Source organism: Mustelus asterias, chromosome 5 (assembly GCF_964213995.1).
Source record: "Mustelus asterias chromosome 5, sMusAst1.hap1.1, whole genome shotgun sequence".
NCBI lineage: Eukaryota > Metazoa > Chordata > Chondrichthyes > Carcharhiniformes > Triakidae > Mustelus > Mustelus asterias.
The window spans coordinates 28,733,447-28,877,625 of NC_135805.1; the positions used below are offsets into that span (position 1 = coordinate 28,733,447).

At 47.1% G+C, this 144,179-nt stretch overlaps 1 protein-coding gene across 2 annotated transcripts; it reads left to right on the forward strand.

Annotated features, from left to right (window-relative positions):
- The first annotated feature begins 17,352 nt into the window (after window positions 1-17,352).
- Window positions 17,353-114,321, forward strand: traf3ip2a (TRAF3 interacting protein 2a). 2 transcript variants are annotated; one of them, XM_078212341.1, is made up of 9 exons: window positions 17,353-17,548; window positions 42,241-43,194; window positions 63,863-64,079; window positions 73,823-74,025; window positions 76,053-76,141; window positions 80,773-80,841; window positions 83,385-83,501; window positions 98,825-98,899; window positions 113,349-114,321. In XM_078212341.1, the coding sequence occupies exons 1-9, from the start codon at window positions 17,542-17,544 to the stop codon at window positions 113,493-113,495; spliced, it is 1,878 nt and encodes a 625-aa protein (XP_078068467.1). In that variant the 5' UTR covers window positions 17,353-17,541; the 3' UTR covers window positions 113,496-114,321. The 2 variants fall into 2 exon arrangements, with proteins under 2 accessions (XP_078068467.1, XP_078068468.1); XM_078212342.1 differs by lacking the exon at window positions 42,241-43,194 and having other exon boundaries at window positions 17,359-17,548; window positions 113,349-114,316.
- The last annotated feature ends 29,858 nt before the right edge of the window (window positions 114,322-144,179 follow it).

The following is a 144,179-nucleotide window of genomic DNA, read 5'->3' on the forward strand; positions in this document are numbered from 1 at the left end:
GGATTGTGGTCGGTGCAGACTCGATGGACCAAATGGCCTCCTTCTGCACTGTTGGGATTCTAAGATTCAGTCTGATTCTAATCAGAACTTCAAAGCTACTGAAGATCTCCTCAAAGTTTTCAATTCATTTTAGGTTTCCGACAACATTCTGAAGTGTGGGGGTTGGGCGGGGGTTTAAAACAAAGGGTGATTTCGTTCTATCGCAGCAGAGAGATTGGTGATTTCACAAACGACAGGATCTGCAACATCCACAAGTTGCTAATTGATCATTTGAAATTAAATGTAGCTATCAACAGCAGCACCTGGTGTTTCAGGATTAATTTAAAGAGGTGCTCGAGGCTACGGGGAAGAGCTAAGCACCCAAAGAATAAGCAATGTGCACTTCCAATCAGTCCTTCACTCATGCAAAACACAGTAGAGACCCAGCCGCAATTATGAAGCTTACTGTCACCACAGGGACCTGTTCCCCAAGCACACAGGAAGAGTTGAGGAACCCATAAACCAACAGCTGGGATCCCCCAGGAATGAAGGAAGTAAATGGTGACTAATTGGAGATGATTCCCTTCAGAGCTTTAATGAGCCTCTTCCTCGGTTATGTTGTGTTCCATTGCCAGCGACCCGAGCTTTGGAGAAAGGTTCGGTGAGTGTGTGCAGGTAGCTAGCTGCTTGCTGGACTTCACTCAATGCACACCTATTGTGTCCAAAGATGTGCGGGTTAGGTGGATTGGCCATGCTAAATTGACCCTTAGTGTCAGGGGATTAGCTGGGTAAATATGTGGGGTTACGGGATAGAACCTGGGTGGGATTGTGGTCGGTGCAGACTCGATGGGCTGAATGGCCTCTTTCTGCACTGTAGGGATTCTATGATTCTATTGAATATTCCGAACAGAATTCATTGGATGAATCCAACTCATCCTGTCTCCAGTGAGGCCTGTGGTATAGAATCATCCCTACAGTGCAGAAGGAGGCTCATTGAACCTGCACTGACAACAATCCCACTCAGGCCTTATCCTCGTAACCCTGCCTACACCAAGGAGCAATTTCCCATGGCCAATCCACCTGCACATCTTTGGACTGTGGGGGGAAACCTGAACACCCAGAGGAAACCCCCACAGACACGGGGAGAACGTGCAAACTCCACACAGGCAGTGACCCACGGCCGGAATTGAACCCGGATCCCTGGCGATGTGAGGCAGCAGTACTAACCACTGTCCCACCGTGCATTACACTGAGAACATAAGAAATAGGAGCAGAAGTAGGCCATCCAGCCCCTCGAGCCTGCCCCGCCATTCATGAAGATCATGGCTGATCTGAAGTGAATCAGTTCCACTTACCCACCTGATCCCTATAACCCCTAATTCCCTTACTGATCAGGAATCCATCTATCTGTGATTTAAACATATTCAACGAGGTAGCCTCCACCACCAGGGTGGCACTGTAGCACAGTGGTTAGCATTGCTGCTTCACAGCTCCAGGGACCTGGGTTCGATTCCCGGCTTGGGTCACTGTCTGTGTGGAGTTTGCACATTCTCCTCGTGTTTGCGTGGGTTTCCTCCGGGTGCTCCGGTTTCCTCCCACAGTCCAAAGATGTGCGGGTTAGGTTGATTGGCCATGCTGAAATTGCCCCATAGTGTCCTGAGATGCGTAGGTTAGAGGGATTAGTGGGTAAAATATGTAGGGGTATGGGGGTAGGGCCTGGGTGGGATTGTGGTCGGTGCAGACCTGATGGGCCGAATGGCCTCTTTCTGTGCTGTAGGGTTTCTATGATTCACTTCAGTGGGCAGAGAATTCCCGAGATTCACCACCCTTTGAGAGAAGAAGTTCCTCCTCAACTCTGTCCTAAACTGACCCCCCTTTATTTTGAGGCTGTGCCCTCTAGTTCTAGTTTTCTTTCTAAGTGGAAAGAATCTCTCCATCTCTACCCTATCCAGCCCCTTCATTATCTTATAGGTCTCTACAAGATCCCCCCTCAGCCTTCTAAATTCCAACGAATACTTGCCTCTCCTTTTGCAAAAGGTTCATTGTACACTGCCCTGAAAAGATCCCCAATCGCATACAAGAATGGGACGGCACGGTAGCGCAGTGGTTAGCACTGCTGCTTCACAGCTCCAGGGTCCCGGGTTCGATTCCTGGCTCGGGTCACTGTCTGTGTGGAGTTTGCACATTCTCCTCGTGTCTGCGTGGGTTTCCTCCGGGTGCTCCGGTTTCCTCCCACAGTCCAAAGATGTGCGGGTTAGGTTGATTGGCCAGGTTAAAAATTTCCCCTTCGAATCCCCGCGGGCTTGGAGGGCCGAAGGGCCTGTTCCTGTGCTGTATTGTTCTTTGTTCTTTGTTCTTTGTTTGAATCCTGAGAGAGATGCATAGGTTAGAGGGATTAGCGGGTAAATATGTGGGGGTAGGGCCTGGGTGGGATTGTGGTCGGTGCAGACTCGATGGGCCGAATGGCCTCCTTCTGCACTGTAGGGTTTCTATGATTTCTTTCTATGATAAGAAAAACAGAACACCCTTCTGAAAAAAAATGACCTAATTAGCCTCACAAGAAGGGCGTGCAGCAACGTTTATGAAATATGAAATGCAGCCTCTGGTCTGGGCCTGTTCCCCCCGTCTGTGCAGGATCTTGTCCTGCAGAAAGATAGAAGGATTGTTCGTTATCCTAATAGTTGCACGAGCAGTTTGGGAAGCTGTATTCCTATTCCAGTTTCCAAGCCCTCCCCAGTAAGCGATTAACAAGCAGAACATCCTGCAAGTGGTTGAACATAGAATCCTACAGTTCAGAAGGAGGCCATTCGGTCCACCGAGTCTGCACCGACCACAATCCCACCCAGGTCCTATTCCCGTAACCCCACACATTTATCCTAGCTAGTCCCCCTGACACTAAGGGGCAATTTTAGCATGGCCAATCCACTTAACCCGCACATCTTTGGACTGTGGGAGGAAACCGGAGCACCCGGAGGAAACCCACGCAGACACGGGAAGGATGTGCAAACTCCACACAGACAATGACTGAGGCCCGAATTGAACCCGAGTCCCATGCTCTGTGAGACTGCAGTGCTAACCACTGTGCTGCCCCCAAATTGGGGGCATGAAGTGGCTGACACTCATTCAGTTAGTGCACATGTCCCATCTGCTGCTGAATCCTGCTACCCAAACCCAGGTCTACCACCCCTGTGCACTCACACACTTTCACTGCCTGCTGAGTGTCACATCATCAACAGGGACAAAGTGGAAAGGGTCGAGAGCTTCAAGTTTATAGGTGTCCAGATCACCAACAACCTGTTCTGGTCCCCCCATGCCAACACTATAGTTAAGAAAGCCCACCACGCCTCTACTTTCCCAGAAGACTAAGGAAATTTGGCATGTCAGCTACGACTCTCACCAACTTTTACAGATGCACCATAGAAATGCATTCTTTCTGGTTGTATCACAGCTTGGTATGGCTCCTGCTCTGTCCAAGACCGCAAGAAACTATGAAAGGTCGTGAATGTAGCCCAATCCATCACGCAAACCAGCCTCCCATCCATTGACTCTGTCTACACTTCCCGCTGCCTCGGCAAAGCAGCCAGCATAATTAAGGATCCCACGCACCCCGAACATTCTCTCTTCCACCTTCTTCCCTCAGGAAAGAGATACAAAAGTGTGAGGTCACGTACCAACAGACTCAAGAACAGCTTCTTCCCTGCTGCTGTCAGACTTTTGAATGGATCTAACTTGCATTAAGTTGATCTTTCTCTACACCCTAGCTATGACTGTAATACTACATTCTGCACTCTCTGGTTTCCTTCTCTATGAACGGTATGTTTTGTCTGTATAGCGTGCAAGAAACAATACTTTCACTGTATGTTAATACATGTGACAATAATAAATCAAATCAAATCAACTTTGCAACGAGCAGACAGTGTCACTTAGCCTGGCAGAGCGCAGTAGGTGGTTCCTCCTTTTCCGATAGTCTTGGGCTGTTCTTTAGTGGGCCCAGGGTCGCTGACCTCTGCTGTGGCCTCCATCCAGGGGACTGAGGTCAAACAGGAGAGCCTCCAGCTGCCATCGCTGGGAAGTAGAGCGTCCCGCCTTTCCCGAAGGCTCTGGGGGAGACTCAGGAGGGAGAGATCACTGAGCAGTGAGGCCGCACGCTGTCAGCTTGATCCTCCAGCATCCAGAGCTCCCAGCCTGCACTCAGGAAATGGCTGTCCAGGTGCTTGTTAAATCTGGTGCCAGGACCTTCGACCCCCTGACCTCTGACCTGCCCCCGCCATGAGATTGACTGAGCTCCTCGCGTATGTATAGCGAATGAGCTGAACATTGCAAGATCTCAGGGGTCCAGCCATCCCAGCCCTGAGCGGAAATCACTCCCGCCTCCAACTTACACTCCAGAATGGAGGATACTGCCCACATCCACTGGTCAAAATCCTGGAACTCCCTCACTGACCGCACTGTGGGTGTACCTACACCTCAGGGACTTCTGCGGTTCAAGAAGGCAGCTCACCACCAGCTTCTCGGGGTAATTAGAGATGGGTAATAAGTGCTGTCCTAGCCAATGACACCTACATCTTGTGAACAATTTTTTTAAAATGTCCCATCACCTACCTGGAGTTCAATTTAGATAAATGTGAGGTGGGCGGCACGGTGGCACAGTGGTTAACACTGCTGCCTCACAGCGCCAGGAACCCGGGTTCAATTCCCAGCTTGGGTTACAGTCTGTGTGGAGGGTTTGCACGTTCTCCCCGTGTCTGCGTGGGTTTCCTCCAGGTGCTCCAGTTTCCTCCCACAGTCTTAAAGACATGCTGGTTAGGTGCATTGACCCAAACAGGTGCTGGAATATGGCGGCTAGCGGAATTTCACACTAACTTAACTGCAGTGTTAATGTAAGCCTTATTTGTGACTAATAAATAAAGGTGATGCATTTTGGTAGATTGAACCAGGGCAGGACTTACTCAGTTAATGGTAGGGTGTGTTGGGGAGAGTTATAGAACAAAGAGATCTAGGGGTACAGATTCATAGCTCCTTGAAAGTAGAGTCACAGGTGGACAGGGTGGTGAAGAAGGCATTCAGCATGCTTGGTTTCGTTGGTCAGGACATTGAATACAGGAGTTGGGACTTGGTCTTGTTGAAGTTGTATAAGACATTGGTAAGGCCACACTTGGAATACTATGTCCAGTTCTGGTCACCCTATTATAGAAAGGATATTATTAAACTAGGAAGAGTGCAGAAAAGATTTACTAGGATGCTACCAGGACTTGATTGTTTGAGTTATGAGGAAAGGCTGGATAGACTAGGACTTTTTTCCCTGGAGCGTAGGAGGCTTAGGGATGATCTTATAGAGGTCTATAAAATAATGAGGGGCACAGATAAAATAGATAGTCAACATTTTTTCCCAAAGGTAGAGAAGTCTAAAACTAGAGGGCATAGGTTTAAGGTGAGAGGGGAGAGAGACAAAAGGGTCCAGAGGGGCAATTTTTCAGAGGGTGGTGAGTACCAGAGGCAGTAGTAGAGGTGGGTACAATTTTGTCTTTTAAAAAGCATTTAGACAGTTACATGGGTAAGATGGGTACAGAAGGATATGGGCCAAATGCAAGCAATTGGGACTAGCTTCATGGTAAAAACTGAGTGGCATGGACAATTTGGGTTGAAGGGCCTGTTTCCATGCTGTAAACCTCTAAGTTGATCCATTCTGGAACTTGTAACAGTGTTTAGTGCAGGGAGAGTTTTTCACACAGAGGGTGTTGGGTGCCTGGAACACACTGCCAGTGGAGATGGTGGAAGGAGGCACGTTAGCAACATTTAAGGCGTATCTTGATAGACGCATGAATGGGAGGTGAACAGAGGGATAGTAACTGTGTATTGAGATGCAGGCTTGGTGGGCCGAAGGGCCTGTTCCTGTGTTGTATTGTTCTTTGTTCTTTATTCTTAGTTAACCAAATTGAAAATCTCTAATTTTTTCCATGATTATTATATATTCCCTAATCCATGTATTTAGTATTAATCTCTGACCTTTTTTAAAAGCCCTGGTGCAAAGGAAAATGGTGGAAAAATATTTGCATTTCCGCTAGACCATTTCAGAGGGCAGTTGAGAGTCAATCCACATTACTGTGGCTCTGGAGTCACGTGTAGGCCAGACCGGGTAAGGACAGCAGATTTCCTTCCCTAAAGGACATTAGTGAATGGGTAAAGGAATGGGTTTCCCAGATTATTAATTGAATTTAATTTTACCAGCTGCCACTTGAACCTTTGGCCCCCGAGCATTAACCTGGACCTCTAGATTACCAGTCCAGAAACATGACCATCTGCCCTAGACAGGTACAACATTGATAGCAACTCTGGGGAGCTTTGATCCAGTTTCTCTGTAGCAGAGGGTCACTGTCTGCATGGAGCTTGCATGTTCTCCCTGTGTCTGCGTGGGTTTCCTCCGGGTGCTCCAGTTTCCTCCCACAGTCCAAAGATGTGCAGGTTAGGTGGATTGGCCACGCTAAATTGCCCCTTAGTGTCAGGGCGACCAGCTAGAGTAAATGCATGGGGTTATGGGGATGGGGCCTGGATGGGATTCTGGTCGGTGCAGACCCGAGGGGCCGAATGGCCTCCTTCTGCATAGGGATTCTATGATTCTATGAGGAACAGGCCCTTCGGCCCTCCAAGCCTGCACCGACCATGCTGCCCGACTGAACTAAAATCCTTCCGGGGACCATATCCCTCCATTCCCATCCTATTCATGTGTTTGTCAAGACACTCCTTAAAAGTCACTATCGTATCTGCTTCCACTACCTCCCCCGGCAGCGAGTTCCAGGCACCCACCACCCCCTGTGTGAAAAACTTGCCTCGTACATCTCCTTTAAACCTTGCCCCTTGCACTTTAAACCTATGCCCCCTGGTAATTGACTCTTCCACCCTGGGAAAAAGCTTCTGACTATCTTTAGAAAGAAACCGGGCTTTGCCAGAGAAACTAGAAGCAGGAGGAGACCATTCAGCCCTTCGAGCCTGGAGAAGATAGCAGACTGATAACGAAAGCAGGTGGGTGTGCGATGAGCTCTGGGGGGGGTGAGGGAGGGAGGGAGGGAGATTGAACACAAGAAGTCTCAGTGACACCAACAAATGCAATGCAGTCACAAAACTGTTAATATGAATGTTTTTCTTTTTTCTTTTTCAGCTGGGACAGACACAATGGGCTGAATGGCCTCTTGCTGTGCCGTAACATCACTACGGTTCTATGAAGACAAACAACACTGTACGGAAGGAAGTTTCACAGCGATACCATAGAATACACTCTCCATTTCCACACCCGAGAATCATAGAATCCCTACAGTGCAGAAGGAGGCCATTCAGCCCATCGAGTCTGCACCGACCACAATCCCACCCAGGCCCTATCCTCATAACCCCACGCATTTACCTTGCTAATTCTCCTAAGCCACGCATCTTTGGACCGCATGATCAATCCACCTAACCCGCACATCTTTGGACTGTGGGCGGAAACCGGAGCACCCGGAGGAAACCCACGCAGACACGGGGAGAACGTGCAGACTCCGCACAGACAGTGACCTAAGGCTGGAATCAAACTTGGGTCCCTGGCGCTGTGAGGCAGTAGCGCTAACCACTGTGCCACCGTGCCGCCCTTAATTCTCTTTATTACATAAAAAGATCTGAATTTTACCGCAGGGATTTTATTAGTGAGTTACTTAATTAAGGTCCAGATTCACACTGAGGAGCCATATCAGTGTCCCATTGGAAATGAGGATTGGCTTCACTGTTCTCAGTCTAGTGAGCTTTAGGATCTCATTAGAAACATACTCTGCCCCAAGACATGATCGAGATGTCATTATTACTGTGACAGACTATTAGGAGGGCTGAGAACTGTAAGCCTTGCCAGCTCACCTCTGAGGTGTTAATCGATGAACCAAGTGGCTCGTTCCGTGCACTTTAATCTTGGACATTTTTGGGTGATTATTTTACGTGGGCGACGTCTTAGTTGGCACTACTATTGTGTCTGTGGTTCTGGTTCAAAGCCTTTACTTCAGACCTTGGACACAGAGATCTAGGCCGACACTCCAGCACAGAGGGAGTGCCGCACTGGCAGAGGTGCCTCTGAGATGTTAACCCTGTCTGCCTTCTTGGGTGGATGCGAAAGATCCCATGGCACTCGAAGATGGAGTGCAAGGCGGGGGCATCTCCAGTGTCCTGGCCGATATTCATCCCTCAATCAATATCACAACAAATGGATGAGCTTGTCATTATCAGATGGCTGATTGTGGGAGCTTACTGTGCACCAGCTGGTTGTTGTGGTTACCATAGCGATAGCACACTAAGTCCTTGTGGAAAGTGCAATATAAATGCAAGTCTTTCTTACTGACAATTTTCTTTTTGAATTGAGTGCCTCGGACAATAGAATTTGGAGTTGCAGAATGCTGGAGGTGTGGGAATTCTGTCCCTGCGCAGGAAGCGGGAAGGTGGTGGCATCGCGGAATTGTCACTGGGCTAGTAATCCAGAGACCCAGGGTAATGGTCTGGGGGGTACCCAGGTGTGAATCCCACCATGGCAGATGGCGAAATTTGAATTTAATAAAAATCTGATGTAATAAGTCTAATGGTGCCCATGGCCTTTTCTCAATTCGCGTAAAAACTCATCTGACTCACTAATGCCCTCCAGGGAAGGAAATCTGCTATCCTTATTACAGCAAATACCCTCTGAAAGCCATTCACTAGAATTCTATCGCCTCGCCCGCCATGGATTTGGACCGGCGAGGGGTGGACAACAGAAATGTCCGTGGACCCGGGACAGGAATTTCCGTTCTCACTCGAGCGAGGCCGCAAAGTCCCACCCATTCCGTTCAAGGACAATTAGAGAAACACTGCCGGTGATGCCCACATTACGTTTATTTATTGTTAGTGTCAAACCCAGATCCCTGGTGCTGTGAGGCAGCATTGCTAATCACTGTGCCACCTTGCTGTGTGTGCACGTGTGTGTATGTGCGTGCGTGTGCAAGCGCCCGCACGCGCGCGCATGCATGTGTGTATGTGTGTGCGTGCGCATGCATGTGTGTGCATGCGTTACTACTGAAGATCTTGTCATTGGGTCACAACCTTACACTGCTTCACATTCCTGTGTAAGAAATAAGACCGAGATGCAAAGCATTTCCTGGAAGGACCTCCTCAGAGAGTGAGTGCCAGAATTGTTTTTTATCCTTGCTTGTGGAAAATTTGGACTTATTCTCTATCTGCTGGATCAGTGGAACGAGCTTGACCATTACCCCTCTTGTGGTCTGCTCAAGCGTTTTGCTTTCATGGGATGGGGGCAGCACAGTGGTCAGCACTGCTGCCTCACAGCGCCAGGGACCCGGGTTCGATTCCCGGCTTGGGTCACTGTCTGTGTGGAGTTTGCACAGTGAGTAGTCTCACAACACCAGGTTAAAGTCCAACAGGTTTATTTGGTAGCACGAGCTTTCGGAGCGCTACTCCTTCATCAGGTGAGTGAGTTTGGTAGCACAAGTGGAAAGCTCGTGCTACCAAATAAACCTGTTGGACTTTAACCTGGTGTTGTGAGACTTCTTACTGTGCCCATCCCAGTCCAATGCCGGTAACTCCACATCACGTGTGGAACATAGAACAGTACAGCACAGAACAGGCCCTTCGGCCCACGATGTTGTGCCGAGCTTTATCTGAAACCAAGATCAAGCTATCCCACTCCCTATCATCCTGGTGTGCTCCATGTGCCTATCCAATAACCACTTGAATGTTCCTAAAGTGTCTGACTCCACTATCACTGCAGGCAGTCCATTCCACACCCCAACCACTCTCTGCGTAAAGAACCTACCTCTGATATCCTTCCTGTATCTCCCACCACGAACCCTATAGTTATGCCCCCTTGTAATAGCTCCATCCACCCGAGGAAATAGTCTTTGAACGTTCACTCTATCTATCCCCTTCATCATTTTATAAACCTCTATTAAGTCTGCCCTCAGCCTCCTCCGCTCCAGAGAGAACAGCCCTAGCTCCCTCAACCTTTCCTCATAAGACCTACCCTCCAAACCAGGCAGCATCCTGGTAAATCTCCTCTGCACTCTTTCCAGCGCTTCCACATCCTTCTTATAGTGAGGTGACCAGAACTGCACACAATATTCCAAATGTGGTCTCACCAAGGTCCTGTACAGTTGCAGCATAACCCCACGGCTCTTAAACTCCAACCCCCTGTTAATAAAAGCTAACACACTATAGGCCTTCTTCACAGCTCTATCCACTTGAGTGGCAACCTTTAGAGATCTGTGGATATGGACCCCAAGATCTCTCTGTTCCTCCACAGTCTTCAGAACCCTACCTTTGACCCTGTAATCCACATTTAAATTAGTCCTACCAAAATGAATCACCTCACATTTATCAGGGTTAAACTCCATTTGCCATTTTTCAGCCCAGAATGTGCAGCCCAGGAGTTTACACATTCTCCCCGTGTCTGCGTGGGTTTCCTCCGGGTGCTCCGGTTTCCTCCCACAGTCCGAAAGACGTGCTGGTTAGGTGAATTGGCCATGCTAAATTCTCCCTCAGTGTATCCGAACAGGCGCCGGAGTGTGGCGACTAGGGGATTTTCACAGAAACTTCATTGTAGTGTTAATGTAAACCTACTTGTGACACTAATAAATAAAGTTAAACCTCCGCTTGTGGAAAATTTGGACTTATTCTCTATCTGCTGGATCAGTGGGACAAACTTGGCCGTTCCCCCTCCTGTGGTCTGCTCAAGCGTTTTGCTTTCATGGGTTTCGTGCCACTCTTCGTGCTGTTCAAATTTGAGGAGTGCAGATTCATCAGCTGAACACAAGGAATAGAATCAGGAGTCGGCCACCTGGGCCTTCGAGCCTGCTGTGCCACTCAATACAATCATGGCTGATCTATGCCGGCCTCAACTCCTTTTCTGTGGCATTTCCCCATAGCCCTCTCTCCCTCGATCTGTCAAATATTTATCCACCTCCTCTTTAAATACTAATATTGAGGGGGGATGTTATATGGTAATCAGCAGGAGATTTTCTTGCCCATGTTTGACTGGTGCTCTGAAGTTTCCTGGGGTCCACAGTTGATGTTGAGGACCCCCCAGGCAACTTCCTTGCACCTGTACACTACTGTGCTGCCACCTCTACCGGGTCTGCCCTGTCGGTGGGCCAGGACATACCCAGGTGATGTTGATGGTGGAGTCTGGGACGTTACCTATGAGGTATGATTCTGTGAATATATTCTGCAAAAACATTGGGACACGCCCTCAGATGTTCGCAGGGTCGACAGAGTCACAACAGTGATCACTCTCATTGTTGGGGCAGCACGGTGGTACAGTGGTTAGCACTGCTGCCTCACAGCGCCAGGGACCTGGGTTCGATTCCCGGCTTGGGTCACTGTCTGTGCGGAGTCTGCACGTTCTCCCCATGTCTGTGCGGGTTTCCTGCGGGTGCTCCGGTTTCTTCCCATAGTTCGAAAGACATGCTGGTTAGGTGCATTGGCTATGCTAAATTCTCCCTCAGTGTACCTGAACAGGCGACTAGGGGATTTTCACAATAACTTCATTGAGGTGTTAATGTAAGCTGGCTTGTGATACTAATCTAAAAACTTAAACGTAAAGGGCTGAATTTGCCATTGTTTCCGGTGCCGAGGTCGATGCCAGGTGGTCCGTCCGGTTTCATTCCTTATTGACTTGTTTTTAGCAGTTTGATACAGCTGAGTGAACCAGGCAGAGTTAACCAGGGTCTGGAGTCACATGTATACCGAACCAGGCAAGGATACAGATCTCCTTCGTTGAAGGACATTGGTGAACCAGGTGGGTTCTTATAAAAATCGACATTGGTCATTATTAGACTTTTCAATTATTGAATTTAAATCCACCATCTACCGTGGTGGAATTCGAACTCAGAACATTACCCCGAGTCTCTGGATTACTAGCCCAGCAACAACACCACTACACTTATGTCTATAGACATATGTCTATAGGCCTACGTCTACATGGACTTTAGTAAAGCGTTTGACAAAGTCCCTCATGGTAGGTTGGTGCAAAAGGTTGGATCTCATGGGATAAAGGGGGAGGTGGCTAGATGGGTGGAGAACTGGCTTGGTCACAGAAGTGGTGTGGAGATGCCGGCGTTGGACTGGGGTGAACACAGTAAGACAGAAGTGGTCACAGAAGACAGAGGGTGGTAGTGGAAGGGAATTTTTCCGGCTGGATGCCTGTGACTAGTGGTGTTCCGCAGGGCTCTGTATTGGGACCTCTGCTGTTTGTGATTTATATAAACGATCTGGAAGAAGGTGTAACTGGGGTGGTCAGTATGTTTGCGGACGACACGAAAATGGCTGGACTTGCAGATAGTGAGGAACATTGTCAGAGGCTACAGAAGGATATAGATAGGCTGGAAATTTGGGCAAAGAAATGGCAGATGGAGTTCAATCCAGATAAATGCGAAGTGATGCATTTTGGTAGAACTAACGTAGGGGGGAGCTATACGATAAATGGCAGAACCATAAAGGGTGTAGATACGCAGAGGGACCAGGGTGTGCAAGTCCACAGATCCTTGAAGGTGACGTCACAGGTGGAGAAGGTAGTGAATAAGGCATATGGCATGCTTGCCTTTATAGGACGGGGGGCATAGAGTATAAAAGTTGGGGTTTGATGTTGCAGTTGTATAGAACTTGGTTCGGCCGCATTTGGAATACTGCACCCAGTTCTGGTCGCCACACTACCAGAAGGACGTGGAGGCTTTAGAGAGAGTGCAGAGGAGGTTTACCAGGAGGTTGCCTGGTATGGAAGGGCTTAGTTATGAGGAGAGATTGGGTAAACTGGGGTTGTTCTCACTGGAAAGACGGAGGATGAGGGGTGACCTAACAGGTGTATAAAATTATGAAAGGCATAAATAGGGTGAACGGTGGGAAGCTTTTTCCCAGGTCAGTGGTTACGTTCATGAGGGGTCATAGGTTCAAGGTGAGGGGGGAGGTTTAACAAGGATATCAGAAGGACGTATTTTACACAAAGGGTGGTGGGGGCCTGGAATGCGCTGCCGGGCAAGGTGGTGGAGGCGGACACAATGGGAACGTTTAAGACTTATCTAGATAGCCACATGAATGGAGTGGGAATGGAGGGATACAAAAGTATGGTCTAGTTTGGATCAGGAAGCGGCGCGGGCTTGGAGGGCCGAAGGGCTTGTTCTTTGTTCTTTGAGTGTGGGTGCAGTGAGTGAGGGCGCAGTGAGTGAGGGCGCAGTGAGTGAGGGCGCAGTGAGTGAGGGTGCAGTGAGTGAGGGCGCAGTGAGTGAGGGCGCAGTGAGTGAGGGCGCAGTGAGGGTGGGCGCAGTGAGGGTGGGCGCAGTGAGGGTGGGCGCAGTGAGGGTGGGCGCAGTGAGGGTGGGCGCAGTGAGGGTGGGCGCAGTGAGGGTGGGCGCAGTGAGGGTGGGCGCAGTGAGGGTGGGCGCAGTGAGTGAGTGTTTCAGTGAGTGAGTGTTTCAGTGAGTGAGTGTTTCAGTGAGTGAGTGTTTCAGTGAGTGAGTGTTTCAGTGAGTGTGGGTGCAGTGAGTGAGTGTTTCAGTGAGTGAGTGTTTCAGTGAGTGAATGTTTCAGTGAGTGAGTGTTTCAGTGAGTGTGGGTGCAGTGAGTGAGTGTTTCAGTGAGTGAGTGTTTCAGTGAGTGTGGGTGCAGTGAGTGTGGGTTTCAGTGAGTGAGGGTTTCAGTGAGTGAGGGTTTCAGTGAGTGAGGGTTTCAGTGAGTGAGTGTTGCAGTGAGTGTGGGTGCAGTGAGTGGGTGTTTCAGTGAGTGTGGGTGCAGTGAGTGAGGGTTTCAGTGAGTGAGGGTTTCAGTGAGTGAGTGTTGCAGTGAGTGTGGGTGCAGTGAGTGTGGGTGCAGTGAGTGAGTGTGGGTGCAGTGAGTGTGGGTGCAGTGAGTGAGTGTTTCAGTGAGTGAGGGTTTCAGTGAGTGAGTGTTCAGTGAGTGTGGGTGCAGTGAGTGAGTGTGGGTGCAGTGAGTGAGGGTGCAATGAGTGAATGTTTCAGTGAGTGAGTGTTTCAGTGAGTGTGGGTGCAGTGAGTGTGGATGCAGTGAGTGAGTGTGGGTGCAGTGCGTGAGTGTGGGTGCAGTGAGTGAGTGTGGGTGCAGTGAGTGAGTGTGGGTGCAGTGAGTGTGGGTGCAGTGAGTGAGTGTGGGTGCAGTGCGTGAGTGTGGGTGCAGTGAGTGAGTGTGGGTGCAGTGAGTGAGTGTGGGTGCAGTGAGTGTGGATGCAGTGAGTGAGTGTGGTTGCAGTGAGTGAGTGTGGTTGCAGTGAGTGAGTGTGGGTGCAGTGAGTGTGGGTGCAGTGAGTGTGGGTGCAGTGAGTGTGGGTGCAGTGAGTGTGGGTGCAGTGAGTGTGGGTGCAGTGAGTGTGGGTGCAGTGAGTGTGGGTGCAGTGAGTGTGGGTGCAGTGAGTGTGGGTGCAGTGAGTGTGGGTGCAGTGAGTGTGGGTGCAGTGAGTGTGGGTGCAGTGAGTGTGGGTGCAGTGAGTGTGGGTGCAGTGAGTGAGTGTTTCAGTGAGTGTGGGTGCAGTGAGTGTGGGTGCAGTGAGTGTGGGTGCAGTGAGTGTGGGTGCAGTGAGTGAGTGTTTCAGTGAGTGAGTGTTTCAGTGAGTGAGTGTTTCAGTGAGTGAGTGTTTCAGTGAGTGTGGGTGCAGTGAGTGAGTGTTTCAGTGAGTGAGTGTTTCAGTGAGTGAGTGTTTCAGTGAGTGAGTGTTTCAGTGAGTGTGGGTGCAGTGAGTGAGTGTTTCAGTGAGTGAGTGTTTCAGTGAGTGAGTGTTTCAGTGAGTGTGGGTGCAGTGAGTGAGTGTTTCAGTGAGTGTGGGTGCAGTGAGTGAGTGTGGGTGCAGTGAGTGAGTGTTTCAGTGAGTGAGTGTTTCAGTGAGTGAGTGTTTCAGTGAGTGTGGGTGCAGTGAGTGAGTGTGGGTGCAGTGAGTGAGTGTTTCAGTGAGTGAGTGTTTCAGTGAGTGAGTGTTTCAGTGAGTGAGGGTTTCAGTGAGTGAGTGTTTCAGTGAGTGAGGGTGCAGTGAGTGAGTGTTTCAGTGAGTGAGTGTTTCAGTGAGTGAGTGTTTCAGTGAGTGTGGGCGCAGTGAGTGAGTGAGTGTGGGTGCAGTGAGTGTTTCAGTGAGTGTGTGTGAAGTGAGTGAGTGTGGGTGAAGTGAGTGAGTGTGGGTGAAGTGAGTGAGTGTGGGTGAAGTGAGTGAGTGTGGGTGAAGTGAGTGAGTGTGGGTGAAGTGAGTGAGTGTGGGTGGAGTGAGTGTGGGTGCAGTGAGTGTGGGTGCAGTGAGTGTGGGTGCAGTGAGTGTGGGTGCAGTGAGTGAGTGTTTCAGTGAGTGTGGGTGCAGTGAGTGTGGGTGCAGTGAGTGAGGGTTTCAGTGAGTGTGGGTGCAGTGAGTGTGGGTGCAGTGAGTGTGGGTGCAGTGAGTGAGTGTTTCAGTGAGTGAGTGTTTCAGTGAGTGAGTGTTTCAGTGAGTGAGTGTTTCAGTGAGTGTGGGTGCAGTGAGTGAGTGTTTCAGTGAGTGAGTGTTTCAGTGAGTGAGTGTTTCAGTGAGTGAGTGTTTCAGTGAGTGTGGGTGCAGTGAGTGAGTGTTTCAGTGAGTGAGTGTTTCAGTGAGTGAGTGTTTCAGTGAGTGAGTGTTTCAGTGAGTGTGGGTGCAGTGAGTGAGTGTTTCAGTGAGTGAGTGTTTCAGTGAGTGAGTGTTTCAGTGAGTGAGGGTGCAATGAGTGAGTGTTTCAGTGAGTGAGTGTTTCAGTGAGTGAGTGTTTCAGTGAGTGTGGGCGCAGTGAGTGAGTGAGTGTGGGTGCAGTGAGTGTTTCAGTGAGTGTGTGTGAAGTGAGTGAGTGTGGGTGAAGTGAGTGAGTGTTTCAGTGAGTGAGTGTTTCAGTGAGTGAGTGTTTCAGTGAGTGAGTGTTTCAGTGAGTGTGGGCGCAGTGAGTGAGTGAGTGTGGGTGCAGTGAGTGTTTCAGTGAGTGTGTGTGAAGTGAGTGAGTGTGGGTGAAGTGAGTGAGTGTGGGTGCAGTGAGTGAGTGTGGGTGCAGTGAGTGAGTGTGGGTGCAGTGAGTGAGTGTGGGTGCAGTGAGTGAGTGTTTCAGTGAGTGAGTGTTTCAGTGAGTGTGTGTGAAGTGAGTGAGTGTGGGTGAAGTGAGTGAGTGTGTGTGAAGTGAGTGAGTGTGGGTGAAGTGAGTGAGTGTGGGTGCAGTGAGTGAGTGTGGGTGAAGTGAGTGAGTGTGGGTGCAGTGAGTGAGTGTTTCAGTGAGTGAGTGTTTCAGTGAGTGAGTGTTTCAGTGAGTGTGGGCGCAGTGAGTGAGTGAGTGTGGGTGCAGTGAGTGTTTCAGTGAGTGTGTGTGAAGTGAGTGAGTGTGGGTGAAGTGAGTGAGTGTGGGTGAAGTGAGTGAGTGTGGGTGAAGTGAGTGAGTGTGGGTGAAGTGAGTGAGTGTGGGTGAAGTGAGTGAGTGTGGGTGGAGTGAGTGTGGGTGCAGTGAGTGTGGGTGCAGTGAGTGTGGGTGCAGTGAGTGTGGGTGCAGTGAGTGTGGGTGCAGTGAGTGAGTGTTTCAGTGAGTGAGGGCGCAGTGAGTGAGTGTTTCAGTGAGTGAGTGTTTCAGTGAGTGTGGGCGCAGTGAGTGTTTCAGTGAGTGTGGGTGAAGTGAGTGAGTGTGGGTGAAGTGAGTGAGTGTGGGTGAAGTGAGTGAGTGTGGGTGCAGTGAGTGAGTGTGGGTTCAGTGAGTGAGTGTGGGTTCAGTGAGTGTGGGTTCAGTGAGTGTGGGTGCAGTGAGTGTGGGTGCAGTGAGTGTGGGTGCAGTGAGTGAGTGTTTCAGTGAGTGAGTGTTTCAGTGAGTGTGGGTGCAGTGAGTGAGTGTTCAGTGAGTGTGGGTGCAGTGAGTGAGTGAGGGTGCAGTGAGTGAGTGTTTCAGTGAGTGAGGGGTGCAGTGAGTGAGTGTTTCAGTGAGTGAGTGTTTCAGTGAGTGTGGGTGCAGTGAGTGTGGGTGCAGTGAGTGAGTGTTGCAGTGAGTGAGTGTTGCAGTGAGGGTGAGTGTGTGTAGTGAGCGTGGGTGCAGTGAGTGAGTGTTTCAGTGAGTGTGGGTGCAGTGAGTGTTGCAGTGAGGGTGAGTGTGTGTAGTGAGCGTGGGTGCAGTGAGTGAGTGTTTCAGTGAGTGTTGCCGTGAGGGTGAGTGTGTGTAGTGAGTGTTGCGGTGAGTGTGTGTAGTGAGTGTTGCGGTGAGTGTGTGTAGTGAGTGTTGTGGGCTGTGATTCTAACCTCCTTCACATGGCTCATGTGTGAAATCTCAGTCAGGCCAGTGCGGAAAGAGAGTTTGACAGTAAGTTTGCAGACACGTACGCAGTAGGTGTGACTAATCCCCATTCCGCTCAGAATGAGGAAACGGAAGGGAAATTTACAGGGATTGGGTTTCCAGTAATTCTCCGTGTGTCGGAGCTCTGCTGCCTGGGGATTTTCGGAGCAGCAGATTTGCATAGGGCGGGTTAAGACACCTTTCCACATCTTCCTCCTTCCTGCTGCTGTCCACAGAAGTAAAGTCCGAGTACAACCGCTGCACCTTTACTGCAATGCAAGGTAGGACACAATGAAGCCCGCTCCTGCTTGTCCTGCTCTGATAGCCAGGGGTCTGTTGGACTGGAAGTGAGAGTCTGTATTAGCGCAATGCCTCATGTCAGCGCTGAGTTTCATGTGAGAACGCGGGATCAACTCCATTTTAGTTTTACTGGAAAATCTCAGCAGGTCTGTCAGTGTCTGTGGAGGTAATGTTTCGAGTCAGAATGATCTTATGTGAACAGAGCTCTGATGAAGGATCATCCAGACTGGAAATTTTGGCTCTATTCTCTCTCTAAAGATGCTGCCAGACCTGCTGAGATTTTCCAGCATTTTCTGTTTTTGTTTCAGATTCCAGCATCCGCAATAATTTGCTTTTATCCATTTTGTTTTGGTTAATTCATTTATTGTCCAGTATTTATTGCCCATCCTTAACTGCTCTCCATTTCAAAGGGCATTTAAGACTGAACCACATTGCTGTGGCTCTGGAGTCACATGTAGGCCAGACCAGGTAAGGACGGCAGATTTCCTTCCCTAAAGGATATTAGATGGGTTTTTCTGGCGATCAATGGCTTCAAGGTCAGCATTAGACTTTTAATTCCAGATTCCTTTTTACTGAATTCAAATTTCACCATCTACCATGGTGGGATTTGAACCCAGAGCATTGCCCAGAACATTGCCCCTGGCTTCTCTGGATTACTAGTCCAGTGACAATACCACTACACCACTGCCTTCCTCTGGTGTCTCTTCCCACGGCTGGGGGAATACAGCAGGGCGGTGAAGTGGTGACGTTGATTCAATGTCCCTAAATCCTGGGGGTTGTATTTACCCCATGTGACGGGGACACTGCAAAGTTTTGTGAGGGCAGCAGACTTTACATTTTACTCGGCAACAATACATCTTCACCCAATGGATTAAGAACTGATGTGGACACAGTCAGTGCCATCTCCTGGACTGATTGCTGGGGGGGGGGGCACAGAAAGGAATTCTGCACAGTCTTCCCCCCTCCTATTGACTTTGGCTTTGGGGTTTTTGGCCTCTCCCAGGAGGTGACACGATTGGGATGGGGCGGTGGGGAGAGGGGGGGGGGTAAGTGCAGGAAGCCACATTTCATCACAAGGCCTCTGGGCATCGTGACTGTAAGGCCAGCCTGCTGGGCCACTAGGTGTTTTCCTGCCTGATATTCAACAATGACAAATTGTATTTATATAGCGCCTTTATCAAAATGAAATGTCCCAAGGTGATTCATCAAAGCATCATCAAACAAAATATAGGTCAGATGATTAAAGAGGTCGGTTGAAAGGAGTGTCTTAAAGGAGGAAAGCGAGGCGGAGAGGGGAAGGGAGGGAATTCCAGAGCTTGGGGCTTCGGCAACTGGAGGCACGACCACCAATTGCAGAACAGTTAAAATGGAGATACTCAAGGCCAGAATAGAGAGGCGCAATTCAGCAAATACAGCAGTGATAGGGGTCTGTGACGTGCTGGGGATTGGGGCTCAGGTGGCAAGGCTTTGGATGACCTCAGATTTACAGGGGGCAGAATGTGGGAGAGCAATCGGGGTAAGTTGGAACAGTAAAGTCGAGAGATAACAAAGGCAGGATTTGATTTGATTTATTATTGTCACATGTATTAGTATATAGTGAAAAGTATTGTTTCTTGCGCACTATACAGTCAAAGCATACCGTTCATAGAGAAGGAAAGGAGAGAGTGCAGAATGTAGTGTCACAGTCAGTTTGTAGAAACCCGACAGTGCAGAAGGAGGCCATTCGGCCCATTGAGTCTGCACCGGCAACAATACTACCCAGGCCCTATCCGTGTCACCCCACATAGTTACCCTGCTAATCCCTCTAACTATGCATCCCGGGACACTAAGGGGCAATTTAGCACAGCCAATCAATATAACCCGCACAGCTTTGGGGTGTGGGAGGAAACCGGAGCACCCGGAGGAAACCCATGCAGACACGGGGAGAATGTGCAAACTCCACACAGACAGTGATCCAAGCTGGGAATCGAACCCAGGTCACTGGAGCTCTGAGGCAGCAGTGCTAACCACTGTGCCACCGTACCATCCCAATAGCTAGGGTGTAGAGAAAGATCAGCTTAATATATGGTAGGTCCTGATGGCGGCAGGGAAGAAGCTGTTAACATAGAACATAGAAAAATACAGCACAAACAGGCCCTTCGGGCCACAAGTTGTGCCGGTCATGTCCCGACCTACCTAGGCCTATATATAGGCTTACCTATAACCCTCAATTCTATTAAGTCCCATGTACTCATCCAGAAGTCTCTTAAAAGACCCTATCGAGTTTGCCTCCACCACCATTGACGGCAGCCGATTCCACTCACCCACCACCCTCTGAGTGAAAAACTTACCCCTGATATCTCCTCTGTACCTACTCCCCAGCACATTAAACCTGTGTCCTCTCGTAGCAGCCATTTCAGCCCTGGGAAAAAGCCTCCGAGAATCCACCCGATCTATACCTCTCAACATCTTGTGCACCTCTATCTTCCCTCGCCTCCCACAGTAACCTGGGGTACATCCCATCCGGTCCCGGCGACTTATCTATCTTGATGCTGTTCAAAATTTCCAACACGTCCTCTTTCTTAATGTCGACAAACTCAATCTTCTCAGTCCGCCGCAATCCTGTAGCACAACCACCCAGTTCTTTTTCCACCATGAATACCGAGGTAAAGTATTCATTAAGCACCTCTGCTATTTCTTCCGGTTCCGTACAGACTTTCTCACCTTCACATTTTATAGGTCCTATTCCTTCACATCTCATCCTTTTACTCTTCACATATTTATAGAACGCCTTAGGGTTCTCCTTAATCTTACCTGCCAAGGCCTTCTCGTGACCCCTTCTGGCTCTCCTAATTTCCTTCTTAAGTCCCTTCCTACAAGCCGTATACTCATGTAGATCCACATCATCGCCTAGCTCTCTGAACCTGTCATCCTTCGTCTCTCCAAGGAGAAAAGACCGAGCTCCCTCAACCTATCCTCATAAGGCATGCCACCCAATCCAGGCAACATCCTTGTAAATCTTCTCTGCACCCTTTCAATAATTTCTACATCCTTCCTGTAATGAGGCGACCACAGTACTCCAAGTGGGGTCTGACGATAGTCTTATAAAGCTGCATCATTATCTCCCGACTCCTAAACTCAATCCCTCGATTGATAAAGGCCAGCACACCATATGCCTTCTTAACCACCTTCTCTACCTGCGAGGCAGATTTAAGAGTCCTATGGACCCGGACCCCAAGGTCCTTCTGATCCTCTGCACTGCTAAGAGTCTTACCCTTGATATTATACTCCTTCATCCCATTTGATCTGCCAAAATGGACCACTACACATTTATCCGGGTTGAAGTCCATCTGCCACTTCTCCGCCTAGTCTTGCATCCTATCTATGTCACGCTGCAGCTTATGACATCCCTCCAAACTATCCACAACACCACCAACCTTCGTGTCGTCGGCAAACTTACGAACCCATCCCTCCACTTCCTCATCCAGGTCATTTATGAAAATGACAAACAGTAAGGGTCCCTGAACAGATCCCTGGGGCACTCCACTGGTGACCAACCTCCATTCAGAAAAAGACCCATCTACAACCACTCTCTGCCTTCGGCAGGCAAGCTAGTTCTGGATCCACAAGGCAACAGCCCCTTGGATCCCATGCCCTCTCACTTTCTCGAGAAGTCTTGCATGGGGACCTTATCGAACGCCTTGCTGAAGTCCATGTAAACCGCATCTACAGCTTTTCCTTTGTCAATGTGTTTAGTCACATTTTCAAAGAACTCCACCTGGCTCGTAAGGCACGATTTGCCTTTGACAAAGCCGTGCTGACTACTTTTGAGCATACTAAACTTCTCTAAATGTTCATAAATCCTGTCCCTCAGGATCTTCTCCATCAACTTACCAACCACTGAGGTTAGTCTCACCGGTCGGTAATTTCCTGGGCTATCCCTATTCCCTTTCTTGAATATAGGAACCACATCCGCAATCCTCTAATCCTCCGGAACCTCTCCCGTCTCCATCGACGACGCAAAGATCATCGCCAGAGGCTCTGCAATCTTTACCCCGCCTCCCACAGTAACCTGGGGTACATAGAGATATACAGCACGGAAACAGGCCCTTCGGCCCAACTCGTCCATGCCGACAAGGTTTCCTAAACTGAACTAGTCCCATTTGCCTGTGTTTGGCCCATATCCCTCCAAACCTTTCCCATCCATTGTACCTGTCCATAAGTCTTTTAAATGTTGTAATTGTGCCCACTTCTACCATCTCCTCTAGCATCTCATTCCATACACGCACCGCCCTCTGTGTGAAAAAGCTACCTCTCAAGCCCCAGTTAAATCTTTCCCTCTCACTTCAAACTTATTCCCACTAGTTTTGGACTCCCCTACCCTGGGGAAAAGACCTTGGCTATTCACTTATCCATGATCTTATAAACCTCCATAAGGTCACCCCTCATCCTCATACACTCCAGGGGAAAAAAACCCCCCGACCTATCCAGTCTCTCCTTATAATTCAAACCTTCCAGTCTCAGTAACAACCTTGTAAATCTTTTTTGCACCCTTTCCGGTTTCATCACATCCTTCCTAGAGCAGAGCAACTGGAATTATAAATCAAAAGAGAAAATGCTGGAAAATCCCAGCAGGTCTGGCAGCATCTGTAAGAATGTCAGCTCTTTTCTCTACTTACAGATGTTGCTGAGGTTTTCCAGCATTTTCTTCCCTGGTTTCAGATTCCAGCATCCACAGTAATTTGCTTTTAACCAGAATTAAAACCAGAATACATCCCATCCGGTCCCGGCGACTTATCTATCTTGATGCTATTCAAAATTTCCAACACATCCTCTTTCTTAATGTCGACAAACTCAATCTTCTCAGTCCGCCGCAATCCTGTAGTACAACCACCCAGGTCTTTTTCCACCGTGAATACCGAGGTAAAGTATTCATTAAGCACCTCTGCTATTTCTTCCGGTTCCGTACAGACTTTCTCACCTTCACATTTTATAGGTCCTATTCCTTCACATCTCATCCTTTTACTCTTCACATATTTATAGAACGCCTTAGGGTTCTCCTTAATCTTACCTGCCAAGGCCTTCTCGTGACCCCTTCTGGCTCTCCTAATTTCCTTCTTAAGTCCCTCCCTACAAGCCGTATACTCATCTAGATCCCCATCATCGCCTAGCTCTCTGAACCTATTGTTCTTGAGTTGGTTGGTACATGTTGGAAGAAGGTGGAAGAGTGTATGTCCATGGTGTGTGGGGTCATAGAATCCCTACAGTGCAGAAGGAGGCCATTCAGCCCATCAAGTCTTTACCGACAACAATCCCACCCAGGCCCTATCCGCGTCACCCCACATATTTACCCTGCTAATCCCCCTGACACTAAGGGCAATTTACCATGGCCAATCCACCTAACCCGCACATCTTCGGACTGCGGAAGGAAACTGGAGCACCCGGAAACCCACACACAAATGGGGAGAACTTGCAAATTCCACACAGTCACCTGAGGTGGGAATTGAACCCGGGTCCCTGGCGCTGTGAGGCAGCAGTTCTAACTATCCACTGTGCCATCCTTGATTATGCTGGCTGCAGGAAGTGTAGATGGAGTCAATGGATGGGAGGCTGGTTTGCGTGATGGACTTTGTAGTTTCTTGCATGAAGGAGGATTTGGGCAGCAGTTGAAATGAGGCAGGGGCCTTCAGGCCATGTTACTAAAGTGAAAATAAGTGATCTTATAGATGGCACGAAGACAAGGTCAGAAGCTCATCTCGGGGTCAAGTGTGACGTCTAGCTTTCAAACAGACTGGTTTAATCTCAAACAGACACCAGGGAAGGGATTGGAGTTAGTTGCGAGGGACTGGAGTTCGGAGTGAAGACTGAAAACAGTGGCTTCAGCCTTCTAATTGTATCCAGTATTGGATAATTTAGCAACAGTGGAATCGCGAGAGGTGGTGCTGCGGTAGAGCTGGGGGTTGTCAGTGTACATGTGAAAACTGACGCTGTGCTTTTGGACAATGTCACCCAGGGCAGCATGTAGTTGGGGAACAACAGGGGGCCAAGGATCGATCCTTGGGGGCACCAGAGGTAACAATGTGGGAGAAGGAAGAGAAGCCAGTGTGGGTGATTCTGTGGATATGGTCAGATAGAAAATAATGGAACTCTGCATAAGAACCGTGCCACCCAGCAATATGACAGTGGAGAGACCTTTGAGAAGGATGGTGTCAAAGGTTTATTGAAAAGCTGAGGAGGAAAAGTTTATCTTTGTCACAATTACACAGAATATCACTTCTCACTTTGATTGGAACCATTTCGGTGCTGTGATAAAGACGGAGAACCCCGATCAGAGGGATTCAAACGTGGAATTTCGGGAAAGATGGGAATGGTTTTGGGAGGTGATGATATGTTCAAAGACTTGGGAGAGGAAGGGGAAGCCGGAGATGGGGTGGTGATCTACAAGCATGCTGGGGTGAAGGGTTGGTTTTGTTGGAGGAGGGGGTGACGATAGCAGATTTAAAAGAGAGAAGAACAACACCAGAGGGGAGGGAACCTTTTACAAATCAGCGAACATGAGGGGGGGGGGGGGGGGGGGGGGGGTGGGGGGTGGGGGGGGGAAGTTGGGTAATTAGCTCTGTGGGAATAGGATGGTGGGGGAACAGGAGCTGGCTCCTGTGGGGAAGCTGAGGTCAGAGTGGGCATGAGGACAGAGGAGAGAAACTGAAGAGAGAAAGAGTTCAGGGGTGTGAGGGGCAGGGTCAGGGAGTGGGGTGGTGGGGGTCAGGGAGAGGGGTGAGGGTCAGGGTCATGGGGTGGTGGGGGCGGGGTCAGGAGGAGGAATGGGGGAAGAGTTAGGGGGGTGAGGGGCAGGGTCGGGGGAGGGGTGGGGGCAAGGTCAGGGGTTGGGGGAGGGGTGGGGCATGGTCAGGGGTTGGGAGGGCAGGGTCGGGAGGGTTGGTGAGGAGCAGGGTCAGGGAGAGGGGTGGGGGGTCAGCTTTAGGGGAAACGTTGGCCCAATAAGCCAGTGGAAGGCAGCTGATCAGATCACCTTGATCTTAGCGGGCTAGGGCGGTAGCACAGTGGTTAACACTGCTGCCTCACAGTGCCAGGGACCCGGGCTCAATTTCCGGCTTGGGTCACTGTCTGTGTGGAGTTTATACGTTCTCCCTGTGTCTGTGTGACTTTCCTCCGGGTGCTCCGGTTTCCTCCCACAGTCTGAAAGACGCGCTGGTTAGGTGCGTTGACCCGAACAGGCACCTGAGTGTGGCGACTAGGGGAATTTCACAGTAACTTCATTGCAGTGTTAATGTAAACCTTACTTATGACTAATAAATAAACTTAACTTTAGTGACTGCGGAAGTTCATCAACTCCTGACATTTGCAGTTGGAGGTGAGGGTGGGGGATAGAGCGCGAGGGGTTTAACCCAGTCCGCAGGCGATTACACAAACCATGGCTTCTCTTTGAATTCCGGGATGGTACTGGGATAGCAGTAGGCAGGAGCAGGCAGGAGCTGATCTTGGTATGTGATGGAGCCAGTCTGACAATCCAAGACTGAACTAACTGTGCACCATGTCCCTTGGGTTGAAGGGAGTAGAGCTGAGGACTGTACCTGGGGAACAGCCTGGGCAAGAGGGAAGGATGTGGCAAATACAGTGTCACATGCAGCAAGATCACTTCACACCCGCATGATGCTGAAAAGACAGGTTTGCAATGGGTAATTTAACAATAGGTGAAGCAATGCCTGGGCTCCTGGCTGGGAACCTTTAATGCCACAGCCATGTGTACGGTGTTGTTCTGCTTATTTAAAGAAGGATGAACTTACGTTGGTTGGAGTCATACCGAGCACAAAGGGAGATGGTTATAGTAATTGGAGGTCAACCATCCCAATCCCAGGACATCGCTGAAGTTAGAAGTGGGGATGTTCGCCAATGTTAGTACAATGTTGAACACCTTTCATAACTCAATAGATATTGATGCAGCCCTCATCCAAATGCAACAAGACCTGGTCAAAATCAGGCTTGGGCTATGAGCTGGCAAGTAACACTCATGCCACACAAGCGCCAGGAAATGAACATCTCCAACAAGAGAGAATCTAACCATCTCCCCATGACACTCGATGGAATTACCGTATTGTCCTAACTGTGTTATGGGCGGTGGGTTTTACACACAAATAAAATTGCAGCGATAGAGTTAAACTAACAACAAAAGGTTTATTCTTGGAGCTCTAGCCTTAGAGAGACTACAACCTGAAACTAAACAGCAGCCTGTGCAACACCCCAATAACATCACCAACAAATCACGTGATCCACTCTTAAAGCAATCATGCAACTACTTAAAAATATGACAGTGACCATCGCTGAATCCCCCACGATCAACATCCTGGGTGTTACCATTGACCAGAAACTGAACTGGACCAGAAATACTGTGGCTACAAGAGCAGGTCAGAAGCTGGGAGATCTGATGTGAGTTACTCACCTCCAGACTCCCCAAAGTCTGTCCACTATCTGCAAGTCACAGGTCAGGAGTGTGATAGAATACTCTCCATTTGCCTGAAAGAGTGCAGCTCCAACAACGTTCAAGAAGTCAACACCACCCGGGACAAAGCAGTTAATTTGATTGGCACACCTTCTACCACCTTCATTATTCACTCCTTCCACCACCGACTCACAGTGGCAGCAGTCTGTATCACTTACAAAATGCACTGCAGCAACTCACCAAGGCTCCTTTGACAGCACCTTCAAAACCCACAACACCCAACATCTAGAAGGACAAGGGCAGCAGATACTTGGGAAGACCACCATCTCGAGGTTTCCCTCCGAGTTACTCACCATCCTGACTTGGAAATATATCACTGTTCCTTCACTCCCTTCCCAACAGCACTGTGGGTGTACCTACACCTCAGGGACTGCAGCAGTTCAAGAAGGCAGATCACCACCACCTTCGCAAGGACAATTAGGAATGGGCAATTCTTGTGAAAGAATAGAAGAATAGAATTGTAGAAGAAACCAGTTGTTTTGTTATCCTGCTTGTAAAATATGCTATTTCCCCCAGTTATTGAATCCCCTACGCTTACCACATTGCACCCGCTGTTCTGTTTCTCCTCTTTCTGTTGCCTTTGGACAGCCTTCTGCTGTAAGGACAGAATTGTAGATATTTACAGCACCTTCGGCCCTTTGTGTCCATGCTAGCCTAGAAAGAGGGATCCAGCTTCATCCCACTTTCCAGCTCTTGCTCCAGGGCCCTCTAGGTTATGGCACTTCCAAGTACATTTCCAGATATTCTCCCAACAGTCTGGTCATCCTCTCAGATAGCAGCTTCATTTTATCTATGGGATAGGATTAGTTTAGGTGGACCCTCATTTTCTTTCCCACTCGGTATTCCTCTTACTCTGCACACTCCGCGTAAGATTTATTAACCCCGACAGCAGGTGTGGAGGCAGGGAGGCATTTAATTGGTTAGGAGTGTGTGGAGAGGGGACCCCGCCACCTTTCTGCCCCCGCCCAATTAGCTTTGGGATGGGAAGGCTAATGGACATCATTCCCGCCTGCATGCTAACAGAGACTTTGTCTGGCATGGCGGCACAGTGGTTAGCACTGCTGCCTCACAGCGCCAGGGACCCAGGTTCAATTCTCGGGTCACTGTCTGTGTGGAGTCTGCACATTCTCCCCGTGTCTGCGTGGGTTTCCTTCGGGTGCTCCAGTTTCCTCCCACAGTCTGAAAGATGTGCTGGTTAGGTGCATTGGCCGTGCTAAATTCTCCCTCAGTGTACCCGAACAGGTGCCGGAGTGTGGCGACTGAGGGATTTTCACAGTAGCTTCATTGCAGTGTTAATGTAAGCCTACTTGTGACACTAATAAATAAACTAAACTATAACTCTTACGTGGACAACTAATGGGAGTGCCTTGTTCAGAGGCACCAATCGGTGATCCAGGGCCCAGCCTTTGGGGATGGGGAAAGGAGCAGCTTGCTGAAAGACGTGCCCTTGTGCATTGACAGCTTCTGCTGGACAAGGAGTGGGATTTTACCCCTGGAGTCTCGAATCCATGGGGAGGCCTGACACTGGCCAGCATAGTGCCTACTGGGGCCTTGGCTGAAGCAATGTGTGGGAATATGTATTTTAGTGCCAGTCAGCTGGCCACCTTGGAAGAGAAGAAAGATCCTCAGGTGAGGAAGTCGGGAAGAAGTGTAGGGGAGTGGAGAGGTTAGTGGAACTAAGTAAATAAATCATTTGAAGTTGGCTTTCTGATCTCTCCACAGCTCTTGTTTACTTTTCAACACCTTTCTGGGTCACAGCCAAGCTCTTCACACGGCTTCCTGTTGACAATAGACCAGCACATATTCAGAACTAACTCACACTGATTGATAGTTAACTGCCAACAAACTGACAAATACATGAGTGGGATAGGAATAGAGGGATATGGTCCCCAGAAGGGTCGGGGGTTTTGGTTCAGTCGGGAAGCATAGTCGGTGCAGGCTTGGAGGGCCTGTTCCTGTGCTGTAATTTTCTTTGCTCTTTGTTCTGGGGGAGAGGTGGGTTATGTTGAGGCAAGGGAATGGAAAAACAACAGACTACAGGGAGGGTCAGGATGGATGGGAAAGGTCCCAGTCTGAAGTTGTTGAATTCAGTGTTGAGTCCAGAAGGCTGTAACGTGCTGAATTGGAAGATGAGGTGCTGTTCTTCCAGTTTGCGTTGGACATCACTGCTCCCTCCATCAGCCCCTTCCTTCTGTGAAGGTCCATCTGTGGGATGGCCCCATACCTCCTCTGGCCAAATATCTCTCAGCCCCCGTGCCCAGGGGATCACTTGTTATACTGAGCGCAGCAGAGACTATAGAGACCAATTTAACCCAATCATTAGCACGCTTTATTTGTATGAAAGGTGTGATCGAACCATCTCTCCACCCAGGCCAGATCCAACTCTCAAGATCTCTGGCTTCCCACACTCTGACACCAATCAGCTTATAAATATTCTAATGCTAGCGTCTGACCAAAGCAACCAAAAAAATGGTGGCCTTGACACTCAGCGGGGATGAGAATCATATCAGCCATGATTGAATGGCGGAGCAGACTCGATGGGCCGAATGGCCTACTTTTTCTCCTGTATCTTATGGTCTTAATTATTTTGTCTTGGCCCTAACTCTCATTTGAGCTTCTGCTGAGGTGTGTTTGTCTTTCAGTTCCCACATTACAAGCTGTCTGCTTTCACACTCTGAGAGACTTCCGCTTAAGTTGACCTTTCGACCATGAGGTTCTTTTTGAACAATCTTTTGGGCCAAAAAGACAGTTGGTCGATGAAAGCCCAAACCACAGTTTCCGATCAGGTCACCTCTCACCACGTTTACAGCGAGTCTATCACAAGAAGGATTAAAATACTTCAGTATAAGATAGTGTAACAATGTGTAACGTAAAGTCAGTCCCATTATTTAAGTCATTTTCATTGTTTAAAGAGAAAACTCCATTTCCCACCCAGGAATCACCCAATTATAGAGAGGTTTACTCCAAAGCAGCAAAGAAAATCCTTATCCTTGTGTTTCAGTCTTTTTTTAATTCATTGTGGGACACGGGCGTCGCTGGCTGGCCAGCATTTATTGATGTGGAGATGCTGGCGTTGGACTGGGGTAAACACAGTAAGAAGTTTAACAACACCAGGTTAAAGTCCAACAGGTTTATTTGGTAGCGCAGGCCACTAGCTTTCGGAGCCTTTGCTACCAAATAAACCTGTTGGACTTTAACCTGGTGTTGTTAAACTTCTTACAGCATTTATTGCCCATCCCTAGTTGTCTTTGGAGGGCAGTTGAGAGTCAACCACATTGCTGTGGCTCTGGAGTCACATGTAGGCCAGACCAGGTAAGGATGGCAGATTTCCTTCCCTAAAGGGCATTAGTGAACCAGACGGGTTTTTCCGACAATCAGCAATGGTTTCATGGTCATCAGTAGATTCTTAATTCCAGATATTTTGTATTGAATTCAAATTCCACCATCTGCCGTGGCGGGATTTGAACCCGGGTCTCCAGAACATTAGCTGAGTTTCTGGATTAATAGTCTAGCGACAATACCACTAGGCCATCGCCTCCCTTTAAGTCTGCCATTGCCTAATCGCTTGCTGTACCTGCTTGCTGCTGAATTTCTCGGCACGGTGGCACAGTGGTTAGCACTGCTGCCTCACAGCGCCAGGGACCCAGGTTCAGTTCCAGCCTTGGGTCACTGTCTGTGTAGAGTTTGCACATTCTCCCCGTGTCTGCGGGGGTTTCCTCCGGGTGTTCCGGTTTTCTCCCACAATCCAATAATGTGCAGGTTGGGTGCATTGACCTTGATAAATTGACCCGAGTGAAAGGGGGATTAGTGGGGTCAATGTGTGAGGTTATGGGAATAGGGCCTGGGTGGGCTTGTGGTCGCGAATGGCCTCCTTCTGCACTGTAGGGAATCTATGATTCTCGCATGAAGCCACCCAAATCTCTCTGAATATCACCATTTAAAACTTTAACCTCTTCGAAAAAGTATTCTTTTTAAATTATTCTTCCTATCAGGGTGAATAACCTCAGATTTTCCGCAGACCATTTTTATTTATTCACAGGATGTGGGCATCTCTAGAAAAGCCCCCTTTTATTGTTCATCCAGGATTGGCCTGGAGGAGGTGGTGGTGAGCTGCCTTCTGGAACCACTGCAGTCCATGGGGGGCGGGGGGATTCTCCCGGGAGATATCAGCGGGGTCAGATTAGTGCGATTTCTGGCACCGTCGGCTCCATGTCGGAAATAGTCACGAAGCTGCATGGGGTATGCGGGGAGAGAGGGATTTTAATATAATTTAAATATGATTAGCGAGCCCGGGACTGAAGTCCCCACCTCCCGATGGGAGTGGTCCACTACAGCGGGGTTTAGAGTAACTCCTCACTTTCAGGGAGCTTGCGGCCCGACTCCGCTGGAGTGAAGGAAGGGCAATTGGGGCCACCAGAGGGTCGGGCAGTGGGCGGGGTGCCCTGGGCATTGGCACCTTGGCAGTGCCAGCCTGTGTCTCCTGGCACTGCCCAAGAGTCAAAGTGCCAATGCACAGGGCACCTTGGTACTGCCCACCAGGCATGGGGCAGTGCCAGGGGGTGGGGCATATGGGGGCGGGGCTTGATGGGGCCAATCGGTGGGGGTCCCACTGCCACTCTGCAGACAGGATCGGTGGGGGAAGGAGGGAGGCCAGTGATCGGGGCAGGCTGGGGGGGGTGTGGGGGGGGGGGGGGTGGCAGGACTGCGAGAGGGGGTGGTTGGCACTGCAGGTGGGGCTGCGGGGAGGTCAGGACTGCGGAAGGGGGTTGTGGCTGGGCCTGGACATGGTTGGGGGGTCAGCGATCGGGCCGTGTGGGGAGGCCAGCGATTGAGCTGGCCAGTGATTGGCAGACAGGAGTTACTGCGCATGCGCCAATCTCCACTCTGATAGATCAGCGCATGCGCAGTGATCCGCTCAGCACTATGCTGCCGGCCTCTCCAGCGGGAATAGGCCCCGGCACTGATTTTCAGAGTGCACAGAGTGTGGGAGATTCATTTTAAAACTCCTGCTGAAAAACACCAGCCGGAGTTACTCCAATTTTCACGCAAATTCAGCACTTAGAATTGTTTTGGGAGAATCCCAGCCCCATGTGTTTACATTCCACCTGCCACCTTGTTGTACATCATCTACATGCCTTTGTATCCTACTCATATCTTGATTTGATTTAATTTATTATTGTCACATGTATTAGCATACAGTGAAAAGTATTGTTTCTTGTACTATACAGGCAAAGCATACCTTTCATAGAGAAGGAAAGGAGAGTGCAGAATGTAGTGTTACAGTCATAGCTAGGGTGTAGAGAAAGATCAACTTAATGCAAGGTAAATCCATTCAGTTGCCTGACAGCAGCAGGGAAGAAGCTGTTCTTGAGTCAATTGGTATGTGACCTCAGACTTTTGATACAACCAGAAAGGATGCTTTCTATGGATCATTTGTAAAAGTTGGTGAGAGTCGTAGCTGACATGCCAAATTTCCTTAGTCTTCTGAGAAAGTAGAGGCATTGGTGGGCTTTCTTAACTATAGTGTCGGCATGGGGGGACCAGGACAGGTTGTTGGTAATCTGGACACCTAAAAATTTGAAGCTCTCGACCCTTTCTACTTCATCCACTTTGATATAGACAGGGGCATGCTCTCCTTTACGCTTCCTGAAGTCAATGACAATCTCCTTCGTTTTGTTGACATTGAGGGAGAGATTATTGTTGCCACACCAGTTCACCAGGTTCTCTGTCTCATTCCTGTACTCTGTCTCGTCATCCTGTCCCACCTAACTTTACATCCTCTGAAAACTTGGATACGTCACTCTTGGTCCCTTCATTTAATCATTTCTTTAGGTTGTAACTAGCTGACATTCTGATCCTTCTGGTGCCCCACTGGTCACAGCCTGCCAACTCGAAAATGCCCCAATTATTGCCACCCTCTGTTTTCTGTCCATGAACCAGTCTGCTGTCCACACAAATACATTGCCTCCCCAGCCCCACATTTTATAATGTAACCAATGATAACATTGAATCTATTATAATGTAACCAATGGTAGCATGCTGTGGTAGACAATGTAACCAATGGCAAAATGACGTGCTGGTCAGCTGACCAACTGATCCGGTATAAATAGGAAGCAGATTGGGATTGTGTGGCCCGGGTGTTGATGTAATGGAGTTTTTTTATTCAACCTTTTTCTTTGATTTACTTTGTGAAGTTAGTTCTTTTATTGTTTGCAACTGAAGTATCCTTACTGATAGAACAACACCATAAGCCTTTAATTTGCATCATAATATGGTGGTAGCTTATTGATTGACTTTTGAAAATCCAAATATACTAAATCTACTGGCTCACCTTTATCTACCCTGCTAGTTACATTGTCAGTAGACTTATCAAACATTGTGTTCCTTTCAAGATAACTACATTGACTTTGCTTGATCATATTTTATAAGCGGCTTGTTGAGTGGAAGTTCTGTGGAACAAAGGGACCTTGGCGTGTTTGTCCACAGATCTCTGAAAGCGGAAGGGCAAGTTAGTAGGGTGGTGAGAAAGGCATATGGGACACTTGCCTTTATCAATCGAGGCATAGATTACAAAAGCAGGGGAGTCATGTTGGAGTTGTATAGAACTTTGGTGAGGCCACAGCTAGAGTACTGTGTACAGTTCTGGTCGCCACATTATAGGAAGGATGTGATTGCACTGGAGGGGTTGCAGAGGAGATTCACCAGGATGCTGCCTGGAATGGAACATTTATGTTATGAAGAAAGGTTGGGTAGGCTTGGGTTGTTTTTGTTGGAGCAGAGAAGACTGAGGGGCGACCTAGGGTGTACAAGGGCACAACCTCAGACTAAAGGGACGATCCTTTAAAACAGAGATGAGGAGGAATTTCTTCAGCCAGAGAGTGGTGAATCTGTGGAACTCTTTGCTGCAGAAGGCTGGGGAGGCCATTCATTGAGTGTCTTTAAGACAGAGATAGATAGGCACTTGATTAATAAGAGGATCAGGGGTTATGGGGAAAAGGCAGGAGAATGGGGATGAGAAAAATATCAGTCATGATTGAATGGCGGAGCAGACTCGATGGGCCGAGTGGCCTAATTCTGCTCCTATGTCTTATGGTCTTATTATGAGAGACATGGACAGAGTGAATTCCACACAAGAAAACAGTCCATGTCCTTTTGTGTTCGGTTACAGATTCACAGGGTACATTAGACATTTTCATTCCCTATCCTTCGGGAATGGAAATGATTGATCCTTTCGACATAGTGATCCCATTTTCTTGCCCCAATACCCCTGCCTCCAGCGAAAATCAGCTAACACATCAGAGACTGTAGACTGAGAGAAGAATCATTTTCTAGTTGGTGATAAACTAGAAATTTACCCAAGCGTCATGATTTTAATAATGCTAAGAATGGTACTCAGCATCGACAGTAACCATATAAAACTACATCCTTGTAAAAAAAAAATCCGGTTCGCTATGTCCTTCAAGAACACAGCCTACCCACACCCTGATCCAGGCCCAATTTAAACTCAAAGTGAACGGGTTATGAGTGAGTTAAAATCTCATCTGGCATGCGTGACTCCAGCTCATTACTAACATCTCCAGAAGTGGCCTAGAAACACAACTCATTTGTAAAAATAATCAGTTGTCAAACCCAGTGAAATGTTCAAAAGAATCCTTATTTTTTGTTTTGGAGTCTTTCCTGATACATTTCCAGTCCTGCGGCATAACAAGGGGGGAAACTTGGGCAGCACGGTGGCACAGTGGTTAGCACTGCTGCCTCACAGCACCAAGGACCCGAGTTCAATTCCTGCTTGGGTCACTGTCTGTGTGGAATCTGCACGTCCTCCCCGTGTCTGCGTGGGTTTCCTCCGGATGCTCCGGTTTCCTCCCACAGTCCGAAAGACGTGCTGGTTAGGTGTATCGGCCGTGCTAAATTCTCCCTCAGTGTACCCGAACAGGCGCCGGAGTGTGGCGACTAGGGGATTTTCACAGTAGCTTCAATGTAAGCTACTTGTGGCGCTGATAAATAAACATTGAAACTCAGTGGATGATGATGTGGAGGAAATCTGGTCTCCTCTCAGGGACAGGCTGGCCAGAATGAAACTTCAGATTCCCCAGTAAGCGGCACTCAGTCGAGAGGAGGTGAGAAGGGAATGGATCAATGCCATACGGGCACGTGTGAACTCTGTCTGTTTGGGAGAGTGGCTGCTTTTCATTTTCCTGGAACACTGATCAGACTTTCTGACTGTCCCTCACCTCTCCCACCCATTTCAGAACTTGTCTCCGCGGTGCACTAACTGTATCTCCCACCTGGCGCCGATCCAAACCTCAGCGGCGGCCATCTTCGGCGCACGGTCTGTTTCTGGTCAGCCACCAGTCAGTTGACTTTGTTGCGGTTGCCGCTGTGAGTTTGAATTTTTCCGTTGCAGCCTGAGGTAAAGACGGTGTTGTCCGTTACTTGTAAGCGGGGAGACTTCTAAACGCCAGCCTGCAGCACTGCTCCAACTCTCTGAAACCACATGTGCTGAGATTCCCCAGAGGATGGTGTTCTGTCTGAGAACTCGGTTTCTGTGGTGTCGTGGTTATGTTCCTGGACTCGTCAGCCAGAGGATATGAGTTCAGAGTGACAGTTTGAGAAGTTGAACTCACCTTAAAATATCTGGAAATTAAAAAAAAAAGCTAGTGTCAGCAAAAACAATCATGAAGTTTTTGAATTGTTAGAAAAATACCTCACCATGGTCCTTTACGAATGCTGTCCCAGTCTGGCCTGTATGTGTCTCAGTCTCCAACCAACCATGTTGACCGGTAACTAGACTAATAGGCATAGATACATAGACATTTATAAAAATTCATTTTACGGGGTGTGGGAGTCACTGGCTGGGCCCAGTATTTACTGTCTATCCCTAACTGCCCTCCATTTCAGAGGGCAGTTGAGAGTCAACTATTGTCGTGGGCCTGGAGTCACATGTAGGCCAGACCAGGTAAGGACAGCAGATTTCCCCCCCCCCCAAAGGACGTCAGTGAACCAGATGGATTTTTCCGACAATCGGCAATGGTTTCACAGTCACCAGTAGATTCTTAATTCCAGATATTTTTTATTGAATTCAAATTCCACCATCTGCCGTGGCGGGATTCGAACCCGGGTCCCCAGATCTTGCCCCGGGTCTTTGGATTACTAGTCCAATGACAATACCACTACGCCACCACCTCCCCTTAGGAGCAGGGCCACTCGACCCCTCGATCCTGCTTCACCATTCAATAGGATCATGGCTGATCTGATTGTAACTTCAACCCCACATTCCGGCCTACCCCTGATAACCTCTCGCCTCCTCGTTAATCGAGAATCCATCTGACTTTGCCTTAAAAATATTGAAGGATTCTGCTTCTACAGCCTGCTGAGGAAGAGAGTTCCAGCACCTCTCCACCATCAGAGAAAACAATTCTCTTCATCTCTGTCTTAAATGAGCGACCCCTTATTATTAAACAGTGACCCTGTTTTTTTTTCTTTGACCCCAGTTCTAGATTCACTGACAAGATTAAACATCCTCTCCACATCCACCCTATCAATACCCCTTAGGATGTTTTATGTTTCAATCAAGTCTCTTACTCTTCTAAGCTCTAGTGGATACAAGCCAAGCCTGTCTAACCTTTCCTCATAGGACAACCCGTCCATTCCTGATATTAATCTAGTAAGCCTTACCTGAATTGCTTCAATGCAACCTCCCCCCTGCATAACTTCCCTCTGTATAGCCCCCCCCTTGCCAAGCCCCCCGATGCATTTCTCCATCTTGCAGAGCCCCCCTCTGACAAAGCCCCGTCCACACAAGTCCCCGATCATTGTGCATACTCCCCCAGTCCCACCCCCACAGACTCCACCCCCACTCAGGCCACAGCTGTTACACTGGCAGTTTTCCTGTCCTCCTGGGACTTTTCTAGAATTGAAGGATTCTGGGAAGATTGCTACCAGATTTAAGGTGATTAGCAAATGAACAAATAAGTGAGATAATGAAACCATTTTGATGTCACGAGTAGTTAGGATCGGAAGGCAGTGCCTGAAAGTGTGCTGGAGGTAGTTTAATCACAGCTTTCCAAAGGGAATTGGATAAACATGAAGTGAGAGAATTGCAGGGTGTCATGTATGTTGGGGACATGTCCCTTTAAGAGAACGGGTCAGTTGACCTGGGACTCGAGCTGCACCCTGGGGGAAGCTTGCCAAGCCAATCTTGTGCTGACTGTGGTAGAGATACGACATGTTCATAAACAGTTCCAGTTAGTTTACTCCCACTTATAGAATCATAGAATCCCTGCAGTTCAGAAGAGGCCATTTGGCCCATTGAGTCTACACCGACTCTGTGACAGACCACCTTACCCAGGCCCTCTCCCCCCAGGCCTTGTACTTACCCCACTAATCCACCTATCCTACACATCTTGGGACACTAGGGTCAATTTAGCATGGCCAATCCACCTAATTTACACATCTTTGGACTATGGGAGGAAACCGGAGCACGTGGAGGAAACCCACGCAGCCACAGGGAGAACGTGCAAACTCCACACAGACAGTAACCCGAGGCTGGAGTTGAACACAGGTCCCTGGTACTGTGAGGCAGCAGTGCTAACCACTGTGCTGCCCAAACCACTTAGCTTGTGGTTTATCATTAGTCTCAATATCAGACCTCAAATATAACAGGGCTATGAGGAAAGGGGAAGGAAGTGCAACTAGTTGGGTTGTTCTTCCAAAGCCATGATGTTCAGTGGCATTACCATCACTGAATCCCCCATTATCAACATCCTGGGGGGTATCATTGACCAGAAACTGAATTGGACTAGCCATATAAACAACTCACCGCCTGACTCCCCAAAGCGTGTCCACCAACTACAAGGCACAAGTCAGGAGTGTGATGGAATACTCCTCACTTGCCTGGATGAATGCAGCTCCAACAACACTCAAGAAACTCGACACCATCCAGGACAAAGCAGCCCGCTCGATTGACACTCCATCCACTCCCTCCACCACCGATACTCAGTGTGAGCATCATCTACAGGATTCACTGCAGCAACTCATCAAGGCTCCTTCGACATCGCTTTCCAAACCCGTGAGAACTACTTCCTAGAAGGACAAGGGCAGCGGGCACATGGGAACAGCACTCTCCACAGGTTCCCCTCCAAGCCACACGTCAACCCGACTTGGAAATATCTTGCCGTTCCTTCACTGTCGCTCAATCAGAATCCTGGAATTCCCTCCCTAGCAGCACTGTGAGTGTACCTACACCACAGGGACTGCAGCGATTCAAGAAGGCAACTCACTACCATCTTTTAAAGGGCAACTAGCGATGGGCAATAAATGCTGGCCAGCGATGCCCACATCCTGTGAAAGAATATAAAGGTGTGCTGGCACGGACAAGATGGATGGAATGGTTGTCTTCAATGCTCTAACCATTCTAACATAAACTCTTCACCTCAGATAGTGCAAAGAATTCCCAAAATCTAGAATTTTGATGGGAACTTGCTTTGGTGACACTAAACCCAATGGACCTTCTGCCGTTCTGTCCTGCCAGAGATCCGTTATCTATTCCTAACCCCGTACATCTGAATAATTTTTTGTACAGTTTGATTTTTCTTCAAGGAAAAAGATAAAAATTGAATATACAAACAAAAGAATGGATATAAAATATGAGGCAGTCTCTGAATGGAAAACTAGTCAAGGTCACTGATTTATACTTTCCACAGGAAACGGACCAGTTGCAGATCTCAGAAAACGGATAAAAATCTGAGACTGCTGGGAAACAATTTCAGACGTTGATCCAAACAATTGCCATGAATCGGTGCTCACGTGGAAACATTGTACGGTGCACGGCGTGACGTCATGTATTAACACGGAGTGGTCCCAGCTTTCGAAAGGAACGTTTCTCTCCATGCGAATATAACCTTACGTGACACATAGGGCCCGATCTTGGACAGCACAGCGGTTAGCACTGCTGCCTCACGGCGCCAGGGACCCGAGTTCGATTCCGGCCTTGGGTCATTGTCTGGGCGGAGTCCGCACATTCTCCCCGTGTCTGTGTGGGTTTCCTCCGGGTGCTCCGGTTTCCTCCCACAGTCCGAAAGATGTGCGGGTTAAGTGGATTGGCTGTGCTAAATTTCTCCTAAGTGTCAGGGGGATTAGCAGGGTTAAACACGTGCGGTTATGGGGATAGGGTTTGGGTGGGATTGTCGTCGGTGCAGGCTCGATGGGCCGAATGGCCTACTGCACTGTAGGGATTCTATGATAATTAACTCTGAGCTTTGAGTGAAATAAAATCATCCCCATTGAGGATAAACACTGTGGCTGTGACGTGACTGTCAGTTAACTGGATCTAGATTTCCACTGCTGCACACAGCCTAATTTAAGTGCATAATCAGAGCAAGATAGGATGGAAACCTACTCTTTCCACCTCAGATTCGATCCCTATGCAAATCCCCATTTGCGTCTATGGCCCTTTTCATGGCCCATCCATCCATTTTGAAGGTTTTACACTTGGGGCCACTGGCCATTTGGCTCCATGTTGCCTGTCTTTTTTTGCACTCTGATGAGATGAACTCAGGATTGTGAGAGGCAGCTCAGGCCTGGTTGGTACTTGGATGGGAGACCGCCTGGGAATACCAGGTGCAGTAGGTTGTCGGCCTACGTTAGTGTGGCTCGGGTGGTGACATTCTTGCCTCTGGATCACAGGGTTGAGGGTTCAAATCCCACAGACAAAAGTCAAGCTGATATTCCAAAATGTTACTGAGCCATTGGAGGCCGAGCTCTCCTTTGGAATGAGAGACTGAACCAAGGCCCAGTCTGCCCCCCCCTCAGGTGAATGTAAACATTCCCACAGTGTTCGTTTGGAGAGGAGCAGGCGAATTATCCCTGATATCCTGGCCACTATAAACTCCTATATTCATATCACAAAAACAGGTCACCATCACATTGCTGTCTGTGGGAGCTTGCTGTCTGTAAATTGACTGCTGCATTTCCTACATTACAGCAGCGACTGCACTCCAGAAGTGCTGCTTATATCGGGCAAGCCTCTTTGTTTCATCAGCAGAGAACCATTTACCCGATTCTGAATTCTCCTTGCAGTGCCTGGCTTTACCACCAGATGGCGGTGGACTATTGTATTTCAGGATGTGGGTTATGTTGGGGGCGGTGGAACTGCGGTTAGGGAGCGAACGGGGAAGAGGACCAGGTCGGTGCTCGATTCTGGGCACACAGGCAGCTTCAACCCGTGATACCCCGTGTCCGGTCTCGAGCTTCAGCAATGTAATCTGGGTGAGCTGCCCGGGGAGGTGCAATGCACAACAGCAAATGTCTCCCCAGTGCAACCTCAGGCAAATACCAAGAGTGGAAGCAGGGTGGCTTGGGGCGGGGGGATGGCTTACTATTTTAGGCTGAATTAGCATCTGGTGCGTCACGACTGTGTAAGCTGGGTGAACCTGATTGATTGATTGATTTATTATTGCCACGTGTATTGGGATGCAGTGAAAAGCATTGTTTCTTGTGCGCTAGGCAGACAAAGCATACCATTCATAGAGTACATAGGGGAGAAGGAAAGGAGAGGGTGCAAAATATAGTGTTACAGTCATAGCTAGGGTGTAGAAAAAGATCTACTTAATATGAGGTAGGTCCATAAGATATAGGAGCAGAATTAGGCCATTCGGCCCATTGAGTCTGCCCTGCCATTCAATCTCATCCCCATTTTCCTGCCTTCTCCCCGTAACCCTTATTGATCAAGAACCTATCTATTTCTGTCTTACACTCAATGACCTGGCCTCCACAGCCTTCTGTGGCAAGGAGTTCCACAGATTCACCACCCTCTGGCTGAAGAAATTCCTTCTCATCTCTGTTTTAAAGGAGCGTCCCTTTACTCTGAGATTGTGCCCTCGAGTTCTAGCCTCTCCCACCAGTGGAAACATCCTCTCCAGGTCCTCTATCTGGGCCTCTCAGTATAATGTAAGGTCTATTCAAAAGTCTGACGGCAGCAGGGAAGAAGCTGTTCTTGAGTCGGTTGGTACGTGACCTCAGACTTTTGTATCTTTTTCCCGACGGAAGAAGGTGGAAGAGAGAATGTCCGGGGTGCGTGGGGTTCTTAATTATGCTGGTTGCTTTGCCGAGGCAGCAGGAAGTGTAGACAGCGTCAATGGATGGGAGGCTGGTTTGCATGATGGATTGGGCTTTTGTAGTTCCTTGCGGTCTTGGGCAGAGCAGGAGCCATACCAAGCTGTGATACAACCAGAAAGAATGCTCTCTAAGGTGCATCTGTAAAAAGTGGGCAGCAGTGATGCAGGTTATTTTAGTGCAACTTAATCAAAGTGCACTTTAGCAGCAGAATAATACTATAGTAGATTGTCAAGCCTCAGAGGGTTTCCTTTCACCTTTAGGTGCAAGTCAGATCTGTGTTGGATTTCTCAGCTTTTATTACTGAATCTCAATTATAAATTATTGTGAGCAGTTTTGGGCTCCATATCTAAGGAAGAATGTGCTGGCCTTGGAAAGGGTCCAGAGGAGGTTCACAAGAACGATTCCTGGAATGGAGAGCTTGTCGTATGAGGAATGGTTGAGGACTCTGGGTCTGTACTCATTGGAGTTTAGAAGGATGAGGGGGGATCTTATTGAAACTTACAGGATACTGCGAGGACTGGATAGAGTGGGCGCGGAGAGGATGTTTCCACTAGTAGGAAAAATTGGAACCAGAGGACACAACCTCAGACTAAAGGGAAGATCTTTTAAAACAGAGATGAGGAGGAATTTCTTCAGCCAGAGAGTGGTGAATCTGTGGAACTCTTTGCCACAGAAGGCTGTGGAGGTCAGCTCATTGAGTGTCTTTAAGACAGAGATAGATAGGTTCTTGATTAATGGGATCAGGGGTTATGGGGAAAAGGCAGGAGAATGGGGATGAGAAAAATATCAGCCATGATTGACTGGCAGAGCAGACTCGATGGGCCGAGTGGCCTAATGGTCTTATAAACAGCACCATTAACCTCTGCAAGATCCTGGGGCCAATGGCGGTGTAGTGGGAATTGACAGCGAGCTTGTAATCCCGTGGGTTAATACATTCCCACTCCATCTGACGAAGGAGCAGCGCTCCGAAAGCTAATGGTATTTGCTACCAAATAAACCTGTTGGACTTTAACCTGGTGTTGTTAAAACTCTTACTGTGTTCACCCTAGTCCAACGCCAGCATCTCCACATTAATACTCTGGTCACATGGGTTCCAATTCCACTCCAGCAGCTGGTGGAATTTTAAATTTAATTAATAAATCTGGAATATAAAGCTAGTCTCAGAACCCATCAATGCCCTTGAGAGAAGGAAATCTGCCACCCTTGCCCACATGTGGGAGTGGCACAGTGGTTAGCACTGCTGCCTCACAGCGCCAGGGTTCAATTCCAGCCTCGGGTCACTGTCTGTGCAGAGTTTGCACGTTCTCCCCATGTCTGCATGGGTTTCCTCCGGGTGCTCCAGTTTCCTCCCACAGTCCGAAGATGTGCGGGTTAGGTAGATTGACCATGCTAAATTGCCCCTTAGTGTCAGGGGGATTAGCAGGGTAAATGAAGGTTATGGGAATAGAGCCTGGGTGGGATTGTGATCGGTATCGACTCGATGGGCCGAATGGCCTCTTTTGTACTGTAGTGATTCTATGTGTGAGCCACAGTAATGTGGTTGAAGTTCCCTCTGAGGGCACGAGCAAGTCACTCAGTTCAACGGCAATTAGGTTTGGGCAATTTAATGTTGATGGTAACCATGATGTGGAGATGCCGGCGTTGGACTGGGGTAAGCACAGTAAGAAGTCTCACAACACCAGGTTAAAGTCCAACAGGTTTACTTGGTAGCGCGAGCTTTCGGAGCGCTGCTCCTTCTTCAGGTGAGTGAAGAACTCGCTCCTCCTTCAGGTGAGTGAAGAACTCACTCACCTGAAGAAGGAACGACACTCCGAAAGCTCGTGCTACCAAATAAACCTGTTGGACTTTAACCTGATGTTGTGAGACTTCTTACCGCAATTTAATGTTGGCAGGGAAGCTCCCTCAAAAGAATAAAGTCACAATTTAGTCTGTGATGTCATTTTTAAAAAAGTTTATTTATTAGTGTCACAAGTAGGCTTACATTCACACTGCAATGAAGTTACTGTGAAAATCCCCGAGTCCCCATTGTGCTTCTGCTGAATCTTTTTTGTCTTCCAGCGAGAGCGGATTCCCAGAGCAGGGCCGAGGAGGTGGATGAGAACTTGCACTGCTGGACCCAGTCTTCAGATTTGCAGGCCAGCTATGTGGATGAGAAAGCGGAGGCGCTCAGACAGTGCAACAATGGAGCCGCTCACTACAACCGTGTGTCAGCTCGGGACACCTTTGCATGTCAGACACCAGAGGAGAACACAGCTCCAGCCAGGGAGAAGCCCAGACCAGCCTCCCAGGCTCCTGAGGCGGCCAGTCATCAGTATCTGCCTCGACCAGGTCCAGAGCCACAAAGGCTGATTGGCAACAGTGAACAACACCATTTCTCACTCGGAGAAGCCTCCAGGAAGCCAAGGGAGGCTCTGGAGTCTGATTTTAAGGAGTTTGCGATGGCAAATGAGCTTGATGATTCTTCGGGATTTGGGAAGGGCACCTCCTCTCTCTACTCTGACACCAGCGTGTTTCTGGCAGCAATGGCCAAGGAAAAGCAGTGGGGAAAGTTGGAGCGATGCGGCAGGCCGGAGAACAGGGAGCAGGTGAAACCAAACTCCTTTCCCGGTTATTTAAATGCCGGGCCTCCCTCCTCATTCAATCGGGACCAGTTGCGTGAAACCGAGAGGGGATTGTTGGATCATTTTCCAAGTTCAACCAGAAACCCTGCCAGTGTTTCACTGACAAACATGTCGCAGTATCAGGCCCAGTTGGAGCTGCCCAGTAAAGACACTGGGTACGAATCCCAGGATGACATTGGAATCGGGCAGCTGGATCCTCCTGGACCGTTGCTGTCAGGACTGAATGACCTGGAGCCTCCCGGCCCTTTGCGTTCCTGGGAATTCCCAGCAGGGGAGTCCCAATTGTATCCAGTGTTTCCATATCCCAGTACTCCAGGCTATATTCTTCCGTACTCTCCTGGTGTTCCTCAATACAGATATCAACAGGCCGTTCAACATCTGCAACTGCCGTGTAAGTGAATGGTTTGTTCCTTAACTACAGATTTTGATTTGATTTGATTTATTATTGTCACATGTATTAACATAGAGTGAAAAGTATTGTTTCTTGTGCGCTGTGCGGACAAAGCACACCGTTCATAGAGAAGGAAAGGAGAAGGTGCAGAATGTAGTGTTACAGTCATAGCTACGGTGTAGAGAAAGATCAACTTAATGGAAACATGGAAGATAGGAGCAGGAGGAGGCCATTTGGCCCCTCGAGCCTGCTCCGCCATTCATCACGATCATGGCTGATCGTCCTAATCCTACTTTTTCTCCATAACCTTTGATCCCATTCGCCATATCCAGCCGCCTCTTGAATACATTCAATGTTTTTGGCATGCGAGGTAGGTCCATTCAAACGTCTGATGGCAGCAGGGAAGAAGCTGTTCTTGAGTCGGTTGGTACGTGACCTCAGACTTTTGTATCTTTTCCCGACGGAAGAAGGTGGAAGAGAGAATGTCTGGGTGCATGGGGTCCTTAATTATGCTGGCTGCTTTCCCGAGGCAGCGGGAAGTGTAGACAGAGTCAATGGATGGGAGGCTGGTTTGCGCGATGGACTGGGCTACATTCACGATTCTTTGTAGATTCTTGCAATCTTGGGCTGAGCAAGAGCCATATGTTTCAGCTATACTGATGGTTGATGTAGTACAGAAACAGGCCATTCAGCCCGATTGGTCCATACTGATGTTTATGCTTCTTCTTGACCCTTTTCATGTTTTTTTAAAGTTATTTATTAGTGTCACACGTAGGCTTGTATTAACACTGCAATGAAGTTATTGTGAAAATCCCCTGGTAGTCACACTCCGGCACCTGTTCGGGTACACTGAGGGAGAATTTAGGATGGCCAATGCACCTAACCAGCACGTCTTTCGGACTGTGGGAAGAAACTGGAGCACCCAGAGGAAACCCACACAGACACGGGGAGAACGTGCAGACTCCGCACAGGCGGTGACCCAAGCCGGGAATCGAACCCGGGTCCCTGGTGCTTACTGGGGTTTTATAATGGTTCACAGTGACACCTCAGCTTCTATATTCTATCATCCTTCCTGCAACCTCTAGTGTGCCATTAGCTTTCTTTCGAGCTTGGGGTCCAGAATACCAGGGGACCTGTTCAAAGCTAACGGGCTGGAGGCTTCAGGGAAATGATGGGTGTACCGAGAACTCTTTAAAAATCATCCATTAATTTGAAAAATAGTTCTGCAATCAGGCGGAATCAGGACAGTGCCCTCAGACCCGTTGTGGCAAGTTTTGCGATCGAGGTTTCCCATGCTAATTTGAATTATCTACTGGCCAATGCAAAGCTTTCCCAGGAAGGTTGGCTTCCAACACACTTGGCCAAGGTGTGGAAGAAAGTGACAAAGCTGCAGCTCTTAAAGGGCTGCCGCTTGCCATAAAAGGGGCAATTGCGATGGCAACAGGCTATTGGAGCAGTTGTTCCTGACGGCACAGCAGAGGTATATATGGGGATTACTCTTCCTGTTGTTGGAGCTCCTGTTGCCATTTGGCATTGCTTCAGTCAGGGATGGTGTCCAACTCCACAGAGAGAGAGTACAGATAGAACAAAGAAAAGTACAGCACAGGAACAGGCCCTTCGGCCCACTAAGCCCTAACTACATTAAAAAAACCTTCTGCCCTTTCTCGGTCCGTATCCCTCTATTCCCTCCCTATTCATGCACCCATCCAGATGCCTCTTAAATGTTGCTAATGTGCCTGCTTCCACCACTTTCTCTGGAAGCGGATTCCAGGCACCCACTATTCTCTGCGTGAAAAACTTCCCCTGCACGTCTCCCTTAAACTTTCCCCCTCTCATCTTGAACCTGTGCCCCCTTGTAATGGACGGTTCCACTCTGGGAAAAAGCCTCTGACTATCCATCCTGTCTGTGCCTCTCAAAATGTTTTCGACCTCTATCAGGTCTCCCCTCAGCCTCCATCTTTCCAGTGAAAACAATCCTAGTTTATTCAACCTCTCCTCGTAGCCAACACCCTCGAGACCAGGCAACATCCTGGTGAACCTTCTTTGCACTCTCTCTAAAGCTTCCATGTCCTTCTGGCACCCAGAACTGCACGCAATACTTCAAATGTAGCCTAACCAAGGTTTTATATAGCTGCAACATGATTTCCCAACTCTTGTACTCAATGCCCCGGCCGATGAATGCAAGTATGCCTTCTTAATCACTTAATCTCATCAATGCCTTCATCCAGGACCCTCTACCCGGCTATAAATAAGGAAAGTGTCTGGTTGGGGGATGGGGGCGGTGTGTAATGGATAGGTAAACACTTCTTCCAGGAAGAGCATTGAAAAGCCACACAGGGGGCTTACCCTTGGTGGTGACCTCTGGCTGGGTGTCTGCTGCCTCTGTCCCCATGTCCAAGCCAGAATCTTCATCGTCCAAGTGACTGGCTCCTGAGTTTTTAGAGGGCAGAGTTTCTCGTCCACAGGCTGGTGTGAAGGACGCTGACAATGGAGCGTCCGTAGAAGCCGTTGCCTCTGGGGAGGGTTTCCTATGACGGAGGTGATCTATGTGCTTCTCTAAGGTCCTCTCCCTGGTTTTTCACCTTATAAGACGCCGGTCCCGTTTTCTCGAGAATGACTCCCGGAACCCACGGAGAGCCATTGCCGAGGTTCCTCACGTGGTTTGGACTCCCTATCTGGTCTCGGACCATCATGGCCCCTTTGCTGGACATCTTGTTTGAACTTGACGTTGCTGGCGAAATTTGGGAACATCAGGCTAAGCTTAGCCTGAAGGCATTGGTCCACTGGTTGGAGAATGGAATGGGCCCAGAAAACACTTCACAAAAGGGCATGTTTTCTGGCAGGTGGATCAGGTCACCATTGGCCGCTGTTGGGATCTCCTGGTCCTACCGAGGTATATGTGTATGTCTTGCCCATCACGTTGCTGGGGATCCTGCGGGACCGGACAATCCTGCTGGTGAGAAGGGCTGGACCATCCCACCCAAAAGGGTGAGAGAAGTCTGGAACTCTCCTCCACAAAAGGTCAGTTGTTAATTTTAAATCTAAGATTGATAGATGTTTGTTAACCAGAAGTATTAAAGGACATGGGGCATGGACGGGTATATGGAGTTCGGTCAAACATTGGCCATGATCTCATTCACTGGCGGAAAAGGCCCAAGGAGCTCAATGGCCTACTCCTGTTCCTATGTTTCTTTGTCTTTCGTGTCCTTATCTAATTTGCCCCATTTGCCACAACTGATCCATGAGGAGGCAATAGCCTAGTGGTGTTATCGCTAGACCATTAATCCAGAAACTCAGCTAATGTTCTGGGGAACCCAGGTCTAAATCCCGCCACGGCAGGTGGTGGAATTTGAATTCAGTAAAAAATATCTGGAATTAAGAATCTACTGATGACCGTGAAACCATTGTCGATTGTCAGAAAAAACCCATCTGGTTCACTAATGTCCTTTAGGGAAGGAAATCTGCCGTCCTTACCTGGTCTGGCCGACTTATGACTCCAGAGCCATAGCAATGTGGTTGACTCTCAGCTGCCCTCTGAAATGGCCTAGCAAGCTACTCAGTTCAAGGGCAACTAGGGATGGGCAATAAATGCTGGCCAGCCAGCGACACCCATTTCCCAGGAATGAATATTCAAAAGATAGTCAGTTCCCCACTCTAACCAGACCAACTGTAATGCAATGTCTCCCATTTACGAGTGATTAGTTTTGGACAAGTAAAACCTCTTTGTCTAACCCACTGAAACACCCTTTTCGCATTTAAAGAAAATCTTTATGAGGTCAATTACCCGTTGCCCGTGACTTCACATGGAGGGTGCTCAGCCACCCGAGGGTGACACACGAGAATGCCAGACGTGGCAGGTTCTTCTCGGCTCTCAGAGACACCATTCATAGAACCAGAGGATCCCTGCAGCCCACACAGTCCATCAAGCCTGCACCGACTCTCCAAGGCACATCTTACCCAGACTCCCATCCTATTCCTGTAACCCTTTACCATCCACCTAACCTACACATTTTTGGCCACGAATGGGCAATGTAGCATGGGTTTTTGTTGATTTGATTTATTATTGTCACATGTATTGGTATACAGTGAAAAGTATTGTTTCTTGCACACTGTACAGACAAAGCATACCGTTCATAGAGAAGGAAAGGAGAGAGTGCAGAATGTAGAGTTACAGTCATAGCCAGGGTGTAGAGAAAGATCAACTTAATGCAAAGTAAATCCATTCAAAAGTCTGACGGTAGCCGGGAAGAAACTGTTCTGGAGCCGGTTGGTCCGTGACCTCAAACTTTCGTATCTTTTTCCCGACGGAAGAAGTTGGAGGAGCGTATGTCCGGGCTGCGTGGTTGTGTCGGAGATTAACATCAGAATGCAGGGCAAACGGAGGAAGGGATGAGCGCGTACTTGCTGGTCATCAGGAAAAGGTATCAACAGATCAAGACAGTGAGAAATTAAACTTGAGACTCTTTAAGAAAAGACAGGGGAGAGGAAGCCTCTGGAAACTGGGCAATGAGAAGGCAATGTGTGGCCTCACTGACAAACACTCTGATGTACCATTCCTGTACTGGCCATTTTGTAAAGAGGTGTTCACATCTTTGGAATAGAAATGAACAAGTGGGATACAATAAGCAGAAGAGCTTTACCTTTAACATCACAGCATACACTTCCCATCCATTGGGAATCAAGGTGTCAGTCTGAGGAAGCAGAGTGCAGGGCTGGCTGATATCCCTTCTTATCAACATTGAAGTAGCCCACGTTTCTTTCACCCTCAGAAATGAGACACTTCTCGCTGTGGGAACAAACAGCTCTGACTCTGAGGGTGTGTTTCTCTGCAGCAAATTGTTAATTTGGAGAAAAACAGGTTTTTGAGTCATAGATGGAGTCATAAAGGTTTACAGCATGGAACAGGCCCTTTGGCCCTACTTGTCAATGCTGTCCCTTTTTTAAAAAAATGACTAAGCTAGTCCCAATTGCTCGCGATTGACCCATACCCCTCTATACCCATCTTACCCATGTAACTGTCTAAACGTTTTTTAAAAGACAAATTGTATCCGCTAAAAGACAAAATTGTACCCGCCTTTACTATTCCTCTGGCGACTTGTTCCAGACATTCACTGCTCTCTGTGTGGAAAAATTGCCCCTCTGGACCCTTTTGTATCTCTCCCCTCTCACCTTAAACCTGTGTCCTCTAGTTTTAGACTTCCCTCCTTTGGAAAAAGATATTGACTATCTAGCTGATCTGTGCCCCTCATTATTTTATAGACCTCTATAAGCTCGCCCCTAAACCTCCTACGCTCCAGAGAAAAAAGTCCCTATCTATCCGGCCTCTCCTTATAACTCAAACCACTGAGTCCCGGTAGCATCCTAGTAAATTTTTTCTGCACTCTTTCTAGTTTAATAATAGCCTTTCTATAATAGGGTGAACAGAACTGTACGCAGTATTCCAAGTGTGGCCTTACCAATGTCTTGTACAACTTCAACAAGACGTCCCAACTCCTGTATTCAGTGTTCTGACCGATGAAACCAAGTATGCTGAATGCCTTCTTCACCACTCTGTCCACCTGTGATTCCACTTTCAAGGAGCTATGGACATGTACCCCTTTGTTCTGTAACTCTCCCCAACGCCCTACCATTAACTGAGTAAGTCCCGCCCTGGTTCAATCTACCAAAATGCATCACCTTTTCTCCCATTTATTCTCTCCATCCATTAGCGCAACAGTGACTATATTTCAAAACGACTTCATTTTTAAATAAGTTATTCTTCCATGGGATGTGGGCATCACTGGCCAGGCCAATATTTATTACCCATCCCTAATTGCCCTTGAGACGGTGGTGCTGAGCTTCCTTCTTGAACCGCTGCAGTCACTGTGGTGTAGGTTCACCCACAGTGCTGTTAGGGTTTGAGTTATAAGGAGAGGCTGGATAGACAGGCACCTTTTTCCTCTGGAGCGTAGGAGGCTGAGGGGTGATCTTATAGAGGTCTATAAAATAATGAGGGGCACAGATCAGCTAGATAGTCAATATTTTTCCCAAAGGTAGGGGAGTCTAAAACTGGAGGGAATAGGTTTAAGATGAGAGGGGAGAGATACAAAAGGGTCCAGAGGGGCAATTTTGTCTCAGAGGGTGATGAGTGTCTGGAACAAGCTGCCAGAGGTAGTCTTTTATAAAGTGTTTAGACAGTTCCATGAGTAAGATGGGTATAGAGGGATATGGGCCAAACGCGGGCAATTGAAACTAGCTTTGGGTTTTAAAAAAAGGGCAGCATGGACAAGTTGGGCTGAAGGGCCTGTTTCCATGCTGTAAACCTCCATGACTCTATGAAATTCCAAGATTTTGATCCAGCGACAGTGAAGGGTCGGTGATATGTGTCCAAGTCAGGATGGTGTGTGACTTTCAGGGGAACTTGCATGCGGTGGTGTTCCCATGCATCCGCTGCCCTTGAAGTTGGCAGAGACCGCGACTTTGGAAGATGTTGTGAAAGGAGACTTGGTGAGGCTTGCTGCTGTGCACCTTGAGACTATTCAGTCACACTCCTGACTTGAACCTTGCCCACCATGCACAAGTCAGGAGTGTGATGGAACACCCTCCACTTACCTGGATGAGTGCAGCTCCAACAACACTCAAGAAGCTTGACACTATCCAGCACAAAGCAGCCCATTGGCACGCCACCCATTACCTCAAACACCCACTCCTGCCAACACCAACGCACGGTGGCAGCAGTGTGCATCATCTACAGGATGCACTGCAGCAACTCACCAAGGCTTCTTCAACAGCACCTCCCAAACCCTGTGCGAAAATGTATTCAATTCCCTTTGGAAAGTTATGATTGAATCTCTTCCCACCGCACTTTCAGACAGTGAATTCTACATCATAATTTTCTAAAGCTTCAAAAGAATTTTGTCCTCATATTGGCTCTCTTGACAATGACTAGAAATCAGTGCCTGAATGGTCGCTTTCTGTCATTGGAAAGTTTCTGGCTGTGTTTTACTAAGGTTTCTCTGAAGGTGATTATGCATTTGTACCACAAGGCTGTGCCCACATGCTTTGAATTGTTAGAATGTGCATACGCTTTAGCTGATTTATCAATAGGAAACATCTACAGTGGGACGGTGTACACTTACAGATTTACTGCGCAGCAGTTCAGTTTTGTTCATTAGTTTGCTGGGTTGTGACATGTGATTGGCAGATGCGTTTCTCTTTTTCACAGCTTAATCCTTTAGCGTGAGAAAAGTAAGCGCCGCGCTCTGGGGGGGGAGACGTTAAACCGAGATGCCGCCTTGCTTATTCCTGTGGTTCTGCTGTATCTTGGAGATCTTGCAGAGCCATTCGACGAAAGGCAGGGAGTTTCCTCGCATCCTGGCCAACAACTTGAGCTCAACTGACACCAGCCACCCAGCAATAAATCAACTCGCGATTTACAGCATTGCTGGTTATGCAACAGGAAGAGAGAATCATGTGGTAGCTTATCAGGGTATGGAATTCGAGCGAGGATAGCAAACTGGGTTAAGTACTGTGTGCAACATTGGCCTCCGTGCTATAGGAAGAAGTTTGAGGATTTACTAAAATGCTGCCTGGTACAAGGAAAAAGAAATGTGAAAAGTGACTCTTGCTGCAATTTGGATTGAAAGCATTGTTATTGATGGGTTTAAAATGATAAAAGTAGATCGGAGCACACTGTCATAGCTCGTAGAAAATCATAGAATTCCCTACAGTGCAGAAGGAGGCCATTCGGCCCATCGAGTCTGCACCGACAACAATCCCACCCCAGGCCCTATTCCCATAACCCCACATATTTACCCCGCTCATCCCTCTAACCTACACATCCCGGGACACTAAGGGGCAATTTAGCATGGCCAATCCACCTAACCCGCACGCGTTTGGACTGTGGGAGGAAACCGGAGCACCCGGAGGAAACCCACGCAGACACGGGGAGAATGTGCAAACTCCGCACAGACAGTGACCCAAGTCGGGAATCTAACCCGGGTCCCTGGAGCTGTGAGGCAGCAGCGCTAACCACTGCGCCATTGCGTCGCCCAAATCCGCTGCAGGATTAAGTCGAAGAGATGGAGAATGGAGGGCAGGAGAAAGTAGATTATATTTTGGTGGCAGGGTAACTCACACATCCCAAAGAAACACACACCCCACCATCAGAACTGCAGCATGCTTGTCCCTGGATGCCACATTAAGGACACCGTTTTGTCTGCTTCTTTTCCCGCACTGTGCCCTTCACTGTGCTTGCAGGGATGTGCACTTTCGGTTTTGCGTCCAGCTATGCTCAAAGCTTTTCACTCTAACCGTGGATTTCTCAATATCAATTCGCGGAGGAGGAGAATGGGCATTTTGGCACAGTGGTTAGCACTGCTGCCTCACAGCGCCAGGGACCTGGGTTCGATTCCCGGCTTGGGTCACTGTCTGTGTGGAGTGTGCATGTTCTCCCCGTGTCTGCGTGGGTTTTCCTCCGGTTGCTCCGGTTTCTTCCCACAGTCCGAAAGACGTGCCGGTTAGGGGTATTGGCCATGCTAAATTCTCCCTCAGTGTACCCGAACAGGTGCCGGAGTGTGGCGACGAGGGGATTTTCACAGTAACTTCATTGCAGTGTTAATGTAAGCCTACTTGTGACACTAATAAATAAACATTAAACACGGAGGCTAACTTACAGCATTGTAGAATGAGCCATTGATTCCTTGTCTACAGATACTCGCCCACAAGTGTATATGACCCAAGAATGCTCTGACTCAGGCACCTCTGGAAAGGGTGCGCGAAAAGCAGAGGGACAGGAAGGCGAGACCCACCAACTTGCTGGAGGAGCCGGGTGCAAATATGACACTAGAACCCCCTGCTGCCCTCCACAACCACATTCCCACCAAAAGGCAGATTATATCTGGTAACTACCATAGCCTACAGTGCCGAAGGAGGCCATTCGGCCCATCGAGTCTGCACTGACAACAATCCCACCTAAGCCCTATCCCCGTAACCCCACATATTTACCCCGCTAATCCCTCTAACCTACACATCCCAAGACACTAAGGGACAATTTAGCATGGCCAATGCACCTAACCCGTACATCAATGCACCTAACCCGCACAAGTAGGCTTACATTAACACTGCAATGAAGTTATTGTGAAAATTCCCGAGTCACTACACTCCAGCGCCTGTTCGGGTCAATGCACCTGACCAGCACGTCTTTCATACTGTGGGAGGAAACAGGAGCACCCGGAGCAAACCCCTGCAGACACGGGGAGAACGTGCAGACTCCACACAGACAGTGACCCAAGCCGGGAATTGAACCCGGGTCCCTGGCGCTGTGAGGCAGCAGTGTTAACCACTGTGCCACCGTCACATTGCTGCTTATGGAAGCTTTCTGTGCACAAATTGGCCGCCGTGGTTCCTATGACAGTGCTTACAGCTTCACCACGAAGTATTTCATTGTCCATACATGTACTGTCTTTGTACCTGTATACTGTTTTTGCAAAGACACTGTCACAGATGGCTGTTTATCAGTTACCATCAATACACTTGAGAAACCATGTTGTGAGGAGCGGAGTTGATTTACATTCTGACAAATGACAGCTGTGTGATGAAGCAGATTGTGGGAGAATATTGCTCCAAGGTTTGTGTGTGCTTTTGTCACTTCTAGACTTGACTATTCCATCGCTATCCTGGCTGCTCTCCCATGTTCCATCCTCCGCACGGTGGTTAGCGCTGCTGCCTCACAGCCTCAGGGACCCAGGTTCAATTCCGGCCTCGGGTCACTCTCTGTGCGGAGTCTACATGTTCTCCCCATGTCTGCCTGGGTTTCCTCCGGTGCTCCTGTTTCCTCCCACACTCCAAAAGATGTGCAGGTTAGGTGGATTGACCGTGGGAAATTGCCCCTTAGTGTCAGGGGGTTTAGCAGGGTACATGTGTGGGGTTACGGGAGAGGGCCTGGGCGGGATTGTTGTTGGTGCAGACTCAATAACTGAAAGGCCTCCTTCTGGACTGTAGGGATTCTATGATTCTTCTATGTTCTCCCTGCATCAGCGTGGGTTTCCTCCAGGTGCTCCGGTTTCCCCCCTCACTCCAAAGATGTGTAGATTAGGTGGATTGGCCATGGTAAATATGTGGGGTTATGGGGATAGGTGGGAGGTTTTTGGTGGGATGCACTTTCGGAGAGTTGGTGTAGACTCGATGGGCCAGATGGCCTCCTTCTGCACTGTAGGGATTCTATGGTTCCATAAACTTAAGGTTATCCATGTATGGACTTGCAACAAGTCCCTTCCCCGTTCAACTCTATGTTCACTGACCTTACACTGACTCGTAGCCCAGGCAACACCTTGATATTGAAATTCCTGTCCCTGTTTGCAAATCCATCCATGGCCTTCCCCCTCCCTATCTGTGTAATCTCCTCCAGTGCCACATACTTCTGAGATAGTTTAAGAAGTTTAAGGGAGATGTGCGGGGGGATGTTTTTCACACAGAGCGTGGTGGGTGCCTGGAATGCACTGCCAGAGGAGGTGGTGGAAGCAGGCACTTTAGAAACATTTAAGCGGAATCTGGATGGGTGCATGAATAGGGAGGGAATAGAGGGATACGGACCGAGTAAGGGCAGAATGTTTTTTTTAGTTTAGTTAGCGCATCATGATCAGCATGGGTTTGGAGGGCCGAGGGGCCTGTTCCCATGCTGTACTTTTCTTTGTTCTTTGTTTCTCCAATTCTGGCCTCTTCAGCATTCCCCAATTTAATCTGTCTCCCATAGGTGGCCTTGCCTTCAGTTGCCTAGTTTATTTCTAGGTGGCTTTTGCTACCAAATAAACCTGTTGGACTTTAACCTGGTGTTGTTAAACTTCTTACTGTGTTTACCCCAGTCCAACGCCGGCATCTCCACATCATTCCTGTGTAGGAGACATAGGTCCAAGGTTGAAAGTAAAATTCCCCCTTTCCACCATAACTGAACGTGAATAACATTGTGTCTGAGCTTAAGGCCAGACTATCCATTATCAAATGAACACTGTGTCATCGAAACGAACTTCATTCACGCCCTGCCGTTGCCGGTTTCAAATACATTTGTTTAACTCATTAAAAAGTTTAAGGGCACGGAATGCCACAAACATCGTGACCTTTGTAACGCAAGGAATCCTTGAAAGTGAAGTGTCACAGGTGGACAGAGTGGTGACGAAGGCATTCGGCATGCTTGGTTTCATTGGTCAGAACATTGAATACAGGAGTTGGGACGTCTTGTTGAAGTTGTACAAGACATTGGTAAGAACACACTTGGAATACTGTGTTCAGTTCTGATCACCCCATTATAGAAAGGATATTATTAAACTAGAAAGAGTGCAGAAAAGATTTACTAAGATGCTACCGGGACTTGATGGATTGAGTTATAAGGAGAGGCTGGATGGACTGGGACTTTTTACCCTGGAGCATAGGAGGCTGAGGGGTGATCTTATAGAGGTCTATAAAATAATGAGGGGTGTAGATCAGCTAGATAGTCAACATCTTTTCCCAAAGGTAGGGGAGTCTAAAACTAGAGGGCATAGGTTTAAGGTGAGAGGGGAGAGATACAAAAGGGTCCAGAGGGGCAATTCTTTCACTCAGAGGGTGGTGAGTGTCTGGAACAAGCTGCCAGAAGCAGTAGCAGAGGTGGGTACAATTTTGTCTTTTAAAACACATTTAGACAATTACTTGGGCAAGTTGGGTACAGAGGGATAAGGGTCAAATGCGGACAATTGGGACTAGCTTAGTGGTTAAATAAAAGGGCAGCATGGACAAGTTGGGCTGAAGGGCGTGTTTCCATGCTGTAAACCTCTATTACTCTATGAATCGTTGGCCAAACACTGTTTCACAATGTTTTTTAGGCTCATCCTTTCTAACACCCTGGGTTTCCTCCGGTTGCTCTGGTTTCCTCCCTGGGATAATCTCCAGGAATTGCATGGGGAATCACTGATTGACCTCCCTGCTGGACTCGTAGAATACGAGCTCCCTGAGGATTGGTCGTTAACTTACCAGGTGAGCCCTGCATAAAGCAGGCCCCTGAGTGGGTCCTTATTGTATTGGTCCGGTTGGGATCTGTTTGTGTTCACCACAGGCTTATGGTTTTTGCTTTACTTTATTTTATGCAATAAAGCACCGTTCCTTTACAGTCGACTCCTGGAGTTCTTATACTCCCACACTCCAATAATGAGCGGGGGTGGTTGATGGGCTATGCTAAATAGCCCCTTTGTGTCAAGGGGATGAGGAGGGTAAATACATGGGGTTACGGGAATAGGGCCTGGGTGGGATTGTTGTCAGTGCAGACTCGATGGGCTGAATGGCCTCCTTCTGCACCGTAGGGATTCTGGATTCTGGAAAAGAAGGAAGTGAAATCCCCCAGTCCAAGTTGTCATTCTGACGTTTAAAGTCTGTTCCTGGGATGATATTAGAGTCAGGGGCCGGAATTTTACTGGCACGCCTGTCCCGATTCCAGGGGCGGGTGAGGCTCGGAGAACGGCATTCTCCGTTGGCCTCAGGTGGGATCGTACGAGCCTCGGCCGGACGTGCCGGTAAAATTCCGTCCAGAGTCTGCGATCTCTGCAGTTGAGTAGCAGACTGGCTATGTTAATAAGTGAGAGCACTCCCAATGAGTGATGGTCCATTTGCCCTCATAAGACAGCTCAGAGGTCCACAATTTCTTCCCTTTGATCAGGGCGGCACGGTGGCACAGTGGTTATCACTGCTGCCTCACAGCGCCAGGGACCTGGGTTCGATTCCCGGCTTGGGTCACTGTCTGTGTGGAGTTTGCACGTTCTCTCTGTCCCTACGTGGGTTTCCTCCGGGTGCTCAGGTTTCCTCCCACAGTCCGAAAGACGTGCTGGTTAGGTGCATTGGCCGTGCTAAATTCTCCCTCAGTGTACCCGAACAGGCGCCAGAGTGTGGCGACTAAGGGATTTTCACAGTAACTTCATTGCAGTGTTAATGTCAGCCTACTTGTGACACTAATAAATAAACTTGAACTTCCCTCGACCTTTTTGGCTATCCTTGGATTTGCTGTTGTCTGTTACACTGCAACTAACCTAATCACAGCAATCGGGGAGAGAAATTAACCTTTAGTTGGTGTCTCCACGGCTTTTTGCTGCTTTTTTTAACTAACGCTATTTATTTAACAGTTATGGTACAGCACTCTTTATAATCTTCTGTCTATCGCAAAATGACACTTCATAACAAATTGTCTGTCATCTGAGCCTTTTGTCCTTACAGGGGGGGGGGAAACGGTGTTGTCGTGGGAGTGGACTGGGATCCAGAGGCCCAGGCTAATGCTCTGGGGGCGTGAGTTCAAATCCCACCACGGCAGCTGGTGGAATTTAAGTACAATCCATAAATCTGGAATATAAAGCATTATAACTAGCATTAATTGTTTAAAAAAACAAGCTATCTGGAGAGTCCAAAAATAAAAGCCTCTGGACACTTGCCTCATAAAAGAGAGATTCACCTTTATTTGGGTAATGCCACTTTCTTGCCTCTGTAAAATGATGGTCACAGCTGAACACTCTGGATAAATGCACAATATTTTACAGACTTCATGGAATATAATCCCTACAGTGGAGGCCATTCGGCCCATCGAGTCTGCACCGGCCACAATCTTACCCAGGCCCTATCCCGATAATCCCATGCATTTACCCGAGCTAGTCCCCCTGACACTAAGGAGCAACTTAGCACGGCCAATCCGCCTAACCCACACATCTTTGGAGTGTGGGAGGAAACCGGAGCACCCGGAGGAAACCCGCGCAGACATGGGGAGAATGTGCAAACTCCAAACAGACAATGTCCCGAGGCTGGAATCGAACCCGGGTCCATGGAACTGTGAGGCAGCAGTGCTAACCACTGAGCCACCGTGCTGCCCCCACCGGTTCCTGGGAGGAGCTGGAGGTGAGGAAATTTGGGGCTCTGGTGACTATTCCAGTCATTGGTGGTGTGTGCTTTCTGCTTCACTTGGCTGGAGGTCTTCGTCAGGAAGCTGCCAATGTCACAGCAACCTGATAGCAGAGTCTGAGCCTCCTGAGGCACTGGCACTGGACAGGTCCAGAAAGCTAATCCTCTGCCTGTTTATCCTGTGCGGTGTGGGGTGGTGGGGGGGACAGTTCCTCTTGACTCCTTCACGCCGGATCAGTGCGTTCATCCCCTCTGTCCTATGGAGCAGCATGTGGTTGAGAAGTGGCACGGTGGCACAGTGGTTAGCACTGCTGCCTCAAAGCACCAGGGACCCAGGTTCGATTCCCGGTTCGATTCCAATGATGTGCAGGTTAGGTGAATTGGCCATGCCAAATTGCCCATTAGTTTCCAAAGACGTGGAGGTAAGTGGATTGGCCATGCTAAATTGCCCCCAAGTGTCCAAAGATGTGTGGGTTAGGTGATTGGCCATGCTAAATTGCCCCTTAATGTCCAAAGATGTGTAAGGTGGATTGGCCATGCTAAACTGCCCATTAGTTTCCAAAGATGTGTAGGTTGGCTATGGTGCATGCACGGGGTCACAGGGATAAGAGGGGGAAAGGGGGGGTGTTAAATGCTGTTTTGGAGAGCCGGTGCAGACTCGATGGACCGAATGGCCTCCTGTAGGGATTCTATGATTCTCAGTGCTTGATGCATGTTCTGGAGGAGAGAGGATTGCTTCGCAACCAGACAATTACCAGGGCTTCTGTGTTGTGATCTAGAGCAAGAACCCCACACTAAATTCAATCAATTTTACTCATAAGATTGCAACAGTTAGGAATGGCATTCACCTTCATGTAGCAATGATGATCCGTGCCATACCAAGTATCATTGTTATCACTGAACATGTACAAGTTGTTTACTCAGTCCAACTGTCCCTGGGATCAAGATGTATCTTGAAATAGTGGCCAGCTTCCAGTTCTGAGCAACATATTTACAGGAAAGAAAAATTAGATCGTTCTTGGTCTGTCTGATCGATGTTACAAAGAGTCAGTTCCACTCCTCACAATCAGATTTCTGGCTACAGCTGGAAGTAACCACAAGCGTTTTGAAATCTTGGTAAAGTCCTGACAGTGCACTTCATAATTTCTGCCGGTAACTTGTATAATTGGTCGTGTCAAATGCACAAACTGAAGGAAGTTTCTGGAGTCCATTTATAAACATTAACCTCGGTTCGTCAGATGTTTTTTAAAAAAAACCCAAAAGCAGCAGCATGATGATCTAGGATAGCGACAAATAATGTTGGTGCTCCAATTGAATTGATCCTCAAGGGGGGACACGGTGGCACAGTGGTTAGCACTGCTGCCTCACAGCGCCAGGGACCCGGGTTCGATTCCAACCTCGGGTCACTGTGCTGAGTCTGCACGTTTTCCCCGTGTCTGTGTGGGTTTCCTCCCACAGTCCGAAAGATGTGCAGGTGAGGTGCATTGGCCATGCTCAATTGCCCCTTGGTGTCCCAAGAAGTGTAGGTTAGGGGCAATTGAATATGATAGATTAAATGAGTAAATACGTGGGTATTTCAGGGTATGTTGGTACAGACTTGATGGGCTGAATGGCTTCCTTCTGCACTGTAGGGACTCTACGATTCTCGTATGAGGGTTAACAGTGAGGATTCACTTATAGGGTGGAATTCTATCGGTAAGTCCACCCGAGGGTCGTACGATCCCACCCGAGGCCAATGGAGAATGCTGTTCTCCGAGCCGAGCCCGCCCCTGGAATCGGGGGTCGGGCCGTTATAATTCTGGCCATAGAATCAGAGAATCCCTACAGTGCAGAAGAAGGCCATTCGGCCCATCGAGTCTGCAGCAACCACAATCCCACCCAGGCCCTATCCCCACAACCCCACCCATTTACCCTGCTAACCCGAAGGGGCAATTTAGCATGGCCAATCAATCTAACCCGCACATCTTTGGAGTGCGGGAGGAAACCTGAGCACCCGGAGGAAACGCACGCAGACACGGGGAGAACGTGCAAACTCCACACAGACAGTGACCCGAGGCCGGAAGCGAAACTGGGACCCTGGCGCTGTACATAAGAAGAACTAGGAGAAAGAACTAGGAGTAGGCCATCTGGCCCCTCGAGCCTGCTCCGCCATTCAATAAGATCATGGGCTCAGATCCACTTACCCGCCCGCTCATCATAACCCTTAATTCCTTTACTGTTCAAAAATGTATCTATCCTTGCCTTAAAAACATTCAATGAGGTAACCTCAACTGCTTCACTGGGCAGGGAATTCCACAGATTCACAACCCTTTCTGTGAAGAAGTTCCTCCTCAACTCAGTCCTAAATCTGCTCCCCCTTATTTTGAGGCTATGCCCCCTAGTTCTAATTTCACCTGCCAGTGGAAACAACTTCCCTGCTTCTATCTTATCTATTCCCCTCATAATCTTATATGTTTCTATAAGATCTCCCCTCATTCCTCTGAATTCCAATGAGTATAGCCCCAGTCTATTCAGTCTCTCCTCATAAGCCAACCCTCTCAACTCCGGAATCAACCGAGTGAATCTCCTCTGCACCCCCTCCAGTGCCAGTATATCCTTTCTCAAGTAAGGAGACCAAAACTGTACAAAGTACTCCAGGTGTGGCCTCACCAGCACCTTATACAGCTGCAACATAATCTCGCTGTTTTTAAACTCCATCCCTCTAACAATGAAGGACAAAATTCCATTTGCCTTCTTAATTACCTGCTGCACCTGCAAACCAACTCCTTGAGATTCCTGCACAAGGACACCCAGGTCCCTCTGCACAGCAGCATGCTGCAATTTTTTACTATTTAAATAATAGTCCATTTTGCTGTTATTCCTACAAAATGGATGACCTCACATTTACCAACACTGTACTCCATCTACCAGACATTCACCCACTCACTAAGATTATCTATATCCCGTTGCAGACTTTCAGCGTCCTCTGCACACTTTACCCTGCCATTCATCTTAGTGTCATCTGTGAATTTTGACACACTACACTTGGTCTCCAACTCCAAATCATCTATGTAAATCGTAAACAATTGCGGTCCCAACACTGATCCCTGAGGCACACCACTAGTCACTGATCGCCAACCAGAAAAACACCCATTTACCTCCACTCTTTACTTTCTGTTAGTTATCCAATCCTCTATCCATGCTAATACATTACCCGTAACACCGTGCACCTTTATCTTATGCAGCAGTCTTTGGTGCGGCACCTTGTCAAATGCCTTCTGGAAATCCAGATACACCACATCCACAGGTTCCCCATTGTCCAATGCACATATAATGTTCTCAAAGAATTCCACCAAATTAGTCAAACCTGACCTGCCCTTCATGAACCCATGCTGCGTCTTACCAATGGGACAATTTATATCCAGATGTCTCGCTATTTCTTCCTTGATGATAGATTCAAGCATTTTCCCTACTACAGAAGTTAAGCTAACCGGCCTATAGTTACCCGCCTTTTGTCTACCTCCTTTTTTAAACAGTGGCGTCACATTTGCTGTTTTCCAATCTGCGGGAACCACCCCAGAGTCCAGCGAATTTTGGTAAATTACCACTAGTGCATTTGCTATTTCCGCCGCCATCTCTTTTAGTACCCTGGGATGCATTCCATCAGGACCAGGAGACTTGTCTACCTTTAGCCCCATTAACTTGCCCAACAGCAAGGCAGCAGTGCTAACCACTGTGCCATCGTGCCACCCAGATTCCCGACCACACTCTAAACCATTGTTACAGACAGAGGCTGGATGGACACCTTGTCAAAAGACAAAGGACAGTCATTTTAAACTGCTCCGGTTGGGAATACGACTAAATCCACTGATGCCCCGAACTTTCCCCTCTTGTTCTGCTAAGATTCAGATAGCTTGTTTTACCGATGGGAATACTGCGATTGTCCACAGCTGGGGTACTGTGTGCAGTTCTGGCCGCCACACTAAGGGAAGGAGGTGATTGCACTAGAGGGGGTGCAGAGGAGATTTGCCAGGATGTTGCCAGAGCTGGAGCATTTCCGCTATGGAGATATACTGTGATATACCCCAGAATACTGAGAGAGGCAAGGAAGAAAATTGCTGGGGCCTTGAGAGAAATCTTTGTATCCTCACTGGCTACAGGGGAGGTCCCAGAGGATTGGAGAATAGCCAATGTGGTTCCTTTGTTTAAGAGGTAGCAAGAATAATCCAGGTAATTACAGGCCGGTGAGCCCTACATCAGTGGTAGGGAAATTATTGGAGAGGATTCTTTGAGACAGGATTTATTCCCACTTGGAAATAAGTGGACGTATTAGTGAGAGGCAGCATGGTTTTGTGAAGGGGAGGTCATGTCTCACGAACATGATCGAGTTTTTCGAGGAAGTGACAAAGATGATTGATGAGGGTAGGGCAATGGATGTTGTCTACATGGACTTCAGTAAGGCCTTTGACAAGGTCCCTCATGGCAGACTGGTGCAGAAGGTGAAGTCGCATGGGATCAGAGGTGAGCTGGCTCAGTCAAAGAAGACAGAGGGTAGCAGTGGAAGGGTGCGTTTCTGAATGGAGGGCTTTAACAAGTGGTGTTCCTCAGGGATCAGTGCTTGGACCTTTGCTGTTTGTAATATATATAAATGATTTGGAGGACAATGTAACTGGATTGATTAGTAAGTTTGCGGACGACACAAAGGTTGTTGGATTTGTGGATAGCGATGAGGACCGTCAGAGGATACAGCAGGATATAGATCAGTTGGAGACTTGGGTGGAAAGATGGCAGATCAAGTTTAATCCGGACAAATGTGAGGTAATGCATTTTGGAAGGTCTAACACAGATAGGAAATAAACAGTATATGGAAGAACCCTTCAGAGTATTGGTAGGCAAAGGGATCTGGGTGTACAGGTACACAGGTCACTGAAAGTGGCAATGCAGGTGGAGAAGGTAGTCAAGAAGGCATACGGCATGCTTGCCTTCATCGGCCGGGGTATTGAGTTTAAAAATTGGCAAGTCATGTTGCAGGTTTATAGAACCTTAGTTAGGCCAGACTTGGAATATAGTGTTCAATTCTGGTCGCCACACTACCAGAAGGATGTGGAGGCTTTGGAGTGGGTACAGAAAAGATTTACCAGGATGTTGCCTGGTATGGAGGGCATTAGCTATGAGGAGAGGTTGGAGAAACTTGGTTTCTTCTCACTGGAATGACGGGGGTTGAGGGGAGACCTGATAGAAGTCTACAAGATTATGAGAGGCATGGACAGAGTGGATAGTCGGAAGCTTTTTCCCAGGGTGGAAGAGTCAATTACTAGGGGGCATAGGTTTAAGGTGCGAGGGGCAAGGTTTGAAGGAGATGTACGAGGCAGATTTTTTACACAGAGAGTAGTGGGTGCATGGAACCCGTTGCCGGGGGAGGTAGTGGAAGCGGATACGGTAGTGACTTTTAAGGGGCGTCTTGACAAGTACATGAATAGGATGGGAATAGAGGGATATGGTCCCCGGAAGGATAGGGGTTTTTAGTTAAGTCGGGCAGCATGGTCGGTGCAGGCTTGGAGGTTCCGCAGGGCCTGTTCCTGTGCTGTAATTTTCTTTGTTCTTTGTTTGTTCTTTGAGAGAGGCTGGTTAGGCTGGAGTTGTTCGCCTTAGAGCAGAGAAGGCTGCGGGGGGACCTGATTGAGGTGTACAGAATTATGAGGGATATGGATAGGGTAGAGAGGAAGAAACCTTTCCCCCTAGTAGAGGGGTCAATAACCAGGGGGAATAGATTTAAGGTAAGGAGCAGGAGATTTGGAGGGGATTTGAGGAAAAACATTTTCACCCAGAGGGCGGTGGGAATCTGGAATTCACTGCCTGAAAGGGTGATGGAGGTTTGAACCCACACAGCATTTAAGAAGAATTTAGGTGAGCAGTTGAAACACCAAAGTATTCAAGGCTACGGGCCAAGTGCTGGAAAATGGGATTAGAATAGATCGGTGCCTGATGGCCGGCACAGACACGATGGGCTTTCTTTGCTGTAAAACTCTATAGGCGGGATTTTCCAGCCACACTCAGCCCAAAACCGGAAAATCCCACCCAAGCTCAAGGGACCTTTGCATGATCTGCCTCTCGCCCGCTACGATTCCCATGGCAGACGAACGGGAAAATTCCCCCTCATCCAGGGAAGAGGGCAGCACGGTGGCACAGTGGTTAGCACTGCTGTCTCACAGCGCCAGGGACCCAGGTTCGATTCCTAGCTTGGGTGACTGTCTGTGTGGAGTCTGCACGTTCTCCCTCGTGTCTGCGTGTGTTTCCTCCGGGTGCTCCGGTTTCCTCCCACAGTCCGAAAGACGTGCTGGTTGGGTGCATTGACCCAAACAGGCGCCAGAGTGTGGCGACTAGGGGATTTTCACAGTAACTTCATTGCAGTGTTAATGTCAGCATACTTGTGATTAAAAAAATAAACTTTTAAAAGGAAACTTCAGCTAGTGTTTTGACTCCTGTTCACCGCTGATGGAAAGCAGGCGAGTGTGGAGATTATTGTCCTTGGGCTGTGATGTGTGACAATGCTGTATAACTGGCTGCACTTTGCTGGGTTTGCAAAGGAACAGTGAGCCGTTCGGGAAGCTAGCTGTGAAACCCGAGGGCACAACGCAGCGAGAGTCAGCACAGGAGAGGTGAAAAGGGAGGAATCATTAGCGGGCAGAACTGAGGAGTAACAATGAAAAATAAACTGATTGCAGGTGATTCATTTTGACTGGTTAATCCAACACGGTTATCAGTTCAGTAAACCTCCAATTGTTTTTGTATGTTTCTGCTACAGATGATGTGAGCTACCCTGCTCCAGCCTGCACGTGTAAACAGTGCAACGCATATCGCTATAGTCCTTTTCCTATATCTGTGAGATACAACCAAGAGGTGCCACCCGCTCTGCCATCTGGAATGGTTAACTCTCCTCCTCTGTACTTCACAAGATATCCTTACAGCGGAGGAACGCAAAGCAATTATATCCAAGCTCCATCCCGAGTACAGATGTATGAGTGAGTACAGTTTCTTATCCCTTTACCTGTGTGTTTCCTCTCTTTGTGTTTCTCTAGTTGCTCTCTTTCCTATAAATATCTGTATGAGGCAACGGTGTTAATGCCGTTGCACTAGTGATCCAGAGGCCCGGTCTAATGCTTTGGGAGACATTGGTTCGAATCCCGCCACGGCAGCTGTTAGAATTCCATTCATAAATCTGGAATGTAAAGCTAATCTCGGTAATGGTGACCATGGCAACGATTGTTATAGAAACCCATCTGGTTCACTGACGTCCTTTAGGGAAGGAAATCTGCCGTCCTTATCTGGTCTGGCCTACATGTGACTCCAGAGCCACAGCAATGTGGTTGACTCTCAACTGCCCCCAGTTCAAGGGCAACTAGGGATGGGCAACAGACGCTGGTCTTCCCAGTGATGCCCATATCCTATGAAAGGATATATTTTTAAGATGTATATGCAAATATTGAGGTGTGTGTATGGGGGTGTGTATGGGGGTGTGTATGCACACATGCTTCTTCCTGCCACTCACATTTACTCCATTCTTCCTCTGCTAGTCTCACATGTGCCAACTGGACATCTTTGGTATATTTAACGTCGGCCAACTCTGTCTTTAATTGACTTTATTTGAGTGGAAAACACTCGTCTTAGATCCAGACTTCTTACCCTCAAACAGAATGTGAAATTCAGTCATGTTATGATCACTGTTGCCTCAAGGCTCCCTAACTTTGAGGTCTTTAATTGATCCTGTCTCATTGCACATTACCAGCTGCCAAATAGCCTGCCGCCTGTTGGGCAGTAGAATGTAGAACTCAAAGAAATTGTCCCAAATACACTCTATGAACTCATCTCCCAGGCTACCTTTGCCATTCTGATTTGTCCAATCTATGTGCAGGTTAAAATTACCCATGATTATTGCAGTAGAACATAGAAAAAATACAGCACAAACAGGCCCTTCGGCCCACAAGTTGCACCGGTCATGTCCCTACCTACCTAGGCTTATATATAGGCTTACCTATAACCCTCAATCCTATTAAGTTCCATGTACTCATCCAGAAGTCTCTTAAAAGACCCTATCGGGTTTGCCTCCACCACCACTGACGGCAGCCGATTCCACTCACCCACCACCCTCTGAGTGAAAAACTTACCCCTGACATCTCCTCTGTACCTACCCCCCAGCACCTTAAACCTGTGTCCTCTCGTAGCAGCCATTTCAGCCCTGGGAAAAAGCCTCCGAGAATCCACCCGATCTATACCTCTCAACATCTTGTACACCTCTATCAGGTCATCTCCCATCCTTCGTCTCTCCAAGGAGAAAAGACCGAGCTCCCTCAACGTATCCTCATAAGGCATGCCAACCAATCCAGGCAACATCCTTGTAAATCTTCTCTGCACCCTTTCAATCATTTCCACATCCCTCCTGTAATGAGGCGACCAGAACTGAGCACAGTACTCCAAGAGGGGTCTGACGAGGGTCTTATAAAGCTGCATCATTATCTCCCGACTCCTAAACTCAATCCCTCGATTGATAAAGGCCAGCACACCATGCGCCTTCTTAACCACCACCTCTACCTGCGAGGCTGATTTTAGAGTCCTATGGACCCAGACCCCAAGGTCCTTCTGATCCTCTACACTGTTAAGAGTCTTACCCTTGATATTATACTCCTTCATCCCATTTGACCTGCCAAAATGGACCACAACGCATTTATCTGGGTTGAAGTCCATCTGCCACTTCTCCGCCCAGTCTTGCATCCTATCTATGTCATGCTGCAGCTTCTGACATCCCTCCAAACTATCCACAACACCACCAACCTTTGTGTCGTCGGCAAACTTACCAACCCATCCCTCCACTTCCTCATCCAGGTCATTTATGAAAATGACAAACAGTAAGGGTCCCAGAACAGATCCCTGGGGCACTCCACTGGTGACCGACCTCCATTCAGAAAAAGACCCATCTACAACCACTCTCTGCCATCTGCAGGCAAGCCAGTTCTGGATCCACAAGGCAACAGCCCCTTGGATCCCATGCCCTCTCACTTTCTCGAGAAGTCTTGCATGGGGGATCTTATCGAACGCCTTGCTGAAATCCATGTAAACCACATCTACCGCTTTTCCTACATCAATGTGTTTAGTCACATTTTCAAAGTACTCCTCCGGGCTTGTAAAGCACGATTTGCCTTTGACAAAGCCGTGCTGACTACTTTTGAGCATACTAAACTTCTCTAAATGTTCATAAATCCTGTCCCTCAGGATCTTCTCCATCAACTTACCAACCACTGAGGTTAGACTCACCGGTCGGTAATTTCCTGGGCTATCCCTATTCCCTTTCTTGAATATAGGAACCACATCCGCAATCCTCCAATCCTCCGGAACCTCTCCCGTCTCCATCGATGACACAAAGATCATCGCCAGAGGCTCTGCAATCTCTTCCCTCGCCTCCCACAGTAACCTGGGGTACATCCCATCCGGCCCCAGCGACTTATCTATCTTGATGCTACTCAGAATATCCAACACATCCTCTTTCTTAATGTACTTTACCAACAAGCCCCCATTATTTATTCCTGTATACTCTCTCTTATACAGTGTAGCCACTATTAGGGGACTATTAACTATTCTCACAGGTGACCTCTTATCTTTGCTATGTCTTAATCCACCCAAATTGATTCTATGAGAGTGATCCTGCCAAAAAGTTCCAAGTCCCGAATGGGCATGATAACGGGGAGTGTTTCAGATCTGTTTTTTCCAGCGAGGCCACAAATCCAATCTTATGCCACTCTGAGCACAAAATGAAGCAAGATCTGTTTCCCACCAGTAAGAACAAAGAACAATATAGCACAGGAACAGGCCCTTCGGCCCTCCAAGCCCATGCCGCTCCCTGGTCCAAACTAGACCATTCTTTTGTATCCCTCCATTCCCACTCCGTTCATATGGCTGTCTAGATAAGTCTTAAACGTTCCCAGTGTGTCCGCCTCCACCACCTTGCCTGGCAGCGCATTCCAGGCCCCCACCACCCTCTGTGTAAAATATGTCCTTCTGGTATCTGTGTTAAACCTCCCCCCTTCACCTTGAACCTATGACCCCTCGTGAACGTTACCACCGACCCGGGGAAAAGCTTCCCACCGTTCACCCTATCTATGCCTTTCATAATTTTATACACCTCTATTAAGTCTCCCCTCATCCTCCGTCTTTCCAGGGAGAACAACCCCAGTTTACCCAATCTCTCCTCATAACTAAGCCCCTCCAAACCAGGCAACATCCTGGTAAACCTTCTCTGTACTCTCTCCAAAGCCTCCACGTCCTTCTGGTAGTGTGGCGACCAGAACTGGGCGCAGTATTCCAAATGCGGCCAAACCAACGTTCTATACATCTGCAACATCAGACCCCAACTTTTATATTCTATACCCCGTCCTATAAAGGCAAGCATGCCATATGCCTTCTTCACCACCTTCTCCATCTGTGACGTCACCTTCAATGATCTGTGGACTTGCACACCCAGGTCCCTCTGCGTATCTACACCCTTTATGGTTCTGCCATTTATCGTATAGCTCCTCCCTACATTATTTCTACCAAAATGCATCACTTCGCATTTATCAGGATTGAACTCCATCTGCCATTTCTTTGCCCAAATTTCCAGCCTATCTATATCCTTCTGGAGCTTCTGACAATGCTCCTCACTATCTGCAAGTCCTGCCAATTTTGTGTCGTCCGCAAACTTACTGATCACCCCAGTTACACCTTCTTCCAGATCGTTTATATAAATCACAAACAGCAGAGGTCCCAATACAGAGCCCTGCGGAACACCACTAGTCACAGGCCTCCAGCCGGAAAAAGACCCTTCCACTACCACCCTCTGTCTTCTGTGACCAAGCCAGTTCTCCACCCATCTAGCCATCTCCCCCTTTATCCCATGAGATCCAACCTTTTTCACCAGCCTACCATGAGAGACTTTGTCAAACGCTTTACTAAAGTCCATATAGACGACATCCACGGCCCTTCCCTCGTTAACCATTCTGGTCACTTCTTCAAAAAACTCCACCAGGTTAGTGAGGCATGACCTCCCTCTCACAAAACCATGCTGACTATCGTTAATGAGTTTATTCCTTTCTAAATGCGCATACATCCTATCTCTAAGAATCTTCTCCAACAACTTCCCCACCACGGACGTCAAGCTCACCGGCCGATAATTACCCGGGTTATCCTTCCTACCCTTCTAAAATAACAGGACCACATTAGCTATCCTCCAATCCTCTGGGACCTCACCTGTGTCTAGCGACGAGACAAAGATTTGCGTCAGAGGCCCAGCGATTTCATCTCTCGTCTCCCTGAGCAGCCTTGGATAGATTCCATCAGGCCCTGGGGATTTGTCAGTCTTTATATTCTCTAACAAACCTAACACTTCCTCCCTTGTAATGGAGATTTTCTCCAACGGTTCAACACTCCCCTCCGAGACAGTCCCAGTCAACACATCCCTCTCCTTTGTGAATACCGACGCAAAGTATTCATTTAGGATCTCCTCTACTTCTTTGGGCTCCAAGCATAATTCCCCACTTTTGTCCCTGAGAGGTCCGATTTTTTCCCTGACAACCCTTTTGTTCCTAAGGTATGAATAAAATGCCTTGGGATTCTCCTTAATCCTGTCTGCCAAGGACATTTTGTGACCCCTTTTTGCCCTTCTAATTCCCCGTTTGAGTTCTTTCCTACTTTCTTTGTACTCCTCCAGAGCTCCCTCCGTTTTTAGCTGCCTGGACCTAACATACGCCTCTCTTTTCTTTTTGACCAGTCCCTCAATTTCCCTGGTTATCCACGGTTCTCGAATCCTACCCTTCCTATCCTTCTTTTTTACAGGCACATGCCTATCCTGTAGCCCTAACAACTGTTCCTTAAAAGACTCCCACATGCCAGATGTGGATTTACCCTCAAACAGCCTCTCCCAATCAAGAGCTGCCAATTTCTGCCTAATCCCACTAAAGTTAGCCTTCCCCCAATCCAACACCTTACCCTTGGGACACCACTCATCCTTTTCCATCACGATCCTAAAGCTAACAGAATTGTGGTCACTATTTGCCACATGTTCCCCTACCGAAACTTTGAAGACCTGACCGGGCTCATTCCCCAGTACTAGGTCCAGTATAACCCCCTCTCTAGTCGGGCTATCTACATATTGTTCCAAAGAACCCTCCTGTACGCATTTTACAAATTCCTCCCCATTCAGAGTCCCAGCTCTCAGCGATTTCCAGTCTATACCAGGGAAATTGAAGTCTCCCACTACAACAACCCTATTTTTCCTGCACCTATCCAGTATCTCCTGACATATCCGTTCTTCCACTTCCCTTGGGCTGTTGGGGGGCCTGTAGTATACCCCCAACATAGTGACTGCGCCCTTCCTGTTTCTAAGCTCCACCCAGAGTGACTCGTTACACGACCCCTCTGAATTGTCCTCCCTCTGCACCGCTGTAATATGCTCTCCAACTAATACTGCTACTCCCCCACCTCTTTTGGCCCCTCCTCTGTCTCGCCTAAAACACTTGTACCCCGGAATATTCAGCTGCCAGTCCTGTCCCTCTTTCAACCAAGTCTCTGTCACCGCAACCACATCCAAATTCCTCGTGAGCATTAAGGCCCTAAGTTCGTCTGTCTTACCTGCTACGCTCCTTGCATTGAAGGGGGAGGGGGCAGGGCCCAAGCTCGCCGGAAAGCTGGCAGCTCACAGTAAAGGGCACAATTGCGAATGCGCTGATCTCTCTATTCTATGCAATAGCACAGAGAGATCTGTCAGCCATCTCCACCCCCCAGGATATCACCCCCCCCCCCCGCCCGCCATTGCTGGCCTCCATCCAGGCCCTATCCCCCTCCCCTTAGACCCTGCCCTCTCAGACCCCGCCACCTTGGTACTGCCGAGCTTCGGGGGGGTGAGGGAGTTGGAGGAGCAGCGATGTGGGGTCGTGGGGCTGGCCAGCGATCGAGGCCAGCAGCGCGGGGCCACTGTGCATGCGGCGGTCTCGGTGCTGACAGGTCGGCACATGCGCAGTGGCCCACTCAGCGCCCAGCTGCCGGCCTCTCGGGCAGGAAATCCCACCGGTTTTCAGAGGGAAACCCGCTAGGGAGCTCTGAGATTCACAAAGTGTGGGAGATTCAATCTGAAAATCCTGCTAAACAAATCGACGGGAGTTACTTCCATTTACACCTGAATTGGGGACTTAGAATTTTTTGGGGAGAATCCCGGCCCACCTCCATGCTCAAAGTGCCTCTGAGGCTGTAAATACCACAAGTGCCGGTAATGGTCTGATCCTGTCAGCCACAGGCCACAGTTTGTGGGGGAGAGGGTGGGGGATGCATAGGTTCAGCCATGCTCTACCTGGTGTTTGGAAGGGTTTTTTGAGTGGAAGAAGCTTTGATTATGATTCTGAGCAGTCACAACCCAGTTCCTAATGCTCCCAGCATCACAGCACCAAATACGTCCCAAAACAAGCCAGTGGAAAATAGATTGGCAATCTCCCCCAGACGGGCCGGAAGGCAGGAAGCTCCTGTAGCTTTCCGAGATGGCTCTGTTACCTCTAATCTTCCCAAGGTAACTGCAGGATTGTTGCAACATGCTGTTACCATTCTGCAACGTGGCTTCATTCAGACTGTGCAGTCACACCGATATCTCTCTGCATCACATCAAACAGGAAAGAACTTCCTGAGATGGGGTTGCCAAAGGGACCTGTACATAAACCGACCCTGTCCTGGTCCCCCCCATGCTGACACTATAGTTAAGAAAGCCCACCAACGCCTCTACTTTCTCAGAAAACTAAGGAAATTTGGCATGTCAGCTACGACTCTCTCCAACTTTTACAGATGCACCATAGAAAGCATTCTTTCTGGTTGTATCACAGCTTGGTGTGGCTCCTGCTCTGCCCAAGACTGCAAAGAACTGCAAAATGTCGTGAATGTAGCCCAATCCATCATGCAAACCAGTCTCCCATCCATTGACTCTGTCTACACTTCCCGCTGCCTCGGCAAAGCAGCCAGCATAATTAAGGACCCCACACAACCCGGACATTCCCTCTTCCACCTTCTTCCGTCAGGAAAAAGATACAAACGTCTGAGGTCACGTACCAACCGACTCAAGAACATCTTCTTCCCTGCTGCCGTCAGTCTTTTGAATGGACTTACCTTGCATTAAGTTGATCTTTTTCTGCACCCTAGCTATGACTGTAACACTACATTCTGCACCCTCTCGTTTCCTTCTCTATGAACGGTATGCTTTGTCTGTATAGTGCGCAAGAAACAATACTTTTCACTGTGTACTAATACATGTGACAATAAATCAAATCAAATAAATATCAGGCTGACACCTCCCTTAGTGTATAGAGCCTTTGGCCGCCATTTTACCGGCTCATCCCACCGGCCAACATAGAACATTACAGCGCAGTACAGGCCCTTCGGCCCTCGATGTTGCGCCGACCAGTGGAACCAATCTGAAGCCCATCTAACTTACACTATTCCAATATCATCCATATGTTTATCCAATGACCATTTAAATGCCCTTAATGTTGGCGAGTCCACTACTGCTGCAGGCAGGGCATTCCACGCCCTTACTACTCTGAGTAAAGAACCTACCTCTAACATCTGTCCTATATCTCTCACCCCTCAATTTAAAGCTATGTCCCCCCCGTGCTAGCCAACACCATCCGAGGAAAAAGGCTCTCACTATCCACCCTATCTAATCCTCTGATCATCTTATAATGGTCAATCAATGAGGCAGGCCGGTAAGAAAGAGCGAGTGGTGAAAACTCGGGATTGCGCACGTTTTCTCGCCTCTCACGATCTTACCAGCACAAAGCCGATTTCAATATTCGTGACATTTAAATGTAATTTGAGAATCCTGGACGCTGCTGTCTGGGCTCATTTATACTTACCCCCCTCACCGGATGAGGTCCTCACCGGAGAAGATCGCATATGGTCCCCACTATACGGGAACCAGACGTGGTGGCCTCGCCAGTGGAACCAGAGGCTGTTGAAGCCCCTGGGTGGTCAGAGGCATGGCTGTGTAGTGCCCATGGGGCACTGCCCACCTGGCACCCTGGCACTGCCCACCTGGTACCCTGGCACTGCTCTCCTGGCACCCTGGCAGCACCAGGGGCAGTGCCAAGGAGATGGGGCCTAAGAAGGGGGTGGAACAAAGATGGGGACGGTGAGGGGGTAGAGCTCCGTGGGAGGGGGGGGGAGAAGGATGGCGGAACTCTGCAGAGGGGGTTGGTGGCGAGAGACTGGCACAGGGGGTGATCGGCGGTAGGTCCCGATGTCTGGTGGGGGGTTGGGGCGGGGGAGGGGGGGGGGGTGACAGGAGATCTCCCAGTACTGGGAGATTGGGGTGCTTGTGCAGTGACGCCCCTGGAGCGCAGCAGCCAGCTTCACGGGAGAGATTTGGCTCTCCCCAGCCACCTACTGGCGAGAATTGCATCCTGGACTTTTTTTTTTGATTAAGTGGCAGAAGATTGCTCTTCCTAACTCGCCCAAGAAACAAGCCTGAAACTCTCCCATTTTCTCGTTCATTCAGCAGTTAGAACTTTTCTTCATTAAATCCTGCCCTTTGTCTTGTGTGGTTCACAGAACGTCTGCTGTCGACAGCCGGTTCCAGGCATTCGGTATATTTTAATATGGAGATTGGAGTTGAATGTTCTTCTGATCATTTATAATTTGACCTGCTTCAAATGAACTTTGTTGTGACAGAATTGTGCAGGCTGTTTCACCCCCTCAACCACACCTCACCCGCAATCCCGTTTATCCGGAAGATGCAACTCCACGCACAAACAAATTGGCCATGATCTTATGGAATGGCGGAGTAGGCTCGAGGGGCCGAATGGCCTACTCCTGCTCCTATGTTCAAAAGGATGAGATTAGGATATCTCCGTTTTATTCTTGCATGGGACATATGTGTCGCTGTCAAGGCCAGCATTCATTGCCCTTCCCTAATTACCCTTTGAACAGAGTGTCTCACTCGGCCATTTCACAGGGCAGTTAAGAACCAACCACATTTTCTGTGGGTCTGGAGTCACATTTGATTTTGATTTGATTTATTATTGGGATATATTGAAAAGTATTGTTTCTTGCGCACTGTACAACAAAGCATACTGTTCATAGAATACATAGGGGAGAAGGAAAGGAGAGGGTGCAGATTGTAGTGTTACAGTCATAGCTAGGGTATAGAGAAAGATCAACTTAATGTAAGGTGAGTCCATTCAAAAGTCTGATGGCAGCAGGGAAGAAGCTGCTCTTGAGTCGGTTGGTACATGAATGCAGACTTTTGTATCTTTTTCCCACGGGAGAAGGTGGAAGAGAGAATGTCCGGGGTGCGTGGGGTCCTTGTTTATGCTGGCTGCTTTTCCGAGGCAGCGGGAAGTGTAGGCAGAGTCAGTGGATGGGAGGTTGATTTGCGTGATGGACTGGGCTACGTTCACAACTCTTTGTAGTTCAGTTTCTGGTCAGTGGTAATCCCCAGGATACATGTAGGCCAGACCGGGTAAGGATGGCAGCATTAAAGAACCCAAGAGTTTTTAACAACAATTAGCAATGGTTTCATGGCCACCAATCCTGAGACTAGCTTTGAATTCCAGATTTATTAATTGAACTTAAATTCCACCAGCGACCATGGGTGAGATTTGAACCCACGTCCCCAGAGCCTGGGTCTCTGTATTATTAGTCCATTGACAATACCACTGCGCCACCATCTCTCTTATTGATAAAGTTATGTTCTTTCTTTTAGGAAGAGTCCAAATGTGAGAGGGCTGAGCCGAGAGGCAGCAGGTCTTATTGCTGAAAATGTCCTTCAGCGTGAAGGGCTTCCTCCGCACGAGAGAAGTCGCATTTCCTGTGCTTATCCCCTGCCCTATAATACCCGGGGCATTCCTGCCAGCAACACTGATGGACACGGTACACTGCGAGCAGTCAATCTGCCAGATGCCTTACGTAAGTACCGTGCCTTCTTCATTCTATTCTTATCGATGGAAAACACTGGTTTGGGGTCCTTAACAAAACCAAGTAGAAGCTGCAGGGGAACTGCCTAAAGTCAGAGGGAGCTCCTGTCCTGTTGGGACTCCATCTTAATGTGTCCCAGCTTGGAAATTTACCTAAATCATTTGTCCTTTCCCTGAAAGGGCCACTCTTGGTCGTATTGCTGCATACATTGAAATTATTAAAATATTCACTCATGGGATTATGGGCCTTGCTGACTGGGCCAAAGTTTATTGTTCATCCCTAATTACCCTTCAACTGAGTTTGAGTCATTTAAAAGTCAACCACATTGATGTGGCTCTGGAGTCACATGTAGGCCAGACCAGGTATGACTCATAGAATCATCCAGCGCAGAAGAGGCCTATCGGGTCCACACCAACTCATTAGAAACACCTGAACTCCCACCTAATCCCACCTGCCAGCACTTGGCCCATGGCCCTGAATGTTATGATGTGTCAAGTACTCATCCAGGTACTTTTTAAAGGATGTGAGGCAACCCGCCTCCACCACCCTCCCAGGCAGCACATTCCAGACCGTCTCCACCCTCTGGGTAAAAAGGTTATTCCTCACGTCCCTCCTGAACCTCCTGCCCCTCACCTTGAACCTGTGTCCCCTTGTGACTGACCCTTCAACTAAGGGGAACAGCTGCTCCTTATCCACTCTGTCCATGTCTCTCATAACCTTGTACACCTCGACTGCACTACCCTCATCTACACACCTGGTCACCTGCTCAAAGAATTCAATCAAATTTGTTGGGCAAAATTTGAATAGCAGATTTCCTTCTCTAAAGGAAGGAACCAAATGGGTTTTTCCAACAATCGACAACGATTTCATCGACAAAATTTCCAGATTTTTTATTTACTGAATTCAAATTTCACCATCTGCCATGGTGGGATTCGAACTCTGGAGGCTTACGCTGGGTCTCTGGAGTACAAGTCTAGCAACAACACCACTCTACCACCAACTTCCCCAATGAGGCCCAACCAGTAAATGACTCAGAGCCCTAAGGTGACGACACCGGCCAGACAGAAAAAAGTAAAGAATAAAGTTTATTTATTAGTCACAAGTAGGTTGACATTAACACTGCAATGAAATTACTGTGAAAATCCCTGAGTCGCCACACTCTGGCGCCTGTTCGTGTACACTGAGGGAGAATTTAGCATGGCCAATGCTCCTAACCAGCATGTCTTTCAGACTTTGGGAGAAAACCGGAGCACCCGGAAGAAACCCACGCAGACACGGGGAGAATGTGCAAATTCCGCACAGACGGTGACCCAAGCCGGGAATTGAACCTGGGTCCCTGGCGCTGTGAGGCAGCAGTGCTAACTACTGTGCCACCATGCCACCGAATATACATCACACTCTCGCTGCCCAATACCCAGTAATATTTGGCCCCATTATCCATTCACTTACTACTGCTTATGGAATCTTGATGTGCACAAATGGGCAGTTGTGTTTCCCTCCATTACAAAGACTGCACTTCCTAGATGGCCACCGATTCTTGTGCAGATTCAGGTGTCCAAACACAAGTTCTTTCTCTTTACTTATGTACAGGATCAGAGCTTGTCACTGAAACACTCAGAAGATTCCTATCATTATGGCACTATCAGGGGTGGTACGGTGGTTAGCACTGCTGCCTCATAGCATGAGGGACCTGGGTTCAATTCCTGGCTTGGGTCACTGTTTGTGTGGAGTTTGCACGTTCTCCCCGTGTCTGTGTGCGTTTCCTCCAGGTACTCCCAGTTTCCACCTAAAAAAGATTGGCCGTGCTAAATTGCTCCTTAGTGTCAGGAGGACTAGCTAGGGTAATTGCATGGGGTTATGGGGATAGGGCCTGGGTGGAATTGTGGTCGGTGCAGACTCGATGGCCTCCTTCTGCACGGTAGGATTCTATGATTCCAATGAAAATCACATCAGCTTGGTTTTGAATGGCTTTGCCAGAAAGGGTTGAGTGGTTTAACTTGATGCTTTTCTTTTATTAGGCAAAGTATTCGTCACCTATTCTGTGGATGCAGCCAATGAAATTCGTACTTTTGTGAACTTCCTGCGCATTAATGGTTTTGAGACAGCAGTAAGTAACATTCTCCGTCCAATCACACTCTACATGTACCCTCAGCAGTCCAGGAGATAATTATGACCCACAGCATTTTGTCATTTTATCTGAGGAGTGTCACAAAAATACATTTTAAACTGCATACAAACTGGAAAAATGAGATTGGCAGCAATAGCCTGGATGAAGAGTTCCTAGAATGCTTGTGAGGTAGTTTCTTAGAGCAGCACTGTCTGGAACCAACCAGAGAGCAGAATTAGGCAGGCTGTTTCATTCCCTCTCAACAACACCTCTCTCTGAATCTCGTCAAAGGTTATTGGAGATTCTTGATCAATCAGTGGATCAAGGGTTACGGGGAGAAGGCAGGAGAATGGGGATGAGAATCATATCAGCCATGATTGAATGGCAGATCAGACTCGATGGGCTGAATGGTCTAATTCTGCTCCTGTACCTTATAGCCTTATGCTCTTATGGAGTTGGATGACCAGCCATGATGAATGGAGTAGGTTCGAAGGGCGGAATGGCCTAATTCTGCTCCTATACCTTATGGTCTTATGGGGTAGATGGGAATGTGGGACTCGAAACACAAATGGATCAGCTATGATCTTATGGAATGGCAGAGGGGCCGAATGGCCTACTTTTGCTCCTATTTCATATGTTCAAATGGATGAGATTAGGATACATCTTTGTTTTATTCTTATATGGGACATGGGTATTGCTGTCAAGGCCAGCATCCCTAATTGCCCCTTGAACCAAATGTCCCACTCGGCCATTTAAATGGGCAGTTAAGAGTCAACCACATTGCTGTGGTCTAGAGATAGAAGCAGGGAAGTTGTTTCCACTGGCGGGTGAAACTAGAACTAGGGGGCATGGCCTCAAAATAAAAGGGAACAGATTTAGGACTGAGTTGAGGAGGAACTTCTTCACACAAAGGGTTGTGAATCTGTGGAATTCCCTGCCCAGTGAAGCAGTTGAGGCTACCTTGTTGAATGTTTTTAAGGCAAAGATAGATAGGTTTTTGAACAGTAAAGGAATTAAGGATTATGATGAGCGGGCGGGTAAGTGGAGCTGAATCCACGAAAAGATCAGCCATGATCTTATTGAATGACTTAGCAGGCTTGAGGGGCAAAATGGCCTACTCCTGCTCCTAGTTCTTATGTTCTAAATTAGAGTGAGAGAGGAAGCTCGCTAGGAATGTCAATGCATGGCAAGAGTTTTTACAAGTATTTAAAAAGGAAAAAAGGAAAGTGAGTGTTTCTAAAGTTTATTAGTCACAAGTAGGCTTACATTAACACTGCAGTGAAGTTACTGTGAAAATTCCTTAGCCGCCACACTCCGGCGTCTGTTCAGGTACACTGAGGGAGAATTTAGCACGGCTAATTCACCTAACCAGCACGTCTTTCAGACTGTGGGAGGAAACCGGAGCACCCGGAGCAAACCCATGCAGACACAGGGAGAATGTGCAAACTCCGCACAGACAGTGACCCGAGACTGGAATTGAACCCGGGTCTCTGATGCTGTGAAGCACCAGTACCACGGCTAATCACTGTGCCACTGTGCCGCCATCGGTCCTCTAGAGAGTGAGAATGGGGAATTTATAGTAGAATAATGAAGAAATGAGAGATGAAATGAATTTTGCTTCTGTCTTCACTGTAGAAAATACAAAAACCATTCCAGTAATAGCTGTAAGTCAGGAGGTGGAGGGGAGAGAGTGAAATTCCAATCACTAGAAAAGTGGGACTGAGCAAACTAGAGGGTAGGCTGACTAGTCTCCAGGCCCAGATGGACTTTATCCTAGGGTCTTAAAAGAGGTGGCCAATGGAGTAGATGTGTTGGTGCTAATTTCTCAAAATTTCCCTAGATTCTGGAAAGGGTCCATCAGACTGGACAGTAGCAAATATTCAACTTTATTCATTTCTATTCTATTCAAGAAGGGAGGGAGGCAGAAAATGAGAAACTATAGACTCGATGTTTGCCCTGGGGAAGATGTTAGAATTGATCATTAAGGATGTTAAAGGGCATTTAGAAAAAACCAAGGAAGAATTATCGGGCAGGACTTTCCAGCCACACTCGCCCCAAAACTGGAAAATTTCCATGGTCCGCCCCTCGCCTGCTCCGATCCCCGTGGCGGGTGGTAAAATTCGCCCCATCATGTTTCTGTGAAAGGGACCCAACGTTTAACCAATTTATGGACGTTCTTTGTTGGAGTAACAAGTGTTGGAGTAACAGAGGCGGCTTGGTGGCACAGTGGTTAGCACTGCTGCCTCACAGCACCAGGGACCTGGGTTCAATTCTCGGCTTGGGTCATTGTCTGCGTGGAGTCTGCATGTTCTCCCCGTGTCTGCATGGGTTTCCTTCGGGTGCCCCGGTTTCCTCCCTCAGTCCAAAGATGTGTGGGCTCGGTGAATTGCCCCTTAATATCAGGGGGATAACTAGGGTAAATGCATGGGGTTGTGGGGATAGGGCCTGGGTGGGATTGTGGTTGGTGCAGACGTGATGGACCGAATGGCCTCCTTCTGCACTGTAGGGATTCTATGATTCTATGGTGCTGTGGATAATGAGGAGCCTGTGGACATGATGGACTCGGATTTCCAGAAGGCATTTGATAAACAGTCACATCAAAGGTTGTTGCAGAAAATAAAAGCTCATGGTATTAACATGAATAGACGATTGGCTGGTAGGGGCATGGTGCCAACCTGGCAGTGCCAACCTGTGCCAAGGGACATTGCCAGGGCACTGCCTAGCCATGTCCCTCTCCCCCAGGGGGCTGTACTCACATTTACACCCCCTGGGGGATCCCCACAACAGGTTCACATTGCCATGTTCACACGGTTTAGTTTTTAAAAATTCATTCATTGGACATGGGTGTCGCTGCCTGCCCAGCATTTATTGCCCATCCAACTGCCCTTGAAGGGCAGTTGAGAGTCAACCACATTGCTGTGGCTCTGGAGTTACATGTGGGCCAGACCAAGTAAGGACGGCAGATTTCCTTCCCTAAAGGATATTAGTGAACTAGATGGGTTTTTCCAACAATCGACAGTAGTTTCATGGTCATCAGTAGATTCTTAATTCCAGATGTTTTTTTATTGAATTCAAATTCCACCACCTGCCATGGCGGGATTCGAACCCAGGTCCCCAGGACATTAGCTGAGTTTCTGGGTTAGTAGTCTAGTGATAATACCACTAGGCCATCACCTCCCCACAATATATATATATGGCGGGGGGGGGGGGTTAATGAAATGTAAATATATTAAGATGAATGTAAATCATCTAATTACATCACAGGCAAGGAGTGGCAAAAATCAGAAGTCATGTTTTTGCCGGTGAGATCCGTGATTTTCAGGGTTTTGCCAAATCTTGAACCTCCGCCCGCCATTCCTGCAGATTGCAAACGTGGGCTCAAGATCTCCCCGTCTGGTTAGACTTCAGATGAATATTGTGGGCAAAGATGAACAAAGGTTGTGGAGATGGATCACCAGGATGTTGTTGGGGGCAGTTCAGTTATACAGAGAGATTAGAAAAGTTCAGAATGTCCTTGTTTAAACAGGGATAGTTAAGAGAGGTTTTCAAGATGGTGAAAGATTTTGTTAAGATAGAAAAACTAGAACCTCTAGTGGGTCATTAACCAGGGGTCATAGAGATAGAATCATAGGATCCCTTGTACACAAGGAGGCCATTTGGCCCATTGACTCTCCGAGGAGCACCTAACCCAGGTCCACCTCCCCACCCTATCGCCATAACCCCGTGCGTTTCCGTGGCTAATCCCCCTAAACCTGCAACTCTTTGGGCTGTGGGAGGAAACCGGAGCAGCCACAGAAAGCCCACACAGGCACGGGGAGAAGGTACAAACTCCACACAGTCGCCAAAGGCCAGAATTGAACCTGGGTCCCTGGAACTGTGAGGCAGCAGTGCTAACCATTGTGCCGTCCTGATATAGAGTCAGTGCAGAAGGATGTAGAGGGGAGATGAGGAGACTTTTAACTCGGGTGATTTGATTTGATTTGATTTATTATTGTCACATGTATTAGCATATAGTGAAAAATATTGTATCTTGCGCGCTTTACAAACAAAGCATACCGTTCATGGAGAAGGAAAGGAGAGAATGCAGAACGTAGCGTTATCTAGAGTGCACAATTTCAAAAGGTGGTGGAAGCTACTTCTGTCTTTGAGAAGGGATATGGACATGTATCTGAGTATGGGGAGTGTAAGGGTTAGGCCAGCCACACACACACACACACGCAGACACAGACACACACACACACAGACACACGAGGGCCGGAAGTCCCCTTTTCTAAGCTATAGATTTCTATGATTCCCACAAAGATAATAAAAACCTTCATTTCATGAACATTTTGAAACGGAGCATTAAAAAAAATAAAAGAAAACCTGACATCCACATTTGGAGTGTGCGTAGAGATCTTTAATGGGTTCAAAGCCTTGTCCCTTCACTACATGGTACCAGTTGCTCCTCCATTGACCAGCTGTATTTGTTGACATTATTACCCTCCAATTCATAATTTGAAAGCCCCATATCCACCCTTTAATTGACAGATTCTCTGGGTGGGGGGCACCCATACGAGGGCAAACTCATATTGTCAACTTGTATAAATGTCACGTTTAAATTATTAATCCCAGTTCCTGTTGTTCCACAGATTGACATTTTTGAAGACTCAGTCCGTGGTATTGACATTATCAAGTGGATGGAGGGCTACCTGACTAATGTAAGTACAGAAATACATTGGCCCCTTATTGGAATGCTCAATCTGAAAGGTGTATGGGCAGCATGGTGGCACAGTGTTTAGCACTGCTGTCTCTCAGCTTCGGTCACTGTCTGTGCGGAGTCTGCACGTTCTCCCCGTGTCTGTGTGGGCTTCCTCCAGGTGCTCTGGTTTCCTCCCACAGTCTGAAAGACGTGCTGATGAGTTACATTGGCCATGCTAAATTCTCCCTCAGTGTACCCCAACGGGCGCCGGAGTGTGGCAACTAGGGGATTTTCACAGTAACTTCATTGTAGTGTGAATGTAAGCCAACTTGTGACAATAATAAATAAACTTTACTTAACTTGCAGCGTTAATGAAAGACTACTTGTGATACAAATAAAATAAATAGAATAAAATAAACCGCCTGTTGTATAGGTGACAGTAAGTTGGTATTAGCTTGGAACTTTGACCGTCATCCAAATTCGGGCGACACTGATCCAAATTAGAACGCAGTATGAATGCGTTGCGATTTTCGCTGAAGGTTTATTGGATTTTTCCTGCTTCCTCCGGAAACCTTTCAGATTAACAAAAGTCTTCAGTCAGCAGGGGGGTGGGGGAGTTTGCAGGAAATAGCAGTTTGATTTGTAACCATTTGGACTAGAATCTGCCAGAATCAAGTTGTAAATCAAAGGAATTAAAGCAACAAGACCCAGGAATGGTTGCCCGGCAAGTCAGCAGGCACAGCTCCGGTTACTCGTTTATAACAGGCCTCTCCCGGGTTGAGATTTAACAGCATTGTAACCTGTTGTAAATCAGCAATGAAACAGTTGGGTGTAAAGTTGGAGCAGTGTATAGTGATCTACCTGGCTGGTGGATTCAGTGAGATCCTGATAGATTCCTATCCCCAGAAACTAGAATAGAATCATAGGATCTCTACAGTGTAGATGCAGGCCATTCGGCCCATCGAGTCTGTACCGACCACAATCCCACCCAGACCCTCTTCCCGTAACCCCTCATATTTACCCTGCTAATCCCCTGACACTAGGGTCAATTTATCATGGCCAATCCACCTAATCCGTACATCTTCAGACTGCGGGAGGAAATCGGAGCACCCGGAGGAAACCCACGCAGACACGGAGAAAATGCAAACTCCACACAGACAGTGACCCGAGGCTGGAATTGAACCCAGGTACTTGGCACTGTGATGCAACAGTGCTAACCAGTGTGCCACCATGCTACTGGGGCTTTTTTGTATAAATATGTTTATGTAGATTACCTGCTCATAATCTGTTTTATCCGGGGAGGAGTTTAATTAACATTTTCTTTTTCTTCGATTTATTATTGCCACGTTTATTGGAATACAGTTGAAAGTATTGTTTCTTGCGCACTATACAGACAAAGCATACCATTCATAGAGTACATAGGAGAGGGTGCAGAATATAGTGTTAAGGACAGGAGGGGGTGCAGAATAGAGTGCTCATATATTTTCTCCTACTAAAGGTACCTCCTTACTGAGGTACAATTCCACAACAAATTAACACCTCAGTTAAATTAGCAGGGACAGGAAGTTTTAGAACAAACATTTTTACATTAATATCACTGCATACATTCAAGGTCCATCCATGTGGAATATACTGAGTGTGCTACTTCCTGGTGAGCTCCCTTCTTGAGCCGCTGTAATCCAGTGTAGCTGCACCCACAGTGGGAATTCCAGGATTTGGACCCAGTGACAATGAAGAAACGGCGATATATTTCCAAGTCAGGACGGTGAGTGGTTTGGAGGGGAACCTCCAGGTGGTGGTGTTCCCAGGTATCTGCTACTCTTGTCCTTCTAGGTGGATCGTGGCCGAGGGTTTGGAAGGTGCTGTCTAAGAAGCCTTGGTGAACTCCTGCAGTGCATCTTGTGGATGGTGTACACGGCTGCCATAGTACATGGGTGGTGGAGGGAGTGAATGTTTGTGGGTGAGGTAGCAATCAAGCGGGCTGCTTCATCTTGGATGGTGTCGAGCTTCTTGAGTGTTGTTGGAGCTGCACCCATCCAGGCAAGTGGAGAGTATTCCGTCACACTCCTGACTTGTACTTGTAGATGGTGGACAGGCTTTGGGAAGTCAGGAGGTGAGTTATCCACTGCAGGATTCTGATATTTTGACCTGCCTAGATTATGTGTTCAAGTCTCTGTAATGGGCCCATTATAACTCTGAGACAAGAGTAATTCCACAAAGCCAAGTCTGACAACTACTCAATATTCATATTTTATCGACAGCTTGGTCAACAAAATGATTCACAATAAAAAGTCACAATGATGCCCATCATCAGTTTGGGTTGCTCCTTCTGTACATCTCGATAATCTTATAGCTTCATTCTCAATCGCAGCAATCACTCATTGTTTTACTGTTCAAAGTAAAGATGTGAAAATTGCAATGGGGGAGCAGCCTTTCTGAAATAAAATATATCCAAATTGTGATAGCTGATGGAATGCCCTTTCTTCTTCGAATAACCTTGTTAACGGATACAGCCATAGGATGATGACAGAAGAGTCATGGTTCTGGTCTTTTTGCTTACAGAGGGAAGTGATGATTGTGATAGCGATTAGTCCGAAGTACAAACAGGATATCGAGGGGACGAAATCGGAGCAGCTTAAAGATGAACACAGTTTGCACACTAAATACATCCACAGAATGGTGAGCAAATGGACTCTGACCGTGGCGTACAATCTACTGTTTTACTAATTGTTAAAAATCTACTCTTAAACTGTCCCAATTTTACTGAGATCTCTAATAGATTCCCCTGAAATCAGTGGCCTTTGGTTAGGATCATGCGTGGTAATACAGTCCATAAAGAAAGCCCACAGTACAGTCATCCACATCCTCTGACCTGAGATCTAGACCTCAGACCTCGGGTACAGCGAACAAATGACTAATTTGGCAAAGCAGGAAAGACAAGGGCCGGAATTTGACCGGAACACCCGCCCCGATTCCGGGGGCGAGGCTCAGAGAACGGTATTCTCCGTTGGCCTGGGGTGGGATCGTATGAACTTCGGACACATGTGCCGGTAAAATTCCACCCAAAGATTTTGACGTGCAGCTAATTCCACCATTCTCTTTTTAATGGTCTTCCTTTTCCTGATGGCAGTGTCTCCTGTCACAGTGTGGTTCTGTGTCTCCTATTCCTCTGGTGACTACTGTCATGCTATGGCTTCATATGTGTTGTTCCTCTGGGTGTCCCACAGGGATTGTATCCCTGGTGAATCCTGTAGGATAGTGTTACACAGGGATTAGAACATAAGCAAGAAAGAAAGAAATAGGAGCAGGAGTAGGCCATCTAGCCCCTCGAGCCTGCCCCGCCATTCAATAAGATCATGGCTGATCTGACGTGGATCAGTACCACTTACCCGCCTGATCCCCATAACCCTTAATTCCCTTACCGATCAGGAATCCATCCATCCGTGATTTAAACATATCCAGCGAGGTAGCCTCCACCACCTCAGTGGGCAGAGAATTCCAGAGATTCACCATCCTCTGGGAGAAGAAGTTCCTCCTCAACTCTGTCTTAAACCGACTCCCCTTTATTTTGAGGCTGTGTCCTCTAGTTTTAACTTCCTTACTAAGTGGAAAGAATCTCTCCGCCTCCACCCTATCCAGCCCCCGCATTATCTTATAAGTCTCCATAAGATCCCCCCTCATCCTTCTAAACTCCCAACGAGTACAAACCCAATCTCCTCAGCCTCTCCTCATAATCCAAACCCCTCATCTCCGGTATCAACCTGGTGAACCTTCTCTGCACTCCCTCCAATGCCAATATATCCTTCCTCATATAAGGGGACCAATACTGCACACAGTATTCCAGCTGCGGCCTCACCAATGCCCTGTACAGGTGCATCAAGACATCCCTGCTTTTATATTCTATCCCCCTCGCGATATAGGCCAACATCCTATTTGCCTTCTTGATCACCTGTTGTACCTGCAGACTGGGCTTTTGCGTCTCATGCACAAGGACCCCCAGGTCCCTTTGCACGGTAGCATGTTTTAATTTGTTTCCATTGAGATAGTAATCCCATTTGTTATTATTTCCTCCAAAGTGTATAACCTTGCATTTATCAACGTTATACTCCATTTGCCATATCCTCGCCCACTCACTCAGCCTGTCCAAATCTCTCTGCAGATCTTCTCCGTCCTCCACACGATTCACTTTTCCACTTATCTTTGTGTCGTCTGCAAACTTCGTTACCCTACACTCCGTCCCCTCCTCCAGATCATCTATATAAATGGTAAATAGTTGCGGCCCGAGTACCGATCCCTGCGGCACGCCACTAGTTACCTTCCTCCAACCGGAAAAACACCCATTTATTCCGACTCTTTGCTTCCTGTCGGATAGCCAGTCCCCAATCCACTTTAACACACTACCCCCAACTCCGTGTGCCCTAATCTTCTTCAGCAGCCTTTTATGGGGCACCTTATCAAACGCCTTTTGGAAATCCAAAAACACCGCATCCACCGGTTCTCCTCCATCAACCGCCCTAGTCACATCTTCATAAAAATCCAACATGTTCGTCAAGCACGACTTTCCCCTCATGAATCCATGCTGCGTCTGATTGATCGAACCATTTCTATCCAGATGCCCTGCTATCTCCTCTTTAATAATGGATTCCAGCATTTTCCCTACTACAGACATTAAGCTGACCGGCCTATAGTTACCCGCCTTTTGTCTCCTTCCTTTTTTAAACAGCGGCGTAACATTAGCCGTTTTCCAATCAACCGGCACTACCCCAGAATGCAACGAGTTTTGATAAATAATCACTAACGCATCCACTATTACCTCTGACATTTCTTTCAATACCCTGGGATGCATTCCATCCAGACCCGGGGACTTGTCCACCTTCAGTCCCATTAGTCTACCCAGCACTGCCTCTCTGGTAACATTAATTGTATTAAGTATTTCTCCTGCTGCCAACCCTCTATCGTTAATATTTGGCAAACTATTTGTGTCCTCCACCGTGAAGACCGACACAAAAAACTTATTTAAAGACTCAGCCATATCCTCATTTCCCACTATTAACTTCCCCCTATATTTATAAAAACTTTTACTATCATTTTTTATATTAATTGCTAGCCTAGCTTCATAGTCTATCCTTCCTTTCTTTATGGCTTTCTTAGTCTCTCTTTGTTGTTTCTTAAATTTTTCCCAATCACTTGTTTCTCCACTATTTTTGGCCACTCTGTACGCAGCTGTTTTTATTTTAATACTCTCCTTTATTTCCTTCGTTATCCACGGCTGGTTCTCCCTTTTCTTACAATCCTTGTTTTTTACTGGAATATATTTTTGCTGAGAACTGAAAAGGATCTCCTTAAAAATCCTCCACTGTTCCTCAGCTATCCTACCTGCCAGCCTGCTCTCCCAGTCTACCTTAGCCAATTCATCCCTCATCCTATCATATTTCCCTCTGTTCAAACAGAGGACACTGGTTTGGGACCAAACTTTCTCCTCTTCCATCTGAATCAGAAATTCGACCATATTGTGGTCACTAGACCCAAGAGGGTCCTTCACAATAAGATCCTTAATTCTACCTACCTCGTTACACAATACCAGATCCAAAATAGCTCGTTCCCTCGTCGGTTCCGTAACATGCTGTTCAAGGAAACCATCCCGACAGCATTCTAAGAACTCTTCCTCCATTCCATCCTTACCGACTTGAGTCTGCCAGTCAATGTGCATGTTGAAGTCCCCCATGATTATTGCCGTTCCGTTTTTACACGCATCCCTTATCTGCTTGTTTACAGCCCTCCCTACCTCAACATTATTATTTGGGGGCCTATATACCACACCTACTAGTGTCTTTCTCCCTCTACTATTCCTCATCTCTACCCATAATGATTCCACGTTTTGTTCCTCAGAGCCTATGTCATCCCTCAGTACTACCCTGATATTATCTCTTATTAATAGCGCGACCCCACCACCTTTTCCTTCCTGTCTATTCTTCCTAAACGCCTGATACCCCTGGATATTCATCTCCCAGTCCTGGTCACCTTTCAGCCACGTTTCTGTAATGGCCACTAGATCGTACCCACTTGTGCTGATTTGCACCATCAACTCATTTACCTTGTTCCGAATGCTTCGTGCATTCAGGCAAAGTGTCCTTATTCCAGCTTTTATCTGGACCCGCTTTGATGAGTCGCGAACACCCTCTCCCTCTACTCCCTTATCTAAATTACCGCCTTCATTCACTTGCACCCTCTCCTCTACCATTAATTTTGTAATTCCCCTTACCCCTGTATCCTCCCCCCCCATCAATTAGTTCCTTGATCCTAGTCAACTCTTCTAGCTCCCCTCCCGCCAACCTATCTAGTTTAAATTCTCCCCAGTAGCCTTAGCCAACCTACCGGCCAGGATATTGGTCCCCCTGTGATTCAAGTTCCACCCGTTTTTTGTATACAGATCACCCCTGCCCCTAAAGAGGTCCCAATGGTCCAGGAACCTGAATCCCTGCCCCCTGCACCAGTCCCTCAGCCACACATTCATCTTCCACCTCACTCCATTCCTGCCCTCACCTTCCCGTGGCACAGGCAGTAATCCTGAGACTACATAGAACAGTACAGCACAGGAACAGGCCCTGCAGCCCACTATGTTGTGCTGAACACGACGCCAAATTAAACAAAGAACAAAGAAAATTACAGCGCAGGAACAGGCCCTTCGGCCCTCCAAGCCTGCACCGACCATGCTGCCAGACTTAAATAAAACCCCCTATCCTTCCGCAGACCATATCCCTCTATTCCCATCCTATTCATGTATTTGTCAAAACCCTCCTTAAAACTCACTATCGTATCCGCTTCCACTACCTCCCCCGGCAACGAGATCCAGGCACCCACCACCGACTGTGTAGAAAATCTGCTTCGTACATCTCCTTTAAACCTTGCCCCTCGCACCTTAAACCTGTGCCCCCTAGTAATTGACTCTTCCATCCTGGGAAAAAGCTTCTGACCATCCACTCTGTCCATGCCTCTCATAATCTTGTAGACTTCTATCAGGTCACCCCTCAACCTCCGTCGTTCCAGTGAGAACAAATCAAGTTTCTCCAACCTCTCCTCATAGCTGATGCCCTCCATACCAGGCAACATCCTGGTAAATCTTTTCTGTACCCTCACCAAAGCCTCCACATCCTTCTGGTAGTGTGGCGACCAGAATTGAACACTATATTCCAAGTGCGGCCTCACTAAGGTTCTATAAAGCAGCAACATGACTTGCCAATTTTTAAACTCAATGCCCAGGTCGATGAAGGCAAGCATGCTGTATGTCTTCTTGACTACCTTCTCCACCTGCATTGCCACTTTCAATTACCTGTGTACCTGTACACCCAGGTCTCTTTGCCTGTCAATACTCTTAAGGGTTCTGCCATTTACTGTATATTTCCTATTTGTATTAGACCTTCCAAAATGCATTACCTCACCATTTGTCCAGATTAAACTCCATCTGCCACCTCTCTGCCCAAGTCTCCAATTGATCTATATCCTGCTGTATCCTCTGATGGTCCACATCGCTATCTGCAAATCCACCAACCTTTGTGCCATCCGCAAACTTACTAATCAATCCAGTTACATTTTCCTCCAAATCATTTATATATATTACAAACAGCAAAGGTCCCAGCACTGATCCCTGAGGAACGCCACTAGTCACAGCCCTCCATTCAGAAACGCACCCTTCCACTGCTACCCTCTGTCTTCTTTGACTGATGACGTGGAGATGTCGGCGTTGGACTGGGGTAAACACAGTAAGAAGTCTCACAACACCAGGTTAAAGTCCAACAGGTTTATTTGGTAGCAAAAGCCACTAGCATTCGAAGCGCTGCTTCTTCATCAGGAGAGTCAATTGACCGAGCCAGTTCTGTATCCACCTTGCCAGCTCACCTCTGATCCCATGCGACTTCACCTTCTGCATCAGTCTGCCATGAGGGACCTTGTCAAAGGCCTTACTGAAGTCCATGTAGACAACATCCACTGCCCTACCCTCATCAATCATCTTTGTCACTTCCTTGAAAAACTCAATCAAATTCGTGAGACACGACCTCCCCTTCACAAAACCATGTTGCCTCTCACTAATACGTCCACTTATTTCCAAGTGGGAATAAATCCTGTCACGAAGAATCCTCTCCAATAATTTCCCTACCACTGGTGTAAGGCTCCCCAGCCTGTAATTAACTGGATTATTCTTGCTACCCTTCTTAAGCAAAGGAACAACATTGGCTATTCTCCAATCCTCTGGGACCTCCCCTGTAAGAAGTTTAACAACACCAGGTTAAAGTCCAACAGGTTTATTTGGTAGCAAAAGCCACACAAGCTTTCGAGGCTCTGAGCCCCTTCTTCAGGTGAGTGGGAATTCTGTTCACAAACAGAACTTATAAGACACAGACTCAATTTACATGAATAATGGTTGGAATGCGAATACTTACAACTAATCCAGTCTTTAAGAAACAAAACAATGGGAGTGGAGAGAGCATCAAGACAGGCTAAAAAGATGTGTATTGTCTCCAGACAAGACAGCCAGTGAAACTCTGCAGGTCCACGCAACTGTGGGAGTTACAAATAGTGTGACATAAATTCTGATTCTAGGATCGCATGATAAAGACTCAGGAGGAAAAAAGCAGAAATATTTATGTGAAATAGTGTGACATAAACCCAATATCCCGGTTGAGGCCGTCCTTGTGTGTGCGGAACCTGGCTATCAGTTTCTGCTCCGCGACTCTGCGCAGCCAGTGAGGATACAAAGATTTCTCTCAAGGCCGCAGCAATTTCCTCCCTTGCCTCTCTCAGTATTCTGGGGTATATCCCATCAAGCCCTGGGGACTTGTCGACCTTAATGTTTCTCAAGAACCCCAATACCTCCTCCTTTTTGATCTCAACATGACTCAAACTATCCACACATCCTTTCCCAGACTCATCATCCACCAAGTCCTTCCCTTTGGCGAATACTGACGCAAAGTACTCATTTAAAGCTTGCCCATTTCCTCTAGCTCCATGCATAAATTCCCTCCCTTGTCTTTGAGTGGGCCAACCCTCTCCCTGGCTACCTTCTTCCTCTTTATATATCTATAAAAAGCCTTGGGACTTTCCTTAATCCTGTTGGCCAATGCTTTTTCATGACCCCTTTTAGCCCTCCTTACTCCTTGCTTCATTTTCCCTTGCTTAGGAATCCCTTCTGCCTGCTCTTGGTCCATATCCCTCTATTCCTTGCATATTCACGTGCTTATCTAAAAGCTCCTTAAATACCCCTATCATATCTGCCTGCACCACCACCCCTGGCAGCGCGTTCTAGACACCTACCACTCTCTGTGTAAAAAAAACTTGCCCCTCACGTCTCCTTTGAACTTTCCCCCTCTCACCTTAAGTGGATGCCCCCTAGTATTAGACATTTCAACTCTGGGAAAAAGATTCTGACTGTCAACCCTATCTATGCCTCTCATAATTTTATAAACTTCTATCAGGTCTCCCCTCAGCCTCCGCCGCTCCAGAGAAAACAACATTAGTTTGTCGAGCCTCTCCTTATAGCTCATACCCTCCAATCCAGGCAGCATTCTGGTAAACCTCTTCTGCACCCTCTCCAAAGCCTCCACATCCTTCCTGTAATGTGGCAACCAGAATTGAACGCAAAACTCTAAAGATAAACGCAAAATACTGCAGATGCTGGAATCTGAAACAAAAACAGAAAAATACTGGAAAATCTCAGCAGATCTGACAGCATCCGTGGAGATAGAATAGAGCCAATGTTTCCAGTCTAGATCACCCTTCGTCAGACTCTGAGTGCGGCCTAACCAAAGTTTTATAAAGCTGTAACATGACATCCTGACTCTTGTACTCAATGCCCCGACCAATAAAGGCAAGCATGCCATATGCCTTCTTTACCACCCTATCTACTTGTGTGGCCACTTTTAGGGAGCTACGGTCTTGAACCCCAAGATCCCTCTGTACATAGAACATAGAAACCCTACAGTGCAGACGGAGGCCATTCGGCCCATCGAGTCCGCACCGACCACAATCCCACCCAGGCCCTACTCCCACATATTTACCCGCTAATCCCTCTAACCTACGCATCCCAGGACTCTAAGGGGCAATTTTTTTTAACCTGGCCAATCAACCTAACCCGCACATCTTTGGACATCAATGCTGATCTTACATAAGAACTAGGAGCAGGAGTAGGCCATCTGGCCCTTTGAGCCTGCTCCGCCATTCAATAAGATCATGGCTGATCTTTTCATGGACTCAGCTCCACTTACCCACCCGCTCACCATAATCCTTAATTCCTTTACTGTTCAAAAATGTATCTATCCTTGCCTTAAAAACATTCAGTGAGGTAGCCTCAACTGCTTCACTGGGCAGGGAATTCCACAGATTCACAACCTTTTGTGTGAAGAGGTTCCTCCTCAACTCAGTTCTAAATCTGCTCCCCCTTATTTTGAGGCCATACCCCCTAGTCCTAGTTTCACCCGCCAGTGAAAACAACTTCCCTGCTTCTATCTTATCTATTCACTTCATTATCTTATTGGTTTCTATAAGATCTCTCCTCATTCTTCTGAATTCCAATGAGTATAGCCCCAGTCTACTCAGTCTCTCCTCATAAGCCAACCCTCTCAACTCCGGAGTCAACCTAGTGAATCTCCTCTGCACCCTCTCCAGTGCCAAAGTAAAGTAAAATGTAAAGTTTATTAGTCACAAGTAAGGCTTACATTAACATTGCAATAAAGTTATTGTGAATTCCCCTAGTCGCCACACTCCGGCGCCTGTTCGGGTCAATCCACCTAACCAGCACGTCTTTCAGACTGTGGGAGGAAACCAGAGCACCTGGAGGAAACCCACGCAGACATGGGGAGAACATGCAAACTCCACACAGACAGTGACCCAAGCCGAGAATCGAACCCAGGTCCCTGGTGCTGTGAGCAGCAGTGCTAACCACTGTGCCACCCCATTATAGCCTTTCTCAAGTAAGGCGACCAGAACTGTGCACAGTACTCCAGGTGTGGCCTCACCAGCTGCATCGTAACCTCCCTGTTTTTAAACCCCATCCCTCCATCCCTTTGACAGGGAATGCTGGGCACCTTTCGGGAACTGAAGCCCTGGATAATTAATTTAACCTTCTCTGCCTGCAGTAGGAAGTCACTTCTACTCCATGTAATGGCATCAGCTAATCCAGAATGGAACAGGACTTGAACTGGCAGCCTTCCCAAAACCTGTGGGAATAGACACTCAATTACAGTTTACTACTGAGGGAAGAGAGGAGAGATTGGTTCATTAGCCTCCCCATTGCTTCATCTTGTATTTAATTACCTGCCTACAGGCCTCATTAGACACAGGGCTGTGAACAAATAGTAAAACAGGAACTTTCTTTGTTTCAAGCTTCAAATAGGTTTGCCTTTTCAGGATATTTCTTTGTTCTTGCTGTGCACATTTCTTCTGTGTCACTTGTTCCTGCACAGCTCGACCTCCATTGAGCCCATAGCATAAACTGATATCCTGAACAAGGGTTCTCCTGGTGTGGCAGGATAAATGTTTCACCCAACACATTGGTGGTGAAGACATTGAGTAGGAAGGACAACTTTGCTTCGCTCATTTTAGAGGGAACTAGTTTTATGCTGATTTTGAAACTGGAATATACATTCTGGATAATATCCAACATTTAGAATCAAGTACTCCAGTAGCTTCCATCAGCTCCATGTGGATTGTATGAGACACTGAACAGATTATGGAAAGAAATTGTAAAGGTGGTTTACCGTGAGCCTCCTGATGCTGGGATTAAGAACAAAGAAAATTACAGCACAGAAGCAGGCCCTTCGGCCCTCCAAGCCTGCCCGGACCATGCTGCCCGACTGAACTAAAAACCCCTACCCTTCCGGGGACCATATCCCTCTATTCCCATCCTATTCATGTATTTGTCCAGACGCCCCTGAAAAATCATTATCGTATCTGCTTCCTCTACCTCCCCCTGCAGCCACCACCCTCTGTGTAAAAAAAACTTGCCTCGTACATCTCCTTACCCCTCGCATCTTAAACCAATGCCCCCGAGTAATTGACTCTTCCACCCTGGGAAAAAACTTATGACTATCCACTGTGTCCATGCCTCTCATAATCTTGTAGACTTCTATCAGGTCTCCCCTCAACCTCCATCGTTCCAGTGAGAAAAAAACAACTTTTTCCAACTTCTCCTCATAGCTAATGCCCTCCATACCAGGCAACATCCGGGTAAATCTTTTCTGTGTCCTCTCCAAAGCCTCCACATCCTTCTGGTAGTGTGGCTACCAGAATTGAACACTATATTCCAAGTGCGGCCTAACCAAGGTTCTATAAAGCAGCAACATGACTTGCCAATTTTTAAACTCAATGCCCCAGCTGATGAAGGTAAGCATGCTGTATGCCTTCTTGACTACCTTCTCCACCTGCATTGCCATTTTCAGTGACCTGTGTACCTGTACACCCAGATCCCTCTGATATTTCCCATCTGTGTCAGACATTCCAAAATGCATTACCTCACATTTGTCCGGATTAAACTCCATCTGCCATCTCTCCACCCAAGTCTCCAACTGATCTATATCCTGCTGTATCCTCTGAAGGTCCTCATCGCTATCCGCAAATCCACCAACCATCGTTTTTTGATTATTCTGAGCTCTCCAGATCATTTAAGAAAAATGCTCCAAACGGTGCGAAAAACCGCGATGAACCACTGATATCCGTAAGATTCCTTTGGCATCTTTTAAATTCATTAAAATCTCCCTCTTTGTGGCTGGAAAACTAGACTCTGGATCAGCAATATTGTTATCGCAAATTGTATCCTGTTGATCAGCCTCACAGCGCAATCCCAGAGGCTTCGGGGCGGCACGGTGGCGCAGTGGTTAGCACTGCTGCCTCACAGCGCCAGGGACCCGGGTTCGATTCCCGGCTTGGGTCACTGTCTGTGTGGAGTCTGCACGTTCTCATGTCTGCGTGGGTTTCCTCCGGGTGCTCCAGTTTCCTCCCACAGTCTGAAAGACGTGCTGAGGTGCATTGACCTGAACAGGCACCGGAGTGTGGTGACTAGGGGAATTTCACAGTAACTTCATTGCAGTGTTAATGTAAGACTACTTGTGATTAATAAGTAATAACTAAATTTTAAAAGTGATCCTGACAGCATGCTCCAAGATCACTGTAGTCCCCCACCTTGCTCACTCAGAGGCTTCACACGAATGCCTCCCTACCCATTAGCTGCCCATTAATAGGCAACACAGCATCAGTTGTCTTGCATCCACCAAACTGCGTCACTGTCTGTGCAGCAGGCAATAGAATCCCTACAGTGCAGAAGGAGCCCATTTGGCCCATCATGTCTGCACTGACCACAATCTCACCTAGCCCGTAACCCCACGTATTTACCCTGCAAGTCCCCCTGACACTAAGTGACAATTTAGCATGGCCAATCAACCTAACCTGAACATCTTTGGGTTGTGAGAGGAAACCGGAGCACCCGGAGGAAACCCACGCAGACATAGGGAGAATGTGCAAACTCCAGACAGGAAGTGACCCAAGCTGGGAATCGAACCCAGATCCCTGGCGCTGTGAGGCAGCAGTGCTAACCACTGTGCCACCGTGCCATCCCACCTTGGGTTAGACACCAAGTCAGTATAGAATTTTCTCCAAACCCTTATGAGTTTCATTCTCAATTTGCAACCCAGTTTAAACAGTGGAAGAGCAATTGAAACTTTTTTGGGATTGTAGATGAATGTAAGCTAATGTGCCCACTTCATCTCCTGAATGTTCTCCTGATCACATGATGCTCTACATCGTAACAACTGTACAGCAGGCTTGCAGTAAGTAGCACTTTGAAGGCCCTCTGCATTTGCTGCTTCCCTTTGCAATGAGCTTATCAGGATGCTATTTACTTGATGAAGAATCTAGCTTTAGTTATGTTTATGACTTCAATTGTGAAACAGTTTCTCGGTCTTTTGACTAAGATCAACCGTCAGATCAAGCCCAAGATTGGGTGCAATGCCTCATCTTGTCAGCCTGGATCTTGTTGTCTCTCTTGTGGGCATCATGAATTGGATGATTGATTTTGAATTTGGTTTTTGGAGCGAGTGAGGAATGGGTTTGGGTCCGCCCGCTCCACTCTGAGCATTGGCTTTGTAACTTTAAGGGTAAGTAAACATTTTTTTAAAAATGCCCTCAACTGCAAACCAAGGAAGCCGTTGATTACATTGATTCAGTCCCATCAGCAGTCATACCACAAACTGTAAGTTCTCCTCCAAGTCACATCCAATCCTGACTTGGAACTATATCACAGTGGGCCGAAGGGCCTCTTTTTGTGCTGTGAAACTCTATGGGCACAGTCTCTGTGATGCAAGTACACCCACTGTGCTGTTAGGGAGGGAGTTTCAGGATTTTGACCCAGCGACAGTGAAGGAACAGCGATATATTTCCAAGTCAGGATGGTGAGAGACTCGGAGCGGGACCTCCAAGTGGTGGTGTTCCCATATGCCTGCTGCTCTTGTCCTTCTAAGTGGTAGCGGTCATGGGTTTGGAAGGTGCTGCCTAATAAACCTTGGTGAATTACTGCAGTGAACTGTGTAGATGGTGGACACCGCTGCCACTGTTAGTCAGTGGTGGAGAGAGTGGATGTTTGTGGATGTGGTGCCAGTCAAGCGGGCTGCTTATATTTAAATGACTGCTTTAAAGTTTATTTATTAGTCACAAATAAGGCTGAATGAAGTTACTGTGGGAAAACAGTCTCTGCATTCCGGTGCCTGTTCGGGTACACTGAGGGAGAATTTAGCATGGCCAATGCACGTAAACAGCACATCTTTTGGACTGTGGGAGGAAACCAGAACAGGTGGAGGAAACCCACCCAGACACAGGGAGAACATGCAGACTCCACACCTACAGTGGCCCAAGTCAGGAATCGAACCTGGGTCCCTGGCGCTGTGAGGCAGCAGCACTAACCACTGTGCCAGGTCGTCCATTTTAACTGAAATGCTGTGGAACATGTTGGCTGAACATCAGATGTGTGTTTTTTTCAATTGCCAAGTTGATTGCTGTAAATTGGAAAAAAGTTTCTTTAATATGGTTAATATTTGGTAACAGATGTTAATGAGAATATTAGTGCTGGAATGCCTTCCTGTCGTCGACAGTGAAATGTGTACTTCATTTCGCCTTTCTCAGCAAGCTCGCCTAAAAGGCAGCTTGTCCTTAAAATGCGAGTAGTTTTGAATGGAGTCGAGCTTGTTGAGTGTTGTTGGAGCCTCACTCCTGTGATAGGTAGAGGTCATGCGTTTAGAAGGATGAGGGGGGATCTTATTGAAACTTACAGGATACTGCGAGGCCTGGATAGAGTGGACGCGGAGAGGATGTTTCCACCAGTAGGAAAAACTACAACCAGAGGGCACAACCTCAGACTAAAGGGACAATCCTTTAAAACAGAGATGAGGAGGAATTTCTTCAGCCAGAGAGTGGTGAATCTGTGGAACTCTTTCCTGCAGAAGGCTGTGGAGGCCAGGTCATTGAATGTCTTTAAGACAGAGATAGATAGGTTCTTGATTAATAAGGGGATCAGGGGTTATGGGGAAAAGGCAGGAGAATAAAGAACAAAGAACAAAGAAAATTACAGCACAAGAACAGGCCCTTCGACCCTCCAAACCTGCACCGACCATGCTGCCCGACTTAACTAAAACCCCCTACGCTTCCGGGGACCATATCCCTCTATTCCCATCTCATTCATGTACTTGTCAAGATGCCCTTTAAAAGTCACTACCGTATCCGCTTCCACTACCTCCCCTGGCAACGAGTTCCAGGCACCCACTATTCTCTGTGTAAAATATCTGCCTCGTACATCTCTTTTAAAACTTGCCCCTCGCACCTTAAACCTATACCCCCTAGTAATTGACTCTTCCACCCTGGGAAAAAGCTTCTGACTATCCACTCTGTCCATGCCCCTCATAATCTTGTAGATTTCTATCAGGTCTCCCCTCAACCTCCGTCGCTCCAGTGAGAACAAACCAAGTTTCTCCAGCCTCTCCTCATAGCTAATGCCCTCCATACCAGGCAACATCCTGGTAAATCTTTTTTGTACCCTCTCCAAAGCCTCCACATCCTTCTGGTAGTGTGGCGACCAGAATTGAACACTATATTCCAAGTGTGGCCTCACTAAGGTTCTATAAACCTGTAACATGACTTGCCAATTTTTAAACTCAATACCTCGGCCGATGAAGGCAAGCATGCCGTATGCAGTGGGCAGCACGGTAGCACAGTGGTTAGCACTGCTGCTTCACAGCTCCAGGGAACCTGGGTTCGATTCCCGGCTTGGGTCACTGCCTGTGTGGAGTTTGCACATTCCCCTCGTGTCTGCGTGGGTTTCCTCCCACAGTCCAAAGATGTGCGGGTTAGGTTGATTGGCCATGCTAAAATTTCCCTTAGTGTCCTGAGATGTGTAGGTTAGAGGGATTAGCGGGTAAATATGTAGGGATATGGGGGTAGGGCCTGGGTGGGATTGTGGACGGTGCAGACTCGATGAGCCGAATGGCCTCTTTCTGTACTGTAGGGTTTCTATTCTATTCTATTCTATTCATGCCTTCTTGACTACCTTCTCCACCTGCATTGCCACTTTCAGTGACCTGTATACCAGTACACCCAGATCCCTTTGCCTATCAATACTCCTAAGGGTTCTGCCATTTACTGTATATTTCCTATCTGGGTTAGACCTTCCAAAATGCACTACCTCACATTTGTCCAGATTAAACTCCATCTGCCATCTCTCCGCCCAAGTCGCCAACTGATCTATATCCTGCTGTATCCTCTGATGGTCCTCATCGCTATCCGCAAATCCACCAACCTTTATGTCGTCCGCAAACTTACTAATCAATCCAGTTACACTGTCCTCCAAATCATTTATATATATTACAAACAGCAAAGGTCCCAGCACTGATCCCTGAGGAACACCACTTGTTACAGCCCTCCATTCAGAAATGCAACCTTCCACTGCTACCCTCTGTCTTCTTTGACCGAGCCAGTTTTGTATCCACCTTGCCAGCTCACCTCTGATCCCATGCGACTTCACCTTCTGCACCAGTCTGCCATGAGGGACCTTGTCAGAGGCCTTAGTGAAGTCCATGTAGACAACATCCACTGCCCTACCCTCATCAATCATCTTCGTCACTTCCTCGAAAAACTCAATCAAGTTCGTGAGACAAGACCTCCCCTTCACAAAACCATGTTGCCTCTCACTAATACGTCCACTTATTTCCAAGTGGGAATAAATCCTGTCACGAAGAATCCTCTCCAATAATTTCCCTACCACTGATGTAAGGCTCACCGGCCTGTAATTACCTGGATTATTCTTGCTACCCTTCGTAAACAAAGGAACAACATTGGCTATTCTCCAATCCTCTGGGACCTCCCCTGTTAATCTGGTGTTGTTAAAACTCTTACTGTGACCTCCCCTATAGCCAGGGGATGAGAAAAATATCAGCCATGATTGAATGACGGAGCAGACTCAATGGGCCGAGTGGCCTAATTCTGCTCCTATGTCTTATGGTTTGGAAGTATATGGTTTGAAGGATTGCTCCATGTAGAGAATAATGTAAACACAGCTAGCTTGAGTATCCATCGACAATTTGATCTATGAGCAAAGTGGCAGCCGTCCATTTCTCCATGGCATTGTAAATAAGAATGGCATTTGCCGTAACGGCTATTGATGGCAGTGCCATTGTTGGAGTCAGACTGTAAAGCAGCTCGAAAAATATGCCATAACCCAGTGACAGCGTCCTTTGCAAAGCGAGCTCTCCACGATCATTGCTTCTCAATCAGATCCAGTTAGAAGCATGGTGCTGTTGCCAGATTTCCTGCCTTTCATGTCCTGGTCCTTTGCCATCTGGAAGAAGTTCTGTGTCTTAATATTGACTGAGGATAACATCAAAGTCTGCTGTACTGGTCCACGGCACACTGCGCTGCAATGCTTGCTGGGTGTTTTTGGGAACAAAACGGTTGACTTTTTTTTCTTCTTTCAGATGCAAATTGAGTTTATACAACAAGCAAGCATGAACTTTCGGTTTATACCCGTACTTTTCGCAAATGCTACAAAGGTAAGTCAAGCCAGTTTTTTCACCACGCTCTACAAGTTGTTGCTCATGGGGATAGTTGCCTGTGAATTCCAATGCACAGCTTTAGATATATGTCCACTCACAGCCAGGGGAACCTATCTTGGGGTGGAACGGAATGGAATAAAAGGGAAAGTTGCAACAAGGACACAAAGTTAGCAAAGTGACAGGAATCAGAGAGTAGTGGTGAGCAGTTGCTTCTCAGCTGAACCGTGGGGTTCCCTGGGACTAGAGACTAGGGCCACTGCTTTTCTTAAGATGCATTAATGAGCTAGACTTGCGTGTATAGGGAGTGGTTTCAAGGTTTGCAGATGTCACAAAATGCGGAACTACAGTCAATGATCTGTGGGGGAACTTGTTAGACAGCTAGTGTCTGCTGATTTGATTTGATTTATTATTGTCACATGGAATCCCGACAGTGCAGGAGGAGGCTATTCGGCCCATCAAGTCTGCACCGACCACAACCCCCACCCAGGCCCTGTGCCCTATAACCCCACGTATTTACCCTGCTAGTCCCCCTGACACTAAGTGGCAATTTAGCATGGCCAATCAACCTAACCCACACATCTTTGGAGTGTGGGAGGAAACCGGAGCACCTGGAGGAAACCCACGCAGACACGGGGAGAATGTGCAAACTTCACACAGACAGTGACCCAAGCTGGGAATTGAACTTGGGTCCCTGGCGCTGTGAGGCAGCAGTGTTAACCACTATGCCACCATGCTGCCCATATGTATTGGGAAGCAGTGAAAAGTATTGTTTCTTGCGCTGTACAGACAAAACATACTATTCATAGAGTACATAGGGGAGAAGGAAAGGAGAGAGTGCAGAATATAGTGTTGCAGTCCTAGCTAGGGTGTAGAGAAAGATCAACTTAATGCAAGGTAGGTCCATTCAAAAGTCTGATGGCAGTAGGAAAGAAGCTGTTCTTGAGTCGGTTGACACGTGATCTCGGACTTTTGTATCTTTTTCCCGACGGAAGAAGGTGGATGGATCAGATTGATACTAAGAGCATAAGATCAATCCCTGTTCCAGCTGAGGTGAACTTGGGGCCTGCTTCCATGTCCTATCCGTAAGTAAAAGAAATCACCGAACTTCATAGAAACCCTACAGTGCAAAAGGAGGCCATTTAGCCCAGTGCGCCTGCACCGACAACAATCCCACCTAAGCCCCAGTCTCTCTGACACAGCACCATACCCAAGCTCTTTCCCCCACCCTATCCCTGTAACCCCACGCAATTACCATGGCCAATCCACCTAACCACGGTGGCACAGTGGTTAGCACTGCTGCCTCACAGTGCCAGGGACCTGGGTTCGATTCTCGGTTTGGATCACTGTCTGTGTGGAGTTTGCACGTTCCCTCCGTGTCTGCATGGATTTCTTCCGCGTGCTCCGGTTTCCTCCCACAGTCCGAAAGACGAGCTGGAATGCAGTGCCTGACAGGGTGGTGGAGGCAGATTCAATCATGATTCTCAACGTAGAATTCGATCAACACCAGGAGGAAAGGAATTGCAGGGCGACACGGCGGGGGAGTGCAGCTTGTTATTTTGCCATTTCAGGGAGTAAGCACAGACTCAAAGAGCCATATAGGTTCTTTCTGTGCTGCACCCATTCCCCGATTGCATTCTTAATTTTCTTTTGTGGTTTGCAATTTAAGAATGTGCCTCAAGCTATTGTGTTGCAAGATCACTGGATAAATGTTGTCCTTGTTTGATCTGAACCTTTTCTTTCCTGAAAAGCACATCACTGTTTCATATTGAATGAGCTGAACTATTCTTCATGCTGAGGTTTTCCAGCTGTTATTCAGCCTCTGTAAAAAATAAATAATCCCTTCAGACACCAAGCCAAACTTGCCCTTCACACCCCTGAAACTACGAGGGGACGCGGTGGCGCAGTGGGATTGTCGTTGGGCTCGTAATCCAGAGACCCAGGGTAATGCTCTGGGGGCCCAAATCCCACTACAGCAGACGGTGGAATTTAAACTCAATAAAACATCTGGAGCTCTAACGATGACCATGAATCGATTGTCGTAAAAATCCGCCTGGGTCACTAATGTCCTTTAGGGAAGGAAATCTGCCGTCTTTACCTGGTCTGGCCTACATGTGACTCCAGAGCCACAGCAATCTGGTTGACTCTGGGGGCTTATGGCTGTCTCACCCCAACAGCCTGACATAGTCATACTCTCGGAATTATACCTTATAGATATTGTCCCTGACACCACTATCACCATTCCAGCATATGTCCTGTCGCACCAGCAAAGGGCATGGCAGAGTGGGATACAGTTGGGAGGGAGTTGCCCTGGACTCTGGACCCCATGGAAGTCTCATGGCACTCGCTCAAACGTGGGCAAGGATACCTCCTGCTGATTACCACGTACCATCTCCACTCAGCTTTTGAATCACTACCCCTCCAAGTTGAACTACTCAAGAAGCTCGACACTATCCAGCACAAAGTAGCCTCCTCAATTGCTAACCCTTCCACAAACATTCAATGCTCCTACCACCAATGGACAATGGCAGTCGTGTGTACCTTCTACAATGTGCACGACAGCAACTCAACAAGGTTCCTTTGACAGCATCTTCCAAACCCATGGCCACTATCATCTAGAAGGACAAGGGCAGTAGATACCTGGGAACGCCACCACCTGGAGTTTCCCCTCCAAGTCGATCAGCATCCTGACTTGGAAATACATCACCGTTCCTTCACTGTCGCTGGGTCAAAATCCTGGAATTCGCGCCCTAACAGCTATACCTCAGGGACTGCAGCAGTTCAAAAAGGCAGATCATCACCACCTTCTGAGGGACAACTAGCAATGGCCAATAAATGCTGGCCCAGCCAGCGACACCCACATCCCGTGAAATGAATTTTAAAACTTGTGCCCTCCTGTGTCACCTCATTGTGCTTACTGGCATCCATTATTAAAGAAGTATTGGAAGGACAATCAGAAAATCATAATACAATCGAGCAGAGTCAACATGGTTTTGTGAAAGGGAAATCATCTTTGGCAATTTATTAAAGTTCTTGAATGAATCTGCTTTTGCAGAGGCAGGGATTAATCAGCGTGGTTTTCTGAAGGGGAGGTCATGTCTGAGCAACTTGATTGAATTTTTGGAAGAGGTGACCAGGTGTGTAGGTCAAGACGGTGCATTTGACATAGTCTTCTTGGAGGGTAAATGTGCACAACTCACTGAAGGTGAGAGGGCCAATTGAGAAAGTCAGACAGAAACCGGAACTTTATAAATCGAGGCCTTGGGCGGGACTTTCAGCCTCAGCTGGAGTATTGTGTCCCATTCTGGGCAGCTCGATTTGGAAAGGATATGAGGCATTAGAAAAGGTGCAGAAAAGATTTACCAGACTGGATGTGGATAGATTGGCGAAGCTGAGGTGGTTGTTCTTGTAGAAGAGAAGATTGAAAGGAGATTTGATAGAGATGTTCAAAGTCATGAGGGGTCTGGACAGATTGTCATCGACTTCAGGAAGCGTAGTGGAGAACATGCCCCTGTCTACATCAATAGGGACAAAATAGAAATCGTCGAAAGCTTCAGGTTTTTAGGTGTCCAGATCACCAACAACCTGTCCTGGTCCCCCCATGCCAACACTATAGTTAAGAAAGCCCACCAACACCTCTACTTTCTCAGAAGACAAGGAAATTTGGCATGTCCGCTACGACTCTCACCAACTTTTACAGATGCACTACAGAAAGCATTCTTTCTGGTTGTATCACAGCTTGGTATGGCTCCTGCTCTGCCCAAGACCGCTAGAAACTACAAAAGACAGTGAATGTAGCCCAATCCATCATGTAAACCAGCTTCCCATCCATTGACTCTGTCTATACTTCCCGCTGCCTCGGAAAAGCAGCCAGCATAATTAAAGACCCCACACACCCCGGATATACTCTCTTCCACCTTTTTCTGTCGGGAAAAAGATACAACAGCTTGAGGCCACGTACCAACTGACTCGAGACAGCTTCTTCCCTACTGCCATCAGACCTTTGAATGGACCTACCTCGCGTTAAGTTGATCTTTCTCTACACCCTAGCTATGACTGTAACACTACATTCTGGACCCTCTCCTTTCCTTCTCTATGAACGGTATGCTTTGTCTGTATAGCGCGCAGGAAACAATACAAAGAACAGTACAGCACAGGAAACAGGCCCTTCGGCCCTCCAAGCCTGTGCCGCTCCTTGGTCCAACTAGACCAATACTTTTCACTCTATGCTAATACATGTGACAATAATAAATCAAATCAAATCAAAATCCAAGCGTATATAGAGAAAACGTGTTCCCATTGGTGCAAGGATCAAGAACCAGAAGACACAGATTTAAAATGATTGCAAAAGAATGTTGATACGAGGTAAACCCTTTTGGGGCAGTGAGTGGTGACCAGCTGGAATGCAGTGCCTGACAGGGTGGTGGAGGCAGATTCAATCATGATTCTCAACGTACAAGGAAAGTAGAAAGAAACTTAAGCAAGGAATAAGAAGAGCTAAAAGGGATCATGAAAAAGCATTGGCCAGCAGGATTAAGGAAAATCCCACGGCTTTCAGATAGAGTGAACGTTCAAAGACTATTTCCTCGGGTGGATGGAGCTATTACAAGGGGGCATAACTATAGGGTTCGTGGTGGGAGATACAGGAAGGATATCAGAGGTAGATTCTTTACGCAGAGAGTGGTTGGGGTGTGGAATGGACTGCCTGCAGTGATAGTGGAGTCAGACACTTTAGGAACATTTAAGCGGTTATTGGATAGGCACATGGAGCACATCAGGATGATAGGGAGTGGGATAGCTTGATCTTGGTTTCAGATAAAGCTCGGCACAACATCGTGGGCCGAAGGGCCTGTTCTGTGCTGTACTGTTCTATGTTCTATGTTTTACACATATATAAAGAGCAAGAGGGTAGCCAGGGAGAGGGTTGGTCCACTCAAGGACAAGGGAGGGGATCTATGTGTGGAGCCAGAGGAAATGGGCGAGGTATTAAATGAGTACTTTGCGTCAGTATTCACCAAAGAGAAGGACTTGGTGGATGATGAGTCTGGGAAAGGATGTGTAGATAGTTTGAGTAATGTTGAGATCAAAAAGGAGGAGGTATTGGGGTTCTTGAGAAACATTAAGGTCGACAAGTCTCCAGGGCCTGAAGGGATATACCCCAGAATACTGAGAGAGGCAAGGGAAGAAATTGCTGGGGCCTTGAGAGAAATCTTTGTATCCTCACTGGCTACAGGGGAGGTAGTCATGATGTGGAGATGCCAGTGTTACACTGGGGTAAACACAGTAAGAGTTTTAACAACGCCAGGTTAAAGTCCAATAGGTTTATTTGAAATAAACCTGTTGGACTTTAACCTGGTGTTGTTAAAACTCTTACAGGGGAGGTCCCAGAGGATTAGAGAATAGCCAATGTTGTTCCTTTGTTTAAGAAGGGTAGCAAGAATAATCTAGATAATTACAGGGCGGTGAGCCTTACATCAGTGGTAGGGAAATTATTGGAGAGGATTCTTCGTGACAGGATTTATTCCCACTTGGAAATAAGTGGACGTATTAGTGAGAGGCAACATGGTTTTGTGAAGGGGAGGTCGTGTCTCACGAACTTGATTGAGTTTTTCGAGGAAGTGACGAAGATGATTGATGAGGGTAGGGCAGTGGATGTTGTCTACGTGGACTTCAGGAAGGCCTTTGACAAGGTCACTCATGGCAGACTGGTGCAGAAGGTGAAGTCACATGGGATCAGAGGTGAGCTCGCAAGGTGGATACAAAATTGACTCGGTCAAAGAAGACAGAGAGTAGCAGTGGAACGGTGCGTTTCTGAATGGAGGGCTGTGACAAGTGGCGTTCCTCAGGGATCAGTGCTGGGACCTTTGCTGTTTGTAATATATATAAATGATTTGGAGGACAATGTAACTGGATTGATTAGTAAGTTTGCGGATGACACAAAGGTTGGTGGATTTGCGGATTGCGAAGAGGACCATCAGAGGATACAGCAGGATATAGATCAGTTAGAGACTTGGGCGGAGAGATGGCAGATGGAGTTTAATCCGGACAAATGTGAGGTAATGCGTTTTGGAAGGTCTAACACAGATAGGAAATATACAGTAAATGGCAGAACCCTTAGGAGTATTGATAGGCAAAGGGTTCTGGGTGTACAGGTACACAGGTCACTGAAAGTGGCAATGCAGGTGGAGAAGGTAGTCAAGAAGGCATACAGCATGCTTGCCTTCATCGGCTGGGATATTGAGTTTAAAAGTTGGCAAGTCATGTTGCAGCTTTATAGAACCGTAGTTAGGCCGCACTTGGAATATAGTGTTCAATTCTGGTCGCCACACTACCAGAAGGATGTGGAGGCTTTCGAGAGGGTACAGAAAAGATTTATCAGGATGTTCCCTGGTATGGAGGGCATTAGCTATGAGGAGAGGTTGGAGAAACTTGGTTTGTTCTCATTGGAGCGATGGAGGTTGAGGGGAGACTTGATAGAAGTCTACAAGATTATGAGAGGCATGGACAGAGTGTATAGTCAGAATCTTTTTCCCAGGGTGGAAGAGTCAATTACTAGGGGGCATAGGTCTAAGGTGCGAGGGGCAAGGTTTAAAAGAGATGTAAAGTCGGGCAGCATGGTCGGTGCAGGCTTGGAGGGCCGAAGGGTCTGTTCCTGTGCTGTAATTTTCTTTGTTCTTTGTAAAATTGGATCAACACCTGGAGGAAAAGAATAGCAGGCCTACATGGCGGGGGAGTGCAGCTTGTTATTTTGCAGTTTCAGAGAGTAAGCACAGACTCAAAGAGTTCTGTGCTGCACCCATTCCCCGATTGCATTCTTCATTTTGTTTTGTGGTTTGCATTTTAAGAATGTGACTCAAGCTATTGTGTTGCAAGATCACTGGATAAATGTTGTCCTCATTTGATCTGAACCTTCCAGAATGCCAACCTCCTTGTCTTTCCTGAAAAGCACATCACTGTTTCGTATTGAATGAGCTGAACTATTCTTCATGCTGAGGTTTTCCAGCTGTTATTCAGCCTCTGTAAAAAATAATCCTTCCAGACACCAAGCCAAACTTGCCCTTCACACCCCTGAAACTAAGAGGGGATGCGGTGGCCCAGTGGGATTGTCCAGTGGAACCTGTCCTGGTTCCCCCCCCATACCAACACTATAGTTAAGAAAGCCCACCAATGCCTCTACTTTCTCAGAACACTAAGGAAATTTGGCATGTCCGCTACGACTCTCACCAACTTTTACAGATGCACCGTAGAAAACATTCCTTCTGGTTGTCTGACTCACCTGATGAAGGGGCAGCGCTCCGAAAGCACGTGCTACCAAATAAACCTGTTGGACTTTAACCTGGTGTTGTGAGACTATTTAAGGTTCCTTAGGCAGCATCTTCCAAATCCAAGACCACCAGCATATAGAAGGACAAGAGCAGCAAAAAATGCTGACCTCCCCAGCAACACCCACACCCCATTAAATGATTGATTGAAGGTGATTGCAAAAGAACTGATGTTGATACGAGGTAAACCCTTTTGGGGCAGTGAGTGGTGACCAGCTGGAATGCAGTGCCTGACACGGTGGCAGATTCAATCATGATTCTCATCGTACAATTGGATCAACACCAGGAGGAAAAGAATTGCAGGGCTACATGGCGGGGGAGTGCAGCTTGTTATTTTGCCATTTCAGAGAGTAAGCGCAGACTCAAAGAGTCAAATAGCTTCCTTCTGTGCTGCACCCATTCCCCGACTGCATTCTTCATTTTTCTTTTGTGGTTTGCAATTTAAGAATGTGCCTCAAGCTATTGTGTTGCAAGATCACTGGATAAATGTTGTCCTCATTTGATCTGAACCTTCCAGAATGCCAACTTCCTTATCTTTCCTGAAAAGCCTCATCGTCATTGGGCTAGTAATCCAGAGACCCAGGATAATGCTCTGGGGGCCCAGGTTCGAATCCCATCCCAGCAGCTGGTGAAATTTAAACTCAATAAAACTTCTGGGAGCCTACCAATGACTACAAATCAATTGTAGTTAAAAACCATCCGGGTTACAAATGTCCTTTAAGGAAGGAAATCTGCCATCCTTGCCAGTCTGGCCTACACGTGACTCCAGAACCACAGCAACGTGGATGACTCTGGGGGGGCTTATTCCAAAATTTAGAGAACTGTGTCACTGACTAGTCAATAAACAGCCTGACATAGTCATACTCACAGACTCGTACATTACAGATCATGTCCCAGACAAAACCATCACCTGGGTATGGCCAGCAGAGGCAATTCACACTGGTACACAGTTGGGAGGGAGTTGACCTGGAAATTCTCAACATCAACTCTGGACCCCATGAAGTCTCATGGCTTCAAGTTCAGCATGGGCAAGAAAACTTCCTGCTGATTACCACATACTGTCCCCCCTCAGCTGGTGAATTAGCACTCCTCCAGGGTGAACAGCACTTGGAGGAAGCACTAAGGGTGGCAAGGGTGCAGAATATACTCTGGAGGAACATTCAATGTCCATCACCAAGAGTGGCTGGAACACTGAGCTGGTCAGGTCCAGAAGGACATAGCTGCTAGACTGGCACTGCAGCAGGTGGTGAGGGAACCAACAAGAGGGCAAAATATATTTGACCTCATCCTTACCAACCTGCCTGCCTATGACAGTATAAGTAGGAGTGCCCACTGCTCAGTCCTTGTGGAGACAAAGTCTCATCTTAACATTGAAGATACCCTCCATCTTGTTCTGTAGCGCTATCACCGAGCTAAATAGGATAGACTTTGAACAGATCTAGCAACCCAAGGCTGGGCATCCATGAGACGCTGTGGGCTATCAGCAGCAACAGAATTGTACTCAGCCACAATCTGTAACCTCATGGCCCGGCATATCCCCCGCTCTACCATCACCACCAAGCCAGGGGATCAATCCAGGTTCAATAAAGAGAGCTAAAGGACAGACCAGGAGCAACTCTAACAACAGGAAGCTTGACACAATCCAGAACAAAGCAGGCCCGGTTATTGCTACCCCTTCCACAAACATTCACTCCCTCCACCGCTGACATGCAGTGGCAGCAGTGTGTACTATCTACAAGATGCACTGCAGCAACTCACCGAGACTCCTTAGGCAGCACCTTCCAAACCCACGACTACTTCCATCTAGAAGGACAAGAGTAGCAGATACCTGGGAACACCACCACCTGGAGATTCCCCTCCAAGTCACTTACCATCCTGGCTTGGAAATATATCGCCGTTCCTTCACTGTTGCTGGATCAAAATCCTGGAATTCCCTCCCTAACGGCACAGTGTGTGTACCTACACCTCAGAGACTGCAGCGGTTCAAGAAGGCGGCTCACTATCACCTGTTGAAGGGCAACTAGGGATGGGCAATAAATGCAGATCTCACCAGCGAAACCCACATCCATTAAAATGAGTTTTAAAAACTTGTGCCCTCCTGTGTCACCTCAGTGTGCTTACTAGAATCCACTATTAAGGAGGTAATGGTAGGACAGTTAGAAAATCATAATACAATCAGGCAGAGTCAACATAAAATCATAGAGTCCCTACAGTGCAGAAAGAAGCCATTCGGCCCATTGAGTCTGCACCGAACACATTCCCGCAACCCCTCATATTTACCCTGCTAATCCCCCTGACACTAAGAGTCAATTTAGCACGGCCAATCAACCTAACCCGCACATCTTTGGAGTGTGAGAGGAAACTGGAGCATCTGGAGGAAACCCACGCAGATACGGGGACAGTGACCCGAGGCTGGAATTGAACTCGGGGTCCCTGGCGCTGTGCCACCGTGCTGTCCACTGTGGTTTTGTGAAAGGGAAATCATGTTTGGCAATTTATTAAAGTTTTTTGAACAAGTAACAAACAAAGTGGATAAACAGAATGAATCTGCTGTTGGAGAGGCAGGGATTAATCAGCGTGGTTTTGTTCAGGGAAGGTCATGTCTGAGCAACTTGATTGAATTTTTCAAAGAGGGGACCAGGTGTGTAGATGGGGGTGATGCATTTGACGTAGTCTTCTTGGATTTCAGCAAGGCTTATAATAAGGTTCCACATGGGAGACTGATAGCGAAGGTAGCGCCCATGGGATCCAAGGAAATTTGGAAATTGGATTCAGAATTGGCTGCATGGCAGGAAGCAGAGAGTGATGGTCGAGAAGTGTTTTTTTAATTTAATTTGATTTGATTTATTATTGTCACATGTATTAGTATACACTGAAAAGTATTGTTTCTTGCGCGCTATACAGACAAAGCATACTGTTCATAGAGAAGGAAAGGAGAGAGTGCAGAATGTAGTGTTACAGTCATAGCTGGAGTGTAGAGAAAGATCAACTTAATGCAAGGTAGGTCCATTCAAAAGTCTGACAGCAGCAGGGATGGAACTCTACGTGAGTCGGTTGGTACACATCCTCGGACTTTTGTATCTTTTTCCCGACGGAAGAAGGTGGAAGAGAGAATGTCTGGGGTGTGTGGGGTCTTTGATTATGCTGGCTGCTTTTCCAGGGCAGCAGGAAGTGTAGACAGAGTCAGTGGATGGGAGGCTGGTTTGAGTGATGGGACCTGGCTTTGTTCACAGACCCGTTGTAGTTCCTTGCGGTCTTGGGCAGACCAGGAGCCATACCAAGCTGTGATACAACCAGAAAGAATGCTTTCTGTGGTGCATCTGTAAAAGTTGGTGAGAGTCGTAGCTGACATGCCAAATTTCCTTAGTCTTCTGAGAAAGTAGAGGCGTTGGTGGGCTTTCTGAACTACAGTGTTGGCATCGGGGGACCAGGACAGGCTGTTGGTGATCTGGACACCTGAAAACCTGAATCTCTCAACCATTTCTACTTCGTCCTCATTGATGTAGACAGGAGCATGTTTTCCACTACGCTTCCTAAAGTCGATGACAATCTCCTTTGTTTTGTTGGCATTGAGGGAGAGATTATTGTTGCCGCACCAGTTCACCAGATTCTCTCTCATTCCTGTACTCTGTCTCGGCATTGTTTGAGATCCGACCCACTACGCTGGTGTCATCAGCAAACTTGAAAATCGTGTTGGAGGGGAATTTCCAGTGGGGTTTTGCAGGGATTGGTGTTGCTGTTTATGGTTTATATAAATGATTTAGGCTTGAATGTAGGAGGGTTAATCAGTAAGTTTGTAAGTGGCTGAAAAATTGGTACATTGGTAAATAGTGAGGAATATAGTCTGAGATTACAGAGGATATCGATGGGCTGATCAGTGGCAAATGCAATTCGATACAGATCAGTGTGAGGTGATGCACTTGGGCAGGACAAACAAGGCAAGAAAATACATGGTGAATGGCAGGACCCTGGGAAGCACCAAGGATCAGAGAGACCTTGGTGCGCATGTACATCTGTCCCTTGAGGTTGCAAGACAGGTGAACACAGTGGTTAAGAAGGCATATGGTATACTTGCCTTTATTAACCTCGGCATTGAGTTTAAGAGCGGGGAGGTTGTGCTGGAAATATATAAAACTTTGGTTAGGCCACAGCTAGAGTTTTGTGTGCAGTTCTGAAATCCACATTATAGGAGGGATGTGATAGCATTGGAAAGGGCGAGGAGGAGATTTACCAGGATGTTGCCTGGGCTGGAGAGTTTTAGTTATGAAGAGAGATTGGATAGACTGGGGTTGTTTTCCTTGGAGCAGAAGAGACTGAGGGGGGACATGATTGAGATGTATAAAATTATGGGACATAGACAGAAAGAAAGTTTCCTCTTTGGTCAATATCCAGGGGGCATAGATTTAAGGAAAGGGGCAGGAGATTTAGGGGGATGTGAAGAAAATTATTTTCATCCAAAGGGTGGTGGGAGTCTGGAACTCGCTGCCTACGGGGACAGACAAGTCCTTGATTTAACAACCCATCTGAGAGATGGTGCCACTAACAAAGCAACACTCCCTCAGTACTGCACTGGATTGTTGCACTGAAGTCCTGACTTAAACCCACAACCTTCTGACTCAGAGGTGAGGGGGCAACCAACAGGACACAAGCTAATGGCCGCCATTTTGATGCAGTTCCCACACACAAACGTTAGTCAGAAGTATAAAGCCCAGACAGAACATCAGCGTTGGAATGCTAATTTGACGTCAGTTTGGAGCTCTCAGTTGTCCAGTTGGTGCAATCTCTTAACTTTGCACAGCGGAAGCATATACAGCAGCAGGAAATATTTAAGTGGATGAATTATTTACAGGGTATATTGCTGATTGGCACCAGTTGCTTCCAGACATTTTCTTTTATTTGTTCATGGGATGTGGGCATCGCTGGCTAGGCCTGCATTTATTGCCCATCCACATTAGTGATCCAGATGGGTTTTTACAACAATTGCTTCATGGTTAAGTTTTTAAATTCCAGATTCTTATTGAATACAAATTTGAACCCATGTCTTCCAGATTATTACCCTGGGTCTATAGAACACTAGTCCAGTAACAATGCCACTATGCCCTGTCTCCCCATATCAGTCATGATGTGGAGATGCCGGCGTTGGACTGGAGTGAACACAGTAAGAGTTTTAACAACACCAGGTTAAAGTCCAACAGGTTTATTTGGTAGCAAATACCATTAGCTTTCGGAGCGCTGCTCCTTCGTCAGATGGAGTGGAAATGTGCTCTTAAACAGGGCGCAGAGACACAAAATCAAGTTACAGAATACTGATTAGAATGCGAATCCCTACAACCAACCAGATCTTAAAGATACAGACAATGTGGGTGGAGGGAGCATTAAGCACAGGTTAAAGAGATGTGTATTGTCTCCAGACAGGATAGCCCGCAAGTCCAGGAGGCAAGCTGTGGGGGTTACTGATAATGTGATATAAATCCAACATCCCGGTTCAGGCCGTCCTCATGTGTGCGGAACTTGGCTATCAGTTTCTGCTCAGCCTTAAAGGATGTCCCGAGGCCTGGTACATTGGGGAAACCGTGGAGACGCTACAACAACGGATGAATGAACACCGCTCGACAATCACCAGGCAGGAGTGTTCTCTTCCTGTGGGGGAGCACTTCAGCAGTCATGGGCATTCGGCCTCTGATCTTCAGGTAAGCGTTCTCCAAGGCAGCCTTCACGACACATGACAGCGCAGAGTCGCTGAGCAGAAACTGATAGCCAAGTTCCGCACACATGAGGACGGCCTAAACCGGGATGTTGGATTTATGTCATATTATCAGTAACCCCCACAGCTTGCCTCCTGGACTTGCGGGCTATCCTGTCTGGAGACAATACACATCTCTTTAACCTGTGCTTAATGCTCCCTCCACCCACATTGTCTGTATCTTTAAGATCTAGTTGGTTGTAGGGATTCGCATTCTAATCAGTATTCTGTAACTTGATTTTGTGTCTCTGTGCCCTGTTTGAGAGCAGATATCCACTCCATCTGACGAAGGAGCAGCGCTCCGAAAGCTAATGGTATTTGCTACCAAATAAACCTGTTGGACTTTAACCTGGTGTTGTTAAAACTCTTACTGTGTTCCCCATATCAGTGCATTATAAGGCTCTCCGCTTGGAATATAGAATGGGTTGAAGAATAAGCAGAGCAGAACAAGCTGCTGAGGAAGGAGTGGGAGAAGGGCTCTCGTTCTGAGGCCATACCCGCGCAGGCTGTTCACAAAGCAATTCTTTCCATTGTACCTCAGTGAAGAACAATGACCAGAATTTTTTAACCCCCATCCCACCACCATGCCAGAGCGGATTGACAGCCAAGAATGCCATGTGAGCAGGTACAGTGCATCTTGCTTTCCTGCCTCTGTTGGGTTTTAACCCACGGTGCGATGGCAGCAGGAGGGGTGTCAGGCAGCCCGCTCGCCTGTAGGCCTCTGCCCGCCTCCACTGGGATTTTACCTGGAGCGAGAGGTGTCAGTGCCATGTGGCGAAATGACCTTTCCTGCTGGCTGAGTGGGGGTTGGGCGGGGGTGGGGGGCCCTTCCCGTTCAAGCACCTTGTAATCAAGAGAGCCCTCCCCCACCCCCAAACACCAAGGTAGTGGTACAGTCCCAGCAATGCTCAGTAATCCAGCCAATAGTGCTGGGACTAGAGGGCTGCCAGCCATTTGATAGGCCAGCAACTCTTAGGGGTGGCGGCACCTCCCACTTATAGAGTGCAAATAAGGCCCTTCGGCCCATCGAGTATGCACCGACACATTAGAAACACCTGAACTCCCACCTAATCCCATGTCAGCACTTAGGTCAAAGCCCTGAATGTTATGATGTGCCAAGTGCCCATCCAGATACTTTCTAAAGGATGTGAGGCAACTCGCCTCCACCACCCTCCCAGGCGGCGCATTCCAGACCGTCACCACCTTCTGGGTAAAAAGATTTTTCCTCACATCCCCCCTGAACCGCCTGCCCCTCACCTTGAACCGATGTCCCCTCGTGACTGAGCCTTCAACTAAGGAGGTGTGCCATGAAATATTAAAGGCTGGGAAGCACGGGTCTATATTGTGCCTTGTACATTCTGTAAAACTTTCTCTTTCATTGCAGGTTCACGTACCCAACTGGCTGCAGAACACACACATTTACACTTGGCCAAGGGATCAGAAGCGAATCCTCCTTCGATTGCTGCGGGAAGAAGAATACATTGCCCCCCCAATTGGACCATTGCCCACTATTCATACAGTCCCACTTTGAGCCTTTGATTATCCATTTCTCTTTTCCTTTCCAATCAATCATTCCTGCATCAATAGAAACACTTCCATACCGGTGGACTGTATGGAAGTTCTTGTAGTTTATCGGAGCCTTGCCAAGCTGGCCCAGTGCTGTGGCCAGTGATTTTTCCCTTGGTGTGTGATGGTAGAGACTCAGTTGTTAATTGGCTGCTTGACCTCCCAAAAGGTTCTCCACATCAAAGTTACCAGCAGTAGGGTTACATATGACCAGTGTATTTTTTTTTTAAAGGCGCTTCTAAGTTTAACGCAGCATTATTTTCCCAACATTTTAATCATTTGAGAGTTATCCAGACACTACTACATGCAAAACCAATTAGGGTGGCACAGTGGTTAGCACTGCTGCCCCGCAGCGCCAGGGACCCAGGTTCGATTCTGGCCTCAGCTCACTGTCTGTGTGGAGTTTGCACGTTCTCCCCGTGTCTGCGTGGGTTTCTTCCAGTTTCCTCCCACAGTCCAAAGATGAGCGGGTTAGGTTGATTGGCCATGCTAAATTAACTTGAGTGTCAGGGGATTAGCAGGGTAAATATGTGGGGTTATGGGAATAGGGCCTGGGCAGGATTGTGGTCGGTGCAGACTCGATGGGCTGAATGGCCTCCTTCTGCACTGCAGGGATTCTATGAAAATAAGTTTGAATTTTTCCCAAAAGGAAATGTGTGTGTTTTATGCAGTACTGTCTAATGATCCCACTTGATTAATACATGTCCCAAATGTACTCCTTGGAAACATTGATAATAAACTGGCCAATGGCCTTTGTCTGATGGGTTTCCATCAGTCAGGAAGCTTCTGCCAAGCGAGTGTTCTTTTTAAATCGCATTTCTCCTGGATTGTGTCTGAGGTAATGAGGAGAGCTGATGCAACCAGCTTTACAACTCTTGCTGGTAGATTCACGGCAGCATGAGAAATTCGCTCGAGGGTTTGCCGCTCCCTCCGATCTGTCTCTTTTCAGATTTTCACTGCCACCAGCATGGGAGGAAGTCAAACACTCAGGAAGCTGATGACCTTCTCTGTTTATAACCACAAACAGCGAATTTCAAATGGGTTCCAATGGTACTGTGTTATCTGTTTTTATTCATGTACAGAATGTGAGCCAGCATTTTGGTGGCGCAGTGATTAGCACTGCTGCCCCACAGCACCAGGCTCCCGGATTTGATTCTGGACTTGGGTCACTGTCTGTGTGGAGTTTGCACGTTCTCCCCGTGTCTGCGTGGGTTTCCTTTGGGAGCTCCGGTTTCCTCCCACAGTCCAAAGATGGGGTTAGGTGGATTGGCCATGCTCAATTGTCAGGGGAATCAGTGCAGAAGGAGGCCCATTGAGCCGACACCGACAACAATCCCATCCAGGCCCTATCCCCAGCAGGTAAATACGTGGGGTTATAGGATAGGGCCTATGGTTCTTGGTGCAGGCTCAATGGGCCACTGTAGCGATTCTATGCACTTATTGCCCTCTAACTTTCCTGTATTTCAGAGGGCAATTATATTGCTGTGGGTTTGGAGTTACATGTAAGCCAGACCGGGTAAGGATGACAGATTCCATTCCCTAAAGGGGATGGGTTTTTATGACAATTGACAATGGTTTCATAGACTTTTAGAACCATAGAAAACCATAGAACCATAGAAAATTACAGCTCAGAAACAGGCCTTTTGGCCCCTCTTTGTGCCGAACCATTTTATGCCTAGTCCCACTGACCTGCACTTGGACCATATCCCTCCACACCCCTCTCATCCATGAACCCGTCCAAGTTTTTCTTAAATGTTAAAAGCATTTACCACTTTATCCGGCAGCTCATTCCACACTCCCACCACTCTCTGCATGAAGAAGCCCCCCCTAATATTCCCTTTAAACTTTTCTCCTTTCACCCTTAACCCATGCCCTCTGGTTTTTTTCTCCCCAAGCCTCAGCGGAAAAAGCCTGCTTGCATTCACTCTATCTATACCCATCAAAATCTTATACACCTCTATCAAATCTCCCCTCAATCTTCTACGCTCCAGGGAATAAAGTCCCAACCTATTCAATCTCTCTCTGTAACTCAGCTTCTCAAGTCCCGGCAACATCCTTGTGAACCTTCTCTGCACTCTTTCAATCTTATTTACATCCTTCCTGTAACTAGGTGACCAAAACTGTACACAATACTCCAAATTCGGCCTCACCAATGCCTTATATAACCTTACCATAACACTCCAACTTTTATACTCAATACTCCGATTTATAAAGGCCAATGTACCAAAGGCACTCTTTACGACCCTATCCACCTGTGACGTCACTTTTAGGGAATTCTGTACCTGTATTCCCAGATCCCTCTGTTCAACTGCACTCTTCATAGTCCTACCATTTACTGAGTACGTTCTTCTTTGGTTTGTCCTTCCAAAGTGCAGTATCTCACACTTGTCTGCGTTAAATTCCATTTGCCATTTTTCAGCCCATTTTTCTAGTTGGTCCAAATCCCTCTGCAAGCTTTGAAAACCTTCCTCACTGTCCACTACACCTCCAATCTTTGTATCATCAGCAAACTTGCTGATCCAATTTACCACATTATCATCCAGATCATTGATATAGATGACAAACAACAATGGACCCAACACCGATCCCTGCGGCACACCACTAGTCACAGGCCTCCACTCAGAGAAGCAATCCTCCACAATCACTCTCTGGCTTCTTCCATTGAGCCAGTGTCTTATCCAATTTACTACCTCCCCATGTATCCCTAGCGACTGAACCTTCCTAACTAACCTCCCATGAGGGACCTTGTCAAAGGCCTTGCTGAAATCCAGGTAGACAACATCCACCGCCTTCCCTTCATCCACTTTCCTGGTAACCTCCTCGAAAAACTCTAATAGATTGGTCAAACATGACCTACCACGCACAAAGCCATGTTGACTCTCCCTAATAAGTCCCTGTCCAAATATTTGTAGATCCTATCCCTTATCACACCTTCCAATAACTTGCCCACCACCGACGTCAAACTTACTGGCTGATAATTTCCCGGATTCCTTTTGGAACCTTTTTTAAACAACGGAACAACATGAGCCACCCTCCAATCATCCGGCACCTCCCCCGTGAATACTGACATTTTAAATATGTCTGCCAGGGCCCCTGCAAGTTCAACACTAGCTTCCCTCAAGGTCCGTGGGAATACCCTGTCCGGTCCTGGGGATTTATCCACTCTGATTTGCCTCAAGACAGCGAGCACCTCCTCCCCTTTAATCTGTAAAGGTTCCATGGCCTCCCTACCAGTTTGCCCTATTTCTGTAGACTCCATGCCCGTTTCCTCAGTAAATACGGATGCAAAAAAACCATTTAGTATCTCCCCCATCTCTTTTGGTTCCATACACAGTCTACCACTCTGGTCTTCAAGAGGACCAATTTTATCCCTCACTATCCTTTTGCTCCTAACATACCTATAGAAGCTCTTTGGATTTTCCTTCACTCTGTCTGCCAAAGCAACCTCATGTCTTCTTTTAGCCCTCCTGATTTCCCTCTTAAGTCGCTTCTTGCACTTTTTATACTCCTCGAGCATCTGATGTGTTCCTTGCTGCCTGTACATTTCATACAACTCTCTCTTCCTCTTAATCAGTGTTACAATCTCCCTCGAGAACCAAGGTTCCTTATTCCTATTTACTTTGCCTTTAATCCTGACAGGAACATACAAACTCTGCACTCTCAAAATTTCTCCTTTGAAGGCCTCCTACTTTCCATTTACATCCTTACCAGAGAACAGCCTGTGCCAATCCACACTTCCCAGATCCCTTCTCATTTCATCAAATTTGGCCTTTTTCCAGTTCAGAACTTCAACCCGAGGACCAGATCTATCCTTATCCACGATCAGGTTGAAACTAATGGCATTATGATCACTGGAACCAAAGTGTTCCCTCACACTCACATCCATCACCTGCCCTAACTCATTTCCCAATAGGAGATCCAATATCGCATCCTCTCTAGTTGGCACCTCTATATACTGATGTAGAAAATTCTCCTGAACACATTTTACCAACTCTACCCCGTCTAAACCTTTAACAGTATGCGAGTCCCAATCTATATGTGGAAAATTAAAATCCCCTACTATCACAACTTTGTGTTTTTAATTGCAGATTTTTTTTATTGAATTCAAATTTCGCCATGGTGGGATTCGAACCCAGGTTCCCAGATCTTGCACTGGGTCTCTGGATTACCAAACCAGTGACAATACCACTACGCCACTGCCTCCCCTGCGGTTTCACGAGTGAAACTCACTGGCTTTTCTTCTCCAATCCTATTCCCTGAGTCAGAAAGCTTTTGTTTATGGGGAATGTCAAAGCTGGGCTCCAATCCTACCCTCACCCAAAGGAAAGTACATCCTTGTTGAGGAGAGGAAACTGCATGGTGTGGCCTCACTAAAGCCCAATACAGTCACAGGAAGACCTTCTTACTCCTTTGTGCCAATTTCCTTGCGATAAAGACTAACATACCATTTACCCTCCTAATTACCTGGTGTACCTGCATGCCAACTTTCTGATTCACAGATACCTAAATCCCGCTGCATATGGACATTTACAAGTCTCTTATCTTTTAAAAAGCATTCGACTTTTCTATACTTCCTACCAAAGTGGGTAACTATCCCACATTACACTCCATCAGTCCCTTGCAGCTGCTGTGTGCGTACTTTTCCTGCCAAACTTTGTATTGTCAGCGATCTTGAATACATTACACTGGGTCCCTTCCTCTCAGTAATTGATATAGATTCAACTATTGAGCAATGAGAGCATATCTTCCAATAATTCTCCAGAGAGTACCAGGGAAACTGTATGCAAGTTTCATAAAGTGGGCCAGATGTGAGGAGGGGGTTGGGGGAAGTGGTACGGTAGCAGTATATTGAAAAAATAGAAATATAATTAACAGACTTTATCTTGAAACATGCTTTTGTGTTTTCTAAGACTTTTGATTTGATTTGATTTATTATTGTCACGTGTATCAGTATACAGTGAAAAGTATTGTTTCTTGTGCGCTATACAAAGCATTCCGTTCATAGAGAAGGAAAGGAGAGAGTGCAGAATGTAGTTAGTCATGGCTAGGGTGTAGAGAAAGATCAACTTAATGCGAGGTAGGTCCATTCAAAAGTCTGATGGCAGCAGGGAAGAAGCTGTTCTTGAGTCGGTTGGTACGTGACCTCAGACTTTATAGTTTTTTCGTGATGGAAGAAGGTGGAAGAGAGAATGTCTGGATCGTGGGGTCCTTGATTATGCTGCCTGCTTTTGGAGGCAGTGGGAAGTGTAGACAGTGTAAATGGGTGGGGGGCTGGTTTGATGGACTGGGCTTTGTTCATGACCGTTTGTAATTTCTTGAGTAAGTCCGGGGTGCGTGGATGGATGGTTCCTGCATGAGTGTACACGTGGGAATATTCCGTTCCCGATGCTGGTGATCTCTGACTAAAGGACAACTATTGCAATGCACCGACCATGTGAACAGACTGACACACTTAGTGGTTGAGGGGACACTGTTCGCAAGGAGAAGCAGTTAGCAAACTTAGAAAATTTGATTACAACTGTCATAATGATGCAAATCACATGCGTGACCTGATCTCCCTTCTGACCCTTCCCTCTCCAAGTGACGGTAAACAATAAGTTCTGCTGACCATGTTTTCAAAGGCTCCTGCAACGCCAAAGCTTAAACGATAGGCAGAAACCTCCAGTCACCACGGTGCTGTACTGTTGTGAGGGATGTTAACTGCAATTATTGGTGGGAGTTTATTTGCTGCACAACCTCTTACCCTCTCAAATCACAACACCAGGTTAAAGTCCAACAGATTTATTTGGAATCACGAGCTTTCGGAGCACTGCTCCTTCATGAGGTGAGTGGTGAAAGTGAGTGACCACTCATCTGATGAAGGAGCAGCGCTCCGAAAGCTCGTGATTCCAAATAAACCTGTTGGACTTTAAAACCTGGTTGTGAGACTTCTTACTGTGCCCACCCCAGTCCAACGCCGGCATCTCCACCTCATTACTCTGTCCATCGACGCAGGTTGTCTGAAAACTGGACATTTTCAGAATGCCAGGGGCGGAATTTCCCAGACGTACTCACCCCAAGACCAGAAAATCCCACCCGAGGTCAACGCAACTGTGCATGGTCCGCCCCTTCCCTCCCTCCCCCCACCTACCTTGGAGATGTTGACGAAATGTTGCATTGGCGTGAGATGACGACTGACTTGTTATCCTCTTCATTGTTTCCATGCCGACATATTGACACGCTGCAAGCAACGCTCGACCCCAGCCCAACCTGGCTTGACCTGAACTGTTCACGTCCCGAGCCAGCCAACCCGAAATCCGGCAGGATCTGAAATCTGGCACGGTCTGGGTCCCAGGTTGCTATTTTATTGAGATACTGGACGTGCGGACAAATGAAAAATGTTTTCATTTTACTCCATTAAAATTGACACATGCACCGGAATTTTCCCGTTCCACCCGCCACGGGAATTGTAACGGGCGGGCGGGGCGGGCGGGCGCGGGGGGGGGCGGACCATGCAAAGGTCTGTTGACCTCGGGTGGGATTTTCCGGCTGCGCTCAACCCAAGACCGGAAAATCCCGTCCATGGCATTCTGAAAGTGTCCAATGAATTGTGCAAATTGATGACCTTGTATTAAGACATAGGAGCGGAAGTAAGGCCATTCGGCCCATCGAGTCCACTCCACCATTCAATCATGGTTGATTTCAACTCCATTTACCCGCTCTCTCCCCATAGCCCTTAATTCCTCGAGAAATCAAGAATTTATCAATTTCTGTCTTGAAGACGCTCAACGTCTCGGCCTCCACAGCCCTCTGTGGCAATGAATTCCACAGACCCACCACTCTCTGGCTGAAGAAATTTCTCCTCATCTCTGTTCTAAAGTGACTCCCTTTTATTCTAAGGCTGTGCCCCCGCGTCCTAGTCTCCCCTGTTAATGGAAACAACTTCCCTACGTCCATCCTATCTAAGCCGTTCATTATCTTGTAAGTTTCTATCAGATCTCCCCTCAACCTCCTAAACTCCAATTAATATAATCCCACGATCCTCAGACGTTCATCGTATGTCAGGCCTACCATTCCTGGGATCATCCGTGTGAATCTCCGCTGGACCCGCTCCAGTGCCAGTATGTCCTTCCTGAGGTGTGGGGCCCAAAATTGCTCACAGTACTCCAAATGGGGCCTAACCAGTGCTTTATAAAGCCTCAGAAGTACATCCCTGCTTTTGTATTCCAAGCCTCTTGAGATAAATGACAACATTACATTTGCTTTCCTAATTACGGACTCAACCTGCAAGTTTACCTTTAGAGAATCCTGGACTAGGACTCCCAAGTCCCTTTGCACTTTAGCATTATGAATTTTGTCACCGTTTAGAAAATAGTCCATGCCTCTATTCTTTTTTCCAAAGTGTACGACCTCGCACTTGCCCACGTTGAATTTCATCAGCCACTTCTTGGACCACTCTCCTAAACTGTCTAAATCTTTCTGCAGCCTCCCCACCTCCTCAATACTACCTGCCCCTCCACCTATCTTTGTATCATCGGCAAACTTGGCCAGAATGCTCCCAGTCCCGTCATCTAGATCGTTAATATATAAAGAGAACAGCTGTGGCCCCAACACTGAACCCTGCGGGACACCACTTGTCACCGGTTGCCATTCTGAGAAAGAACCTTTTATCCCAACTCTCTGCCTTCTGTCTGACAGCCAATCGTCAATCCATGTTAGTACCTTGCCTCGAATACCATGGGCCCTTATTTTACTCAGCAGTCTCCCGTGAGGCACCTTGTCAAAGGCCTTTTGGAAGTCAAGATAGATAACATCCATTGGCTCTCCTTGGTCTAACCTATTTGTTATCTCTTCAAAGAACTCTAACAGGTTTGTCAGGCACGACCTCCCCTTATTAAAGATCAAACCCTCCCCCACCAATAAACAGAATTTCTTTTAGGACGAAAAAGAGTGAAAATGTTCCTGATTTATGGTCAACGCAGTCGCTCACGTGGATTTTGCAACCATTGTAATGACAAACCAGAGGGTGCGTTTACCACAGTAACTTCTTATATTTTTAGCCTTCAATTAATTCCATGTTCCCTCCTGTTTCACAGTGCTGTTTGATAGATTGGGTGCACTTACGTTTAAGACTTTTAAGATTAAGGTATAAAATATAAATTAAATATTTCTGACATCAAAATGGTATTCTGCTGGTTGAGCCAGGAGGCTTGGCTGCACATCGATAATAGCTTTATGCATATTGTTTCTTATTTTCCCACCCTCCGTACGAGATTCAAGACACTGTAGCCCGGAACTCAAGGTGGGAGCACATCTTCAAGCCAAGGCTTCTTTTCATGACACAAACAACAGTGTGGGAATAAAGTTTCTACCGAAGGGAATAAAGTTTCTACCGAAGGAAATGTCATTGCAAAGTTCACTCCAGCGTAAGGGGTGTCTGATTGTGCTTCCAAGGCGGTGCTAAATTCAAAATAGGCTCTGTCTCAATCCACACAAAATATGCTCGGGGTGTGCGCTGGGGTTCCTCTGTTGAGTAGAAGACAGGAATTGAGGTATGTCTGATAACCCGGTCCAGAATTGTGACTTGCATTGAAAAGTTGTTGACCATAAGTCACGCACCTGATTCAACCATTGTGACACTTAGCCATGCAAGATTTCTCACCTGATAACTTTGCAATGAAACCTTCCCACCAGTGGTGTGGACATACACCTCAATATGCCGCAGCACATGAGTTCATTTCACACCATTTATTGAAAGCACCTATTTTAATCTTGCAAACATCTAGAGAATGATTCCCATCTGCTCCGGCACTTTGCTCAACCCATTATCAGGATTTGAAGGTGGCGGTTAGAGTAGGTTACAGCTCCATAAACTCTGGTAGTCCAGGATGAGTGCTGTTTAATGGATAGATCTAGGAAATGGGTGTCACTTGACATTGGCAGGCAGTCCCAAACTACCCTCTCCTCATCCACCATCCATAATAAAAATGCATCACAGTGGAAGCAAAATAAGAAACTTGCTCGATCACCCTCCCTCCGACCCATTGCACACAGCCTGGAGATACTGAGACCACTTCTGAGGGCAACTAGCTTAAAACAGACTGGGTACTTCTCCGTGGGGTGGCAAAGTGGTTAGCATTGCTGCCTCAATGCACCAGGGACCTGGGTTTCATTCCCAGCTTGGGTCAGTGTGTGGAGTTTGCACGTTCTTCCCGTGTCTGTGTGGGTTTCCTCCGGGTGCTCCAGTTTCCTCCCACAGTCTGAAAGACGTGCTGGTTAGGTGCATTGACCCAAACAGGCGTCGGAGTGTGGCGAATAGGGGAATTTCACAATAACTTCATTGCGGTGTTAATGTAAGCCTTACTTGTGACGAATGAATAAACTTTACTTTTACTTTCATTTCAATGGCTAAGCACCACTTCAGCGGATACATTTACCTAAAGATGTTGTGGAAGCAGCCCCATCCAAATCCTTTTTTCACCCAGAGGGTGGTGAGAATCTAGAACTCACTGCCTGAAAGGTGATGGAGGTGAGACCCCTCACAGCATTTAAGAAATATTTAGATGAGCACTTGAAACGCCACAGCATACAAGGCTAGGGACCAAGTGCTGGAAAATGGGATTAGAATAGATAGGTGTTTAATGGCCGGTGCTGACACAGTGGGCCGAAGGGCCTCTTTCTGTGCTGTAAAACTCTATGGGCATGATCTTCCCAGCTACACACACCCTACTGCAGCAGGACCAGAAAATCCCACCAGCATGAATGGAGGTAAGATTCTGGCCTATGACTCATCAGGGGCTGTACCTACAAGCATAGAATCCTACAGTGCAGAAGGAGGCCATTTGGCCCATCGAGCCTGTACCGACAGCAATCCCACCCAGGTCCTATCCCCCTAACCCCAAGCATTTACCTTGCTAATCCCCTAACACTAAGGGGCAATTTTAGCATAGCCACTCAACCTAACCTGCACATCTTTGGAGTGTGGAAGGAAACCGGAGCACCCGGAGGAAACCCACGCAGACACGGGGGGAACGTGCAGACTCCACACGGACAGTGACCCTAGGCTGGAATTGAACCCGGGTCCCTGGCGCTGTGAGGCAGCGGTGCTAACCACTGTGCCACCGTGCTGCCCTGATGAAAAGCACCGCTAAAGCCAGTGCTCAGGAAAGCTGCAACATCAGTAGATGAAGAGATGGTTTCGCAGCCTGACAAACCATGTCAGCAGCTGAAGTGACAATAGTTTCAGTGTCCTTTTATCTTTAACGGTGGTTGGCAGCTTTGGGACTTATTTTGTATGTTTTTGAATCACTGGACTGGGGAAAAAGGGAGTTCCCCGTCTTATAAAAAGCCCAGAGTTATTTTTGAAAAACGTCTGTCGACATCAGGAAACTCTAAAATCCAAAACCTTGAGAATAAAATCCCTCAATACACCTGAAGAAAATAATCAATGAGGGGCAGGAATAGGCCATTCAGCCCTTCGAGCCCATTCAATCAGATCATGGCTGCTCTGGATTTTAACCCCAACTCTACATGCCTGCCTACCCCCATCAACCTTTCGCCCTCTTGCTTATTAAGAATCTAAAAACCTCTGACCTGAAGACTCCACCTCCACTGCCTATGAGGAAGAGAATTCCAAAGACTTTGAGAAAAGGAATTTCCTCTCATCTCTGTCTTAAATGGGTGACCCCTTATTTTTAAACAGTGACCCCTAGTTCTAGATTAGGTTCATTAAGACAACAACAGGAAATGCTGGAAAATCACAGAAGGTCTGGCAGTATCTCTGGAGAGAGAAACGATATGACTCTTCTTCGGAACATCGAGAAATGGCTGACCAAGGGCAGGATGGAGGTGGCAAATGACATGTCTGCCCAGCCAGCTATTAACAAAGGCAACTCCTAGGCTCCAATCTGGTCCTAATGCCTAAGTATCACCTCTTCCAACACACAATGGTGGACCAGCGAATCCAAGAACAAAAGAAATCCTGACTCCGCAAGAAAATACATTCTCAAATCATGACAGTACAGAAGGAGGCCATTCAGCCCAACAAGTCCATACTGACCACAATCCCACCCAGGCCCTATTCCTGTAACCCTACACATTTACCCTGCTAATCCCCCTGACACTGAGGGGCAATTTAGCATAGCCAATCCACCTAACCCGTGCATCTTTCGGACTGTGGGAGGAAACAGAGCAGCCGGAGGAAACCCACACAGACAGAGAGAAAGTGTAAACTCCACACAGATGTGACCAAGACCAGAATTGAACCTGTGTCCCCGGTGTTGTGAAGCAGCAGTGCTAACCACTATGCCACGTGCTGCCGCACAGCCTTTGTCTAACATCTAAGAGAAGTGGTCGGAGGTATGTCACATGACCTCACCCAAGCTGCTAGAACTTGTGATATTGCCCTGTGGACCCAAACGCAGGCAGTGCTTGTTTGACCTCCGAAGAGAACAGGACTCCAGGCCGCAGCCTCTTACCATTGAGCAAGTGGCAGCAGAAAGAACTCTGCCCCTCATCAAAACAGCAAACTACTGGAACTGGTGCCTTCGAGACTAACTCAGCTCTACGTACCTTCTCTCCTGGTGGAAGACTTGGTTCTGGAGAGACAGATCACCCTCCAACAGTCAACCTCCCCTCTGGAGAAACATTCCATTAGAGTTCTGATTCCCGACTCTGGACCCACATAAAGCTATAACTTGCATCTTCATTGTGGTCTCGCCCTGTTCCTTCCTATTCCTTCCCTCAGCCCTCTTTTATTGTACGCGTGCAAAAAGGGGCAAACGTTGTGGAAACCCCTTTTCGAGTGTTGTATATGTGTGAACTAAACCAACCCCTTTTATTTTATCTTGTGTTTGCTGTGCAAGTTATTCATAGGAGATTGGAACACTCCAAATGCAGGGGATGGAGGAGACTCCAAAGGAGAGGAAATCAAAAATCTAAAGCACCTTTCCACTTACGGACAGGGGTTGTGACTGGTGAAATCAGTATTACTTCAGTGATCCCCACTCCTGTCGGTAACAAAAGGAATGAGACAATAAAATCTAAGATGAATCTAAATGAGACTGGGTGACCCACTCAATTAAAACAATAGCATTTCAGCCCTGGCACCTGTATTTATATTTAGCTAAATCACACTGCATTCTGCTGCCAGATTCCACTCTCTTCCAAATGGGCACAAGTCCACAGCAGAAAACTACCCATAAATCAATACAATTACCAATAATTCAACGCCAACAGGCAATTTCAATCAGAGTTGCCCGACTAGTGTCGTAAATTATGATATTTTGATATAGTGCAGAATGTGGTATTCCGCTGATGTTGAGATTATGATGCATTGTTGGGGCATTGCAGAGAGGGGCCTACTCGAAAACTGGCTTTACTCAGCCCGAGACTGCTTGGTGCTGACAATTAGCGGGATGATTTCCCCTCAGCGCAACTTGTTAACAGCATTGAGAACAAATGATGTTAGAAATGTCAGTGAAAAAATCCTCCAGCCACGTTCACAAAGAAAATTACAGCACAGGAACAGGCCCTTTGGCCCTTCAAGCCTGCACCGACCATGCTGCCCGACTGGACTAAAACTGGGGACCATATTCCTCTATTCACATCCAATTCATGTATTTGTCAAGACGCCCCTTAAAAGTCACTATCGTATCTTCTGGGGCCTCAACTGTTTACTATTTACATAGATGATCGGGAGGAGGGGACTGCGTGTAGGGTAACAAGGTTTGCTGACGACACGAAGATAAGTGGGAAAGTGAATTGCGTGGAGGAAGCGGAAGGTCTGCAGAGAGATTTGAATAGGCTGAGTGAGTGGGCGAGGATCTGGCAGATGGAGTATAACGTTGGCAAATGTGAGGTTATTCACTTTGGAAGAAATAATAGCAAATTGGATTATTATTTAAATGGAAAAAAATTACAACATGCTACTGTGCAAAGGGACTTGGGGGTCCTTGTGCAGGAGTCGCAAAAACTCAGTCTGCAGGTACAACAGGTGATCAAGAAGGCAAATGGGATGTTGGCATTTATCGCGAAGGGGATGGAATATAAAAGCAGAGAAGCCTTGCTGCATCTGTACAAGGCATTGGTGAGGCCGCAGCTGGAATACTGTGTGCAGTTTTGGTCCCCTTATTTGCGAAAGGATATATTGGCCTTGGAGGGAGTGCAGAGAAGGTTCACCAGGTTGATACCGGAGATGAGGGGTGTAGATTATGAGGAGAGATTGAGCAGATTAGGTTTGTACTCATTGGAGTTTAGAAGGCTGAGGGGTGATCTTATAGAGGCATATAGGATAATGAAGGGACTGGATAGGGTAGAAGTGGAGAGATTCTTTCCACTTAGAAAGGAAACCAGAACTAGAGGGCACAGCCTCAAAATAAAGGGGGGTCAGTTTAGGACAGAGTTGAGGAGGAACTTCTTCTCTCAGAGGGTGGTGAATCTCTGGAATTCTCTGCCCACTGAAGTGGTGGAGGCTACCTCGTTGAATATGTTTAAGTCACGGATAGATGGATTTCTGATCAGTAAGGGAATTAAGGGTTATGGGGAGCAGGCGGGTAAGTGGAACTGATCCACTTCAGATCAGCCATGATCTTATTGAATGGCGGGGCAGGCTCGAGGGGCTAGATGGCCTACTCCTGCTCCTATTTCTTATGTTCTTATGTTCTTCCACTACCTCCCCCAGAGTTTATAATAGAGGTAAACCTTTTAAGACTGAGGTGAGGAGAAATTTTTTCACTCAGAGGGTGGTGAATGTGTGGAATTCACGACCGCAGAAAATAGTTGAGGCCAAAACGTTGTCTGATTTCAAGAAAAAATTAGATATAGCTTTTGGGGCTAAAGGGATCAAGGGATATGTGGAGGTGGGGGTGGGGGGGTGATTAGGATATTGAATTTGATGATCAGCCATGATCAAAATGAATGGCGGAGCAGGCTCGAAGGGCCGAATGGCCTACTCCTGATTCTAGTTTCTATGTTTCTATGATCTTGCTAATGTGCAGAGAAAATGGAGGAAATATTTCCCTCCATGGTGGCGAGGACAAAAACGTATTCCATTCTCTGTTGCTGACATGAAGGAAGTGTAATAAGTCTTCGGAGGCAGAAGTCCCTTCACCGAATTCCCCTTTATTTACAATTCCAACAGCAGTATACAAAATTCTATCAGTCAGCAGTCTACCTTCGGGAGTGCCAGAGGAACTGACACACCCGGTTAAATACAAGGAAAAGACTCCCTGATTGGCCCATCAATTGACTCCTTAATCAGGGACATCTTTTGTCGTCCAACCAAATAAACAAAATCAAATTAACTTAGGGACAACTCAAAAGGGGCAGCTCCCTAAAGAGAGGGGAACCGCCCAAAACAAAAGACAAAGCGGAACTTCTTAATCAGGGAGTTCATATTCCAATAGGCCAACCTCAATGGCCTGATTGAAGTCATTACAGGAAGTCCTACAGGTGAAGCTACTGTGTGGGGAATGGTTCATGAACTGTGGTTAGCCTATAACTGGAGGATAATTCAGCATCCTGCTTTATCAAGCATTGGATTCCAAAGACCACACTGGATTCTGTACCGACCCTCAGTTTGGTCGGTCCTATGTTTGGCCCAGAAAACCCCTATTGTGCAACTAGTTTATCTGCAGCAGGACTGTAGGTCATTTCTTTGATGCCTATTAATTTATTATCCTCGAGGATTATGGAATTTGTGCTACATTAAAATTTAGCTTTGTCCTTAAGCCAACTAGAGATCAAATGAGAAGTCAAATGAGTTTTGTCTTTGATCCCTGAGCTTCTTTGAAGATATAACTTACAGTTTATTGTCTATGCTTTTGGCTGTTTGATATTTCAACATCTCTTACAAAAATATACAAACACATAGATGTTTCTTAATCTCTCCAGCGCTGTGATTAAAACAAGTCAAACTGCTAAGGTAGTTCTCCATTTTGTAGGACATTCTCCAGGATAGAGTGTTGGCTTGGTTACTACTAGGATGATTTGATTTGATTTATTATTGTCACGTGTATTAGTATACAGTGAAAAGTATTGTTTCTTGTGCGCTATACAGACAGAGCATACCGTTCATAGAGAAGGAAAGAAGAGAGTGCTGAAAGTAGTGATACAGTCATAGCTAGGGTGTAGAGAAAGATCAACTTAATGCGAGGTAGGTCCATTCAAAAGTCTGATAGCAGCAGGGAAGAAGCTGTTCTTGAGTCGGTTGGTATGTGACCTCAGACTTTTGGGATGGGAGGGGTGCACAGCTTATCGAATATCACCACGCCACAGATCACACCATTAGCTTAAAATTTTAATTCACTCACCAAAAGCCAATTATTTATTTTCATAGAAACATAGAAGATAGGAGCAGGAGGAAGCCATTCGGCCCTTCGAGTCTGCTCCACCATTGATCACGATCATGGCTGATTGTCCAACGCAATAGCCTAATCCTGTTTCCTGCCCATAACCTTTGATCGTGTTCGCCCCAAGTGCTATATCCAGCTGCCTCTTGAATACATTCAATGTTTTGGCATCAACTGCTTCCTGTGGTAATGAATTCCACAGGCTCACCACTCTTTGGGTGAAGAAATTTCACCTCATCTCCGTCCTTTCACTGCTGTTAGACACAGAATAAAAGGGACTTTAACCAGTCTTTGTTCAATAAGCTCAAACAAGCTGTAAGAACACACAAAATTCTACTCTGGAAGTATGGCTGTCTAGCCCTTTTTAAAAATACCCCAGCATATATATTTATATATATATATATATACATAATATGCACACACGCACACACAGGACAAACAGGTAGGGTCTGTGCAGAGAGGGAGTTTGGAGGATAGACTTTATAAACTAAAGGATAAAGCTCACAGGGTCTTGACGCTGTCGATCTGGAGCTCCCTCATGTGAAGACATGATTAATCGGTCCCAGTAGATGTCTGGAGGTTCTCACCAATAGAGCTTTGGCATGGAGAAGAATGCGGAGCTGGATCAATTCTTCTTGTCTCGGCTTTTCAGGTTTCCAAATGCAGACGAATTATACACACCATTAAAAGGCGGGACCTCAAGGATTTCCAATCCCCGGGCAGGCTGGGAGGGAACAGTTACAATGTCTAACCCATGGTCATATCAAAGCATTGACTGATACTTTCCAATCAGGCCTTCGAATTGCTTGGAGAATGTAGCACCCACACCTCTTTAACCAACAGTGTGCTCAATAGGTTGGATTTCACACAATTGACTTCTATCTACATAATGTGGGTAAAGTTTCCAGCCTGTCACTGGGAGCTCAGAAGCGAAAGATTTGGGAGTGGAGTAATCGAACATACAAATCAAATACAACATACAGACACAAAATTTGAAAGCCTTCACAAAGACTTTGAATATTAATTTATATTTCAATGACAGCAAGAGAGGGTTTACTGTAGGCCTCCCAACAGCCAGCGGGAGATAGAGGAACAGGTATTTGGCAGATTTTGGCAAGGTGTAAAAGTAACAGGGTTGTTGTGTGGTGGGTGATTTTAACTTCCCCTATATTGACTGGGACTCATTTGGTGCTAGGGGCGTGGATGGGGCAGAGTTCGTAAGGAGCATCCAGGAGGGCTTCTTGAAACAGTATGTTGATAATCCAACTATGGAAGGGGCCATACTGGACCTGGTATTGGGGAATGAGCCCGGCTAGGTGGTCGATGTTTCAGTAGAGGAACAGTGACCACAATTCAGTAAGCTTTAAGGTACTGATGGATAAAGATAAGTGTAGTCCTCAAGTGAGGGTGCTAAATCAGGGGAAGGCTAATTACAACAATATTAGGCAGGAACTAAAAAATGCGGATTGGGGGCAGATGTTTGAGGGAAAATCAACATCTGGCACGTGGGAGTCTTTCAATTGTAAGTTGATAGGAATTCAGGACCGGCGGGTTCCTGTAAGGATGAAGGATAAGTATGGCAAGTTTTGGGAACCTTGGATAACGAGAGATATTGTGAGCCTAGTCAAAGAGAAAAAGGAAGCATTTGTCAAAGCTAGGAGGCTGCGAACACATGAAGCAAATGAGGAATACAAGGAAAGTAGAAAAAAACTTGAGCAAGGAGTCAGGAGGGCTGAAAGGGGTCACGAAATGTCATTGGTCAGCAGGATTAAGGAACATCCCAAGGATTTTTATACATATATAACGAGCAAAAGCGTAACCATTGAGAGGGTTGGCCCACTCAATGACAGGGGAGGGAATCTATGTGTGGAGCCAGAGGAAATGGGTGAGGTATTAAATGAGTACTTTGCGTCAGTATTCACCAAAGAGAAGGACTTGGTGGATGATGAGTCTGGGGAAGGGTGTGTAGTTAGTTTGGGTCATGTTGAGATCAAAAAGGAGGAAGTATTGAGGGTCTTGAGAAACATTAAGGTGGACAAGTCCCCAGGACATGATGGGATTATCCCAGAATATTGAGAGAGGCAAGGGAGGAAATTGCTGGGCTTTGACAGAAATCTTTGTATCCTCACTGGCTAAAGGGGAGGTCCCAGAAGATTGGAGAATAGCCAATGTTGTTCCTTTGTTTAAGAAGGGTAGCAAGAATAATCCAGGTAAACCTTACGTAAGTGGTAAGGAAATTATTGGAGCGGATTGTTCGAGACAGGATTTACTCCCACTTAGAAATAAGTGGACGTTTTAGCGAGAGGTAACATGGTTTTGTGAAGGTGAGGTTGTGTCTCAATAACTTGATCGCATTTTTCGAGGAAGTGACGAAGATGATTGATGAGGGTAGGGCAGTGGATGTTGTCTACATGGACTTCAGTAAGGCCTTTGACAAGGTCCCTCATGGCAGACTGGTACAGAAGGTGAAGTTGCACGGGATCAGAGGTGAGCTGGCATGATAGATACGGAATTGGCTCGGTCATAGAAGACAGAGGGTAGCAGTGAAAGGGTGCATTTCTGAATGGAGGGCTGTGACAAATGGTGTTCCTCAGGGATCAGTGTTGGGACCTTTGCTGTTTATAACATATATATAAATGATCTGGAGGAAAATATAACTGGTTTGATTAGTAATTTTGTGGACGACACAAAGATTGGTGGAATTGCAGGTAGCGATGAGGACTGCCAGAGGATACAGCAGGATATAGATCAATTGGATACTTGGACGGAGAGATGGCAGATGGAGTTTAATCTGGACAAATGTGAGGTAATGCATTTCAGAAGATCTAACACAGATAGGAAATATACAGTAAATGGCAGGACCCTTCAGAGTATTGATAGGCAGAGGGATTTGGATGTATAAGTACACAGGTCACTGAAAATGGCAACACAGGTGGAGAAGGTAGTCAAGAAGGCATACGGCATGCTTGCCTTCATCAACCAGGATATTGAGTTTAAAAATTGGCAAGTCATGTTGCAGCTTTGTAGAACCTTAGTTAGGCCATCATTGGAATATAGTGTTAAATTCTGGTCGTCACACTACCAGAAGATGTGGATGCTTTGGAGAGGGTACAGAAAAGATTTACCAGGATGTTGCCTGGTATGGAGGCCTTAGCTACGAGGAGAGATTGGAGAAACTTGGTTTGTTCTCAGTGGAATGATGGCAGTTGAAGGGCGACCTGATAGAAGTCTACAAGATTATGAGGGGCATGGACAGAGTGGATAGTCAGAAGATTTTTTCTAGGGTGGAAAAGTCAATTACCAGAGGGCATACATTTAAGTTGCGAGGGGCAAGGTTTAAAGGAAATGTACGAGGCAGGTTTTTTACACAGAGGGTGGTGGGTGCCTAGAACTCGTTGCCAGGGGAGGTAGTGGAAGCAGATACAATAGTGACTTTTAAGGGGCATCTTGACAAATACAGGAATAGGATGGGAATAGAGGGATATGATCGCCGGAAGCATAGGGGGTTTTAGTCAGTGCAGCATGGTCGGTGCAGGCTTGGAGGGCCGAAGGGCCTGTTCCTGTGCTGTAATTTTCTTTGTTCTTTGTTCAAAAGTGCCAAAAATATTGGACAACACTCAATGCCTGGCACAGTGACTGTGGAGTTTGTTGCCAAGTGCTGAAATGTTAACGATTGTGACCCATGTATGATGTAGAGATGCCTCTACTTCCTCAGGAGGCTAAGGAAATTCAGCACGTCCATTGCCACTCTCACCAATTTTCACAGATGCACCACAGAAAGCATCCTATCCGGATGTATCACAGCTTGGTATGGCTCCTTCTCTGACCAAGACCACAAGAAACTACAAAGGGTCGTGAACGTAGCCCAGTCCATCATGCCAACCAGCCTCCCATCCATTGTCTCTGCCTACGCTTCCCGCTGCCTCGGAAAAGCAGCCAGCATAATCAAGGACCCCACACACTCTGGACATTCTCTCGTCCACCCTCTTCCATTGGGAAAAAGATACAAAGGTCTGAGGTCACGTACGAACGGACTCAAGAACAGCTTCTTCCCTACTGCCATCAGACTTTTGAATGGACCTACTGTATATTAAGTTGATCTTTCTCTTCACCCTATCTGTGACTGTGACAGTATATTCTGCACCCTCTCCTTTCCTTCTCCCCTATGTACTCTATGAACGGTATGCTTTGTCTTATAGCGCACAAGAAACAATACTTTTCACTGTATTCCAATATATGTGAGAACAATAAATCAAATCAAATCAAAAGTCTGGTGAAGTAGAGGTAGCGCTGCTTGAGATGCCAGTGAGCACTCTAAACAGCCCCAACATTGTATTGCAGGATGACCGGAATGAGGCAGAAATCATGAGGGCAGAGCCAGCCATTAACACCACTGGCAGCACCAGCCTATGATGTATGTTAGCTACAGGTGTCCTTGCAACAGAGGGCTCACTTATTTCTGACCCCCTCATTGTCACCCAGAGTATTTACAGTTATCTCCTCTGGCAAACCTGAGGTGCCTCTGTCAGTAACTGTGGGTGTGGGGCTACCATTGGGACATGAGGGTTGGCAAAGTTTCCCACGGTCGAGCCTGACATGCCTGGCTACCTCGGGGTTGTGCCTATTTCTTTTCATCCACAAAGTATACATAAAGGAAGACTTCTTTGTTCCAATATACTGCACAATCGTATACACACCCCAAGAAATAACAATACCAAAGCACTTAGCTGCCGACAGAAAAGGTGGATAATGTGTCTGAAGAAAACTGCAAAGCGACCAGAAAACCAGGTCTACAGGGGATCCAACATGTGATCGTTAAAGTGAACGTTACAGGCACAGTCGATGGTGACACAGTGGTTAGCACTGCTGCCTCACGGGACCCGGGTTCAATTCCGGCCTTGGGTCACTGGCTGTGTGGAGTTTGCACATTCTCCCCGTGTCTGCGTGGGTTTCCTCCGGGTGCTCCAGTTTCCTCCCACAGTCCAAAGATGTGCGTGTTAGATGAATTGGTCATGATAAATTCTCCCTCAGCGTGCCCTAACAGGCACCGGACTGTGGTGACTAGGGGATTTTCACAGTAACTTCATTGCAGTGTGAATGTACGCCTACTTGTGACTAATAAATAAACTTTGCTTTATCTTTACAGTGTAAGTTTATAATAAACATGTACAGGAGTGTAGTGAGAAAAGTTTGACACCAAGACAAGAAGCAAGGCAGTACACAGAGGAAGCAGATTAGGTAACTGATAAAAGATAAAGAGAGTAAATAAGGACAGAATCTTTAACACAGCAAGTTGTTATGACTAGAACGATGTCATCAAATGTTGCTGGAATCAGGTTCAATGGCAAAGTTCAAAGGGGAATTGATATTTGAAAAGGAAGCCTTTGCAGGCCTCCAAGAGAGTGAGTCTAAACTAGGGCTGGTCAAATTATGGCCTATGGGCCACATCCAATCTAAGGAGGCTTTTCATCTAGGCCTCAAGTTCATAGAGACTTCATAGGCCATCCAAGAATACCTATGAGGAGGGGGCACTGGAGACTTTCCTAGAACAATATGTTGTGGATCCAACCAGAGATCAGACTATTTGGGATTTGGGTATGTGTAATGAGGCAAGTTTAATGAACAATCTCAGAGTAAAACCTCACTCACCTATGCCCATGCCAATGCATGGTCCTCTAACCAATCCCCCATGGCCGCTCATGTCTCCTGTGCCAACCCAATAACTCAGGAAGTAATGAGGGCATGTCAAAAAGGCAGTACTTTAATCATGGGTGACATTAACCTTCATGTGGATTAGGAAAATCAAACTGTCAGAGGTAGTCATGAGGGAGAATTCATCAAGTATATTCAGGACAGTTTCCTCGAACAATATGTTGTGGATCCAATCAGGGATCAGGCTATTTTGGGTTTGGCAATGTGTAATGAGACAGGTTTAATAAACAATCTCAGAGTTCAAGATCCCCTAGGAAACAGTGACCATAACATGGTAGAATTTAGCATTCAGTTGGAGAGTGGGAATCTTGGGTCAGAAACAACCATGCTGCATTTAAATAGGGATATTATACAGGGATGAGGGCAAAGTTGGCTGGAGTGGACGGGAAAGCGTAGCAGGAAAGACGGTTGGTCAGCAATGGGAAACACTTATGAAAATATGTCATGACTCACAACAAAGATATATCCCAGTGAGGAAGAAGGATTCTAGGAAGGGGATAAATCAACCATGGTTAACCACTGAAGTTAAGGAGAGTATTATTTGATTTGATTTATTATCGTCACATGTATTAGTATACAGTGAAAAGTATTGTTTCTTGCACACTACAGAAAGCATACCGTTCATAGAGAAGGAAAGGAGAGAGTCCAGAATGTAGTGCTGCAGTCATAGCTAGAGAAAGATCAACTTAATGCCAAGTAAGTCCATTCAAAAGTCTGATGGCAGCAGGGAAGAAGCTGTTCGAGTGAGTTGGTAAGTGACCTCAGATTTTTGTATCTTTTTCCCAATGGAAGAAGGTGGAAGAAAGTATGTCCAGGCTGCATGGGGTCCTTGATTATGCTGACTGCTTTTCTGAGGCAGCGGGAAGTATTGTCAGTGTCAATCAGTGGGAGGCTGGTTGAGCGATGGACTGGGCTTCTTTCATGACACTTTGTAGTTTCTTGTGGACTTGGACAGAGCAGAAGCCATATCAAACTGTGATACAACCAGAAAAAATGCTTTCTATGGTATGCTTTCTATATAAAACTGAAAGAAAAAAACCTTTAATACGGCAAAGACTGGTGGTAAGCCAGAGGTTTGAGAAATTTTTAAAAACCAACAAAAGATGACTAAAAAACAATAAGGAAGATAAGCCAAACTAGCAAGTAATGCAAAAACAGACAGCCAGGGCTTCTTTATATATTTAAAAAGGAAGAGAGAGGCCAAAGTAAAAATAGGCCCCTTAGAAAATCAGTCTGGGGAAATAATAATGGGGAATCAGGAAATGGCAGAGAGTGGGAGAGTCGGGGAGTGGGAGGGTCAGGGAGCGTCAGAGAGTGGGGGCAAATGGGAAGTTCAGCAAGCAGGAGAGGGAGTGAGTGAGGGTCATTCAGAAAGAGTTACCATAATTCTTTTATATTAAATATATTTATAAAAAAATAAGTCATTTCATTTACAAATACTGTGTAGGAAATTAGAAATGTATTTCAGCTTAAAGGGTGTAATAGTGTACCAGTTTTTCTGAATGTGAGCACAACTTTTACATTGGTTTTCATGTGAGAATCTTATTGAAAAACCATTTGAAGTTGCACATTTCAGGAATGCATCCTTAACATTAGGTGAGAAATTATTGCATGGGAAAGTTGCAAAATTTACCAGTGACTGTGCCCATCAAACAAGCTCATTGACATGGCAAATATTTAAACTGTTCAAAGTTAAATGGTTTATTGATCAATAATTATTTCATAACTCAACAAAAACAACATTGTGAGAAAATCTATTTGTCTGTAGGTAAATACCTGATTTATTAAAAACCTTAATAAAATATCCCAAGTTTTAAATCAGGACTTTCATTTTTTGAATATGATAAAGTGTTATAATTTACATGGAGGTCTGTAACTGCTCATCCAATCTAACTAATTAGCCCAGCTGATATTTGATTTGATTTATTATTGTCATATGTATTGGGATGCAGTGAAAAGTATTGTTTCTTGCGCGCTATACAGACAAAACATACCATTCATAGAGTACATAGCGGAGAAGGAAAGGAGAGGGCGCAGAGTGTAGTAAGAACATAAGAACATAAGAAATAGGAGCAGGAGCAGGAGTAGGCCATCTAGCCCCTCGAGCCTGCCCCGCCATTCAATAAGATCATGGCTGATCTGAAGTGGATCAGTTCCACTTACCCGCCTGATCCCTATAACCCCTAATTCCCTTACCGATCAGGAATCCATCTATCCGTGATTTAAACATATTCAATGAGGTAGCCTCCACCACTTCAGTGGGCAGAGAATTCCAGAGATTCACCACCCTCTGAGAGAAGAAGTTCCTCCTCAGCTCTGTCCTAAACTGACCCCCCTTTATTTTGAGGCTGTGCCCTCTAGTTCTAGCTTCCTTTCTAAGTGGAAAGAATCTCTCCACCTCTACCCTATCCAGCCCCTTCATTATCTTATAGGTCTCTAAAAGATCCCCCCTCAGCCTCCTAAATTCCAACGAGTACAAACCCAATCTGCTCAGTCTCTCCTCATAATCAACACCCCTCATCTCTGGTATCAACCTGGTGAACCTTCTCTGCACTCCCTCCAAGGCCAATATATCCTTCCGCAAATAAGGGGACCAATACTGCACACGGTATTCCAGCTGCGGCCTCACCAATGCCGTGTACAGATGCAGCAAGACTTCTCTGCTTTTATATTCTATCCCCCTTGCGATATAGGCCAACATCCCATTTGCCTTCTTGATCACCTGTTGCACCTGCAGACTGGGTTTTTGCGTCTCATGCACAAGGACCCCCAGGTCCCTTTGCACAGTAGCATGTTGTAATTTTTTTCCATTTAGATAATAATCCAATTTGCTTTTGTTTCCTCCAAAGTGAATAACCTCGCATTTGTCAACGTTATACTCCATCTGCCAGATCCTCGCCCACTCACTCAGCCTGTCCAAATCTCTCTGCAGACCTTCTACGCCCTCCACACGATTCACTTTTCCACTTATCTTTGTGTCGTCCGCAAACTTTGTTACCCTACACTCAGTCCCCTCCTCCAGATCGTCTATATAAATGGTAAATAGTTGGGGCCCCAGTACCGATCCCTGCGGCACGCCACTGGTTACCATCTGCCAACCAGAAAAGCACCCATTTATTCCGACTCTCTGCTTCCTGTCGGATAGCCAATCCCCAATCCACGCTAACACCCTACCCCCAACTCCGTGCGACCCAATCTTCTTCAGCAACCTTTTGTGAGGCACCTTATCAAACGCCTTTTAGAAATCCAAAAACGCCGCATCCACCGATTCCCCTCCGTCAACCGCACTAGTCACATCTTCATAAAAATCCAACAAGTTCGTCAAGCACGACTTTCCCCTCATGAATCCATGCTGCGTCTGCTTAATTGAACCATTCTTATCCAGATGGCCTGCTATTTCTTCTTTAATGATGGATTCCAGCATTTTCCCAACTACAGATGTTAAGCTAACCGGCCTGTAGTTACCCGCCTTTTGTCTATTTCCTTTTTTAAACAGCGGCGTAACATTAGCCGTTTTCCAATCTGCCGGCACTACCCCAGAATCCAACGAATTTTGATAAATAACCACTAACGCATCCACTATTACCTCTGACATTTCTTTCAGTACCCTGGGATGCATTCCATCCGGGCTCAGGGACTTGTCCACCTACAGTCCCGTTAGTCTACCAAGCACTGCCTCCCTGGTAACATTAATTGTATTGAGTACCTCTCCTCCTACCAACCCTCTATCGTTAATATTCGGTAAACTATTTGTGTCTTCCACCGTGAAGACCGACACAAAAAACCTATTTAAAGTTTCAGCCATTTCCTCATTTCCCACTATTAAATCCCACCCCTCGTCCTCCAAGGGTCCAACATTCACTCTTGCCACTCTATTCCTTTTTATATATTTGTAAAAGCTTTTACTATCATTTTTTATATTTGGAGCTAGCCTAGCTTCATAACCTATCTTTCCTTTCTTTATCGCTTTCTTAGTCGTTCTTTGTTGTTTCTTAAAGTTTTCCCAATCTTCCGATTCTCCACTATTTTTGGCCACTCTGTACGCATCGGTCTTTAATTTAATACTCTCCTTAATTTCCTTCGTTATCCACGGCTGGTTATCCCTTTTCTTACAGTCCTTCTTTATCACCGGAATATATTGTTGCTGAGTACTGAAAAGGATCTCCTTAAAAATCCTCCACTGTCACTCAGCTGTTCTACCTACCAGTCCGCTCTCCCAGTCCACCTTAGCCAATTCAGCCCTCATCCTATCGTACTTCCCTCTGTTCAAACAGAGGACACTGGTATGGGACCCTACTTTCTCCTCTTCCATTTGTATCAGAAATTCGACCATATTGTGATCACTTGACCCAAAAGGGTCCTTCACAAGAACGTCCTTAACTCTACCTACCTCGTTACACATTACCAGATCTAAGATAACTCGTTCCCTTGTCGGTTCTGTAACATACTGTTCAAGGTAACTATCCCGACAGCATTCTAAGAACTCTTCCTCCATCCCACCCCTTCCAACTTGAGTCAGCCAATCAATATGCAGTTTGAAGTCCCCCATGATTATTGCCGTTCCATTTTTGCACGCATCCATTATATGCTTGTTTATAGCCCTCCCCACCTCAACATTATTATTTGGGGGCCTATAGACCACGCCTACTAGTGTCTTTCTCCCCCTACTATTCCTTATCTCTACCCATAACGATTCCACGTGTTGTTCCTTAGAGCCTATGTCATCCTTCACTACTATCCTGATATTATCTTTTATTAACAGAGCTACCCCACCACCTTTTCCTTCCTGTCTATTCTTCCTAAATGCCTGATACCCCTGGATATTCATCTCCCAGTCCTGGTCTCCCTGCAGCCACGTTTCTGTAATGGCCACTAGATCATACCCATTTGTGCTGATTTGCACCATCAACTCATTAACTTTGTTCCGAATGCTTTGTGTATTCAGGCAAAGTGTCTTTATTCCAGCTTTCGTCTGGACCCGATTTGATGAAACGCTATCAACCTCTCCCTCACCCTCTACTCCTTTAACTACTTGAATGCCCTCATTCACTTGCACTCGCTCCCTCTCCTCTACCATTGATTTTGTAATTCCCCTTACCTCTGCACCCTCCCCCCCATAAATTAGTTTAAAGCCCTATCTACAGCCCCAGTGATACGATTCGCTAGAACTCTGGTCCCAGCACGGTTCAAACGGAGACCATCCCATCTATACAGGTCCCATCTGCCCAAATACTGGTGCCAATGCCCCATGAATTCGAACCCATTCCTCCCACACCAATCCTTGAGCCACGCATTCGTCTCCTTAATCCTATTAACCCTGCGCCAATTCGCACGTGGCTCAGGTAGTAATCCAGAGATCACCACCTTGTTGGTTCTGCTTTTTAATTTGTTCCCTAGCTCTTCGTACTCCCTCTGCAGATCTTTAGTTCCTGTTTTGTCTATGTCATTGGCACCTACATGGACCACGACAACTGGATTTTCACCCTCCCACTCCAAATTCCTCTGCAGCCCAGATGATACATCCTGGACCCGAGCACCAGGCAGGCAACACAACCTACGGGGGTATTCCTCATCCTGGTCACAGAGAACAGTGTCTATGCCCTTAGCTACACTATCCCCAATTACTACTACATTTCTCTTTGATTTCTCCGTTGCAGCAGCACCCTGCACCCTGGTACAGCCGACAGTTTGCTCGTCCTTCTCGCAGTCATTTATCCCATCTACACTGGTGGCAAGAACCTCAAGTCTGTTGCACAGATTTAAGGGCTGAGGTTCTTGGGACTTTGCCTCCCGCAAACTACTTCCTTTCTTCCCCCCACTGCCCGCCTTCTTCCCCCCACTGCCTGCCTTCTTCCCCCCACTGCCCGCCTCACCCGCAGCCACTCCCTGTTGTCCCTGACCCCCAGCTAAGTTAGTCAGTCTAAGGGGCGTGACTTTCTCTTTATACACATTATCCAGATAGCTCTCCCCTTCCCTGATAAGCCTCAGTGTCTGTAGCTCAGAGTCCAGTTCATCTACCTTGAGCTGGAGATCCTCCAGCAACCAGCACTTACTGCAGACATGGTCCCTGGGGTCCACCTTGGGATCCACTTGCTCCCACATCATGCAGAAACAGCACATTACATAGTGTTACAGTCATAGCTAGGGTGTAGAGAAAGATCAACTTAATAGAACCATAGAAAATTACAGCTCAGAAACAGGCCTTTTGGCCCTTCTTGTCTGTGCCGAACCATTTTTTGCCTAGTCCCACTGACCTGCACTTGGACCATATCCTTCCACACCCCTCTCATCCATGAACCCGTCCAAGTTTTTCTTAAATCCGGCAGCTCATTCCACACTCCCAACACTCTCTGCGTGAAGAAGCCCCCCCTAATATTCCCTTTAAACTTTTCTCCTTTCACCCTTAACCCATGCCCTCTGGTTTTTTTCTCCCCTAGCCTCAGCGGAAAAAGCTTGCTTGCATTCACTATCTATACCCATCAAAATCTTATACACCTCTATCAAATCACCCCTTAATCTTCTACGCTCCAGGGAATAAAGTCCCAACCTATTCAATCTCTCTCTGTAACTCAGCCTCTCAAGTCCCAGCAACATCCTTGTGAACCTTCTCTGCACTCTTTCAACCTTATTTACATCCTTCCTGTAACTAGGTGACCAAAACTGTACACAATACTCCAAATTCGGTCTCACCAATGCCTTATATAACCTTACCATAACACTCCAACTTTTATACTCGATACTCTGATTTATAAAGGCCAATGTACCAAAGGCACTCTTTACGACCCTATCCACCTGTGATGTCACTTTTAGGGAATTCTGTACCTGTGTTCCCAGATCCCTCTGTTCAACTGCACTCTTCAGAGTCCTACCATTTACCCTGTACGTTCTTCTTTGGTTTGTCCTTCCAAAGTGCAATATCTCACACTTGTCTGCGTTAAATTCTATTTGCCATTTTTCAGCCCATTTTTCTAGTTGGTCCAAATCCCTCTGCAAGCTTTGAAAACCTTCCTCACTGTCCACTACACCTCCAATCTTTGTATCATCAGCAAACTTGCTGATCCAATTTACCACATTATCATCCAGATCATTGATATAGATGACAAACAACAATGGACCCAACACCGATCCCTGCTGCACACCACTAGTCACAGGCCTCCACACAGAGAAGCAATCCTCCACAACCACTCTCTGGCTTCTTCCATTGAGCCAGTGTCTAATCCAATTTACTACCTCCCCATGTATACCTAGCGACTGAACCTTCCTAACTAACCTCCCACGAGGGACCTTGTCAAAGGCCTTGCTGAAATCCAGGCAGACAACATCCACCGCCTTCCCTTCATCCACTTTCCTGGTAACCTCCTCGAAAAACTCTAATAGATTGGTCAAACATGACCTACCACGCACAAAGCCGTGTTGACTCTCCCTAATAAGTCCCTGTCTATCCAAATATTTGTAGATCCTATCCCTTATCACACCTTCCAATAACTTGCCCACCACCGACGTCAAACTTACTGGCCTATAATTTCCTGGATTTCTTTTGGAACCTTTTTTAAACAACGGAACAACATGAGCCACCCTCCAATCATCCGGCACCTCCCCCGTGAATACTGACATTTTAAATATGTCTGCCAGGGCCCTTGCAAGTTCAAAATAATATATGGTAGGTCCCTTCAAAAGCTTGATGGCAGCAGGAAAGAAGCTGTTGAGTTGGTTTCTTCATGCACAAAATGGTGTAACAAATTTTAATGGTGGGTGTTTTCTTAACATTTTTTATGCTCGGCACTGAACAGCTTACCAAAACTTCTCAAGCCGCCCTCCAGCCCAAATAATTGCTAAACCTTGATCTAAATGGATAGCTCATCCAAAGAGTTGTACGTGCACGATGGGCAGAATGGCCTGCTCCTTTATAGTAAGATGCTACAATGCCTAAAGAACATTAACATACCACTTCCAACATCGGTCCCATAAATCGATACGGGATGAAAATTGTTCACGACCTTCTTAATGCATTCTTGTGAAATAACCGTCTTGAGTTGTTTTGACAAGTTACCAACCTCCATCTTAAATAGGCTGATGACTTAATTAAATTATGCAGATAGAAAGTTGAGACAAGAGCGTTAATCAGTGTACCAAAATTTTACACAACACGTTAATAGATATGCTAAACTAGTAATCAGATAGTAATCAGCAGAATTCCAACTTGCTGCAAGAGTATCTGCTGGCATGGACTCTGGTATTGAGATTCTGGCTGTGGCAGTGTGTGACAGTCGAACATCATCATTAAGTGAGTATTAATTTGATTCAATCCAGGTTGGTATTGTTCTAGAAAGCAGGATCTCAATACTAACTGGCCAAGCAAGAATGATATTTCACACACACATAGGCCCTTCCTCCATCCCAGTGCAGCATCACCACCACTGGCAGGATGTTGTAATTACAATGTGGTCAGTTTACAAAAGGCCTTTTACTTATAGTCTTCTGTTTTTCCAATTTAATACGGAGGTTATGATTTTAAAAATCTAAAAATAAGACCAGGATGTAAGTTTTTTTAAAAATGAGTAATAAATTATGGCACGGTGGTTAGCACTGCTGCCTCACAGCACCAGGGACCCGGGTTTGATTCCTGGCTTGGGTCACTGTCTGTGTGGAGTTTGCACATTCTCCTCGTGTCTGCGTGGGTTTCCTCCCACAGTCTGAAAGATCTGCTGGTTAGGTTGATTGGCCATGCTAAAATTGTCCCTTAGTGTCCTGAGATGCGTAGGTTAGAGGGATTAGCGGGTAAATGTGTAGGGATAGGGGGTAGGGCCTGGGTGGGATTGTGGTCGGTGCAGACTCGATGGGCCAGATGGCCTCTTTCTGCACTGTAGGGTTTCTATGTTTCTAATGAAGGGTGATAAAAATGGATGCAGGAGATGAAAAGAAGAAACAAAATAATGGAAATGGGGTGAAGGTGGAGGAGAGTGTGCATATTCTGAAATTGTTGAACTCAATGTTCAGCCCAGAAGGTTGTAAAGTGGCCAATCGGAAGTTGAGGTGCCATTCCTCAAATTTGTGGGGCATCATGGTGGCACAGTGGTTAGCACTGCTGCCTCACAGCGCCAGGGACCCGGGTTCAAAACCAGCCTCAGGTCACTGTCTGTGTGAAGTTTGCACGTTCTCCCCGTGTCTGTGTGGGTTTCCTCCGGGTGCTCCAGTTTCCTCCCACAGTCCAAAGATGTGCAGGTTAGGTTAATTAGCCATGCTTAACTGACCCTAGTCTCAGGGGGATTAGCAGGGTAAATATGTGGGGTTATGGGAATAGGGCCTGTATGGGATTGTGGTCAGTGCAGACTCGATGGGCCGAATGGCCTTCTTCTGCATTGTAGGGATTCTATGGATTCTTTTGCATTGGGGCTCATTAGAAGATTGCAAAAGGCCAAGGACAGACATGGGGAGAGGAGAGCAGGATGGTGCGTTGAAATGGCAAGCAACAGCAAGGTCTGGGTCCTGCCTGCGGATGGACCGAAGGTGTTCAGCAAAGCGGTCACCCAGTCTGTGTTTGGTCTCTCTGAAGTAGAGTGGACTGCATTGGGAGCAGCGAATGCAATAGATCAGACTGAAGGAAATGC

Excerpts from the sequence above, each read along its gene's own strand:
- traf3ip2a (XM_078212341.1), top strand. Across the intron at positions 76,142-80,772 it reads TTAATGGTTTTGAGACAGCA|ATTGACATTTTTGAAGACTC; the intron begins GTAAGTAACATT and ends GTTGTTCCACAG. Across the intron at positions 80,842-83,384 it reads TGGAGGGCTACCTGACTAAT|AGGGAAGTGATGATTGTGAT; the intron begins GTAAGTACAGAA and ends TTTTGCTTACAG.